Source organism: Rhinolophus ferrumequinum, chromosome 3, assembly GCF_004115265.2.
Source record: "Rhinolophus ferrumequinum isolate MPI-CBG mRhiFer1 chromosome 3, mRhiFer1_v1.p, whole genome shotgun sequence".
Lineage (NCBI taxonomy): Eukaryota > Metazoa > Chordata > Mammalia > Chiroptera > Rhinolophidae > Rhinolophus > Rhinolophus ferrumequinum.
This window is the reverse complement of record NC_046286.1, coordinates 75,653,174-75,797,352: the sequence shown is the minus strand read 5'-3', so window position 1 is coordinate 75,797,352 and position 144,179 is coordinate 75,653,174. Positions and strand designations below refer to the sequence as shown.

The following is a 144,179-nucleotide window of genomic DNA, read 5'->3' as shown; positions in this document are numbered from 1 at the left end:
TAAAGATAAGTCTATAAAACCCTTCTCTTCTGTTTCTTCTCTTTCGTTCCCTCAGGGTTGTTTTGCCTCCTCTTCCCATGATTCCATTATCTTTTGATTTCACTTACTCTCTCAAAGAGTTCACCCCGCATGACACCTTCAAATATCACCGTAACGTTTGATAGCAATTATTCTTTAGACCTAAACACACACTTGAGCATATGTCCTGTTTGATTTCTTCTCAACTCCAACTGAACATGGCTGTAATTGTACACTGATCTTGATACTCGTGAAACGTTAAATATCTCTGTTTCTGTCAGATGAATAAAATTTTGCATTCTTTCATTTCATCAACCTCAGCTCCTCCTTTTCCTCTGTTCCAGTCTGAACCCATGTCCTGTTATTTCTTCCTTTGAAGACTCTTTCTAGCTCTCACTATGGACATTCACTCATCCAGATTCTTCGTTTCAGATCTGGATTATCTTTGCACTATCTCAGCTTGACCCAATGATATAAATGCCTTTTAAAAAATCTATGTAAGCCAAAATTCTCAACAGACTGATGAAAACACTTTTAGTAAAATCATACTGATTCAAGAACCTAAAGTTTTTTTATCACCTAAAACTTCAAACCCAAACCCTAAGTTAAATTTACCCAATATTCCAATAGCATTAATTCCTAAATATCACTAAATATTTTGTTTTAATTTGATCTCTCATTGAACCCCCAAAGACACCCTCCCCCTCAACCCTTCTCTCTGTATCTTCTCTTCCTTTTTTGACCCTTTCTTTAGCGCGCGCACACACACACACACACTCACTCACTCTCACACACCTTACACTCAATCACATATACCTATGTCATGCTGTTTCCAGGCTCTGTCTTTTAGCTTAATTTCTCATATTATTAAATCAGAATAGAATTTCTACTGGTGGACCTAGGCATTGGTATTTTTTTTTTTAATTACGCCGTTATTTTCAATGTGCAGCCAAGCCTGAAAACCATGACTTTCTCTTATTCTTGTATTTTCCGGAAGATTTTGTTTCTATTTTCCCAGTGAAATTCTGTGCACATTTCAAGTCTTGAATCAAATCCATTTTTTTTCTAATTACTCCAACTCACTTCACTCTGTTTCTTATTTTGCACTTTCAATTTTTATTCAAGAATTGTTATTTATTGTTTCCAGTTTAACTTTTGCTATCTTTCATGTACCAAATGTGTTGTGAGGTCTTTGATGACAGGAAAATTGTCTGAAATATTTATTTGTACCCCGCGCATGCCCACTGTTCTTGAAAATTCTGGTCTCATATAAGTCCATCACTAGGTGAGTGGAGTCAGACTTGATCCTAATGAGTGAGTGGAATGAGAGAGTAAGAGGGGCATTAATCTGCCTGCGCATTCAGCCTCCAACTACCACAGGCCTGCAGGCCCCCCGAGGTTGACATGCTTCTCATAGTGAACTACACATTCATGATTTCTCCTGGACCATGGTCTTTTTGACTCCAAGGGAAGACAGATAAATAGGAGTGGGTTTGAGTCTCAAGACACCCCTGACAAAGGTGGATGGCTTGCCAACCTCAGTAGCTCCTGCATGTGACCCCTGCTCAGACTGCAGATAAACTTTGATCTCCCTATATTTTTTCCATTAGAACAGAACCGATTTCCTTATCCGTGTTATTATCAGTATGGAATGGGCAAGAAGCACTACTCTCTTTCATAAGCTGCTTCTGTCAGCCAGAGCAAAAATATCTTTTAATTTATGAATCTTTGGTACAAACATATGTTCTCACTAAACACTGGAATGTACTTTATTTTCAAAAGCAATAAATCACGGGCAGAGAAAAATCATCATGAACAAGTGCCACTCCATGCCATCACCCCAGTCGCCATGTCTAGGTGATCACAATTATAACTTCAAGAAATTCAAACTAATTTGACATCACTTTCTGGTTTTAATGCATATCATCTTAACTATTGTTTTTTCCATTCTGGTACTGAGAATTGGGTCTGGCACCTAGTAGGTAAAGTTTGATAAATCTTTGGAGAATGCTCAATAGATGAGATACGAAGTTCTTTTCTGTTTCGGTGACTATACTGTATCCTTCATTGCCATTTCTAGTCAAAACAGGCAACACATAAAAGAACTACTTATGGAGGAGAAGAAGAAGGAGAAAAATAATGGTTACATGGGTGAAGGAGGGAAAAGTAAATAATCAATTTTCAAAAACATCATGTAGTATATACAGAGTCCCATTTCCTGCATTACTTTGTGGTTATATTGGTAGATCATTAGAATGAAAACAAGAGTCATTCTTACCTGTACTATATTGCCAGCCATGCTGCAGAGGCAACCCCCACAATACATTTTGTTCATTTCCTGGAGCAAATTTTTCAAAATATCTGGCTGTCTGGCTCAGTAGGATTTTGTATATCCCAATCCTCTCAGGGTATACCCAAGGGTCAATAACGTACTTTCCATTCTCCATCCTGTAGTCACTGAACTGACCAGGACTCTCCTTCCACAGCGGGGGATACAGATCTGAGAGATTGGATGCTTCTGCTAAAGAAACAGAAAAGCAGCCAACTAGTATGAAGGCCAAGGCAGGAAGGAAAGCCATTATGCCAAAACTGGGGATAGAGATTGTGGCAGGGCTTTTATTGGGAAAAGGAGAAAGTCATGGGATTTATTTGCTTATTATACACCGACATAAGAACACTGTTCTGTTGCATGGAAACAATAAAGTGCGGATAAGAAATCCCTTTCAAAGAAAATAGGGTGCCTTCTTTGTTAAATAACATTATCAACAGAGTTTGCTGTTTACATGACAGTTTTTAAAAGCTATCAAGAATTTTAATATTGAGTGAGTAAATATTGAAAATACTTCTAGGAAATGGTTGTTATATTTACACTGTATTTTTATGCCTATTAAATTAAGTATAATCTTGCACGTATATCTTCACCTTATTTATCTGGAACTTTAAAGATATGGGCATTTACTTACCTTTGCAGAAAATAATTTACTTAGCAGGCCTGTGGCTGCTATCATGAAAAGCAAACCTGCTTGTAAGATTGGTCCTTGGCTAGCATCTGTGTCCTTAGCTCTCAAAATTCCAAGTCAACAATTAAATGACAAGGGTGATTCACTATTCCTAGAATTGCAATCAATGTGGTTTTCATTAAATACCTGCTTTCCTTTTAAGTCTGAAATTTTCATATGTGACCAACCCCTAGTAAACCGAGGATGCCTACCTGACCAGTCCCCAACACACAGCTTGGGCTCTGTGTTTCTAATGGCAACTTGTGCTCAAAAACATCACACACACATTGCTGTGTTCTATGTGACTTCTAATGGGAGAGAGAGAGCATATATAAACCTATATATGCATTTCTCCAGACTCTGCCTGCGTGTTTTTCCTTATAGTTCAGCTATGTATCCTTACTACATCAGTGTAAAAAATCTTAGCAATGAGCATGTCTATATACTGAGTCCTTTTAGTACTTTGAGAATGTTTGAACACAGGTTGCTGACTGAAAACCTTCAGAGACTCATTCGTTTATCTCTTACCAAAGGCTATGAAAAAAACTTAAAACATTTATTTAGTATGTTTATTGAATATGAAGACTATTAGCTCCCATAGTGAATCGTGTGTCTCTAGATTCTAGAGAAAAAGGTAAAGTCTAACAGGTCTTAATTTCAGGTATATAGTATGTTTCAAACTAATTATAAGATAAAGAAATTCCTGTTTATTACAATTTCATTATAAAATGATGGACTTCTTTAAAAGGACAGAGACTTCCAACTAGTGTTTGGGGGTAGTGTAGAGGAAATTGATATATCAACTAACATACAGAATAGTTAAATTTTGGAACTCCATCTATGTCAGAATTGAATGACTAGGTTAGGAAGGGCGTATAATACTATAGATGAAACTATTAGGTTGGTGAAAAAGTAATTGTGGTTTAAAAGGTTACAAATAATTGGAAAAACGGCAATTGCTTTTGCACCAACCTAATACTTGTCAACAGAAATTTTCCAGGAGTTCCCTAGCCTACACTGATTACAAAACAGATTACAAATGTCATCAGGGTAATTGCTTCTCATTTTAAAAAAAGCACACAAGAAAACTTTCATGTATTGCACAGAAAATATGAAGCTTGATATAATTAGGAGTTGAGAATAATGTGCAAAGATGTACTGAAAAGGATATGAATGATTCATTTAATAAAAGTTTCTGTTGCAAAGAAGTTTGAAGTGTGCCTGTGTATCTAATAGACCAAGTCAGTGTGTTGGCAAACACTCCTAGTTAATTCCCAATTTTCCTTCTCCCTGAGAATTTGAGCTAGGAAGGTGCACATCAAGAATTAAGGCTACATTTCTAGTATCCCTTGAATAAGCAGCCATGTTACTAAGTGCTGACCACTGGAACATAAATGGAAATGATGTCCACATTTCCCTTAAAGAAAAAGAGGACATGCCACTTTCTTATCCCTTCCTGTATGGCGTGGCTTGGATTGTGGATGTGAAGGCTAAAATTGCGTTTTGACATGAAAGGATAACTATCTTGGGGATGCCAGAATGCAAAGTTTGAGATTGTGTGAGTCCCAGAGAATTTGGAACCATGAGATATTGCTGAATCCCTACATCTGGATTTTACCTAGAAGAGGAACAACTTTCTATTTTATTTAAACCACTGTTATTTGGGTTTTGCTTACACGTAATGAAATGATTACCTCAGTATTAATAAGCAGTGTATCTAGAAAGCCCAATTATTAGCATTATTAGAAATATCTGTTTCAAAGCAGGTCAAGGGCATGGCTTACTCTCGGAATGGTCCAGATTAAATATCCCTCAGCAGGATTCAACTGCTTCACTCCTGTCATCATACTTGCCCGATAGTCTTCTGCACACTTATTATTCAACTTTCCAAATACATTAATATAAAAGGGAAGTTTTGGAAACTGTTGTTATGTTCTAGATCGAGAACACAAGAATTCTGGACATTAAAAAATATATATTCCATCTTTATAAAAAATTAATATATGAATATATATTATAAGACATACTTTTCAAACACCAACTGCCAACATCATACTTCATGGAGGAATCTTAAGAGTATTCCCTTTAAAGTGAGATACTTGTATAGGATAAACACAACCACTATAATTATAATATTTGACTTTTCTTTGAAGATACCAAGCAGTGACGTTAGTATAAAGAAATTACAGAGAAAAAGTTGTCAGCGAGAAAGTGATTACCTTTACCATTATTATCATTACTGTTAAACCCTGTTGTCCGCTTAACCAAGTTCAGACCACAACAGTGTGATCACCTGTTAACTTTTTAACCTTGTCCAACTCTCTTCTGTTCCAGAAAAATAACTCACTCATTGACCCTTTGAATAATCCATTTGCTCTTTTCACTCTTTCTGTTTGATATCTTTCTCTTTTTCATCTTCACTTAACCCTATTCTACTTTTCATAACAACTCAAGTTCTATTCTTCACAAACCTTCTGTATGCAGTAAATACCCTTTCAAGCCATCTCTCATGAAATAAATTTCCATAACTGTTTTCTCACCAATAAAATTATATTTCTCAGAGTCAGCAATTAAATTATTATACATATTCACACTACAATCTATTCATTTTTTTCCACTGTTTTTGAAAACATCATCATCAAAGCTATCTTTATAATTATCTGTATTAGCATGAACATCATTTCAGTAAATTTTCTATCAGTCAAAGAATTCAAAGCAGGAGCATGATTGTAATATTTTTTATTATACTTGAGGTATATTTGTCATGTGACATTATAATAGTTTCAGGTGTACAATATAATGATTCAATATTTGTGTATATTGGAAAAACACAATAAATCAGTTACTTATATATGATACATTGTCTTTATCTATTTCCCTAGCTTTAGTTTTTGATATTTACATTAAGCAGTTAAATCAAAGACACATAATAACAAAGCTGCTTTGATGAATCAGTTTTTTCTTATATATTATATTTTTGAGATAAGCAATAAATAAGAACAGGACTTTATCCAGATTCAGGAAAGACTTCTTTGTCGAATATTAATGGATAAGCAGACATTAACCAAGAAAATTAAGAGGAGAACATTATAAACAAGAATTCTGAAAACTGCAAAACTCTAGAATATTAAAGACAAAGACACTGCTGAGATTTACCACTTTTCACCATTAAAATAACTATAAGATATTTGCAAAAGAGTAGAAAGAATTTCTAGTGAGTCAGTTTGGAATCATCTACAGAAGCGTGATCTCAAAGTCAGTTTTCTTAGGACTTCAAGATTTGTAATCAAACTTCTTCTCCACCCCCCAAAAAACACCACAAAAATTTCTTGAACTCCAGTGTTTTAGGTTGGCATTCACAAATGCCATTTTCTGGGCTTTAAAACTTTTTTGAAAAGCACCTCTCTCAATCAAATGAAGCATTATGTTTCCCATAGATACTGAAAGAATTCTTTCCTTTTGGTCAGGATACTTTTCTCTATGTGGGATTTAATTTCCTTTCTGTTCACCATTTTTAAAATGTTAACCTACATTCAACACAGCACAATCCATTCTCCTCTCTGAAACTTTCCATGTCTGCATAGAGAATTTTTTTTTTAAGCTCAAGTAATTTTACTACCACTTGGGCACTTTGAATATTGATTGTTACATCGTCATTTATATTTATATACCATCTGGCTTTCACGGTATTGAAATATAAACAGTCATCATAAATTCATGTTCATATGCAACCTAAAGTATATTATAAAGTGTTGGTGTGCACAAACTATTAATAGTTCCATTGCAAACCTATTATATTTGGTGCATCTCATTACCTATTAGGCCTTCATTAGATTTAATTATGTCTAATAATTACCATTCCATATATGAAGTGTGTATTCTGCTGTTGTGTGTAGTGTTCTATAGATGTGAGTTATGTTCAGTTGGTTGATAGTGTTGATCAATGTGGGGTTGCTCGTAATTTTTATTCTAGTTGTTTTATATTATTGAGAATATGGTTTTGAAATTCCACCTAATATTGTTGAATTGTTCATCTGTCCATTTAATTCCATTACATTTTGTTTCATGTGTTTTGGTGATGTATTTATAAATATGTACATATTTATAATTTTAAATTAATTTCTATTTCTTCCTAATAAATTGACTTTTTTATAGTTTTTAGGGAAAGTCTGCTGTCTGCTGGGGTTTTAATTAGGATTGCATTTAATTCAAGGAAAATTTAAATTTTAACCCTACCAAGGTTTCACTCCAACTGATAATCATGACACATCTTTTCATTTATGTCTTCTATGATTTTTCTCAGCAATATTTATGATTGTCAGTTTTTATGGTTTGCATATATTTTGGTAAATGTCTCCCTAAAAATTTCATGTCTGGGATACTAATGTAAATAGATTTTTTTAATTAATGTAATTCTCTAATTGTTCATTGCTAGTATATAGAAACATAATTAAACATTGTGTATTGCTTGTATATCTTTTGGACTTAATATGTAATAGCTTTTTTTTAAGATTCCCTAGTATTTTTGTGCATGAAATCATGTTGTCTGAGAAGAAAGACAATTTATTTTCTATTTCCAGTCTGCACAGTTTTATTTTTCTTATTTTATTGTAATCCTATAATTTCCAATAAAATATAGAATAGCAGGGAAGAGTGGACATACTTGCTTTGATTCTGTTCTTAAGTGAAATGCAGCCTTTACCATTAAATATAATTTTACTTGTAGATTTTCACAGATGTACTTTTTCCCCTTATGAAAGTACCTTTCTATTCCTAGCCTCCTTATTTTTATCACAAATGTGTGCTGAGTTTTGTCAAGTGATACTTTTAGACCTATGGAGATGATCTTATTTTTTCTCCCAAATCCTGTTAATATAGTGAATTATATTGATTAATTTTCAAAGATTAAATTAAGCTTCTATGCTGGAATCAAGGACCCTTTTTATATATTGCTGGATTCAATTTGCTAATATTACAATCATTGTTTCAGTTCAGGAGACACAGTGGTATGCAATTTCCTGTTCTTGTTTTTAGTGATGGTAAAAGTGTAATTTAGGCCTGATAAATTACTTGAGAATTACTGTCTTTTGCTATTTTCAGAAAAAAAAGTACGTAAGATTGTTTTTCCCTTGGATGTCTGAGAGAATTCACTGATGAAAACATCTAGGCCTGGAAAGTGTTTATTGGATATAGGGAAAGATTTTTTTAAATTACCTCTTCAATTTATTTATTACATGGCTATTCAGATTTTCTATTTATTTTTGTGCCGGTTTGTGCTTTAATCTTTCAAGCAATTTATCTTTTTTTTCTGTTTTCAAAGTTGTTGGTATAAGGCTCTTCATGTTACTACTTTTTTAATATTGGTAAAATATGTAATGATAGCCCCTATCTGATTCCTGATATTGGTAACTTGTGTCCTACTTTCTTCTCCATCAATCAAACTTCATATTTATCAATTATATTGATATTTTTGAAAATTATTGGTTTTATTGTTATTCTCTGTTGTTTGTTCACTTTATACCTGGGGTGCCAAAAAAAATGTATACATATGACTTGTATTCATCTTTTGTTATCAGTATATATTGAATATTACAATTTTAATACAGTTTTTTCCTTTCTTGAAATGTGTATCATTTTTTTTGTCACCCTCTGTATTTAACTGATTTATACTCTTTAGTGCTTCCTTTTTCTTTAAAACTTACTTTTTATTTAATTTAATGTATTTTTTATAGTTTCAGAAGACATATCATCAATTTTGGATCTTTTAAAAACTTTTTTACATAAGCATATATTTCCTTCTAAGCACTGCTTTAACTGCACCCTGCAAATTTTGGTATGTCATATTTTCATTTTCATTAAATACAAAATTCTTTCTAGTTTACATTGTGTATTCTTCTTTGGATTATGAGATATTTAAAAGTGTGTTTTTAACTTTTTACATATTCAGGTATCTTTCTTTTACTGATTTACAATTGATTTCTGTAGTCCCTAAAATTGCCTACTATTGTAAGGAATATACATTGCATATTTTACATCTTTTTATATATATCAAGACTTGATTTTGGGGGGGTACACTATATGGTTTATCTTAGAGAATATTTCAATGGTGCTTGAAAGAGAAGTGTATTCTGATAAGGTTTTATGTGCTGAAAAAGGACCTCAGCAGCAACATAACCAGGGTATACTTCAACAGTAAGGGCTTCTGTTTGTCCTTTCATCCAGCTCACTAAATGTCCGAAGTGTAAAATGTAATTACTGTGATTATTTATTGAAAGACATGGAAGACAGGGCATAGGAATTCTATATTTCTCTGTTAAAATTCTGTTTTCTGTTATAGAAATACTAAGTGGAGTTCCCTTCTCCTTCCAGTCTACAAGTAGTAAGAGTTCTTCAAAGCACATGAAAACAAATTCTTAACCTTAATTAGGAATCTAAATTTCTCAAAGGAAGACTCATTGTGCCTGTCTGTCACTTGTTCAGTAAGGAGAATGTCAATTTAAAAAAAATGATGCTACTTGTAATGTTGGTGAATATCTAGAGAAGATTCAATATCTTCGCTAAAGGAAATTGAAATGAGCCACACACTATACTCCATTTACATCAAGTATAAAATGAGAACTCATTTGTAAAGCTACTTGCATAGGATCGACCCAGATCAAATAACCTAATTACTTTCACTAGCTTCCAGCTGCACATAGAGGGATATGGATTTGAAAGTTTTCAAGAGTATGCATTCAACCCTGAGAGACAAGGAAGAAGAGAAAACCTGGGAAGAAATTTTTAATCTGGGTATCACTGAATTGACAAGAAATTAATAAATTGGGAAGAAATAAAACCTAGGATTAATAAATTAATCAGTTTGCCCTTGACAAGGCAATTTTTTCTCTTTCCAATCTTCGTGCATTATTTATTTTTATTTTAATTATACAGGCTAGAACCTCCAATATAATGCTGAATGGTATGGGGAATGGGACATTCTTATTTGGTTCCTGAATTTAAATAGAATATTTCTATTATTAGTAATTATGTTTACTATAGTTCTCTGGATACTACCTTTTATCACAAAAAGGAAAATCAAGTCTATTCAGTGATTCTTAAGAATACTTATTCATTGAGTTTGAATATTATTCAATGATTTGCATCTAGCAGTAAGTTATTTTGCTCCTTTAACCTATAAATATGGTGAATTAAATTAATGTAGTTTTTAATATTAAGCAACTTTACAGATCTAAGATGAACCCAGCTTGTGACATGTGGCCCCATTTTACCATAAGAATATTTTCAAAGTGATAATTAAATTTATATACAAAGGCAATTGATAAGATTGTTTCTAATTAAAAATATATGATGATGTATTTAGGCAGGACATCAGGAAAACTAAATTCAAAACAGGAAATTTCTTTTAAAGATAAACAAACTACACTTTTTTCTATAGTATAAAATTCATGTTCGAGTACAAGCATGTGAAAATAGAAATTTCTGAAATATAAGAGTACTAGTGGAAAGACACTGCTTTTTTAGCCTGCATTGATGGGTATATTTAGACACACAAAGTAGAGATTATTTCTCTAAAGTGACAATAAAAGAGTTGCTTGTTTCACTTTCCCACAGAGTCCAGCGTGAGGCTGTGTTGGCAACGATTCATTCCATCTACTGGATGAAGGTGAATTCACATGCACACTCTTCCACACACATGCATTCATCCTATAAACCATGTCTATACTTGATGATGAAACTCTATGCATGGTCTGCCTGTTAGAGAAAAATTATTCTGATACATCTTAAAATGGTAAGGAAGACTTTATTTCAGACTGTTGAAATAGAGGTATTGCGATTGAGGAGAGAGATCAAACTTAAGTTGGAATACAGCTAAGTCAGCGAGGATTTATAGCCAAGGATCTGAGTTAGGTCAATGGATGGAAAATTACTGAGAGAAGACACCAGAGTAGGATTCTTACTAAACTGGCCTAAAAAGATTCTTGCTAAAGACAGGTCAAGAATTTAAATATCGGAGGTGGGGGTGGGGGTGGGGGGTGAAGAACTTGATCAGAGTATCAAGGGAAGAGAATCCTCTCTAAGCTGACCTAGTGGGATTCTTGCTAAAACTGAACTTAGTAATGAGAGATGCCAAAGTCCACCATCGAGGCCTAGTGGAGAAGAGGGTTCAGAGGAGCCTAACTAGAGTTTGGTCAAGGAGAGAGTTTTTGTCATGGTCCTTTCATCATGGGTCTTCACCATTGTAAAAAAACGACCTCACTCTACTGCAGAAACCTGAGTTTTCCGACTTTCAGAAGTGTACTGTCTAGTCTCTATCAAAATAATAGCAACCAGAGCACTTCTTATAGCGCTCATTGTGCCTGATGGTGCCATACGTATAATACTCACTGAGTGTTTACATACATTATCACAATGAATCTTCCCAAACTTTATAAGTAATGTATTTTATCCCCATTTTATGCGTAGGAAACTAAATTTTATAGAATTTAAGTAGCTTGGATACGGTCATGTCAGGTGAGTAAAACTGAAATTTGGAATGTCTGACCAGAAGACATATTTTCTTAGTCTTAATTGACCCAATGATTTTTCAAATTTAATTATTTTAACATAATCATGTCACACAATGTTTTCACTATGAACTAAAAATTTAACAGGTGATACAAAAAATGTGCTTATCATAGCACATTCCCATACTATAAGAAAGCCAATGTAAAAAGTCTTGTAAAGACTTTTTAAAATTAATATTAAATGCATGTGCTATAGATATTTTTTAAAAGTCAAGTCTATTTTAGGAGTATCTTTTATGAATAAATTTTAGAATCATTCAATGATGATATTAAGAATTAGTCAAAACATCAGGTCCAGGAAAGGTGAATCATCAGATGGTGAACAATAGAACATCATTCATTCATTCATTCATTTATTCCAGGTTAAGTGTTAGGTACCAGGGCGAGAATGGTGAATGTGAGAACTACGTACTGTCCTGTTGAGAGGCACATTCACATGACAATCTAATTTCCTAAAACTAATATACTGCTCTTCTCCCTCCCTCACCCACCCACTCCTAAAAAACACATACATCATTGTTAATTTTAATAAGAAACAGCAGGAGTAATTTAAGAATTAAGATTACTAAGTCTGTCTTTTAAGACAATAAGAGAAAAAAGAACATGATTAATCATAGAGCATATTACTGTTACTGAAATTTATTCTGAAGATTGCTAAATTAATGGTAAGGTTTTTCCAAAATTTAAAATGTTTTTCTAAAATATGTATAGTTTCTCTACATGGTGTAGGTGTTCAGAACAGGCCTCCTTTAAATGTGCTGCTTTAGCATATGAGTTATTTGAGCTGAAGGCAATCATGACCTTGGAGGCTCATGAGAAAGTTTACCTCTCCCTTAAAGAATTTAAATTAGGGGCCGTGCCCATAATAAGAGTTATAACTAGAAATAACTTTTTATAATCTGTCTATAGACAGGGCAAACTTCTAATTACTGAACATCTGCTATTATTGTCCTGCAGTGACCCTTTGAAGACCTTACCTGTCTTCCTTTGCTCAGAATGTCACATGTACTTTATTTTAACTTTGTGTCCTTGAACCTCTCATGTGTGTGGGGTCTCTGACTTTCTCATCTATGTAGGGTTCCCGTGCATATACATGTATTAACTTTGGTTATTTTCCCTTGTGAATCTGTCTCATGTAGATTTATTAGACCAGCCTAAGGACCTTGAGGGTAGAGAAAAGTTTCTTCCTCCCCCACAGTGGAAATAACACATCATATATTATTTTTTCCTGTGACAGAGAGTATTTTCATAGAAAGGCATTACACAGCAACTAGTGATATGGCAGTTTCATTTAGCCTTGTCCCTCTAATTAGACTGCACCCATCAAGTTTTGCCTAAAAACATACACTTGTCCAGGAGGAAATGAGCAGCAGTGTTCAGATGCTGCCACCATGTGGCCAAAGAAAACAGGCACTGGTCCCAGGTAAAACGGACCAGAAACACAGAGGCCAACTTAATTGTTGGTTTCCAGTTTCCCTCCTCCTCCACTAAAACACTTAATGATTTTTATGTGCAAAGTTATTTCCATTAATAGTTTTTCTTAACACAGTTTTCTAACCATGCTCTTTGGGAAACAAATGTAAAGAATATTAACACTATTTAGAAAGTAGGTAGTAAAATGTTTGATAATCTAACCCTGATTAATTCATTTCCTTAGTTATTTATTCATTCATTTAGACCAGTGGTCCCAATGATGATAAAAATAAAACCAACAATTTAACAATTTAGTGGTGAAATTTTTGGTTAAATTTTTTTGTATCCTTTCGGATGCATACTTAAACTTCTTTTACCAAAATGAAACTGTATTACACAGTTTTTCACCTTATTTTTGTTACATGTAATTTAATACTGTTTATTTATCCAAAGATATTTATAAATTTAGAAAAATTCACCATACTTATAGATATACTTTGTTCTTTCTAAGGTTAACATAATACTACATTGTAAGCATATATAACTGGCCTCTTAGTGTGGAATTTTTATTTTTTAAGTTTTTTTTTTTAATTAAAATACAGCGAACATACAATATTATGTTAGTTTCAGGTGTACATCATAGTTATTCAACTGGTACCCACCTATACAGTGTTAATACCATATCATTGATTTTATTCCCTGTGCTAAAGAAATGATTACCATGATAAGTCCAACAAAACTTCTGACACTATACCACACCAACACAATATTATTGATTTGGTGCCAGGGCTCTGGAGCTACTCAGCAAAAGTCTCAGAGCACACCAAGTCCAGTTGCTGCCCACATAGTGCCTGCGGCCTCCTATAGTTTTCCCAGAAAGAGTGTAATGTGGGCGAGGCTGGCTGCTCACAAGAAATTGCCTCCAGAGTTGGGGGAGGTGGGTAGGGCAGGTTCCCAGGGAGTCAGCAGCAGCAGAGCTCACCAGGCCAATCAGATTCAGATTTGGCCGTGTGGGGGGAGGGCTCAACACAGGAAAGATGGCACCTGCCTGCCAGCTGTGTGTGAGGAGGACCTCACACAGGGAAAACGGTGACTGTCCTCCAGCCCTGCCCTGAAGCCAGCCACCTCAATCTGCCCCCATGCCCCATATACCTCTGACACCTTCTGAGTCAACATCCCACTGCCTGAGCCCAGGGTGAGTGCCTGGGGGTGAGATAGTCTGTGTGTAAGCCTTTAAGAGAAATGTCATAATTTCTTGCAGCCTTCCGTCCTACCAAAATGGTCAGAATCCCTACTATTTTTCACAACCAGATGTTGTGGGGGCTCCTCTTCCCGGCACCAGTAGTCTGGGCTGGGGAGGCCAGTGTGGGATTGGGATACCTTGCTTCTCTGGAAGGAACCTCCATGGTCCATTTCACATCTCCACCCTTCCTACCAGTCTTGACATGGCTTCTTCTTTATATTCTTAGTTATAAAACTTCTGTTCAGCCAGACTTCAGATGGTTCTCCAGGTTGATTGTTGTATAATTTAGTTGTAATTTTAATGTATTCACAAAAGGAAGCAGGCATAATGTTTATCTACTCCATCATCTTGGATCTCTCCTTAAGTTTAGTGATTTTTGTTTATTACGATTTATTTTTTTCATTATTAGTCTCAAGTGTACAAAACAACATAATGATTAGACATTTACACACCTCACAAAGTTATAATCCCAACCTTATTATGCAATATTATTTTATATTAGTTCAGGTGTACAGCACAGTGGTTAGGCATTTATATAATTTATGAAGTGATCCCCCCGATAAGTCTAGTATCTATCTGACACCATACTTAGTTATTACAGCATTATTGACTATATCCCCCATTCTGTATTTTACATCCCTGTGAATATTTTGTGACCACTAATTTGTACTTTCTAATCCCTTCACCCATCTCACTTGTCCCTCCAACCCTCCACCCATCTGGCAACCATCAGTTTGTTCTCTGTATCTGTGAGTCTGTTTCTGTTTTGTTTGTTCATTTATTCTGTTCTTTAGATTCCACATATAAGTGAGATCATATGGTATTTGTCTTTCTCAGTTTGACTTATTTCATTTAGCATAATACCCTCTAGGTCCATCCATGTTGTTACAAATGGCAAGATTTCTTTTTCTTTCCTTTTTTTTTATGGCAGAGTAACACTCCATTGTATAAATGTATCATAGTTTCTTTATCCAATCATCTATTGATGGACATTTCAGTTGTTTCCATATCTTGGTTACTGTGAAGTAACCAAGTAACCAAGTGACCAGTAAACATAGGGGTGCATATGTTTTTTCAAATTAGTGTTTTGGATTTCTTTGGATAAACACCTAGGAGTGAAATTGCTGGATCACAAGGTCATTCTATGTTTAATTTTTGAGAAAACTCCATACTGTTTTCCATAATGGCTGCACCAATTTGCCATCCCACCAACAGTGTACAAGGGTTCCTTTTCTCCACATCCTCTATAATACTTGCTGTTTGTTGGTTTATTGATGATAGCCATTCCAACAGGAGTGAGGTTGTATCTCATTGTTTACTTGCATTTTTATTTGTGTTTCTCTGATAATTAATGATGTTGAACATCTTTTCATATGTCTATTGGCCATCTATATGTCTTCTTTGGAGAAATGTCTCTTTAGGTTCTCTGTCCATTTTGATTGGATTATTTGTGTTTTTGATGCTGCGTTGCATGAATGTTTTATAAAGTTGGATATTAACCACTTATCAGATGTATCTTTGGCAAACATCTTCTCCCATTCAATGGGATGTCTTTTTATTTTGTTGATGGTTTTCTTTGCTGTGAAAAAAGATTTTAGTTTCATGTAGTCCCACTTGTTTATTTTTTCTTTTGTTTCCCTTGCCCAAGGAGATATATCAGTAAAAAATATTGCTAAGGGTGATGTCTGAGAGTTTACTTCCTATATTTTCTTCTAGGAGTTTAATGGTTTGGGGTCTTGCATTTAAGTCTTTAATTGAGTTTATTCTTGCATATGGTGTAAGAAGGTGGTCCAGTTGCATTTTTTTTTGGCATGTATCTGTACAGTTTTCCCAGCACCATCTATTGAACAGATTGTCTTTAGCCCAATGTAAATTCTTGCTTTTTTTGTCATAGATTAAATGACCATATAGGCATGGATTTATTTCTAGGCTTTCTATTCTGTTCCATTGATCTACATGTCTGTTTTTATGCCAATACCATGCTGTTTTGATTATTATAGTATTGTAGTATAATTTGATATCAGGTAGTATAATAAGTCAACTTATTCATATTCATATTTTCACTTTGGAACCACTATTCTTAATCCAGTGTTCATTAAATTAACCTGGATAACAATTTTAAATGAGCTACTATCATTAATGTCTGTTAAGAGCTGAGTTTTAATGTATTATTTCCATCTGTCTTTATTACTTCAGGGAAAATTCACTTACGTTTTCACACATGAGAATTGAAAATGATAGATTTAATTTTTAAAAGAACAATTAACCACTTCAAACTGGTTGGCTGAGCTGATTTGCTTACCTAATTCCCACTGACATTCTGAAGAATATATATAAATATATATATATTTATATATATATGACATTAAGAGAAATCAGAAGAGTGACTGGGTGACTTCTGGAAGACACGATACTGGTAAATTAAACTTAGTAAATGTCAAGCCACCCAGCAGTTCACTAGCTCACCCGAGAAGTCAATGGACAGTTTTCAGAAAGATCTGACAACAATCAAGCTCCAAAGGGCAGAGAATGTATACAAGTCTAGCCTGAAGCAGGATTGATGATGAGTGAGCAAGGGAAAAGGGAGTTCTCAACCTACCCTACACACATCTTATGGATGTGCATGGAAACTGGTTCACAGGCTGGTATTCCTATCTTGCACTTGGAGCAGATGGAATGCCAGTAAGTGAACCAACAGCAAACATTGTACTTGATTGAAAAACAAAGCAAAATCAAACCTACCTGTTTACGTTAAAATCATGAAGAATGTGACATAAATGAGATGAGGCTGTACTATTGCCTACTGTTGTTCAGCACTGTTTTGAGTTTTAATCAAAAAAGAAATTGTAGGTGTTCAGAACAAGAGTGGCCCCAAGATGTGCCACTGTGGTATGCGGATTCTTTTGAGTTAAAAGCAATCAAGACCTTGTGGGCTCATCAGAGATTTCTGCCCCTCTATTAACTACCTAAATAAATCTAAATTGGAATCTTTCCCAGAATGAGTTATTACCAAAAATAATTTTTTATGACCTAAGTATATGATAGGTCAAACATCTAATTACTGAATGTATGCCCTTATTCTTCTTGTACTTTGAATTACCCTCCTCCCTTTGAAATCCAAGACCTTATCCCATTCCTTAGCTCAGATGTCAAATATACCCCATTTTACCTTTTTGTCTCTGAAACTTTCATGTATGTGGGGTCTCTGACTCTCTTATGTATGTGGAGTTTTTTTGTGTAAAAAACTAACACTGATTTTCTTCTGTTAATCTGTCTTATGTCCTTCGAATTATATTCAAACATCCAAAAGAACCAGAAGGGGGAAATTTTTCTCTCCTTCACAAAATGAAGGAAGGCAAGAAGGAAGGAAGGAAGGCAAGAAGGAATGAAGTGGAATGAAGTGGGGGAGGGAGGGAAGAGAGAGAGAGAGAGGGAGAGAGAGAGAGAGAGAGAGAGAGAGAGAGAGGGGGGAAGAAAGAAAGGAAGAAGGGAAGGAGGAAGGAGAATGAAAATTAATAGGGTACACATGTGGAAAAAGAAGAGTCAAGTTTATTATTATTTACAGGCAATAAAATCATTTACCTAGAAAATCTAAGATAATAAAATAAAGAACTGTCAATGTAGATGAGAGAGTTTAGAAAGGCACTGTATTCCTGGAGTAAAAATAGAAAATTCAGTGATACACACACACACACACACACACACACGGAGGGTGCCAAAAATCATATACACATTTTAAAAAAGGAAAAAAAACACAGCATTAAGTATAATACTCAATATATACCAATAACAAAAGATGAGTACAAGTCATGTTTGACTTCTACAAGTGGTGCTCAAAGTGGTTACCATCAGGATCCAGACACTTCTGACTATGGTGAACTACTGCTTGAGCATAGATAGCATCTCTTAAAATGTGTATACTTTTTTTGGCACCCCTCATATATATATACACATACACATAATTTTATGCAAGAAATTTATTTAAACAACAAGATGGTTGACTTGAAGGGAAAACTATCTAGGATTCATTTCTTTTACAGTAATTTATCTCTACTTTAAAACAGATCACCCTACATGTGACAGCTACGTACAAAAAAAATAATTATAAAATTGTCCTTGGTTTTACAATGATAAATGAAAAAACATTAAAATTTCCAATCAAACAAGGTATGCAAGGATTTTTATGTTGTTCTTTTTTATACTAGTATTAAGTAGTGAGAGCAAAATAACTTATAGGACTACAAAGATAAGAGCTGAAAAAGCATGCCCTAATGGAGAAAAGGGGGTATTTTCACAGAACCAGTATTATCCCCTGTCTCATCTCCGTTTGAAGTTGATCAAAACATACCACTGACTATTTAGTTTTAAAAAATGCAAATACTTGTGCACATGCATCAGTTACTAAATGTACAATAATGGAATAGGGAAGGGGAAAATAAAATAGAGAAAACTATACTGTAGTAGTCAGGATTTGGTGGGACCAAATTGCGGTATCCTAATTGAAAATATCTTCCTTGTTGGGAGGAGCAGAGTCGGGTACTAGGTTCCCTTTTTAGTAGACACCTCCTGCCTGTGGCTGGAACACATCACTTGTATCTTCATCCTCCATTTCCAACTGTGCAGGTGTGCTTGTTTCATTGACTGGCTTCCCACCAAATCAGAATCTGATTTACCTCATTGACAAATCCTGTCATTCACAACAGGCTTTCATTAATTTACTAAGTGGTGTGTGCCTCCTTATCTTAAACTGCACCACAGAACCATCCTGCCATGCCACCTTCAAATTAATATCATCATTGTTCTTAGTCTTGACTCTTTCATTGGGCTTTTTGTTGGTCGTGGCGAGTGCCAGAGTCATCTCAGCTGCCCTTCACAAGAGAGGTACCAGGTACACACCAAAAGAGCACACAAGCAGTGCCAGGAGCACATTGCTTTCCTACATTTGAGAAAAATAAAAGAAATAAAGGTAAAACTAAATAAATAAAATTGGTGATGGCTAAATAGCAAACAGATAAATGGAACAGAAAAAGACCATCGACAAAACAAAGAGGCAACAAACCAACTGAATGGGCAAAGATATTTGCAAACAGTGCCTCCGATAAGGGGCTAAAATCTAAAATACATAAGGAACTCATACAACTCAACAACAAAAAGACAAACAATCCAATTAAAAATTGGGCAGAAGACCTAAATAGACATTTGTCCAAAGAGGACATACAGATGGCTAATAGACATACAAAAAATGTTCCACATCACTAATCATCAGAGAAATGCAAATAATAACCACAACGAGACATCACCTCACGCTGGTTAGAATGACTGTCATCAACAAGACAAATAATAACAAGTGTTGGAGAGGCTGTGGAGAAAAAGGAACCCTCATACACTGTTGGTGGGAATGCAGACTGGTGCAGCTGCTATGGAAGGCAGTGTGGAGGTTCCTCAGAAAATTAAGAATAGAATTACCATATGACCCAGCAATCCCTCTCCTGGGTATTTACCAAAAAAATCTGAAAACATTTATCCATAAAGATATATGTGCTCTGATGTTCATTGCAGCTTTATTTATGGTGGCCAAGAGAAACAACCAAAGTGTCCTTCGATAGATGATTGGATAAAGAAGATGTGGTATATATGCACAATGGAATACTATTCTGCCATAAGAAAAGATGAAATAGTACCATTTAGGACAACGTGGATGGATCTTGAGATAATTATGCTAAGCGAAATATGGCAGGCAGAAAAAATCGAGAATATATGATTTCATGTTTATGTGGTAAATAAAACCGAAAACAGGAAAAGAACAAGACAAACAAATGAAGAAACAAAAACTCATAGACACACACAATAGTTTGGTGAATACCAAAGAGTAAGGGAGGAGGGTAAAGAGGGTAAAAAATAGAAGAAGGTAATGGGGGTCAAATATATGGTGATGGAAGAATTGACTCTGGGTGGTGAACATGCAATGTCATAAGTAGATGATGTATTACAGAATTGTAAACTGGGAATCCATGTAATTTTACTAACCACTGTTACCCCAATAAATTCTAATTTAAAAAAATAATAATAACATTTTGAAATAAAAAAAGAAAAAGAAGACAAGGCATTGGCCCAAATATTTGAAACAATTTGGTATAAGATAAAAGGAATTTCAAGCTAGTTTTATTTTTTGAATAATATATTGGTCTAAGTGACTAAAAATCAAGGTAGGCCACTACCTCAGAGAAACAAATTCTACATCATAGAAAAAAATCTAAAGAGTTAATGCAAATGTGTAATTATTGAAATACTGGAATAAAATATTAGTGAAGAATCCCAGGTTGAGAGAAACCTATCAGATTTTGTAACCAAAGGCAGAACCCAACAACAAACTTATAAAGAAAATAATTTTTATTAAAAAACTGCTAAACATGAAAGTGAAATTAGAAAAAATGAGACACAGAAATACACTGAAATCCAGAATTAATTGGATATTTTTAATATTGAGGCCCTTTCCATTCCAAGTGAATGAAGACTTTGTCTGGTTTTCTGCCAGTGACTGAGCAATAGAGAAGTTTTAGGAAGTCCCACTGTAGGTCTTCAGATACCTGTGTCTTAGCTTTGAAACAAATATGGTCCTGCTGTAATCTGCCCCAAATCTCTTGGTCCAGGGACAATGCAAAGCAGCTTAGGAGAATATATGATTTAGACAAACAATGATTCTGATGTGTCAGAAAGTCACAGAGAATCCAGTATGTCAGCTGTCAGAAAAAACCAGAGCATAAAGTTATTACTAGGAACTTGTGTTGTTCAGAAATTTCCAGAAGTATGTTGTTGTTCATTTATCTCTTGAAAATTAATATATGTTTCTCAGAGTTCTGGCTTTGTGAAGATCAGAACATCCAAGAGCTGGTATAGAAAACTGGTGAAAGTTAGTAGTGGTCTCTCATGTCAAAGAATTAAGGCTGAAGAAAACCTGTTAGAAATAGTTACCCAATTTTCTTTTTCATGAAATGCATCAGAAGAGCACAAGAGGAGATGGATGGTGCATGATTGGTACATTGTTGTACAGATGTATGCATATAACCCAGTACCACGCACTAACTGTGGAAGAGAAAGATGACGAAGTCCTATATTGAACAAGATGAACAATTGACATCACACGCACTGAGTCCAAAAAAATGTAAAACGATCCTTTAATTCAGATTTGAATCATATCTTCCAACCTATGTGCATTTCACAAGTGGTGGAAAATCAGAAGTAGTTTTTTCTGCCATATACAAATCATTTAAGGGCCTGAGGTTTTTCGTCTAGGGTCTAAGAACTACACAATATGGTCACTACCTTTGTCAGCAAGAAATAAGAAAATATCCTCTCTCGACCCACTGTCTCTTCTGTCCTTTGCTCTCAATTCCATATGTCCTTTGATTTCTCTGCTACCTCCCAGGTTCATGTCTCCTCTCCTCAGCATGCTCTGGTTGCATTTCACCTATTTCCAAGGACCTGGAATTATGGGTGGAGCAGTGGGGAGTATGTGGGGACCAAGAAAAGCCTCTATCTTGCGTGTCTCCTTGGAGTTATTATGCTAAATTTGTCTCTGCCTCTCCCTTTGCTTTACATTGCATTTGCAAAAGCTGACTTTGTATCCAAGATTTGCCTTATACTTGGTCCCAGAAAGAAGGGTGGATATGGGAAGCATGGTCACCAGTGGTTGCAGAAGCCTCAATCTCAGGCTCAGAGAATGAAAATCACAATTTAGTACAAAGGCTGGTCTCCCCATTGTGCACTCCCCGGGTGAGGAAAATCTTCCACATCTTGGTAAATGGCACACTTGGAAAGTAATACAGGTGCCTCATATTGTGGAAGAGGGGAGAAGAGTAGTGGGGTGTAATAAAAATTTGTGGGTCTGCAGGAAGCATGGGCAGATGTGTGCAAAAAAAAAAAAATAGTTGCAAGTTCACCTGGAGATTTTGGACCTGTGGGTTTCTGTCAGGAACTGAGGACTGAGGAAAATGTGGAGATGTATGTAAAGAACATAGCAATTTAGAGTTGATTTTCATGTAAGGCCCATGGGAGGAAAGGGAGGGTTTCATCAGCACTAGGGCCCCCATGAGAAGGCACCCATTTGGAGAGTCCACTCACTTGGGATGGTCCTACACGAAGGGAATAAAAAGATGACATGGAACCCGAGACTTGATTCACAAAATCAATTAAAGCATACCTTCCTAAAAACCCCATCTCTCCTGCTGGGGAAAGAGACCTAATCGTCTTGTTTCATCTGATTTCCATCATAAACTAACTCAGCAAAGGCTGGGGTCCTGTCAGCAATGGGCCCACTCAACCTCTTCTTTCGGACAGAGTCATGAAGGCAGTTGTGCTTTTAAATCTTCAGCTCAGGTGAGAGGCAGAGCCAGGAAAGGACAATTCTACTTCACTAGAGAGAGCTTGGAGGAGGGCCGCTGACAGTGTGGTGAAGATGAGCAGATACTCCCTTACTCTTAAAAACTCCTACTCTTGTCACATCTGAGCTGACTTGTCTGTCTTTCAGTGTCACTGATTAATTTGCTGAAAAACTGTTCCTAGTCACTGCCAAGAGAAGGCTAAGTAATATCTAACCATGAAGGATAGGTGAATAATAGCATTCATTCCCTTTGATTGTGCAAGGCTTAAAACATGCTCATAACATGAGCAGGAATCCTGTATCCTGCTTGGATACAGAAAGTTTTCTAGCACACTTTCCCCAATCCAGAGAATATGACTCATTGTCACACTTTCGGGCTGCAGGATCACAAGTCTGAGTGTGTATATGAATTGATCTCCAGTGAATCCCAAGAAATTTCTGTGTCATCTCCAAATTTCTCTGCAAGAAAGGAATGATGCAAACAGGAGATATTACAGGAGCTTCTGCTTTCTATCCCTCGTGAAACATTTTTTAAATTGTGGTAAACATAATACATTTTAAAATAACTACTAGGGAGCAAGATGGTTTCAATAAATATTTCAGATATACTTAGTAAAATATATTACCCAATTTACAGACATTTACACCAGTATATATGACTACATGTATACATTTTATATTTTAAATCTTGCTTCCACACAGATTTACATTCAAAACATATCTAATTTATAACCTTGCCACTCAGTCCATTGCATTCATCAGCCCTTAGTTGACCAATGCTACTAAAAAAACCTATTCCCATGCTGGCAGTTAATACAAGAATTGAAAATTAATTAACAAGCTAGAATAGCCACTCTTTTTTTCTTTTTTGAACCTGGGGGAAGAATAGAATAATATTTCCACATATCACAAAATCTTCTTACCTCAAGGGAAGAGAACATGTTCAAGTTATCTATTTTCTCATGATTTTTTTCCTTGTGGATCAGATCAAGATTTAAATGACCTCATCAAATAACTGGAGAGTTATAAATATTAGTCTTATTCCAGTCTGATCTAGTATAATATGGTGAATTCTCTAAAGATATGTAAAAACTCTTGTTACACATCTAGTACTGCAGGGACAAATTTATCGGTCACATACACCATAGAATACCATTTCTGCAATAGAAAGGTAAATTTATACTTAAATTCATCAAGTGATGTTGAACTAAATATAATCTTTAAAATATTCAAAGTCAAATGGTCAATTTTTTTGTATGAAGGTATCCCTTACATGAAAATTGTGCTGTACTACTTGAAATGACAAATGCTAGAATCACACTGTTGAAAATCACATCTTTACAGAAGGGAATAAACAGCACGGCTGCATTGTATCCAAATGGTTGGTGGGACCAGAGTGGACATGCGCATTCAGAACCAGGCTGACCGGTCCTGTGCCCTGGGGCTCCCTCTCTCCTGGCCCAGCAGCAAACTTCAGAGCAGCTGCAGTGCCAGCCTCTGGGGTAAGCGAGCACATACATACATCCTCAGGAAAGGCCCCTAGCGCTTACCTACAGTTTATTCCCTTTGTAGTAGCAACTATTTGTTTCTCAGACAGATGACCGTCTTTCTTACCAGACTGTCTGTCACCAACGTTGAAATATGGCTCATTTCATACTGCATTTGATGCCAAATGGCGATTTATTGCAAAAGAATTCATCCCAAATGTTTTAAATTTCAAAATAATTGTCATCATTAGCACTACAGGGCTGTTTTCTTGAATGTCAATTGGGATGATTATTTAAATGTGTGCTGTGCAATACTGGGCCCATAAAATATGTAAATTTATTTTAAATATATTTCAAATTTATGATACCTATTTAAAGATTACATTGAGCAACATAAAACTTCCTCAAATTATTCAGTGATATATAAATAATGATGAAATTCTCTAGACCACCACTAGATGGCTATAAAACCTATTAAATATAGCGTATCCCTCTTTTTTTTTTTGCTGCTCTGTTCAGGATCTTTCCAGACAGCTTTTTCATGATACAAGTACAATTATAACTAATATTTATGTAATGACTTCTATAGACGATGATCAAATTGTATCGTACTAGATGAGTGACTTTGGGCAAGTCAGTTATCCTCCCCGTGCCTCAGTTTCCTCAACAATGATATGATCAAAAGACTTTTTGGTCCTCATGCAGGACCCCATACCATGGCCTCTTGGCCTTGCTGAACACACCCAGGTTGAACCTACGACCTAAAAAGAATGACTCAGAATCCTTACCTGAGTTTTGTCTAAATTAGAATTAGGAAAGGCCAGCCAGTGCCTCCCTGGTAGTGGGAGCAGCAAGACGTAGGATGCATGTCCTGGGTAAGTAGAACAGAAAGCTGGCTTTGAGTAGAAAAAATGCAGCTGAAAGGCAGAGGAGCACAGATAAGGCCGAGATGGAGTCCTGGCAGTGTTCATAGGCCCCATCCAGCTATTCCTGGAGCCTGGGACAGCCCTGCCCTCCCAGAGGTGGATTAGTCACACTTCTTTAATCACATTTGACAACAAGGCAGCCCTCCAATAAATACCTGATTTTGCCTCAGCCAGTTTGATTTGGGTTACCATCACTTTAACCAAAGGGATTGTCACTAATCCAGGTGGTCACTCACCCCACCCATTCAGAAGTGTAGCTGAGCAGTTTAAGTCCTTACCTCATAATCTGTTCAAGTCTAACTCCCATTGTATTTCAAAATACCAAAAAAGAAAAAATGCAAAAAGAACAAAAGGCAAAGATAAGGAGAATAAATTCAGATTTGTCACCCATGAGGCCTAAGATGTATTGTGCGGGGATACACCTCCCCAGAAATGCCAAGCACGTTGCAGATGGATATTACTTCTTAGAGCATCACTTCAGGCCCCCAAGTCTGGATGGCTCAGCCCTCCCACACGTCTGCTACTGGGGATTTCAATACTTCTGGAGGGTAGGTGAGTGGTATGGTATGACTTTATTCCATTAACTTACAGAGGTCTTGATTCCTCCTTTGTAAACTAATGGGATAAATATATATTTCTCAGTTACCGTCTCGGAAGTTCAAGATGATAAATTCAAGATACTTAGGGTTCTAGTGTAACACCTCAAAGCAATAAACCAATTTTTCTCTCTCCCTGTCCCTCTCCCTCTCCCTCTTCCTGTCCCTCTTCACTTTTCTCTCTCTTGCTCTCTCTCTGTCTCAGTGTAAAAATGTAGCATCTTGACATCCATTTCTAATACGTTATCTATGAAGGCCGAGTCCTAAAATGGGGCCACTACTAAAGGGGTAGGGCCACAGAGAAACTGGGAACTTATCTACTCCTTTCATGACTATTTTAGACTGAACAGGAACATGCCCTAAATTAACTTGGAGCAGTGCAGAATCACTCCTCTGCTGATTACTATTCAGGTCAAATTACAGTTGTCGAGTATATGGAGGAGCAATATAAAACACAAGAAGTAAAACATGGTTTGGAAAACACCATCTTTTTATAACTGTAAAAATTTTGTTTTCATTCATCCTTCTCCACATCATTGCAAAAATGATACATATATACAATGGAATATTACTTGGCCATAAAAGAGAATGAAATCTTACCATTTGTGACAACACGCATGGACCAACAGAATATTATGCTAAGTGAAATACGTCCAGTAGAGCAAAACAAATATCATATGATTTTTACCTATTTGTAACCTAAAGAAAAAAATAAACGAACAAACAAAACAGAAACAGACTCATAGATACAGATAATAAATTGATAATTGCCAGATGGGAGAGGTCTATGCGAAAAATGTGACAGGATTAAAAAAAAAAAAAAACAACTATCAGTAAACCATAGCCCTTCCCCCATCTCTTCCAAAAGAGCTTAACTTCTCACCATTTCCCTTTTTAGGAGTGGCCTGACAATGTCCAGTTCTCTAAGATCACAATATTAGGAGTGTCTAAGAAATACCACTTCCCTCCACCCACTACATTTAATTCAACCAATTCACTTTTTGTTCCATTTGAATTCATTACTTCTTTTCCTTACCATTACTATTTTCTTAAACCAGATTCCAATGACCTCAGGTTGGATTATAGCGGTTCTTTCCTTCCTCTCTTTGTCTTCCTCGTATTTATCCTCTTTCTGACTTCAGGTAACCTCTATTGCCTTCCTTCAAGTATCCATAGTGTACCTCTATTGCTTTTCAACTCAAAGCAAAACTCTGTTTTGGCATTTGAAACCTCCAGGAATTCTTTCTGATTTATTCTTGTATTTATTTATTTTTATTTATTCATTCATTTATTAAAATAAATAAAAACGTTTTTGAGAACTTTCTAAGGTCCTCTGTTCTGGATACTAGGAAGAGAGTAATGAAAAAGTAAAACAAATCTTTACTGTCTTGGAGCACCTATTCTAGAGTGGGTAGGCAGACAGGAAACAAATCCACTGACACAGTATATGTTAGATGGAGCTAAGTGCTATGAAGAAAAACGTAAATAACAAAAGGGAGAATAGAGATTGCTGACTGAACACAAATCTGTATAGAGTCAGAATATTAGGATAGTCAGAGAAGGTGACATTTGAAAAAAGACCAGAGGAGGTTATGGAGATGAGACAAATGACTATTTTGGGGAAGAGCCTTATTAAAATAAGGGGGAAATTCTTCAAAATCATGATTCATGAATGTGCCTGTAGTGTTTAAGAAACAGTAAGGAGGCCAGTGTGAAATGGGAAAGTGGGAGGAGAGCAAGGCAGAGAGAGTGAGGGACCAAATTATGTAGGGTTTTGTGTCACATAGATGCCTTGGGTTTTACTCTGGCAGTGGTGCCAAAACATTTTAAGGCTGAGTAGAAGAGCAACATATGTTCTGATTTATAACTGAAAAGATCAATCAGGTCACCATGTGGATATTACTTACATAAGAAAGAGAACAAGGGTAGAAGCTGGGAGAACTTTCATGTAATTAATTATTTTGCTTTGGTCTGCAGTTGGCAGCAGCAAGAGTGGTAAAATGTGAGTCTATTGGGAATTTATTTTGTATTTTGGGCTGGCAAGATTGCCTGATTGGTTGAGGTGGTGTATAAGAAGGAAAAGATGGTTCAAGGATTTTGAATTAAATAAATGGAAAAAAATGGAGTTTCTATTAACTGATATAGGAAAACTGCTGAAGATACCTAACTACGCCATAATAGAAAGATGCTATGTCTTTCAGTTTGGCCTCCTTTCTTGCCTTCTTCCATATCTTTCATTTCCTTTGCTTAGATTCATCTCCCAACCACACCACTCTCATTCAATTGAGAGAATATATGAAGCACTGCATTAGACACTGGGAAGGATATAAAAATACGTAAGTTGTGACCCCACACATTCCTAACAATCTCTATGAATATAAGTAGGATTTTATAGATGCAAAGCCTAACAGCTATAAATATAATGATTGAAAAATACACCTGCATACTAATTAAAAATTTTGTGCAAAACAGCATAAAGTCAAAAGGTAAAACATAGTATGAAGAAAATATTTATGAATAGAATACAGAAATAATTATTATCCAGAGTAAAAAAAAAAAACACCTCCTGAAATCAATAAGGATAATTGAACTCAACAAGAAAATAAGTAAAAGAGATGAAGAGGCAATTCAAATACAAATGATATATAAAAAGATGCTCGGTATTACTAATAATTATGGAAATGTATATTCCATAAAATTATAGTTTTTATGTAATATACTTACAATTAAAAATATATCTAGTTTTGACAAAAAGAAAAAACAAGTCTCTCACACTGTTAATAGGAAAATGCATTAATAATGACATTTTAGAGAGTAAAAGGGCAAATCTTTAAAAAGTTTAAAGGAAAATACATTTTAATCAGTAATTCACTTCTGAATATCTATTCCACAGAACACAGGTGCAGAAGGCAACATGTGCAAAGTGAATTTTATACATTATTATTTGTAATAAGGGTTAGAAACAATATAAATGTCAAAATATGCTGGAATATCCATAGTATGGTGTACTAAATAGCAATTGGAGAATAAGGTAAATTCTTATGACTTATAGGGAAACATATCCAACTCATATTATTAAGTTAAAATAAAGCATTTTGCAGGACTAGACACATAGTATGATCGCAATTTACTTTTTTTAATTCATGTAAATGTAATACAAATAATAAGAAAGACCAGAAAGTATATACACTAAATTGTCAGCAATGGTCATCTTTGTGTTGGAAAACGCAACAGGGAGAGATCTGAAGGTGAATCTTCACTTTTTAGTCTATACATTCCTATATTTTAAAAATGTTTTACAATAATATACTTAGGCATCACTTCTATAAATAAATAAATAATTCCTATTCTGCAAGGTTCCTTTTCAGCTGACTATATGATATTTTTGCTTCTCCACAGAATGCCCAGTCTTATTGGTTTCTATTTCTCTAAGATTTTCCACTACGCAAAGAACTTCAACCCTTTCCTCAGATTGTAGAAACTGCATTTTTTCAACATTTCTGCATTACATTGCATTGTTTCTCATAGTGACCAATTTGTAATCCTACCAACCATATATAAAACTTTCTGTTGCTCCATATCTATTTCAATAGTTAATTTTATCAGACTTTTTAACGTTTTAAAAATAAGGTGGGTGTGATATAATAGTCCAAGTGTGTTTATTTAGATTTCCTTTTTACACAATGAGGTAGAATATATTTTCTATATTTATGGGCCATTTATGTTTGCTCTTCTATGATTACTTATTTGTGTCTTTTGACCATTTTTTTTCTATTAAGCTGTCAGTGTTTTTCTTATTGATCTGTAGGAACACTTTGAAATATTCTGTATATTAATCTTTTGTTGTTATACATTTAAAACTATTCCTCCAAATTTGTGACTTGTCTTTTCATTTTTTTTCACATTATCTTTTGATGAACAGAAATACTTATGTTTAATAAAGTCTAATGTACTTATCTTTCCATTTGTGTTATATATTTTTGAATCTTATTTTTTCAAATCCTTCCTTATCCCAGACCAAAAAAAAAAAAAAAAAAACCCACAAAAAAGTCACTTGATCTTTCTTTTTAAAGTGTTAAGATTTTCGCCTTTCACATTTTAGTTATAAACTTGTTGTCCAGTGGTTTTTATTTGAGCCTATATAGTGATCTAATTTCTCTTGTTTCCATAGACTTAGCCATTTGTCTTATTGAATAATCCATTATTTTGCTGGTGATTTTTAAAATTTTTTATTGGAGAATATTGGGGAACAGTGTGTTTTTCCAGGGTCAAGTCGTTGTTTTTCAATCTACTTGTAGGGGGCGCAGCTCAGCTCCAAGTCAAGTCATTGTCTTCAATCTAGTTGTGGAGGGCACAGCTCACTGGCCCATGTGGGAATCGAACCGGTGACCTTGGTGTTATGAGTACCGCGCTCCAACTACTGAGCTAACCAGCCTCCCCCACCACTGGTGATTTTAATACCACCTCTGTTACTTACCTCGTCTGTTTCTTTAGTTTCTGTAGTACTGAGCCAATAGCATATTATGTATTAAAGTTTAAATATTAGTATCTCATAGGGCCTATTAACTCAATTTGTGTCATGGTGATTCTTGGCCCTGGCAATTAACCTATCCTATAAAGCTAGGAATCAAATTGCCAAAGTTCAAAAAATAAACATATGGAGTTTTTTTTTTGGTATTCTTTGTACTATTAATTAACAATTGCCTATTAATCAATTAGGAAAAAATTGACATGTTTCGTATACTGAGGCCCCCCACTGACATTTATTAACATCATTCTGTTAATTGACATAGGTCAATTTAATTTTTCTGAATATGGATTTGTCATTTTCTTTAAAAATATATTACACATTTCTTATTAGAGTGATAGACATATTACATATTTTATAGTTATAAATAATAATGAATATCTCTTTAAATAATATTTTCTGTTTGTTACTGGTATGATGACATGCATTATAAGTTTATCCTTTTATTAAACAGCAGTAGTTCCTAATTCTAGTGTCAATAATGCATCTGAATTTAGGATTCTTTTTGGTCGATAATATATCAATAATCATATCATCTAAAGTAATAACCACTTTTGCTTCTATTGCAATCCTTTAACTTATTTTTTCTTTTATTGTTTCACTGTAGAACATCCAGTACAATATTGAATAAAAGTAGTGATAGTAGTCTTCCATTTTTTTATTCTAATTTTAAATGGAATGTTTTTAATGAATCATCATTAAGTATGATGTTTTGCTATGAATTATTTTTGATGATATACCATAGCAAGATAAGACGGTTCTCATTTATTCCTAGTTCAGTAATATACTATTATCACTATTTCTATTCAATGTTGTACAAGAGGTCTTAGCCAGAACCATAAGACAAGAAAAATAAATTTAAGGCAAAAAAGGTTGTAAAGGAGGAAATTAATATTTTCATAAGATATAATTATCTACTTAAAAATTATTCAGCAGAAAAATATTGGAAATGATAGAAGAATACAGCAAAGTATGTACATGTAAGATCATTATACAGAAGTCCATTGTCATTCTTTATGCTAACAATAAACAATTAGAACATGCCTAAAAAGATGACAATAGCAAATACTTTAACAATAGCAAATACTTATGAATAAATCTAACAAACAATGTACAAGCTCTGGGAAAAGAAAAAAATGAGATTTAGAAAGACAATCTAATTAAATAAAAAATTACACAATGTTAATATAGAGGTAAAATTAATATCACAAAAATATTCAATTGATTAATATTCAATTCCAATAAATATACCCACAGAGAAAATTCATTACTAGTATTAGAGAAAGAAATCAAAATGTATGCTTTTTCTGAAAGTAGAAATTTTAAGATTACCATCATATGTTAAAGATTAGTTTATGAGGAATATAGCAATTTTAAAGTCTTTAAATTAATGATAATATTGTTGCTTACTGTGTTGATATCTAACATTTGACTCTTTCAGAATTGCTTTCCAACAAATAGGCTGGAGCAATTAATGGAGAGTCCCAGTAGAACAGATGCGGGGAAGAGAGTGAGAATACCTTGAGTTGACTATGTCACCCAATAGAAAATCATGGTATTCAAGGTAGTATGCTCTACACAAATCTTTTTTTCTGTGTTTCAATGACCACTCTGTATCTTCTCCTATTTAATACTATTGCCAATAGTGTCTTCCTTTTTTACAAAGTGTGGAGATAGATCTTCTCTGTTAGCTAACCCCAGGTTATTGAAATATCCATTGTTATTTCTTCTACATCTGGTCTGATTATCTTAATTTGATAATAAGTGCTTGCGTGAACACTTATATACAATAAGTACCATTGAGTAAAATAAAGTCAAAGTAATCTAAAATCCTGTCAGATAAAAGAGTACTCTGATCTTTCCATAGCTTATTATAATACCCAAAACATTAGTGACTAGACGTTGAATTAAAACCTCACTGATATTTAAGAACAAGAAAAAGAAGATATTAGAATAAAAAATGTAGGTGGCATTTTGCCTATTTTTTTCTATAACCAGATCAATTGAATATAAAATATAACCTTTGCAGTTTACTTAACAAATATTCAGTATAATAATATAAAACTACCAGATTTATTTACAGTTAGTATAATCTTTGCTTGATTATGTTTATGCAGAGGACGCTTAGAAATGAAAACTTGTACTAAAATTTCTTAGTGACATCTAGTGTAACTTAAAATGCCATCCTTGTTGGTGTGGCACAACGAGAATTAACCTACTCTGCTCATATTATAACAGCTTAATTATTTATAAAGGAGGATTTGGATCAGATGAGATAAAAGATTATTAAAGCACTGGTATAAAAATTTGATGCTGCTGAATTATGACACTAGTGATGTTAAGGGAAATTTAATGGTTATCTTAAATGTGTACAATATTTACCTAATAACTACCAGACTTGTAAAAAAAAAATTCTCCACTGAGATTAAGGTAAGATTGAAAATGGGGCTGCATTGAAAAACAGCAGTATTGTGCTTATGAGTGGCTAGACATTGGCTTGAATTACTAAAGATGAATATTCATGAGTATTTACTGAAGTAATGCAACAGAAGTTTACCTGTGCAATATCCAATTGCAAACTTACACAACAGCAAAAACATGAATAACTTAAGCATCCATAGTAGAGTAATAATTTCTGTCATTCACAAATCTGCCTTAATTCAATATATGAACTAAATCATTAGTTTTGCTCATTGTGTTGTTATAACATGTGCACATTTACTTTGGGAGATTGTAGAATAGACTTTATTGAGATGCCTGAAATTAGGCTAAACCAATTGTATAATAGGGCTTGGGCAGCCTGCTTAGAGATAAAAAAAAATGAATCATGCTGTTTCCAACCCAAGGAGTATATGGTTTATAGATTATTATCTAAAATGTAATCCAGAGAACAAATGTGCCTTGTGACTGCATGTCAGTAAAGGTCAAGACACTGGCACATATCCAAGCTAGATTACTTTCCAAAAACAGAGGACGAATCTGAAAACATCAGCTTTTCTCTGTCATAAAAGTCTACCAATCAATTCAGCCCCTGTACTCACCAGTTTCTGTGTGCCTAACTCCCTGATGGAGATAATGAGGGAAGCAGGAGCGTTATTTGAAGATATTTACCATAAGAGTGGACAATTATAAAATAATCAAAGACTAATGTCACACTAACTAACAGTGTGACATTATTTATAAGTTCTATAGAAATTCGGGAATGGTAGAATTTGGTGCAAACTAACATAATAATCTCCCTAAAATATGAATGACAATACTAGCTAACATTTATTGACAGCTTACAATGCCAGGCACATAGCAATGCTCACTTATCATGTGTTATGATAGTGCATGCCTCATGCACTGTGATACGAATGACCTTCACCATTTTATAATAATAACCACGTATAGTACGTACTATTAAATATTCAACAATATGTGTTAAATGTATAGATAAATGAATAAATAAGTGGGAAAAAAATGCGGCTTAAGAAGTTTAAATAACTTCATATGGCTGAAAGATTTGAAACTTAAGCAGAGCCGTAGAATATGGGTAGATTTGGGACAGGAAAGAAGGGAGGACATGCCAAATATAAAAAGTGGCAAGAGAAAGAACTATACATGCAGAATGAGCTCCATGTGCTTGTGGGAAAAAGAGACAATAAGTCTAAGTAGGAAGGGAGTATGTGTGGAGAAGTATTAGGGAGTACATTTGGTATAGAATGGGGACAATGAAGTTTTTTGAAGTCTAGGAAAAAGAGTTTGAAAATAATGCAGTGACTGTAAGCGGAATGACATAAGGACATTTTTAATAAAGGTGTAAACTGGAAGTATTGGGTAATGTGGATTTGGCAGAAAGAATTTATCTAAGATAGAAAGAAGTTACAATAGTCTAAACAGAATTATGAGGGTTTGGATTTTGGTAGTTGATTGCACGAGAGATCAAAAAGAAAAGTCTAGGAACTATTTTGGAAAAAATAGCTATAGATGGTAACAGATTAAGGAATGAAGAATCCAGTGTTTAGTGGGAACATATATCAAATGATAATACTACTAAAAGAAAAATAGACATGGGATATATTGTTTATCTTCATTAAAATAAAAATAGAATTGAAATTGAAATCAGTTTGAGGAGAGAGAAAAATTACCTATGGAGTTTGAGGTGATAGTGTTATCTCCAAATTTACGTAGCCTATGAATAAATGAAAAGATCAGACTAGTATAAAGACAAAAATCCGGCTTGGAGATACAGATTTTTAAGTCATGGCATGAAAAAGAGGCACAATCTATGAAAAGCAGATTTAATGGGAGAGGACCCAAGTTCAGGTTCTGATTGTGATATGGAACTTGAATAAGTTGCTTAACAGCTCTGAAACAGAGTTACTCCATGTTTGAAGTGGAGAAGAAATATCTACTTCACAGTATTTTGAGCATACAAAGTGGAAGGGTCTTGCAAAGTGTAAACTATATAGATACAAATACAGTTATATGGTTAGTCATGATAATGAAAGGGTAGATATTTTAAGCTATGTTTTTCTTAAAGGCTTTATGTTTGAGACTTTAGCCTTCTTCTCTTGATTGAAGAGCCACATCTTACTGTGTTACAGAGTGGATGATTCATTATTACATACACAAAGAGGTCTGTTGGCCTGTCTACTTCTAAAATACAGTAAAAATAATTCCTTTCTAAATTCTGACAAATCACTGAATAATCATCTTTGAGGTTGCTTAATTGGAGATATATAATTTTATGTGTTTTTTTAATTAAAGTTTGTTGGGGTGACAATGGTTAGTCAAGTTACATAGGTTTCAAGTGTACAATTCTATAACATTTCATCTAAATATCACATTATGTGTTAACCACCCATAGACACAGACAGTAGTTTAGTGGTTATCAGAGGGTAAGAAGGGAGTGGGTGGTAGATGAGGGTAAATGGATCAAATATATGGTGATGGAAGGAGATAGATAATTTTAACTAGCAAATAAAGGAATAAATAAGATACATTTCCAGTTCCAAAGTTCTCCTTGTGGCATATTTACTTGAGTTAAAAAGAATCTTAAATATCACTTATACTAATTTTTTTTTTAGTTTTCAACCTTGAAATTGCAAAATACTAAACTATAAATTAACACTAAGCACATTAACTGCATAGTAATCAATTCTTGATTTTATGAGTTTTAAAGTTACTAATTGCATTGAAATAAATAATACTACCTTAGTAAAAATAAATGAAACATAGATGCCTGAACAGTGTGCAAGTTCTTACAGGGGCAAGACCAGGTGTGTTTTTTGTTCTTAGGCTATGTTTATAATATTTTATTTTTGAAAATTAATCTGAAAAAAACGTTTTTATCCAGTTTATTCATTTTGGTTGAATGACACCTGTGGATCTTCGTATTTCTTAAGGAAATCCAAATTCAGATTTGGGTGCATAATGACAAATTGTCTAACAATTTGTAAATAAATTGTGATTATATTTTACTTTCCTTTTCTTCCCTTTATTTTTCCTATGCTGGCCAAAGTCTGAGCTATTAATTATAGATCTCACAGATACCACAATTTCCAAAAAGTATCTAAAAGTATCACAGATACTTTCCAAAAGTATCAAAAGGATTATATGGACATTATTTTAATTCTCACCAATAGGTTTGAACCTCCCAGGACAGGGACTATTTCTTAATTTAACTTTGCCTAACCAGCACCTTGGACAGTGCCAAGCATCAACTGGGTGGGAATTTACCTATTTTGAAACAGTTGAGTATATGGATGATTTTTGTCGTGATACCATAGTGGTCTTATATCTCGCTGGAGATACTATTCACCAGGGCTTGGATATCTTTTTAAATTTTTCTGTAACAATATTGCTTGTACCCAAGCTACTTCTACATTGTTTTAATTTCATTTTTAATGCAAGGTTTTACACTTGGAAAATAAAATCTTACACTACAATTCATGTTAGCATAAACAACTATTATTTCAAAATATTGACCTCCTTTTTACACACAAAACCACAATATTAACATAAGAGGCATTTAATTTAAAAAATACCCCTTCTAAAACGATGTTTCGTTTTATTCTCATCTTCCAGTTCACTAAGGAATTCTTACAGGTGAGAGGAAGACCTTCATGCTTGTCCTTCTCCCCGCCCCCCAAAAAAATTAAATTGGGAGGTAGAAGAGAATTTTCCAGTCGGACATTAAAAAATATTATTACGGTGGAACAGTATGGAATAGTGTACATCTTAAAGGCATATGGTATTCTGAATTCCCCTTCTCTCCAATTCCCCTTAAGCTCAGACCGTATAAATACACTCTAGATGACTCATATTACCCACATGCACTGCTATAAAGATTATGGATCCTAGCAATTGTTCCTCCTATTCACAGTGGAAACTAGAACTTAATAGAGAAGAAAATGTACCGAAGGCAAACTCGTCTGTAAATGATCTCTGTAAACCAATATTTATTCGGTTGGCACTAAATTAGTCGAGGCATCACAAGAACCCTTTGTCTGGGACTACGAGTCTGGCAACCATTATCTGCTCATGGAAACGACGTCTGATGACTCCACCCGGACTGGGGGTGGGGACGGTGCACCGCGTGGAGAGCTCGACTGAGAATTAAAGTGAGTGAACAAAGAGAACTCCCGCAGCCGCCTGCCAGCGCCTTGCAGCTGCAACTGGAGACGTCAGTCAGTCCCGGAAGGCTGTTCGCATTCGTCTCCCTGAGAAAAGAGCTCAAGTAAATAATTGATGGAGATTGATCGAGCCCAGGACAAAGCTTTTCAAAAAACCAGTGCATCCGATTTCGAGTGGTTTTGGAATCTTCTGCCAAGTACAGAATATGGGAGTGCAGCAAGGACTTTGAACGTGGCTACCAGTCTTCCATCTCGGGCGTGGCTTTGGCCTTTTTGTCTTCTTGCCACCCCCACCCCCACCCGTGTCTCCGCCTTATTCGCTTTCTTCTTGAAAGTAGCCTCTCTTTGGTTAGTTCTACTCTGTCCTCCCTTGCAATCCCGCCCCCTCCCCTGCCCAGTCCAGTGAGGTCAGCTCATGAATATCATGCACTTCCTGGGGAGCGTCTGGCACGGCGTGGTACCTCCGGTGTTCGCCTGCTCCGAGCCGCAGCTCCAGCTGAGCCGCGGACCGCCGCTCTGGGGCCTCTGCGTCTGCACGTGAACGCCTTTGTTTGGAGAAATCCAGGGGTTGTGGAACTTGGGTGAGGGAGCCCAAAGTCTTGCTCAGCCCGAAGATCGCATATTCTACTAATGAAGTTAAACTTTCCTCGTCTCTGAAAGACACAATAAACCCTGAGGTCCCGGGAAGATCGGAAGCAAAGCGCTGCTGATTTGCATCAACTTGGAAACATCGCCTCTGCTGAGAAGTGAGAGCAGCTCTGGATTTCTAGAGGGATGGGGATGAGAGATGGAGTGGATCAATTGGCAGATTAAATTTGAGATTAAAAGTCTTTGTTTGGGCCGTTCTGGGGTTGCTTAGCTGACGATTTCCACGAGGGAAGCCTTGAAGAGACACAGCACCGTGTCCCTGGGAGAAATACGTGACAGCGACCAGGTACCTTTGATTGTGGAAGCCGAGTTTGGGGAACCTGAGCTTTCTCCTAGGTTAGAAGTGTCTAGGGGCTGAGTTAAAATGTTCTCTGGTGGCTCTCAGCTCCGCAGTGGTTCTACCTATTTCAAAACTAAAATAATGTTGCATGGGCAATAGAACTTGTTTGGGTGGTCCACGCGGATGAAGTAGGCCACACATTCTAGGAATATGTGGCTCAGGAAAAACACCTAGAGAATAAGTTGATGGACAACTCCTCCCTTCCCACCCCCCAAAGTCTTCTTCGTTCACTATTATTTTCCAAAATGAGTTGGAAGGAGATCCCAGGAAGAGATAGGGAGGTGGAGAAGGAGCTGTCCAGTAATATTTCTTTATAAAATGAGGAATTACTGCATGTTGACTAAGTTATATTTAAAATAGACAATAACAGGAATAATGCTAGTAAGGTAACTGGCAAGTATCTCCTTTCCTAATAGGAGGGATTTTTTTTTTCCCCTAGAGCAGAACTTTCTGTCTAGTCATGCCCTTCTCAGTGCTGTAGAGAGATATTATAGTTCTAAGGAAAAGGCACCTAATTGACTAGCTGACTAGCTAGCTGATCACTAGGGAGAAAAACCCAGAAGACAATGGCTTGCTATTTTCCATATTTTAAATGCCGGTGATGGATTTATCTTTGAAAAAAGTACACAATAGAAGTTGCTCTTTCACCATGAGTGAGGATGCACCAGCCTTCTGGGTGCAAAGTCAGGATGCACTAGCCTTCTTGGGTGCAGGTTCATTCTGTCTCAGAATTTGGCATTATAGAAAGGACTGGGTACTTTAAAAATACAACTTCGCCTATGATATACCATCTAAAAATATGCTTAACAATAAAAATATTTTCTATCTAGCAATTACACTTAAAACTAAAATGATTCACAAGAACTATGAAATTTGGATAAGTATAGAAAAAGTCATCACCTGTAATTTTAAAAATTGTGCAGAACTCCCAAAAAACTTTTTTGAAAGTATTTTAAAAATTATTTCCCATAGCTAAAAAAAATCCCTTTAGACTTACTAATGACTTAACTATAGATGATTCTTAATGCCATTATTTTTGTGAAATCGAAGGTGATTTAAAGTCATTCATTATTTATGTTTTCTCTTAGAGTCTAAAGGAAATTGGATGCATTTATCTAACCAAGAACAACATTAACGGTTAGAGCTGTTTGAGAAAAGTGCATTGTATCCATAGCAATTTTTCTTCAGGAACCTCCGTCGTAACCCTTTTTCTGTAATTGACATTTGGGAATATTAAGTAAATAAAACTTTCTCTACTAAACTAGGCTTTAAAATGCAGATTTGAGGTGAGGAAAACCAAAGTTGAAAAGTCAAGGTATTGACAACTCTAGCATGTGGACATCTTTTTCTCTGAAGCGTCTTCTTGACCTTATCCTCTTTTTTTTTTTTAATCCCCTTTCCCATCAACTCTTTTCTGACTCCATGTCTTACTCTTGCCAAAACCTGTTACCTTGGGAATGTTAGGCTCACCTGCTTCCATTATCCTCAGATCTTACTGAGGTGAAGTGAGATGGAAATAGCGCCTCCCTGGGCAAAAAGAGAATTGACATTTCTGCATCATACTCTTTAAAGTCAAAGCTTCCATTAATCTCCTTCCAAATGTCATCATTTTCTAGGGCTTTCCTTGCACAGGAAAATCACCACTTGCTCTGTAACAATCCAGACATGCTGTATGCTTTCCTTTTGTTTCTGTCCCAGATTAGAAAGGAAATTTGGTGGCGGCGAGGAAAAATGATGGACCATTCTAAATCGCATCCGGTACATTCTTCCTAGACAGCCATGAGTCAGCTACCGACGGGGGGCGCTGCCCCTGCTACCGCCGCAGCTTCTGCCGCCGCTGCTGCCACAGAGGCTCGCCTGCACCCGGAGGGCAGCAGCAGAAAGCAGGCGCGTGCTCAATCACCCGCTAGACTGAGGGACAATTCGGTCCGACAGACAACCGCGGCTACCCGATCCCCGGTGGGGGCAGGCACTAAACTCAGTTCTTTGCGGCAGCAGCAATTGCAGCAGCAGCAGCAGCAGCAGCAGCAGGGCAGCAAGACCGGGGGCCGCGCGGCGCCTCCTGCCAGCGCCAGAGGAAGCAGAGGCGGGGCGGAGAAGGCGGTGCCCCTGCCTCCCAAAGGGGCCGTGCCGGGAACTGTCCAGCCATCGGCTGGTGCTGAAGCAGCCCCCGCGGTGACCCTGGCCCCGGTGGGCGGCAGGAGGCCTGGCCCGCCGGAGGAGCCGTCCCAGGAGCTAGAGGCCGTGTCTTCTAAACTGGGGGAACCCCCTCCGCTCGGGGAAGGAGGAGGAGGGGGTGGGGAAGGAGGAGGAGCCGGCGGCGGCTCCGGGGAAAGGGAGGGGGGTGCTCCGCAGCCACCGCCGCCGCCCAAGGGCTGGCGAGGGAAAGGCGTGCGCTCACAGCACAGGGGCGGCAGCGGTGGGGAGGGGGCCTCCACTTCGCCATCCGCCTCTTCTGCGGGCAAAACCCCAGGCCCTGGCAGCAGAAACTCCGGAAGCGGCGCTGTGGGGGGCGGCAGCGGTGGCGGAGGGAGCTACTGGAAAGAAGGATGTCTGCAGTCTGAGCTCATTCAATTCCACCTCAAGAAGGAGCGGGCGGCAGCGGCAGCAGCCGCGGCTCAGATGCACACTAAGAACGGCAGCGGCTGCAGCAGCCGCAACTCCCCGGTTTCTGGCGCCTCTGCCATTTTCGAGCCTCTGGTAGTCCCTTCCGCCTCCCCAATGGCGGCGGCGGCGGAGGGCCCCCAGCAGAGTGCAGAGGGCAGTGCGAGCAGTGGGGGCATGCAGGCTGTGGCGCCCCCTTCGTCGCAGCCGCACCCGCAGCAGCTCCAGGAGCAGGAAGAAATGCAGGAGGAGATGGAGAAGCTTCGAGAAGAAAACGAGACTCTAAAAGTAAGGAGGGTAGGGGGGAGACGTGGGTTGGGGGGGCGGGCGGCAGGGAAGTGTAGGCCTCGGAGGATTAGGGCGTGTCCCGACGGGAGGCAGAGGCTGATAACCTGCTAGGGAGCCTTGAAGAGGGAGGGGAACAGGAAATGAGAGGAGGGGGTTCCTAGGCCTTTTCCGGATTTAAAACAACCTGAGATTAGTAACATTAGGTTTTAACGTAAATCCAAATCTGGGCCTCCTTCGTTTTGCTAATTATCATGGTTTATCCCACATTTTCACGGAGAGAGTAAGATTAGGAGAACGGGAGAAGACCGAAAGAGGGCCCGTTTTTTCTAGTTTCTCCGTGGCACTCCTGTCTCCTGGAGAGAGGGGCAATGAAGATGTGAATTTGGAGTTAAGATGGGGTGTGCATGGTGTATGTCAGCGGGGTCGGGGGGCGAGGCTAACTTTGACCCGCGGCCTGTCACCTCCTCAGAACGAGATCGATGAGCTGAGGACGGAGATGGACGAGATGAGGGACACTTTCTTCGAGGAGGATGCCTGTCAACTGCAGGAAATGCGCCACGAGTTGGAGAGAGCCAACAAAAACTGTCGGATCCTGCAGTACCGCCTCCGCAAAGCCGAGCGCAAAAGGCTCCGCTACGCGCAGACGGGGGAAATCGACGGGGAGCTGTTGCGCAGCTTGGAGCAGGACCTCAAGGTCTGTGGCGAGGGAGCTCGGGGCGCGCGGCATGGCGGCGGGTGGGGACTCTGGACAAGGGCTCTTCGTGCTGAAAGGAAAAGAGCTTTAGAGGCACAGATTTTCGCAACTCTGACTCCACAATATCAGTCCCGGAAGGAGACGGGGAAGAACAGACAGGTGGATCTGAAGAGCCTAGTGTGTGGAAGGCCTTGAGGAAGCTTGCGAGCTCTGTGGACTCGCTGGGAACTAAAGGCCTTTCTTCCAGAGGTGGTGGGAGGAGGGCGCCTCTTTTCCTGGCAGCAAACAAGGGTGTGGCAGAGCGCAGGCTCTGGCCTTGATCTGGCCCCCAGAATCTACCTTCCCAATAAAGGCCAGGTGGAATCCTGCACTCCAGAGCAGTGCGATGAGGACTCCTCCAGAGTAATTGAAGCCCTGTATAGGAAGGGACAGCACTGGAAAGGTACGAGCTGAGATTCCTCTCTGCCAGGCGCCCCCCCACCCTCCACCCCATCTTTCAGGACTCCTTCCGTTCTGTACTTACCACTTCCATAACTCCCCAAAAGGAAAACTGTGCCACTTGAGACCTCCTTTGGAAGTAAAGGGAGAGTGAAGTAAATGAAATAAATACTTTACATTCTTTTTAAACGTGAACTTGTTTCTTCAGAATCTCCGCCAGTGGAAAAATCTGAACTTTGAAAATGCGTTTTTTAGACACCTGTGGTCTGTTCTGTTCAGTCTGGCTGTAAACAGATTCGTTGACAGTGTAAACCAGATGTGATCTTTATGGCCTTGGACAACCAAACAAATGTAATTTTATTTGTATTGACTTCAAGACATAAAAATCAAGTGTAATTATACTATGTTTGTCTTAAAGAAAGCTATAAAAACCATTTTATGAAAGTTGTTGCATTATCTCTTTTTTCTTTTTGTAACCTTTGTTGAGTATTCACTATGCACCAGGCACTGTGGCAAGGATTGTTTCATATATTATTATCTCACTTAGTTCTCAAGAAGAAAAAATAAGGTAGGGATTATTAATACCGTGTTTCCCGGAAAATAAGACCTACTCCAAAAATAAGCCCCAGATAAGATCTCATCCAGATAGACACATTTAGTATGTTACGAATATGTTCCAGAAGATGACATGATTGTAGTTGCATAAATGTAGATTGTTGTACATGAAAAAATAAGACATCCCCTGAAAATAAGCCGTAATGGAGCAAAAATTAATATAAGACCCGGTCTTATTTTCAGGGAAACACAGTAGTATCATTTAACAGATGCCTAAGCTGAACCTTTTACAGAGGTTAAGTGCTTAGCCTCTCCAGCCCTGGAACTTGGCTAGAGAGGTAGCCAGGCTGGCTCCCCACCCAATCTATAAACACAGCCTATGTCCTGAGCCACTACACTAGACAGCTCCTCTTTTCTTCCAAACCCTGAAATTTCCAAGATAATCTCAAAACAGGAGGCAAAAATGCACAGTTACTTTTTAAAGAACAATCTTAAGGGCTAAAATGGTTCCTAAAACTAAGCACCTGAAAGTACAGAATCGAAATTCATTCTCCACACCCCACTTGTGGAAACTTTGTTTTCATGTCTTTAAAATGATGACAATAGAAGTGTCTACCTCACAGGTTTGTTGCAGAATTAGAGATTAGAGGAGATATGTGAAATTCACTACATGTGATAAAACGCAATTGAACGTTTATTACCACGGTGTAGTATAGAGGTTAAGGGAACGGAGTCGAGAGCCAGACTAGCCACTTGTTAGCTGTGTGACATTGAGCTTATTACTTCATATCTTTGAGATTTAGTTTCCACATCTATAAAATAGGAATGAAAATTATACCTATCTCATGAGGTTATTGTAAGGGTTAAATAGTTTATATATTGAATGGCTTATATATAAAGCATCTAGAATGATGCCTGCATATGGAAAACATATGAGTATTGGCTCTTAATACATTTAATATGAATATAACTTTACCCCATTTATTTTGTTGTCTTTAATTATATTTTGTTACAACACTTTAATTTAGGTTGCAAAGGATGTATCTGTGAGACTTCACCATGAATTAGAAAATGTGGAAGAAAAGCGAACAACAACAGAAGATGAAAATGAAAAATTGAGGCAACAGCTTATAGAAGTTGAGATTGCAAAGCAAGCTTTACAGAATGAACTGGAAAAAATGAAAGAGGTTAGTATTCAGTTATCTCATGATGTGCTATATATTTTTAGCTCTTTAGAAAAGAATCCTGAGGACTAAGGTGACTATTCAAATAATTCCATTTGTTATGATTATAAGACAGTTTGTTGTTCTTAATATAGTAACACATACATGAGTTCATACTAATGAACAAGTAGCAAAGAAAAAATTTTGACCTCAGTCCTTTTTCTAACTTGACATATATGAGCTGTGACTGTTGTTTCATCCTGTGTCATCTAAACATACGTTAGTGAAATAAATTACGTAGCTGTACCAAGCACAAAGGGCCTTGTGTTAGCAGAGGGATGGAGCTAGTTCTGTGAAATTACTACTGAGTTCACCGAACCGCAGACTTTTAGGATGAAAAAGGCCATAAAGGCCATTCAATTGAATCAAATCGAATCTAATCATTGCTTGAATCCTCCTTATAACAAAACCTCCAAATGCTTAGAACATCACCAGTGACTAACCTTCAAAAGATCTGCAGTAGTAGCCAATTCTATCACAGTATAACTCCATTTAAAGGTTTTCTTTGTTTTGAGTTGAAATCTATTTAATTGCAACTTAAACCAATTCATCTTAGTTCTACCCTTCAGGGTAGAAGAGTAAGAGTTCTGTTCCACATCAGCTATTTCAAGATTCTGCCATGTTTCCTCTGAATCACCTCAGAGAACAAAATAAATATCGAAGAAAATAATTGGAAGAGAAAAGAAACAAAAGTCTATCAAAAAATAATTAGCTTTGTGATAAGTAACAACATGAATTAAAATATTCTTTGAAAACTGCCTGAGTATACAGTGCAACTTGTAAAAACTATTATTGAGAATTACCAAATACACACGTGGTCCTTTGAACATTTTCTTCTGCTTCAATATGCAGAATTTAAATGAAACTCTTAATCTTTCCATGGACTAACTGAGATATCACAGTTTTCCATTGCTATGCTTATTTCAGAATGGTAGAAAATATATGTACCGTGTATCAGTGAAAATATCAATAGTCTGATTAAGAATATGTATCAGGAATTTGTAGAAAACTGTTTCAGTGAGGTAAATTATTTTGTAGTCTTAGTTTCTATTTATACTATCCTGACTTTATACATTTTTTTTTAACATAGCATTTTAATGATATTTAATTATTGGCTAATGCCTAAGGGTGTGCTACATAGAAAATCATGGAGACTGGGAGCCATGTGACTGTCTTCATAGGTAACTAACTTGGTGACTTAAAAGGCCTCTAACTTCTCCTTGCCCCAGTTTATTCAGTTTTAAAATGTTGTTTTTGATGATTCTTAACATCTGTGGCTATCATTACTTTTGTCATGAACTCCAAGACATTACAATTAAAGAGCAGCATAGGTTTATTTTCTAAAGTCAAGAGATTAAATATGAAATTAATACAGATATGTTTCTTCAATGGTAATATACTGTTGAAGTGTGTAAAAAATTGAAAATTTGACTTCCAGGAAAGAAATAAAGGGGGTACCTGTATTAGATTGTTAGGGCTGCCATAACAGTACCACAAGCTGGGTGGCTTAAACAATAGACATCTATTTTCTCACAGTTCTGGAGGTGAGAAGTCCCAAATCAAGGTGATGGCAGGGTTGACTCTTTCTGAGGACTGTGAGGGAGGATCAGCCCTAAGCCTGTCCTTTTGGCATGTTGATGGCTGTCCTCATGTTCACATGGCATTCTCCCTGTTGCTCTCTGTGTCCAAATTTCCCCTTCTTACAACAACACTAGCTGTATTAGATTAGGGTCCACCCTAATGACCTAGCTGTAGCTTGATTGCCTCTGTAAAGACCCTATCTCCAAATAAGGTCATCATCTGAGGTACTTGGGATTAAGACTTCAAAGTATGAATTGGGGGGTGGGGCCACAATTCAACCTAGAACAGTAGTCATTAAATACCTTTTGATGGGCAAGCAAAGAGAAAGTTTGTTTTTTGCTCCCATTTGGCTCATCCCATGTTCACATCTCATTTACCTTCTCCCATATTCTTTGTTTATTCAATTAAAAACATTCAAGTCAAAACAAACTTCATTTGATGCTCAAGGATAAAAGTGAAATTCCTTGTGATTTGGTGTCATGTGCAAGTTTGTCAAGTGGGTATCTGGAAAGTTGGGCTTAAGAATGGCATAAGAGCTTTCTGATTTTCATCCTGTGTCCAGGAAAGGAGAAAATGTCTGTAGAATACCTGTCCATTAGACAGATGGGCCTGCTCCCATCTTGAAATAAAATCTGGCTACCGGGAAGCAGGGCTGGAATCTAGGAATATCCTCAGGAGAATCATTGTAAAGATGCATTTCCTTGATTCTGTTTCTCACACTCCTCCCTATAACTATTTCCGCCTTCAGGGCTCTAACTCCGTGTTGAGAAAACACTCTTAACAGCACCAAGCAGTGTAGGTACATATATATGTTCATGTCAAAGAGGCAATTCACATTCTCCTTGGAGTTACAAAATCCAAATTCCAATCCCTGATTAGAAACTACAATAGTAAAAGTGTAAGAAATTTAGAAGCAGGTATGCAGCACACCAGCTTTTAATGTAACCTTTTATTAAAAAGGGGCTCTGAAATAGCATTTATAGTTTAAGAAGATGGGGGTAGAGGAATTGAAATAGAGAAGAAGAGCAAGAGAGTGGAAAATAAAGATCTGAGGAATTCTAAATGTCATAAAGGGGAAATGAAAAATATTCTGGTAGGAAGTTCCATAATAATTCATTTGAGGTTGACCTTTATAGTGTTCAGAGAAGTGTCAGAAATAGAAAAAATAGTTTAAAAATATGTTTAGAAATCAGCAATGTATCACTTAAATAAGATTTTTGTAGTAGTGATTTTGTTACCCACCAAGAAGGTAAATATTAAAACTGAGCTGCAATAGTAACTGGCTTACTTGCAGGGTAGGAGCTGTGCGTTTGAAGACTGACTTGTCCCTTTATGATTGCAACAGCTTCAGGTAACCATCTGCTTCCTTGGTTATAAAATGAAAGCATATTCAAGTCCTTGGTGACTGTTAACCACATGACTGTTAATCCCTTTGTGGAATTCTACTAGTGGCAAAAATAGAACCAGGCCATTATGAAGAGAAGATACTAGTTATGGAGTGAAATCAAAAACCATGTTGAATAGAATATACTGGAGAGAAGCAATCCTCCAACTCCCTGAGTTTGCTTTCTCATATGGAGACATAGATGTACAGCTCTACTGGGACCAATAGGCCATCTGTTGGAGTTTGGCAACCCTTTACTAAAGGTTTACCTGGCTTCAAAGGTGTTGACCAATCGCTCTTAGGGCTGGTGGCCGCACAAAACCCTGTGGACCTGCTCACATCCATCTGCTTATCTTGTCCGCCTCAGAGTATGGAGTAGGCATCTGGGGGTGAGAAGAGTTGAGTAGAGACAGGATGGAGGTAATTAGTTGAGTCTACAGCACTTCATTGCTTATTTTGAAACAGCTGATATTCTGCCAACAGCGAACAAGAGGGACCTCTTAGGATGCTGTATTAGAATCTTAATGGCATTCTCATCCTGATTAGAAAACATTGATTGCTACTAGCAGCATGCTCTCTTGCAATAGAAAAAGGCCTTTACCTTCATGTAACCTGGGAAAAATGATGGTCTATCTTTCAGCATCACAGAGAGATAGAGGTTTCTGTGAAAGCTATTTCATGGAAATTATGACTAGCTCTTTGAATGCGAGGACAAGTTAATGTACAGATAGCATAAAGTGAGGGTCTGGAGAAAGCCCTCTACAGTACATTGTCTGTGAGAGGTGAGTCTCTCCATTTAATTGAAGGCCGCTGCCCTTCGTGAAGTCCTGCTGCTGTAGGAAGAATCCTCTCATATCACCTTTAAAGTCTGGTACTTGGAGAAGCATTGATAATAGACATTTGAGCAGATAAATAACCAACAGAGGATGTTTGAAAGTGGAAAGAGAAAAAAGTAACTAAGTGATGATGATAACTGTTTATTAGATCTTTTTTTATTTCAGAATCTGTTGTCTCATCTCACCCTCACACAAGAGTCTTAAAAGAAAATGATTCTCTTAACTTTTCCTGGTCTTTGCTCTAGAGGGCTCTTAACCGGCCTACTACAAGAGCACAGGGGATTTTTGTTTTCTTTGTATTTGGTTAATATATCCTATCTATTACGATGAACTTTCATTCTAGAACAAAAAAATAATTAGTTCTATAAATTTCAACAGTAGTGTCACTGGGGATTTTTTTTGTTTTGGTCTCTACTGTAGAGAGTATGTCTGTGTATTCAGACTCTCTTTACAGACAGAACACATTAATAAACAAATGCTTGTCCTGCATAATTATAATTACCTATTTATTTTTTATATAAAATAAAAAACTGATTGTGACTATGCTTGGTTTTGATAGGACATACTTATTGAAAGTGCAAAAAGTAAATGCTGAGTGATAAATTAGCAAAGAATCAGCCTAAGAGACAGTTGTAATGGGGAATTTCTTTGGCATTTTGAATATTTCCTTCTGGTTCTAGTAGTTTCTTAATAATTTGGGAAAAAATGTAACAGTAGTCATTGATATTTTAAAATGAAATGATCATAAATATTTTGAAATGCATCAAACACTATTACTCTAGTCATATCTTCTCGGAGAAAAGTTTCTTGAATTAAAAACAAGGAAGAGTGTGCCAGGTAAGCATAGGAAGGCTTGTCTTTCAGGAGGTCACCGTGTATTTTTAAAGATACATTTATTTAGGAGTTGTAAACTTTTTTGGATGTTGTTTCATGGGATTACATATGCAGTTGCATGTACTGTGAAGTGATTCCCAAGACTCAGTCTTGGGTAAGAGGCTTGTTTTCTTTTACTGAGATGCCAAGCCTCCAGCAAAGCAAAGTAGTGCACAGATCAGAAGATCCTTGTTGGTGGATTATTTTCTGAAATATATTGAACTTTTATTATACATTTCAAATTTCTGATTTTTTACATAAAAATACAAGTCAGCATAACTCACGCTACATAGTTGATTAGATCCCAGTTCCTTTCTTTTGAACTTTATATTCAGTAAGGCACTATAAAAATGTAAGTTTCACCTGGTTAAGCATGTCCTATTGGGTTGCAGTTCCCAGTTGAAATAGCCATTGATTTTGATGTGTGCAACATCCTGAGCTTCATAGAAATTGTTCAACCAACATATGTTGAAATGTTTGTTGCATTTGCTGATAAACTATATCCATGGGAGTTAAATCTCCAACTGTGAACTCTCCCAGTTTAACAGAGGTTCAGGGGCTCTAGGCTGAACATAGTGATTCACCCTTGTGACATGAGCAGCTTCCCTATGTTTAAATATATATGCTACCTACAGAGTTATTGGAGAGTCGTTTACTTCTCTATCCGACTTACCATAAAAATGGATTTGAAATGGTTTGCAATAAATCATAAACATTGAAAGGAGGGTTTAAAAATTTAGTCAAGTAAGAATTCTGGGAAGATGAAGGCAAACTTAATCCAAGTGATGTACATTATTATGAATTGCTCCGAGTTTAGTAGTAATCAAGGCAGGGAGAGAAATATTGAAAGAAATTCTTTCCTGGCCGTGCCAGATACTGAGGCAACTCTTGAGCTTCATATGAGGCCTCCAGTGGAATCATGAAGAAAACCACTTATAGCACAGCAGAATGTTGACAGTTATAAACAAACTTTATTTACATGGCAACCAGTGGATGGATGAGCCTTCTAAACTATTGTCAGTTCTCATCTACACAATCAATCAATTAGGAATTAAAATTTTGCAGAAAATTAAATGAAGGCATTTTGTCAGTAGCTGTGAATTTGTGGTTTTTTAGAAGAAAAAAATATATATATATACATACATATATATACATATATATATATGTGTGTGTGTGTGTGTGTGTGTATGTATGTATATATATCATGGAGTCTGAAACTGGCTTTGAGGCCTCAGTTCTCATTCCTGTGACCTTGAGCAAGTAACTTGAAATTTATAGGTCTCAGTTTCTTTATTCATAAATGTGGAAGTCATACTAAATGCTCTCAAAGGTCCCTATAAAAATGTCATCTTTTATTTGGTCAGTTATACATCTCTGTTCACCCCAAAAGTTTTATTCACAGTCAGGTAGGTTATTCCATTTCATTATAATTATTTTATTACTGTAAATATCTTTTTCACTTATTGAAAGGTCATTTATTACCTGTTGTGGTATGGCCATATAGATACCACAGAGGATACAAAGATATAGATATCAGTGCTGAATTAAACAGTTTGCACTCACTGAAGGCACTGCTGAGGGGTTTTGAACGACAGAGACTAAGACCTGCAGTGCTCTCTGGTGTTGCTACTGCTCAGCATTCAGGGCCTGGTTTAGTGAAGAAATCAGAACTGAAGACATAGTGTGCTGGGCTGAGGACAAGTGGAGCTTTTGGAACGTGAGACACACTTTGGATGTAGCCTTAGGAGACTACAATGACCAAAGAATTCATCATCTTTTCGATAACAAAAAAACCAGAATGTTGAATAATGGTACCTATACATTCTAATTTGTGCAGAAAGTCTCTGAGGTGGGTTCTTGAACCATACAGTTCTCGGGGGTGAAATCTACCCGTGGATGGCTGCCAGGCTCTCACCGTAGGGGGTGTGGCACATGAGTTAATGAGTGCTGCTTATCAGTTAAACACCCAAACATTTATATTTCATTATTATTGAAATTTAATTTATTTTCAACCCCATAGGACTTCTCTGGTGTTTTTTGACATTTGAAGTCTTTACATTTCCAAGAGCATAAAAAGAATCTCTTAGGGGTTACTTGGCCTTTGTGTGTGTGACAGACAAAAACCTCATGGAGAACCACTTCCATTGAACAACCTAGGTCCTTCCTTCCTTAAGGGACTCTGAGGTTGGAACTGTGACCTGACTCGTCCCCATGATGCCTTTGGGCTTTTGGGGCAATAATTCACAACAATATTCTCTACTACTCCCCTCTCTCCTGGCCACTCTTGGCTGCCTGAAGAGGACCTTGCCGCTAGCAGTGGCAGAAAATAGTTTATGTTCTCTGTCTCAGTCTTTTCCTTGAGGCTAAAAACCAAAAACTTTGGTCTGACTTTAATTTAACAAACTTTTAAAGCAAACATTTATTGAGCATACATATAGTGTACATGAGGGGATACCCCCATGAGAGTAATTCCTGACCTCAAATTAGTTACTTTTTTATAGAAATGACAACCTTGTACAAGTTGTATTTTGACAATTACACATATCATCACTATACTGAATACTTTGATATACATTATCTGAGGACAGGAAGCTCTATGCGACAGGGCTGATACTTGTTTTGAATACTGTGGCACAATCAACATCCGGTTCATTGCCTGGCATGTAGTCAATTAGACCATATTCTTCCCTAATATTGTAACGTCATTTCATATTTAATTTGCATAAATCTTTTTCCTGCACTAGACCATAAACTCCCTGACAGCAAGCACTGAGTGTCTTCATCATCGTGTCCGTAACAACCAGAAATTGTTGACCCAGAGTTGATAAACACTAAATAATTTTGAAAAAGAGAATGAATGGAAATTAGCAGAGGTGTTTCAGGCCCTCTTCTGCAGAGAGAACAAGTAGCGTGACTCAGAACCAGGGCTCTTTGCACAGTGCTTATTAGTGCCGTACAAAAAATCAACAGGAAGCAGATGAGTAACTGCAGCCTCGCTCGCTTCCAGAATTAGGTCTCCTGAGACTTTGCTACCTCCCAGAAACTTCCTGTCCTCTACCTTGCTTCTCTCAAACCCCACCTATTCCCCAGAAGCAACAAGTCTTCCCTGAAACAAGGTCTTGTGGGCTGTTTGGGAAGGGGAATGAGGACCGGAATTCAGGAACATGGGGACAACTCTGACGCCCAGGACACCAGCTCTGCAGTTTAACTTCTGTGTGCTTTGCTGAGAAATGCGAAATGCAGGTTAAGAGAATGAGAGAAAACTGCAGATCCTGTCACACCCAAAGACTATTCTATTAAATTTGCTTTAAATCTTCAACGTTGGGGACGGTCAGTTCAGCAGTTAATTTGGCTGCAAAGATACGGAAAATTACCCTATGGCTGCAGTTACTGGATAACCACCAGTGTGGAGTGCTAATTATGAGCCAGTCACTGTGCCAGATACTTTATGTATAATTATGTTGTTAATAGTTTCATTTTAGAGATGGACACTGGAGGCTCAGAAAGATTTAATATCACGAGTAAGCAGGCCGGGTCCAAACCATCTTTCTGCCTCCAGGCCCATGGTCTCCCCTGGCCAGGGCTGCACAGCCTCACTATAGTGGGGGCTCATGCTGCCCCGTCCATGCCACTTCCATCTTCTTCCTGACCCACATGACCTGCCCTCTTTAGGGACCTCAAAATTCAGAGAATCTCCACGTTCTGCACCTCTAGCACACATGTAGGAGCAAGCTGTGAGAGAAGATTGCTGAGGTGCCTATGGGAAAAAACTATTTTATCTCATAGAACGGGAATCTTTGGAGGAAAAATACCTAGAAACACAGGGCTAGAAAAATATTTTCAGGTCTGCTGATCCTGTTCCCTCTTCTTACAGACTTAATACCTGCATTACTTCAAATAGGTCACTTAATAGCTGACTCTCAATTTAGGCACCTTTTAAAGGAAAATAAATATTTTCCTTATCCAGTCTATTCATAAAGCTAATGTGAAATAATATGTGTAATAATAAAATAATAAAAGCACTTTATAACCTGCAAGGTACAATGTAGATATCAAATGTTTATTGTTGTGATTACCACATAGTTCTAGATTAACAGATTAAGGCTTCACTCCTAGAAAGATTTTTTAAATTGATGAGATTCAAATTTTCAATCTATCTAGGACTCCAAGTCTTTTATACAAGGCTTTGAAACACTTCTTTTTCCCATGAGTGTCCACTACTCTCTGAATGGCCCCTCTACAACTCACTTCACTATAAAGCCATTCCAACTTCTTCCACCTGTCCTGTTCCCTCTTCTGAGAGATGTCCTTAGTTCTTACTGCTTTGTCATCGTCTACAAGCTCACATTTACATATGTTTTGGGGGATGTGCAGACAACTTGTCTGCACTCTGTGCCCCTGCATTCATCAACAGGACTGATGATGCCAATTTGTCTGATCAAATGCCTCTCTCCTACATTTGCTGCTCTATAAATATTCTTCTTAAACATTTTAGCAGAAAGAGGAGGGCTGTTGTATTCAAGCACAAGACACTTTAGATTGTTTTATAGCTTTTATTGACTTCACATCTAAATTCTATGCTCTCTGAATTTAAGAACCATATTTCTATTTAATTCACACACAGAGGCTGTTATACATACAAAAACTATCAATAAATTCTTGGGCAAGAGAAGAGTTGTTTCAAAAAATGTGATTACTGTCAGAGGAGCTCATCTTTAGCTCCTTAAATTAGAGTTTATTTGGTTCCTTTGTTTTCTAATACTTGTGTTATGTTTGAGTAAATGTAACGTGATTTCACTGTATATTGGGAAGTATTTTCCAAATTGAAAATTCAGTTGTATCTTGATTTTAGACTTGATTGCATTTTAATGGCAATACAATCACTTATTTGATATCTCTGTTCAAATTCCGTTTTTACTTTTCCGAGTCAGTTAAACTTTATGCAGATAGTAAATGACATTTGAAGATGACATTTAAAGATGTCATTTAGTTTCTGTCCTGATATTTTCCATTTTATACTTATATTTTCACTTAATGGAGCCATTTATATTCAGCGTGATTCAACTTAGAAGCACTTAAAATTAAAAATTCAAACTATTCTATATTCATCTGCTGGCTAGCTCAGTTATTTCCAGTTTTTCTAGACAATTAATTATAGTGGCATGTGGTTAATAAAATGTACTACATTATTTTTTTTCCTTAAAAAAGTGTTTTATTTTACCATCACGTTGGCCAAGAACCTTGAATAACAGTAGAAATAATTAGACAGCACAATTGATTATTGTAGTCAAGTGCACAGTGAGCTGCTAACATGTTGGTATGTGGTTGTATCCAGTCCCTCTTTGCACATGTTAGAAGAGATTTTCATAGAACTTTGTCAATGGTAGCCATCTGTCTGTATTTAGGAAGGTCTGTCACATATAGAAAGGATTGTCTTTCAAGGGTAATATGCAGCTATTGAATTCATTTATTTAGAGGTATGGCTGCATTTAAATTAGAATAATTATGTTCTGCATTGATTTGGAAGGTAGTTACCCTATTTTTAATTCTGCTCATGTTAACCTAAGGTTTTTATTTTGTAATCTATGTACAATTGTCCATTTTCCCAATTACCAAAATCAAGAATTAAACAAAGAACTAAGAATTCTTTCAGTTAGTACAATCTCTTGGATAACTGTCTGGTCTTTGTTAATTTAATATGAGATTATAGAATAAGATTGTTAGTATTCAAGTATTCATTGTTATAATGTATAGTTTCAATTTGAAGAATATATGTTGCCTCATAAGTAATTATGTAGTCCTGTAAACAATTCTATGTATTCAAACAATTTTAATACTATTGTCAATGATTTTAAACCACAACTTCTATATTTTTGAGACCTCAATTTTAAATAATCTTTAATTAATTAGATAATGTTCTTGACTTTTTTCCCAGGGAAAGTTTGTGTATATTTTTTGAGCCTTTGTACTTTTGAAACTAACATTTGATTGACCTCACACAGGAGTGGCAGAATGAAGTTACTGAGTCAAAATTTTTTCTTCTCACTTTATATATTTTGTTCCATTAGCTTCTGGCATTCATTTTGCAGAGAAGTGTGAGATCAGTCAGACTTTGATTCCTTTGTAGGTCAAATTTTTTTCTATATATATATATATATATATATATATATGGTCTGACAATTAAGTTTGCGAACTTGTTGCAACAATGTTGCTAACCTTTTGTGATATCAGAGGGATTATTCATTATGAATTTGTACCAACTGGACAAACGGTTAACCACATTTACTGTTTGGAAGTGCTGAAAAGTCTGTGTGAAAAAGTTAGACGACCTGAACTTTTCACCAATAGTTCATGGCTCTGGAATCACGACAATGCACCAGCTCACATGGCACTGTCTGTAAGGGAGTTTTTAGCCAGTAAACAAATAACTGAATTGGAACACCCTCCCTACTCACCTGATCTGGTCCCCAATGACTTCTTTCTTTACCCGAAATAAAGGAAATATTGAAAGGAAGACATTTTGATGACATTCAGGACATCAAGGGTAATAGGACGACAGCTCTGATGGCCATTCCAGAGAAAAAGTTCCAAAATTGCTTTGAAGGGTGGACTAGGCGCTGTTGTTGGTATATAGCTTCCCGAGGGGAGTACTTTGAAGGTGACTGTAGTGATTTTCAGCAGTGAGGTATTAGCACTTTTTCTAGGATTAGTTCATGAATTTAATTGTCAGATATCATATATCTTTATGGATATTTTTCTTTATGTTTTGTATCAATCAGGTTCCTCAAGTAGGAAATAAAATTCACCCTAGATGGATGAAATGAATAGGATTACTCACAGTAATGTGGGCAGGATTAAGGAAACATTACTCTTAATTTGAGCCAGTGAGGCATTCAGAGGAGATCAGCTACACTTGGAAACCATCACTATCTCTAGAGATAAAGTATTTCAGGAGCTGGTGAAAGCTGGAACTCTAGAGGAGGGTCCACCCAGTGGGAGCTGTCACCTGGAGGTGTTAGCTACTGCTAACATCTTAGCTACTGCTCAGGTGTTGAAAAAGTGAGGAAGCAAAGACAAATACCTTGAACCAGCTTTCTTCCTACCATCCATCCCTCAGTATTGCTGCCAGTGTCTTCTACTGGCCAAACCCCACTAGAAGGCAGCTGGTCAGGGTGGGGGCAGTGGGGCATTTTGGGTTAAACAGTACACAGAGGTCAGTCTCTTGAAGCATAGAGCAGGGCAGAGAAGGGACAAAAACGTATTTGGAAAGCAAAGGAGAATAACTCGTTCACATATATTGCCTGGATGTGTCTAGGTGATGGTCTTTGCTTGTAATATGTCTAGACTCTAGCCCCTTTTCTCTGAAAATTAACATTCATTTATTAATTATTTCCGAGGAGCTTTCTTGTAGTATAGGCTTGATGATCACATGTACTCTATTTTTCCTTCTTAGGATTTTGTTCACTTTGTACTCTTTACTACTATCTTTTCATCTTTTCCCCTTCCTTTAATCCTTTCCACATGTGTCCTTGGACAATTTCTCAAGTTTGTTCTCAATGTCATTGAATTAATTTTCTGCCATGTCAGTCATGCTTTTTCAAGACCCCAGTGCAAAATTTAATTCTTGTGTTGAATTTTAGTGTCCTTTGTGAGTTTCTTATTCCCAACAGCTACTTATTCTTCAGAGCTTATAGTCTCCTTTATTAGCTTCTATTTTTAGTTCCTAGTGGCCATATTCATTATCTTATTAAGAATATAATAGTTTTGAAACCTGCCTTCTGTTTTTCAAAGTGGCAAGCACATAATTTTCAGATATATATTTTTGATTTTTTCCTTTCACTTTAGCTGAATGCTTTTTATTGACCCAAAATATTTTGACAGTTTTATTGCGGTATAATTTACATACCATAAATTTACTTGTTTTACGTGTACAACTTAATGGTTTTTAGTAAATATATTGTTGTGCAACCATCTCCATAATACAATTTTAGAACATTTCTATCACCTCAAAAAGATCCCTAACACCCATTTTCAGTCTCTTCTGTTCTCACCCCAACTCCAATCAAGTAATAATGTGTTTTTCTTTGAATCTATAGCTTTGTATTTTTTGAATGTTTCACACAATTGTAATCATACAATATGTTGAATTTTACATCTGGCGTCTTTCATTTTGCCATGTTTTGAGGTTCATCCCTATTGTATCAGTATCAGTACTTTATTCCTTTTTATTTTCAAATAATATTTGATTTTATGTATATACTACATTTTGTTTTTCCATTTATCAGTGCACTTTTATCTCCTTCTGTACTTTTTCTTTGTTTTTACAAAAATCATCATTGAACGTCAAACTTACCTTTGAAATTCAATGTTGGCTAAAGACATTCATTGTGTAACTGTTTTTGTAGTCCCTCTCACTGCCCACTCTCAGGTCCACAGCTGTAGCACAACTTGACGTGCGCAACCCAATTTCTGGTAGACAGTCATCTAATACTGGCCCATTCATCTAGTCTGCTACTGCAGCACGCAGGCACACTGCCTATGAGGAAAATTTGAATCTTAGAAAAATTTGAAGCAGCATGTAGTTGTTCTTTGCCTACGTTTGGCCTATGAAAAACAATGAACCAACCCCAACAGGGGTACTCCCAAGGCTTTTGTGCTTGTACGTCTACCCAGGAAGCCCTAGATAAATAAATAATCTATCTTGTGATTCATTGCACAATTAATCATCTAGCTCCGTGGAACTCTTGCTTGCTTCCTACTTGTATTGGAGCTTTAATAACCAGAGAGCTGCAATTGAAAATAGGCTAGGCCTCCTCTCCAGATACACAACAAAAGAGTGTTTGTGTAATATTTATACACGTATTGGGGAAAGTAGGGTTGGGATACAGAAGTGTTGGCTGCCTAGATGTTTTTTTTTTAAATAACTTTACTGAGACCTGTTATCATACAATTAACCCATTCCAACTGTGCAATTCCATGATTTTTTTCAGTAAATTTTCCAAGTTGTGCAATTATGATAAATCAGTTTTAGAATATTTTCATCACCTAAATATGATCCCTTATGCCCATTTACTGTTAATCCCCATTCCTTCCCTCTTTCTTGCTTCTCCAGGCAACCACTAATTTACTTCCAGTATCTGTTGGTTTGACTTCAGTAGGCATTTCATATAAATGGAATCATACAATATGTGGTCTCATGCCTGGCCTTTTTCACTTCACATAATGATTTTGAGGCTCGACCAGGTCATATCACATGTCAGTAGTTTATTTCTCTTTATTCCTAAGTAATTTTCCATTGAATGGATACTGTATTTTATCTACCCATTTACCAGATGGATGGGTTGTTTGTAGTTTGGGGCTATTATGAATAATGTTACTAAGAATGTTGTGCAAGTCCTTGTGTGCATATACGAATATGTTTCATTTCATTTGGGTACATATCTACAAGTGGAATTGCTGGATCATAAGGGAAATTTATGTTTAACCTTTTAAGAAACAGGGATGTCTAGTTTTGATTGGTCTGCATCTCCAGTTACTCTGTTTCAGACAGTAAAGACTATATAGAAGATCGATTACATTTCTTGGTTGAATTCCACTGATGTTATTGTGAAAGGAAATTTTTTTCAGATTCTGGCAAATACTTGTCTGTTGACTTTAGTTTCTGGTGTTACTGCACCTACATTTTTTATCTTTGCCATTAAATATATTTTAATAACAAAAAAGTTATAGCTTCATGCCATATTAACCCCAAATTCTTTCAATTTGATTAAAAGTGTGAACAGGGTAAAATTTTTTGTAAAAAACAGTATTACTTTAAGAAATGAATCTAGTTCATCTTTGATTACTTTCCATAACTTCCTTAATATGTGGAATATTTTATTCCTATTCTTGTCCCAGTGGCGTCTCGTGTTCTTATGTTCATGCCTGTATCCCTCAGATACTTATTTATTATTTATGAAGGCACTACTATATGTGTAGCTGTTAAGTTGCTCATATGACTGACTAAAGAAGATGTGTGCGCACATGTTTGTAAGTTCTTAGTATTATATAAAGGGACTAAATAAATTTACTTAGTCTTGAATATGGTACTTGTTTTTGTTCAAATTAAAGTTTTAGAAATTTAGTGATTGTCCATCTATTCCAAAATAATTTTGAAATCTGACTGATTTGATCAAATAGCCTTATATAAAAGCAAGTACCTGGAAAAGAACAGGCAGGGTCTAGGTAGTACAGAAAGGATTCCTGTAAGACACTAACTGGAAGATTGAGTTTCTTGAGCTCCTTCTGTTTCCAAAGAATATCAAGATACCCCTTAATATAAAGTAAAATCAGATTATGACTTATTTCTGTGGGCATGTGTTCTGATATCTGTAATAGATTTCAAATTATCTTTTTGGTGTATGGATAGAGATTACAGAGATTCTGGTTGTCCTTGTGTTTTAGAATTTACTGAGCAATTTTTAAGATAGGCTGAAATTCCTTCCAGGGTTTAAAACACATACACATATAAACATGTGCATATGCATTCTTGCTCCAATACATACACTCACATATTCACATGTGCATATAGACATGCACACACACTCATGCTCATTTTCTCTATAAATGTGCCCATACACATGCAAACAAAACACACTTCATGGATATGTTTGATTTTAAAAGGTTGGGTTCCGTTCTTTGCCTTTTCAAATAGATTCTGTGAATTTTTTATGAAGCCAATTATTTTTGCCTCTACTTTCACCGTCTTTTAAAATGAGAAGGGGCCAATTTCCCAAGAATAATTGATTATTACTGAATAAAACTGTGGAAACAAGAGTTTTTTCCCCAATGCATTTGAAACTTACAGAGAAAACACTCTATAAACATACTTAATTCATGATTTTTACTTACTTGATACATGGATAGAGGTTACAGAGATTGTGATTGTCATGCTTATTAATTTTTTTATGTTTTCATAAATTTGCAGTAAGAAGTTAATTCAGTCTTATGCCATTTGTTTTCAAGTTATTTCAACTATGTGTCTAGTAAATATCTATCATATTTCAATAAAAGTATATCTAGGCAGAATTCTCCGTAGTAGCAATCAAGAAAGATACAGGCAAGGACAGAACAAAAAATCAGAATGATGTCAACATACTAGAGTGATAAAACCAAATTAACCTGATAAAATTTGATATGAACAAATGTGATGCCTGAAATTTTGATTTTTAAAATTTATATAATTACAAAAGGTCAGAAATATATCGATAGCTATTTACATACACAAAAAAGGCTTAAGGATTTTAGTTGACCATAAGCTAGATAGGAAACCATGTCATATGATGAATGCTTGAAAGAACTGGGGAGTTATATGTAGCCCGGAGAAGAAGATATTTGAGATGTGATCACTCTCTTCCATCGTTTGGAGGGATTTAATATAGACGATAAAGTAGATTTATTCTTTGAATCACCTTTTCAGTGATTTTTAACTTTAAGTAGATTTGAAACAAAAATGAAGACATTTTATCTGTTAAAGTCATGTGGAAAGGGGATGTTGTTGCCTGCATCATACAGAAGCAAGTACTTGGAGAAGAACAGGCAGGGTCTAGGTCAGGGGTGTCCAAACTGCGGCCCGTGGGCCAACTGAAGCCCGCAACCCATTTTTAATTGGCCCGCAGCAAATTCCAAAAATATATTTAGTTTACTTAAATAAACCAGGTGAGGCAATACGTCCTTCACCTCGAGTGAGTGGCCCGGCTGCTTGTGTATTTTACCGCATATGGCCCTTGGTAAAAAACGTTGAAAAAAGTTTGGACACCCCTGGTCTAGGTAGTACAGAGAGGATTCCTGTAAGATAGTAACTGGAAGATTGGGTTTCTTGAGCTCCGTCTGCATACATAACCTTAGCAGTCCAAGGCAGAGTTGGACCACTCCACTGTTACTAGGGGCCAAGCAGGTTAGATGAGTGAGTGAAGCTGTCTGCAGTAAGAATGACGGGGCAAACTAGGTACTGTACTCTCAATGTTCAGTTCCAACCAAGGTTTCCAAGCCATAATCAGGACCCAAGTTTACCAGATTTTCCAGTCTTTCAAGGAAACTGAAAATCTTGATTTTTGAAATGTAAATTGTCTACATTTTAAAACTTGGTAACTAATTACAAATTTTTTAAAGCACAGTTGTGGGCTATCACTTTTTAACCTAGTCTAGGAATTACCCCCAGAAACTTGCTCCTACTCTCTTTCAGTGCATTTTGGGAATTATTGAATACTCTGATCTTTAAAATTTCATCACAAAGTATCTTCAGTGTGTAATTGTATACAGGATAATTTTAAAGCACCTTTGTAATACCCACCCCTTAGCATCCTGCCATTTTGTAATTGCACTTTTAGCATATTTCTTACAAGATTCTGAACTTGATATAGCAGTGATGTTAATGTCACCACATTAATGAGGTAGAAGCTATTTCAGATGCAATATAGAAAACACTGGACGAATTCCCATTCAACTTATAAATGCTGGCTGCAGTTTTTTTCTTTTTTTTTCCTTTTGCCTCATTATAGAGAAAGGCTATGAGGAACTGCTATCACTGCTGTGCCATAATTTTCTAAATGAATTTTATTAATAACTGCTAAATGTAATGGTGCTTTGAACCCAATTCATTAACTAGAGCAAATTAGAAGGGAATATAAGTCTCTGCATTTGCTGATGACATTTATAGCTTGGTAAGCATACATTTACTGTGGGTCAAGTAGCTAAGGCATAAAAATTTTAACAATTATTATTTCAAAAGTTATTAACCTGGTTCTCAGATTAAAAAAAAAAAAATAGCTGAGAAAGCTTCTAGTCCTAAATCTCTTTGCTTGTGTGGAGCTTTCTGAGGTCTTTTTACCTGTTCAAGTATAATATATGATACGAATATTAGAGAATCACATAATATCATGTTACCCTTGCTTTTTTAAAGAAAGGTGGCCTTGCTTAGTTCATTATTGATGATGTGGGTGATATACCCTGATCCAAAAGAGGGTTTCTACAATGATGTAAGAGTTTCTTGTATCAGAAGCTCTCTAACCAGTAGCCTTGAGCACCTTGAAGGTTCCAGAGTAGCTTAAAGAAAGAGTAATTCTCCCTAAGGATCTAGAGATCTTTTTTGATATATGGTATGAATCACACATGGAAGGCTGGCAATTATTCAGTACGAACCTGACTTTTAAAAGGAATATTTTTCCTTTTAGAAAAATGAAGAGTTTTAGAAGCCCCCACGCATATCCAGTTTCCTCCCAATTCTACTTCCTGTGGTTCTATAGCAACCACATCCCATTAAAGAGAGAAGCCTCCATTTCTTTTCTTCTCTCTGATAATCCATGGTCCTTGGGATCATGGAAGATAGATTTTTCTGGACTTAATTTAAATATTTTGCTCTTCAAGTTTCTGGCTTACCTAAATTTCACTGTACTAGTCATGGAAAGTAAGTTCCAATTTAAAAACACTTAAGCACTATTAGCAAGGACTATGCTAGGGAAAGAGCAAAAGTGTTCCAAAATAATTATTGGCATCAAAAAATGACTTTTAAAGAGGAAAGACACTATGCAACTCTAAAGGCTCTCAAAGCCATTTGGCCCTGAGGAGACAGGTCTTGGACTGCTAAGGTCTCTCGAGGGTAGACTCAGAACTAACATTTCATCTCTCTTACCACATTTTACTGCCACCACATTCTGTTGGTTGAAGGAAGTTACAGTGACAGCCCAGCTGAAGACTCTTTGTCTCAATGGGGCACATTACAAAGGACTGCCCACTGGGAGGGGATAAATGCAGCCAGTTTTGTAAACCATTTTACAATGGAAAGCCTTAATCACTAATAAAAGTCTTAAGTTTAAAGTATATGTGCCCAAAGGATAGATAGGTGCCTTTAAGCTCATAATTTCCAGACTGTGTTTTGTAAAAAGCTTTAGTGAATTATATTATATGGAAAGTAATTTAGTTGAATTATCAGAATGATCACATTGCTATTTCCCCAAGGCTGGGGAAAGTGAAAGTTGGGAGAGCCATTGACTTGGTTTCTCCCATGACGGAGGGCAAAGAAGAGGGCACTTTAGAAAGCAACTTGAAAAAGTGTGGCCTGGGCTTGAAGGCAGGAAGATAGAAGAAGCAGCAGCTCTCCATACTTGGAGGGTCAGGGACAGAAGAGAAACTGGGGGGAAGGAGCTGATGAAGAGAAGCAGATAGACCATTGAAGAAGGTTGGTACCACCTATCTTTTACAAAAGGATTGTGAGACCCAAAATCTTAATTTATGATGCTGGGGAAAATGGATTGCTAAAAATCAAGAAAAGTAGTAAAACAGAATGAAGGAATATTATATCTCTCATTTTAAATATATTTCAGCACATACATGTTTTTTGTTTGCTTTTTTCTTGCTTTTTAGTCATTTTGTTTAAAACGTTGAGACATTTTTATTTTTCCAAGCTTTAAATGGAGTTCTGAAAATGGGCTTTTATTTGTTTGTTTTAACCTTCTACCAACTTCTTGGGTTAGAATGCTTCAAAAACAAATCTATGCAAGAAATAAGGTTAAAGTAGCTATTTTCTCTTTCAGCTGCTATTGTCGGAGCAACTACTTTGTGTATTTGTAAGAGCAGGAGCTTCAGCAGAGAACAAAAAATGTCTGTGCAGGTGGAGCTCACATTCCAGAATGAGGAGACAGACATGAAACAAATACACAACTTAGATGGGGCAAGGAGCTATGGAGAAAAATACAGCAGGGCTAGGAAGACAAGGAGAGTGCAGAGCAAGAGCGAAGAGGAAGTATTTGTTATTTTGTATGAAGTGGTCTGGGACATCTCTCTTATTAGGAACTCTGAAGGAGCTATGGAAGTAGGCAGAAGAAAGGCCCCAAATCTGGAGCACGCTTGGCATAGTTGAAGAACAACAAGGATGTTTGTGACACTAGAGCGAGGAAAGCAGGGGTGCAGTGCGGTGGCAGATGAGGTCTGAGAGTTTGTTTGGGGTGGGGGCAAGGCTGACCACATAGAACAGGGCAGTGGTTCTTAGAGCCAACTGCACATTGAACTCACCCTGGAAGCTTTGGGGAAAATGCCTGGGCCCAACCCCAGCATCTGTTTTAATTGGTCTGGGTTGAAGCCTGGTCAAGTCTTTTTACAAATATCAGAATAGATCCAGTGTGTGGTTGAGGTCTCCTAGGCCTTAGAAAAGCATGCCTCCGACTCTGAACAAGATGGAAAATGGCTGGGAGATTTGCACAGAAGAAGGATACCACCTGATCACCCTGGCATGCCTCCTTCACCCACATTTCCCTCGGCTCCCAAGATCATCCCAGAACAGAGCTTGGATCTTGCCCCGCCCTTTTAGGGGAGAGAGTGGAGAATGTGGTCATGAGCAAGATCTCTGGGTGCCTTCACCTGCCCTCCTGTGCCAGGCTCTCTAGTAGGTGTCAGAGATGTAATAGAAGGGAAAGAGGAGGTCTTCTAGGGACAAGAGCCCCTCTTGTGCCCTTCCAAAATGGGGTGGAGCCTCTCTCTGTCCATTCGGCCTGCTATGATAAAACACCACAGACTGGGTGGACTATAAACAACAGAAATGTATTTCTCACAGTTCTGGAGGCTGGAAGTCCAAGGTCAGGGTGCCAGCATGGCCAGGTGCGGGCCCTCTTGTAGGTGGCAGACTTGTTACATCCTCATGTGGTGGAAGAGGCTAGGGAGCTCTGTGGGGCCTCTCTATAAGGGCTCTAATCCCATTCGTGTGTTCTACCCGTGAGGGCTCCACCCTGGTGACCTAAGCATCTCCCGAAGGCCCCACCTCCTAATACCATCATTTTTGGCATTAGAATTTCAACATATGAATTTGGGGGAGACACAAACTTTTGAACCATAGCAAAGCTAGTGTTCCTGCCTGTTTCCTTTTACCTCCAGCCTTCAGTCAGAAGTCTCCATGCCTCCCTCCTGGTGTCGCCCTGAAATCACAAGTATTCACAGGATGACTGTGAGAGCCAATAAATATGTATGTCACTTCTGCTGACCCCTATGTTGAAAATACACAAACACATCCCTCAGGTGTAACATATGTAAATCAGTGCCCCCAAATCCCCGCAGCCACAGTGTGATAACATAAAGAAGGATACGCTTGGAAATAATACAACCTGTACTTTTCTTCCTTTAGAGTAACAGTGTACTGTAGTTGTTCAGAGCAAGAGGTCTGAAGCTGGATAACTTACATTCTGTTTCTAACACTTCTAGCTGAGTGATTTATCCTTTGTATGCTTCAGATATAGTGGTATCTAACTCATAAGATTTGTAAGGTTAAATGAGTTGGATACATATTAGGTGCTTAGAAAAGTACATGGCACACATTTAGTGCTCAATAAATCCTACAGCTATAGTTTCCTTCTTGATTTAATGACCCCACAAATGGATCTATCTTTAATTTTTATCTAAAACATAGTAGACTTTTATACACATCATATATCTTTCAGTGGCATTTTTGACAGGTTCTTCTCTGTTGTTTAACTTGAAAACAAAGATGCAGCATATTAAGAAGTGGACCAAATTTCAATTGAGGAAGAAAAGCAGTCTCAAAACATTTTTAGAACACAAACAATCCATTTTATGATTGCTGTGCAAACATAATTTTTGGCAGAACTCTTTAATTCCTGGCTTTCACGTGCATAACAAGAACAGCGGCCTCTTTTGGACAAGTTGAGGCTGGGAATGCAAAGAATTAAGATGTGAACAAGGCGTGTTTTCAGCATATTTCCCTAGAGAACCATCTGAAGTGCCTACTTTGCGAACAAAGATGAAAACCTGAGATTTAGTTCTAGCTTCCCAAACTGCTCCCCTTATAGAGGTTCCTGGATTTAGGGGATGAAGGTGGGGCAGGATGCTGGAGGGAGGGAGCTTAGGAAATTTAATCCTCACAGAAAAGAGACTTGCCTTATTTCTCCAGCTTTCTCTGACGCAAATGAATCTCTCATTTTTGTTTCATCAGAGTCAGAAATTTAATAAGAACTTACTGGAATGTAAAAAGATGATTAAATATTTATTGAAAATGTGAATGTGATGCTTAAAATTACTTATAGTCCTACAGGCACCTTAAAGGCAATATACCTTTAGTTAAGGGAAAATCTTATTTCAGAGCTTTGTCTGAATTTGACACCCCACCTGAGTGATATTTAAATAAAAGTAAAATAGAAAATGCCTCTTAGGAAAGAATGGCCTAGTTTCTGCATTTCTCCTATATTAATTCAGGGAGTTCATTTTAACGTCGCCCACAGGATAAAGTGTAAATTTCTCAGCTCCACAAGCAGATCTCAATCCTTTCAGCGTCTTCTTTTACCTCGTCTCTATAGTGTCTCTACTTCCCATTACGTACTTCTTTTCAGAAGTCAGTGAAGCTATAAGGCACATTCATTCTCCAAGTTTTCGTTCCTGCTGTTTACTTGTTTTTATTTTTGTTGAAATTTTGCACATTCTTCAAAAATAAGCTCTCTCGGATGATTTTCTGTGATTTCCCCGGATCGGGAATCATAGCTGCTTCTTTACTCTCTTAGTCTTTTGTTTGTTCTTCAGTGTATGCCCTGAGTTAATTGTCTTATGATTTAGCTAATTATGTGCATCCTTTTTTATCATCAGAAACAGTTAGCTCTTTGGGGGAAAAGCAAAATATTTCTCAGTCATATTTGTAGGCCATACAGTACCACATATATACCAGAACTCAACAAATACCTACAATTCTGAAACACGAAGACCAGAAAAAGAAAAGTTCTCAGGACTAGAATATAGTTTTCCTCATTTCCTTTGTAGCCATCCCTTTACCTCATGGCCATTTGGATTCCCACCTTTGTGTCTTTGTATTTCTTCTAGGATGATCTGGTATGGACACTCCTTGCTTAAAACCCTAATTGACCTCAGCATGATAATTTGACCTTAGTGACATAAAATCCAAATTTTAGTCAATGTCTCTTAAGATCTGACTTATGGCACCAGCAAATCCCACGTCACTCCTCCCCTCACACTTTGTTACAGATATACCGAATTTCTTTGTGTCCCAGAAATGGTCTTTCTGCATGGAATGCATCTTTGTTCCATTCCTACCCTCTCCATCGTCCACTGGCTGACCTCTCATCTACCAGATTAAAAATAAGATGTTACTTTTTCAGGAAATTGTTCCTCATTCCCCACACCATCTCCAGCCTCAAATGGGATTGAGCCATTCTCCTGTGTGATCTAATACATAAGAAAATTTAGGGAAACTTGGGTCAAGACATGATTCTGCTGCTTACCCAGCAGTGGCTTTAGAGCAGTGCTTCTCAAACTTTGTCATGCATCAGCACCACCCAGAGGGCTTGTTAAATCATAGCTTGCTGCGCCCCATCTCCAGAGTTTCTGATTCAGTAGTTCTGGGATTGATCCTGAAAATTTGCATTTATAACAAGTTACCAAGTGACACTGATGATTTCTGGGGACCACACTTTGAGAAGCCCTGCTTTAGACAATTTATTTAACCTCTCTAAGCATTAATTTACCATCTGCAAAGTGAGGCTAAAAATTACGTCTCAAGAACTAGCTGAGATAATGTCTGTAGAGACTTTGACATGAATTAGTACTCCATCAATAGCAGTCAATGTTGGTTTTACATTATCATTGTTTTCCTCATACTATTCGACTGCAGACTGAACAGACCATTTGCCAAGTAAACTAGGAACCCCACAGAGAGCAGACTACATTGCTTTTCTTTTGTTGTATCACAGGTGCCTCATGATGTGCATTAGTAAGCACTAAATAAAAACATAATAGAATAAATTCAAATTAAAAGTATTCAATAAATAATAAAATGAATTTAGGTGCTTCTTTGTAGGTAGGATTCCCTAGTTCAACTTGCTATATTCTTGGTTTTCCTGGGACTGTTTTTGCTCATTGGTTCCTAAATTACTTTTGATTATGATGAATCAGTCCCCACAACTTTTGTTTCTAAGATTACACAAGCAACATAGAAAATGTTTTTCTGTGAGAACTAGAAATAACCACATGGACTATTCATTTGGCTCTGCAGTTTCATTTTCATACTGAATGAAAGCAGTTGCAGCAATGTTTTCCCCTGCTTTCTGTGTCTGAACATATGCCTGCATTTAACACTGGATATGGGTTAAAAATTAATGTGAAGAATTTAATTTGCAGTTATTTGCACATTTATGACACTTCCTCTTTTGAGAAGTGTTTCCTGCTTTTACTGTCAGTCCCTACCCCCATTCTCTTCTTTGCCTTCAGAACCTCATATTTATTTTGTTTCCTCATTAGTACAGCAATTTTTTTCACCATCTGCCATGTGGCAAGTATTATTCTCATGGTGGTGATACCACAGTAAGACAAAGTCCTAGCTTCACAGAACCTAAAGCATGGCATTTACCAGCTTGTACGGTAATTGTTTGTTCCCTGTCTCCCATGCTAAACTGTGGGCTTCTAAATGGCAGGTGCGTTATCTGATTGATCTTTAGGTCTCCAGCTCAATGTCTGGTATCTGGTAGATATTCATACACGTGGATTACTATTTATACAGAGTTCCTTCTTCTTATTTGGTGCTTAGAAATGGAGCTGAGCATCAGAGATCATATACTGCTTCACTAAATGATTTGGCACTGATATGTGTTGTTTGACCTACAAAGTGTTGGCTTGTTGGAATTTCAATTAGGGCCACCCAGTAAAATGTGGGAGATTTTTATTTAACGAGTGAAGTTTCCAGCTTCTCTTGAAAAAGCCAACACTTCTGTTACTGTACCAATCTGCTGAATGACGCTAATTCCCACTCAGCCTGCTCCTTTATATGGAGTATGCCCTCTTTATTTCATTACAACCCCTACTAATGTCCATTGTATTATACAGGTATGTGTGTATACGTGTGTGGTGCGTATTTCCAGGGATGTGTGGTGAGGAAAGAAATTCTTCAAACTCTACATAAATTCACTTCAAGTTTGTCTTTATATCTTATAACATCCTAACCTCAACTGGAAATAATACTTCATTTCTTTTATTGTTCTTTGCTGATGTAGAATGCTAACAAGGATTTGCTTTCATTTGAAATACATAGCATACGGAGTCGTCAATCTAAATTTTGTCTAAGTTGTTTCTCTGCATTTTCACAGTAGGTTTCCTGTGTTTCTCAATTAATTAGATAATTGCCAGCTTCTCTTCCACTGCAATGTGTATCCCAGTCCAAAGTAAAAATCTATCTAAATCTATCTGGTTTGGGTTATTTTCTTCCTTTATAATTATTGAACTAACACTTTCATTTGGCTTGGTTTTGTCATGAGATTAGGACACTTAAAAACATAAAATTGAATTACAGTTATAGTTTACCAAATTAAATATATTCATGATTTGTTTCAGCTATCGTTAAAAAGAAGAGGAAGCAAAGATTTGCCAAAATCTGAAAAAAAGACTCAACAGACTCCCACAGAGGTATGTAAAAATTTAACTTCAAATAATATATCTCTAACTGTATATAATGAGCTACTTTTATAAGTGACATAATGGCCAGATATGCTCCTGTAAAACAGAATTAAATTATGCGTATTGGTTATACAGCTTAGATATGGGCAGTGTAAAGCATTCAGTATCTTTGCTTCCAAAGCGAGCACTAACATACCTATTATTACTGCATTTACATTGTAATCACACAGCAAAATATCATGAGTACTTTATGTGTTTCTGTATTGGAGAACTGTACCCATGATGCTAATATTGTTCCCTCATAGTTAATAAGGTCAATAGGATGGCTGTTCCTATAGTATTAGGAGAGAGTAAAGAAAGGAATGTGGTGAGAAGGGATGGCGGAAGGGAGAGATGGCGGAAGGGAGTCCTAGACCGAAGGAATTCTCTATACCTGTGACGGGAAGCAAAAGAAAGGCAACAGAAGAATAAAAATAAAAGTTGTCCTTAAGGCGGGCTTGTTAAGAACCTTAGAAACACAGCCACAGGAACGACTAGTTCTGCTATCAGAGTGAGCAAAGGTGCTGATGGACATAAGGAAGGAAATTGCAAAACGGAGGAGGAAATATTTGGGCACGAAGTGACATTATGACTCCAAAGACACTGGACTAGATACTGACTTTCAATGTACATGTTGGAATCTATAGTACTATAGCATGCTTTTAAAAAATTTATATAAGGGGTTTTCTCATTAGATAGTAACTAACTAAAGCAATATTTAACTATTCAAAATTTGAAAACGTTGATCTCAGTCATTTATTTAAAGCATAATTATTAAATGTTTATTTCCTTTTGCCTCTCTCTCCCTGTTCTGCTCTTGGTTAATTTCCCTCCTGGTACTTGCATGTATAGGCCGGAGACCTACCAAGATCATTATTCCATTTTTGTACCGTTCTCTCCATTTCCCAAATAAGTTGAACTTTGCTCTGTTCCTACAGCTTTCCCACCCTGGCTTTGCCATAACTTTAGCTACCTCACTCTGAATGTTTTGCTGTAAATCATTTCACATGTTGCCGTGAATCTTCTTCCCCATCTTCTTTAACATCTCCTTCCCCAACAAGGAGCTACATGCTCCTTGTTCTAAAATCTTAAGTCAGCTTTAGTCAGTTTATTTTTTTAAAATTCTCATTTATCTTAGTATACTTCCCATGTTAACCTTTATTTATTCTTTTCAACATTTCTAACCCAAGAATTCTTACCTGTTTGCTCCTGGCTGTATGGACCCCCACTCCATGTACGTGTGGGCCCCTTATCTATTATCATTATAATCTCAAGATCCATCCATGTTGTCACAAATGTTCCTATATCATCTTTTCTTACCGCCGAATAGTATTCCATTGTGTATATATACCACAACTTTTTTATCCATTCATCTATCAAAGGACGTTTTGGTTGTTTCCATGTCTTGGCCACCGTAAATAAAGCTGCAATGAACATTGGAGCACATGTGTCTTTATGGATAAATGTTTTCAGATTTTTTGAATAGACACCCAGGAGAGGGATTGCTGGGTAATTCTATTCTTAATTTTTTGAGGAACCTCCACACTGCCTTCCATGGTGGTTGCACCAGTCTGCATTCCCACCGACAGTGCATGAGAGTTCCTGTTTTTCCACAGCCTCTCCAACACTCGTTACTATTTGTCTTGTTGATGATAGCCATTCTAACTGGGATGAGGTGATATCTCATTGTGGTTTTTATTTCCATTTCTCTGATGATTAGTGATGTTGAGCATTTTTTCATATGTCTATTTGCCATTTGTATGTCCTCTTTGGAGAAATGTCTCTTCAGGTCCTCTACCCATTTTTCAATTGGGTTGTTTGTTTTTTTGTTGTTGGGTTGTATGAATTCCTTGTATATTTTGTGTATTAGCCCCTTATTGGAGGCACTGTTTGCAAAATCTTCTCCCATTCAATTGGTTGCCTCTTTATTTTGTTGATGGTTTCTTTTGCTGTGTAGATGCTTTTAAGTTTGATATCATCCCATTCATTTATTTTAGCTTTTACTTGCCTGGCCTTTGGAGTCAAATTCATAAAATGCTCTTTGAACCCAAGGTCCATAAGTTTAGTACCCTATGTTTTCTTCTATGCACTTTATTGTTTCAGGTCTTATGTTTAGGTCTTTGATCCATTTTGAACTAATTTTGGTGCATGGTGACAGCAGTCCAGTTTCATTCTTTTGCACCTGGCTTTCCAGTTCTCCCAGCACCGTTTATTGAAAAGGCTGTCTTTTCTCTATTGTATGTTTTTGGCTTCTTTGTTGAAAACTATCTGTCCATATTTATGTGGGCTTATTTCTGGGTTCCCAATTCTATTCCATTGGTCTGTGTGTTTGTTTTTCTGCCAATTCCGTTTTGATTATTGTTGCCCTGTAGTACAACTTGAAGTCAGGAAGGGTGATACCTCCAGCATTATTCTTTTTTCTTAGGATTGCTTTGGCTATTCGGGGTCTTTTGTGGTTCCATACAAATCTGATGATTTTTTTGTTCTATTTCTTTAAATAATGATATTGGGATTTTGATAGGGATTGCATTAAATCTTATATTGCTTTGGGAAATATGGCCATTTTAACTATGTTGATTCTTCCAATCCATGAACATGTTTGTACTTTTCAGTTTAGTTAATGATTAGGGTTTAAAGGTTCTCCTAAGAATGTGTGAGAACTTCTATAGGATCTACTCCAACATTCTTTTACCAGGCAGAACCAACTCTATCCATTTCAGACTAATGGGGGTACATCCTATTCTAAGGGTGATCTAGATGGAAGAGCTGACAGTTTCTCCTTAGGTGGGCCATTCCAGTTAAAACTTCCCCTACTTAAAAGGCCTTTAAAAACAATTCTCCCTTGAATAAAGATGGAGAGCAATTTCTGTATGGCAGAGTGATCACGAGCCTGAGCCTTAGTGTCAGACGAAACTGAATTTAATTTCACCTTTGTCGTTTGCTACCTAGCAGCTGTGTAACCTTTCACAAGTTACTGAACATTTTTAAAGCACACATTTTAATAACTACTCATAAGTTTACTCTGAACACTAAATGAGGTCCTGTGTGTAAAGAACTTTATAGAATCTGGCTGAGAGTCAGTGTTCAATAAATGGCAGTGAGTGCATATTAACCACATGTTCCTTCCAGGGAATAGGTTTCATATTTATTACAGCCAGGGGGAATTCCAACCACATAAAAAAAGAAAACAAACAAAATGAACGTTGTTGAAATGATAACCAAAGAGTTATGTATGTGCCTTTACAACATATAATAATCTCTGAATAGCAATGACCACCATTTTTCTCTTTTTATATTCTTTTCTCATGTATTTCCAGCATGTAATATTATCCTAATCTTTTATTTGCCAAAGAATTTAAATGACTTAGAGAAAATACAAAGCATCTACTTCTTTCTCTTTCTCCCTATCTCTCATTAAATCTTAATTACAAAATAATAATAATAATAATTTGCACAGGTGTCCATTTTTGGTTGTTTTCTTGATTGACATAAAAATGATCTCCGGTCCTCTGCCCCTCTTTTCCCAAATGAGGAGGACAACGAAGATCTGAAATGCCAGCTGCAGTTCGTGAAAGAAGAAGCTGCTTTGATGAGAAAGAAAATGGCCAAGATTGATAAAGAAAAGGACAGATTCGAACACGAACTCCAGAAGTACAGATCCTTTTACGGGGATCTGGACAGTCCTTTGCCCAAAGGAGAAGCCGGGGGCCCTCCCAGCACCAGGGAAGCTGAACTCAAGCTACGGCTGAGGCTGGTGGAGGAAGAAGCCAACATCCTGGGCAGGAAAATCGTCGAACTAGAGGTGGAAAACAGAGGCCTGAAGGCGGAACTGGAGGACCTGAGGGGTGATGACTTCAACGGCTCGGCCAACCCCCTCATGCGGGAGCAGAGCGAGTCCCTGTCGGAGCTGCGGCAGCACCTGCAGCTGGTGGAGGATGAGACGGAGCTGCTGCGCAGGAACGTGGCCGACCTGGAGGAGCAGAACAAGCGCATCACGGCGGAGCTCAACAAGTACAAGTACAAGTCGGGCGGCCACGACAGCACGCGGCACCACGACAGCGCCAAAACCGAGGCCCTGCAGGAGGAGCTGAAGGCAGCGCGCCTGCAGATCAACGAACTGAGCGGCAAGGTCATGCAGCTGCAGTACGAGAACCGCGTGCTCATGTCCAACATGCAGCGCTACGACCTGGCCTCGCACCTGGGCATCCGCGGCAGCCCCCGCGACAGCGACGCAGAGAGCGACGCAGGCAAGAAGGAGAGCGATGACGACTCGCGGCCGCCGCACCGCAAGCGCGAAGGGCCCATCGGAGGTGAGAGCGACTCGGAGGAGGTGCGCAACATCCGCTGCCTCACGCCCACCCGCTCCTTCTACCCCGCACCCGGGCCCTGGCCCAAGAGCTTCTCCGACCGCCAGCAGATGAAGGACATCCGCTCCGAGGCCGAGCGCCTGGGCAAGACCATCGACCGGCTCATCGCCGACACGAGCACCATCATCACCGAGGCGCGCATCTACGTGGCCAACGGGGACCTGTTCGGACTGATGGACGAGGAGGACGACGGCAGCCGCATCCGCGAGCACGAGCTGCTCTACCGAATCAACGCGCAGATGAAGGCCTTCCGCAAGGAGCTTCAGACCTTCATCGACCGCCTCGAGGTGCCCAAGTCTGCGGACGACCGCGGCGCCGAGGAGCCCATATCCGTGAGTCAGGTACAGTTCTGCTTATTGCGAGCCACGGTGAGGGCGAGGCTGGACGGCAGAGCGGAGGTCCCTGGTGGGGCGTCTCCGCGCGCCGGCCTCCATGCCCCGCTTTAGGGGGGTCCCAGCTCGGAGCCTAGCTGGGCTTGGGACCCCACAGCGCACCTGTTCTTCCACACTGCCCTCCTTCAGGCCTGAGGGTTTTTGTCAACCAGTCACTTAGTAACTATTTCTGTTTGTTTTTTTTTTTTAAGAGAAATGTAACGCCCCCTCCCCCCACCAGTTTTTGTGTGAAGATTGAATGATTACTAAGATGATGATGATGAGTATCAAAGGTCGACATTTTCAATTTTGCTCTACTGATTCTAGTAGTTTGAGCTGCAAGAACATCCTGAGTAGGAATCTTCAATTGTTGATTTGCTGTTTTTGAAACAAGATTCAAATTGAGTTTAAAATAATTGTTAAATGTAGAACCAGCAATAGAGAGAGATGTATTGTGTCTAGGGCCCTAGCAAAAAGAATAAAGGGATGTCACTCCTTAACCACAAATTGAAGTAACATGATCACTATTTCTAGAAAATATCACTGTCAGCTCTGTAGAGGAGAATCTCAGGACTGCAGAAGTAGTGTTATACTTTAGTTTTAGGAAAACACTAATTCAGAGAAATAGTAATCACTATTCCCGAACAGGGAAAACCAGCATTTTTCCTTCATCCTAAATTGTAGACGCACACCTGATGAACTGGACTGAGCTGCTCTAGCCAGGTATGGTGGCCAAAGACCAGTGTATTTTGTTAGAGATAATTTATAAAATAAAACAGGCAATGCTATCCCCTCTAGCCAGCCTGGTGTCCTGTATCTATTGGAAAACCTGCAGAAGTACAACAGCATGCAAGAGGTTTAAATTTAAATATCAGTTTTTACACAGAAGCACTACTGACATTAGATTAACTGCCTGTTAGTCACAACTAGGAAAATTGCAACCCTGTCGCTTATTGAGCTTGCATGTTGCTCTGCTTTGCTATGAAAAAAACAAAAACAGTACGATAAAACTTGTTGGATTTTTAAATGTTGAAGCTTAGTTTCTTCTACTTATTATGGCAAATAACTGGTTTTTAGTTTTTTTATTGCAGCGTTTTTGGATACTTTGAGCATGTGGTTTTTCAGTTATACCTTTGGGGAGAATCAGAGTGAGTGAAAGCACAGTGTATAATAATAAGCTTTCAGATTTGGTAAATAGAGGATTAAGGGAGGGTTCTGCTTTATCTGAAGTTGAATAAATGCTTAGATTAGTTAATATAATTTCTAAAATTATTATTAATTAACTTTTCTCTTTGTCTTTGCATTTACTTTCCCAGATGTTCCAGCCTATCATTTTACTTATTCTCATTCTTGTATTATTTTCATCACTTTCTTACACAACAATATTTAAACTTGTCTTCCTTTTTACACTGTTTTTTGTACTGTAAATCTTTCATCATTTACCATTCATTGTAGTATTTTCAGTTTGTTTATTTTGTTCACCCTTCAAGACAAGAAGTAAAAGAAGTATAATTTCTGTAGTAACCAATGCTATGAAAACACTGAAGACTGCTTATTTCTTTAAAAAGACCCATCTTACCACTACCAAATTCAGTAAGAAGCCCAAGCACTACACTATTTCAGGTAAGGAAGTAATTGTGAGTTTTTTATATAAAAATCATTTTAATTTTTACTTCTGTCTTTTACATCTTTGTTTTCTTCTTGATAAATAATTGGCAGAATGACTGTAAAAATTGGCTAAATCTCAATTATTTCTCAGTAGTTGAATATTATGATAATTCAAAAGCTTGGGCACATTTTCAAAAAATATATAGGTTTGTAAACTAGCTTTGCTACATCAGAATCACAAGATAATTTTGATATTCAATAAATGTCTATGAAAATTTTGGTGAATGAATGAAATGTGACCCTAATGGAAACTAAGTAATTGGTTGCGATACTGTTGGTGTTCTGTCTAAAGAGATGTGTTTGGAAGCGTAAGTGTGGATTTGGCCTTAGTTCATTGAGAAAATAATTATCCCCATCCTACTGCATTTGACCAGCTTTCAACCAAACCAGCATTTCTAATCAAATTTGTTACCTGGAGCCCACTCTTCTATAATATATTGTCACACAGAACTGCCTCCAGAGCAGGAAGGATGCTAGAAATAGAGTACGTGAAGTGTTTCAGAATATTCATTCTCTCGAATGCACCGGTGCCACCCAAGATTCAGAAATCCTTGCACTCAAAGTCACATACTTGGAAATACTCTCAGATTGGTTGGTGGATATGAAAATCTGTTGAAAAGTGAAGTATCTTGCATCTCAGCATGAAGAATAATATGTGGAAAATCTTTGTTCTACTATAAAAGTACTGGTGACAGAATTTTGTGACCTCATGCCCCAAAACCTCGATTTCCCTTTGAGTATTAATTTTAAAAAAAGAAAAAAAAAAGGAAACAATAGTTGAAAATTCAGTTTAAAATAACTGTTCTTAATCTCATTTTTTTCTCTCTCTTTGCTTTTGTTTCATTTTGTTTTGGAAAGATGTGAGGAGTGGTTAACCAACAGTTGGAATCTGTCACTATATACCCAAGACGTTCTAGAACTTCATGACAAAAAGGAATGGAAGAGCATAAGTGCTCTATTTAATCAATTATTCAAGCATTTACTTACTTAAAAATTTTATCTCAGGGAAAGGAATCACTTTAAAAAACCTAAATCTATCTGTTAGATCTTTGATAAGTCTCCAGGCCAACATCTCAGAGGAATCATTTAGGCAAAAGAACTGAAAGTAAATGTTTGAGGGCCAAAATTTATCTGAAATGTTTATTTCCTTGGGAGCCAGATATACCCAGCTAAGCAGTGAGTCTCAGCTACCTTTGGAGCATTTGGAAGTATGTGGAGGTGGTGTGGGTTGTCACATGGCTAAGAAGCTCTATTGGCATTTAGAGGAAAGAAGTTAGAATTTCAAAGAATTGTCCTGCCCAAATTGCTAATATTGTCTCTGTGAGAAAATGTGAGATACAGTGCACTTGTTTACTTCAGAAGTATCATGGATATTCACTACCCTGTGTGGCTTTAAGAAACTCACTTCAGAATTTTACCTTCCTGTATCATGAGAGGAATCAACAGCTAAATATCCAGAATGGTGGTTCTCAACCCTAGCTGCACATCCGAATTCCTGGGATGTTTTCCAGATTGAGGCCCTGTCTAACACTAAACTCAGTGTATGGACGCAGACGTTTATATTTTTTAAAACTCCTCAGAACCACTGCTTTAGATGTTTGGATTATCTGAAATATGTATATGCAGCCTATACCAAGTTTACAGTAAACTGTGTGATACTAGCTTTATAGAATCATCAGTTGTCTTGGTTTGAATAGACCATAAAGTTCCAGCCATTCAGTGAATGTGCAAATCCTCTCTAGAGCATTTCCACCTTTGTCATACAGCCTTAGCCATGACAAAACAGTTCTATTTTCACACTGTGATAACGTTAGAAAACTGTCCTTTCATTAATATAGGTTCTCAAAATCAACAACGTCAGAGAAGACAAGTAGGAATAACACATGACAGAAAGGAGAACCAAGATGAATAATGTATATACAGGGTCACACACACACACACACACACACACACACACACACACACGGAGATCCAGGCACATGTGCACCCTGAATTAAAGTCTCCAGATGATCCCACACACACACGTTGACAGTCCACTGCTTTGTCATTATGTAGTTATCTCTGTCACAGAGCTTCCCCATGTTTATCAAAAGAGAGCATATGGTATCCAGAAGTCCACCAAGAATGATGAATGCCAACTGACTCTACCTTCCAAACCAAGGTGGGAAACAGCATACACGAGAGATGTGAGAATGGAGTAAAAGGATAGAGCAGGGATCCTTGGTCTGTGTAGCAAACATTCTGAAGTAGCTACTATGTTCAGTATAGAGGAAAGGGGGGTACAGTTTCTACTCTTTTCAAGCCCTTGACTGGTTGATTGAACAGGACAGGAATGTAAACACCTAACTAACACGTACTCTTACTGAATTGCAAAAATAAAAAAAGCCTTGTGATTTTAACTTACTATTTATTGGACTCCTGATGACATGTTAGATTTTCCTAAGAAAACCCAATAAAATTCGTAGGCATTCTGGGACGAAATGATACCATAAATATATGCAGAGGTGGTGCACATACCCAACAGTATCTTGTGACCTGAATTGGAAACGCTAAAATTGGCTGAACAAGGGAGGTCTGGGCTAATTGAAATACCAGCCTCATCTTCAGATCTCTTATTAGTTATTAAGGTCATTCTGGCAACAAGGATATTAACCTTACCTATGAACTCCTAAGGCATTGATTTTCTAGAAGAATTTCATGAGCATCTTGGACTCCATTCAGGCTCTCCATACGTGAAACTCCCATAAGATAGTGGGGAGGGGAAACAGGACTGACGTGGCTGCTGCTCAAAGATTCTGGGGGGTTCGGGGTCACTGACAGCTTCTCTGAAGTTAGTGAGGCAACTTTCCTGTATAGTGGAAGTCCAGGGAAGCTCTGCTCTACCCACTGCGTAGCAGGCTTCCCAGTTTGTACCCACGTGTGTGTACACACCTCTGCCACACTATGGGGTACCAGGAGAGCTACCTCCAGTGTTGAGGAATTCAGACCCGCCTCTGTCTCAGGACTGCTGGGGACCAGTAGTTGGGAGGGGGTCTCAGCAGACTGCCAGCAGGCACGCAGTGTCCTTGTCAGTTGGCTGTTCCCAGGGAGCTTCAGGCTGTTTTGCATTCAGGATCTAGGATACATCTCTTCCTTACACCACAGGACATAGACTTGAGAAAAGAAGTTAACAAAGATGGTGCCCACCACCTCAGAAAGGTTCTAGTATCTTCTTCCCTTTCTCCTTTGAGCCTAGTACTGGCGTTATCTCTGTTGTAGAAAGCTAGTTCTAAAAGAGGAACACCCAGGCTTTGTTCATCAAGAAAGCAAAATTCTCCAATTATTGATACAAAGAATCCTATTTGCTCATTTGAAGCTGTGCTATTTAAACATCGTGCTGAAAATAAATCCAAACAAACTAACCTTGTAGAAAATTCCCTCACATGCACATTCTTGGGCATAGGAAGGAGTGTCTTTGGTAATTTGGCCTAATTTAAGAAAAAAGGAATTCAGTTGGCTATTTTTAAGCATAACTGACTCAAACTCATAAAACAAAGGAAAATTCAGTGCTGAGCCTGGAATGTGTATTGGCCTGCATTCCCCAACCTTCATTTCAATTTGTGTGGTAGAGTGGGATACAGTTGTTTAATCAGCTGCCAGTGAAGTTTGGAATGTCAGTTTGGTAGCTCTGCCTTAACTTCAACTATTCATGGAGTGTTTGTAGCTATATTCTTAGAGAACTACAGCCACTTTCAGCTGGTAGAGTCGTGCTTTGGGACAGATGCCATAATTGAACATAAGGATTAAAGAGAAAGTGGAGGATAATATCAGAAAGTGAAAAAATTGACTGTTATTAAACTACTGGGATTTGGTACAGTTCAGAAAGAGTATTTGTGAAGACTCTACTGCTTAAACCCTAGTTATAAACCAGTTAGGTCTAATGAAAGATAGTTTTGATTCTACGTTTGCAATTTTGATTTAGCTTTTTGGAGGTGAAGTGATTGCGTACGCATTTTGACAAAACTAACATTTCCTGAGTAGGTCCTGGTATTCTCAATAGCCGACTCACAGAATTTCAGAGGGAAACTCACCCAGAGTAAGCTTTATGGCCTGTACATGGTAGGAAACCCTTCGTAGTGACTAATGAATGTGGTAACATACCAAGTACTTCTAAACAGTGCTTTTGTGTTGATCACTTGGGAGAGGGGGGCATAGTGGTAGCTGTTTTCAATGTTGGCCATTCTAGAAGTGCATGCAAAATCGTAGAATCTCTAAAGGTCCTTTCCATTTAACTTAGTAAATACATTTTAGTCCACACCTTTTCTGCTTAGAGACTCACTCTAAAGTACTTAGTCGCAGTTTTAAAGTAATTCCGTGGCTGTCCTGGTAAAGTTGTGGACAATTTTTTAAACACTTCCAAGAACAACTTTCAAGTAGAGTACTGTTATAACCTCACGTGAACAGAGACGAGGAGCAGCAAGTATGACCCTCATCTCTTAAAAATACGGAGAAATTTGAGGAATCTCCCATCTCTCACTGCCCACGGTGAAGGCAGGCTGTATTGCCCTAAGGAGCCTCATTTTATATCTCACATGTTTATGCTAATAAACTCAAAGGAATTGACATTTCTGGATTATTTACATTTGTTACATTTCCTTATAACAATTTCATTGTTATAATTATAAAAGGTTTTTTAGTTCATAGATGTATGACTTTTCCTATAACCATTTTTCAAAATAGGGTACCATCAAAGCCTAACACCTCAAAATAAAACTGCACAATTTTATAAATTCCTACAATGTACTATGATATAAGAATATATAATCAGTGGTTTCTAGCAATTATTCAGTCTTTTGAAAAATATTCATGTAACTTTATTGACTTGTTTATTAGAATGTTTCTTTGAATGTTTTCTAAACCAAAATTCCTGCTTAGGGTATTTCAAGCCCAGTTCATATTATTTTACTTTTTTTTTTGGTGATTTTTCTTTTAGATTTTCAGTACATTTTTAGAAAAATAATTAAATGTTTTTGTCTTGTACCAAAATAAAAATTAAATAAACAGCAAATTGGAGGACTGCACAGCTGAAAAACTAGAATCTTTCAGAAAAGTTTAGAACACTGACTCATTTCACAAAATGGCAAAACGTCCCTAAAGTATTCAGGAATGGTGCAACTCTTTCGGGAACTTTATATATACTACACACTCCAGAGATGGAGCTCAGGAAGTTATCAATTCTGAATACATGAGGTTTACATGTTTATTTTCTGTAGTCTCTTCTGACTGTTTTGAATTGAACTGCTTATTCATTTGTGTTAACAAATAAAATGCAGAAGTGATTCTTGAAGGCTGGCAAGCAATATTTGTACCTTTCGGAGGCTGTCCTTCACAATGTACCTTTAAGTCAGCAAGTCAGCTCTTTACATTCATGTTGAAAGTGCCTGCATTAACATAGGCCTTTGAAAATTTTGAGAATGTGAGAGCAGAGAGAAGCTCACCAGTTTGCCCACTTGCTTCAAATGATTTAGTAAGGGAAGAGAATTTAAGAGCTTTTAAAAAAAACAAAAACCTTATAGAGTCTTTTCTTAGTTGGAAAATTTGGTTTAGTGTCTAGTTTATAATTCCCTTTCTTCTTTTTCATGATTTTCATGGTTATGTGCAATTTTTGCACAATCCATGTCATTCCCTCTGTGTCGTTCACTCCTGGACAGATAAAACAGTGTTAGATTTTTTAAATAGAACATCCTGTGTCAGCCTAGATCGCTCACTTAGAACTTCGGAAGGAGAGTTGAACATGACAAGTCAGCCAAATTAATTTCCTCTGGATTTTAGGTGACTTCCAAATGTGTATCTGCGAGTTAGTATCTGCAAGGTACCAGCATCTTAGCGTTACTCTGCTTAGATTCCATATATGGAAAAAGCCACAGTGAAGCAGCCAAAGGAGATAATTGAAAAAAAGCGAGGATCCCCAGCCCTGGACCTCGCAAATCTTGAGGTGAGAAAGCCAGTGGGAGGACAAACTCATGTCTCTGGCCATACTCATTTTAGAGGGAATGTAATTGATTCATAAGTAGCTATTTGAAGCACTGATATTTGCAGAAAACAGATGGATTCAAAATAGCAGGGTGGGTTCAACGTAGATAAAGAATGAAGTTATAGGAATCTTACTGTTCAAAATATTTCGGTAGCAACAACAACAAAAGAATAGCATGTGGGCCAAGCACAGATAGCATCCAGGTATTGTGTTTTGAGAGCCTGTGGTGTGGAGAACGGGTCTGGCTGGCTCTGAAGAAGTCCTCAGTTCAGAGTGGCCTGTCTACACTGAAGTGCGACTTTGAGCCTTCCTTCTGTACCCTCATCTCCAGACCTTTCACTTGAGCCTTCTCACATCACGATGCCACCTTTCTTTTAACCCCTCAAAGTCTAGCACACACTCCTACGTTTCGTCATTCTGATCTCCCCTACCTCTCCCCACTCTATGCTCTATAAATAAAACAAATTCTTTTCCTGAGCTCCAATCAAAGCTTACCTGTATTGACTTATTCCTTCCAGTCTTTTCTATGTGCTAACTGTTGTTCTTTTCTGTGCCAAGGTGTGACTAGCCAGTAATTGCTTCTTCTGTCAATTGCATTTGATTAGACAATTACTGAAAATATAATGCTGTCGCCTAATGGTGAGAACAGTATTAACATTTCTGGTAGAAGATATAGGTGGGCTAGCAACTCTCTAAGGGCACGAGGTGGGGGAGAGCAGGGATTAATTCCTGTGTCCTTTGATTTATACTAAGTGGCCTCTCCTAGCCCTGCTTTTCTGCTTGAACTTCCTAACAGAGAAGTGACTCAGGGTGGCCCCCTTGTGGTCGGCAGGCATTCCCAGGGCCCCTTTCTGGAAGAAGAGGCAGCCTTAGAACAGTCCCTTTATTTACATTTCGTTGTCGTCATTATCAACATCTCCCAAGTCAAGAATCTGGAAATAACATAATGACATGTTAAAAACAAATTTGAAAACCGTAAGGAAGATCTGTTTCTAATTTTAAATAGCCCACATTTCTAAAGTGTTTTGTTTCTTCAGAATACAGACCAGTTCTTAAAAATAACAGACAGTTTTGAAATGGTTTCTTTTGAATGTTTCTGTCATCTGGAAATGCCTGTACATAAGCCCCATGACAGATCTGCTTGGCTAAAAAAAATCTGTTGACATGTCACCAGCCCTCAGAATAGAAGAGAGAGCCAACATCCCATGATTCTAGGGGGGAAACATCCAGCATTGGGAAAATAGCATGTTAGCTGAAAAACAACATTCTAAATCTGTAACTTCTATGGATAATAAACACTCTGTGTGTGACTCTCATAATTTCATAACCCAAACCAGATTCTTATAAGTATCAGAATCATAGTACTTCTACTAACACAGAGTCCAACCTCTGTCATTCCAGAACTCAACAAACACAGGACCAAATTTGCAGCACCAGCTGTGGAACTTTATAAAAACTAAGAAACCCAGGCCTTACCACTGTATAGTCTCATTCAGAAAGTCTAGGGGAAAGTTCCAGCTTCTGTAATTTTTTAAACAATTCTCTGCGTGAGTGCAGTGTGCAGCCGAGGATGAGAGTACCACTATACTGTGGCCCCCTTGGTGGAATGCTGTGGGAACTACCAGGAGAGCCTCTCCACGTTTGTTTATAAATTCATTTCTAGGTAGTGGACTGCTCAGGATGTGTAGGTCATGCTGCAGGTCACATTTCAGGGATCCTCAGAGTTGACCAAGCTGGTTGAGGACAAGGATTTGTCTTCCTTCCTTTCAATGCGCAGGATCTAACAATACACCTGGCCAGAGTATGTGCCTAAGATGTTTTTTAAATGGAATGTTAATCAGAGTGTCCAAGACCTCTACCGAGGAATGGAAGAGAATTTAAAACTCAAGAGAGATCTACTAAACAACTGAAATCATGTATTGTAAAGTACTTTGAAAATTGCAAAAGGCCAACATTACTCTAGAAAGAGGATTGTTTTAAATATAGGTCACCTATAATAGCTTCTAGATTTTAATATGCATAAAAATGAGTCCAGTTTTTCAGTCATCACTTTTCCAATTTTTACCATTTCCTTCCCAGTGAGACTAAGAATATGATACCCCCTTTACTGCTAAATAAGTTTAAAGAGTAAAAGAAGAAGGGACTGAAAAATTATACAAGAAAGAAGTCAGAAGCCTCCCAGTCTCATACATACCCAGGGTTGTCATACCATAGATTAAATAAATAACTGCTTTGTGATGCTTCAAAATCATCCTTCAGACAAAAACCTATAAAGTGTGTACTGGCATGCTATAAGCAAAGTTGGTGTGTTCATTCCCAGATTTTTTCCAACCACTAAGTTAAAATCCTTTTGTCTTTGTATTTTGACTCAGAATTTATATTGTCTACGGACACAAGTCTCTTTAGATAAACAGCCATCAAGATAAATACTCTGCTATCTGACTCCTGTGTTATACTTGGAAGAGGGAGTATCATCTTCCTCATTTGTACTTAGAAGAAAGCTGAATTCTTCTCATGCCCAGAACTCTTATCCCTGGATTCTATTCCCTTGAATGCCTAGGAATTTTAAACTCCACCAGGAATGAGAAGACCTGGATTCTATTCCTGGCATTGTTAGTAAATGGCTCTGTGAACTTGAGCAAGTGACTTAACATCACGGTCTCTTTCCTCAGCTGTAAAATGAGAAGATTGGCTAGATGATTCCTGAGGTTCTTTCTGGCTCTAAAATTCTGTAAGTCTGGAAACACCTGCTAGTGACATTGATGTATTCAGTATTCCTCTTTCACCCTTTTCAAAATGTTTTAGTTTGTCACTTAATATCATTATTCATACAGATCTTTTCAGATCTTTTCCAAGATTTTTGTTTTGTTTCTTGACAGCAGCTGGTGTTTCAACGTTTACTTTACATTAAGTATTATATACACTTCTTCACATATTTGTGGTATATCGAAGTATGTATGTCATCAGATATAAATGATTTTTTCCAAATTCTCTGCAATACATAGAGCAATAATTTGGGTCAATTTCAAATCCAAAGGTTTAAATATTTAAATGGTTTATAAGTAACCTGGATTATTTAACAAATTGCATTCTCCCCCCAAAGTTTTTCAGCCATTCTGACACCTGCTTGAAAATGTCAGGCAATTCAAGATGTCTTAATATCACCGTAGGGCTAATTACACCAGCATCAGTCTTTTAAATCCATTCATTTTATGTATATAACAGTGGGAACTTTTCTTAAAACAAAGTTTTTAGTGGAAAGTTTCAGAACACCTGTGCTGAATATTTATCACCTTTCTATGCTGTCATCTAATTGTGTTACTTTGTTTCTTTTGGGTATGAAATATAGCATGGAAATTTTAGCTAGTATATATAAAATGTCACAACACAAAATGTTGGTAAATACTATACGAAGTGGTAGACTTGGTGTGAAGTTCTTGTCAAAGTCTTTCCCTAGTTGTTGATTCTATATGTAACTCAAGTTCAGCTTTACCATGACAAGAAGCAGATGAAGCACCCACAATAAATAATTATGGGGGCATCCACGAAAAGGTGCGTTGAAATAGGTGCTATTGAGTGACAATATAGAGTATAGCCCAACATAATTTCTCCTATAACTTAGCACATATTATCTCAGGTTCTGATAGGATTTAGAAAACAGTCTTAATTTGATTTACTAAGGACACGTGGAAATTAAGAGGTCTGGAGTGGAAGAATGAGTAAGGGGAAAAATTACTAGATAATTCTGTATAGATGCTTTGGGCAACCCCTCCCCATGCCTCACCCCCACACACCCCAGGATCTTTCTCCTGTCCTCATAAGGATGAAGACAGAAATGAGCTAACATTTGTTGTGTGTCTGGCACTAACTATCCCCTCATTCTCTTACAATAACCTCATGAAGTAAATATAATTGTCCCTTTAAGGTAGAAGCAGAAAAAGTTCATACAGATAAGTGGTGGCGATAGAATTGAAACCAAGGTCTCTGTGACAAAATTCCAGGATCTCCATTTAGAGAAACTGGTTCGAAGTCCCGCTCCTTTGCTTGAGCTTATTTCTGTGAACTTTGGCAAGATAGCTTACCTCTCTGAACCACGGTTTTATCAGTAAGATTGGGTAAATATCTACAGACACAATTGCTGTGGGGGTGAACTAAGAGAAAGATACATTCAAAGTACTTAGCACGGAGCCTTGCAGAGCCATCTCTCCATGGATAATCACAATTATTACAATAACTATTATTATTGATATTGTTTTAGAGATTATGATACCAGGCTTTCAAAAGTCAGAATGTGATTTCATTCAATTGCCCTACATATACTAAAGTCCTACTATGAGCAGGTTAGTATTAAACTTTTTAGCTCCCTATGAAATATTTATCTGAAAGCAGGTAAAAATAATGTGAAAGTAAACACGTTAACACTTTAAGAGCCACACAGAGGAAGTTCTTCAGATTTGAGGATAAGACCTTATTTAAACCTTTATCTATCTTGTTTCTGAATTAAACACAAAATTGCTCTAGACATATTTTTCAATCAGTTAAACCAAACTTGGGCAGATGGATGCATGTACACGTTCTCACACAACCTGGAAACGTGGCTGGGGAGGCAAGGTCTCCTAGCATTTGCAGGATAGATCCATCTGGCCAAGGTTCAGGGAGCCTGTCTTGTATATACTTGGGCTGCAGTACACCTCAACACAACACCTATTAGGTAACACCTAATAGGTAACACCTCAAGCACACAGGTATCTCATTGGCTGTTTGCCTCCCATAATAAGTATCATTCTTTCCCGTGGACTCTGATTTCCTCTAGCAGACATCACTGTTACCTTAGATACAGGCAGCAAGCTGTCATAGAATCATAAAGAGCTATGAGGTTGGTCTTTATGTATGCCCCATTTCTACTTTATTTAAAGACAGACGTCCGATACCGTTTCACAGATCTTTGGAGATCGCATATGTGTAATTGCCATACATGTTGTTCTGCCACATCCAAACACTAACCTCTAAAGGCACTGAAAAGTGCATTCCGATGTTGGCCAAAAAGGGGAAGGAGAGAGGTATGCAAGGAGATAATTCCTGCCTATAAAAAAAGGAGTTGGATTTTCTAAATAAAAGGAATCTAAAATTGGCCATTGTCATTGTGTGATATTACCACCAGCACTTTTGGCAAGTTTGAAAAGACTGAGCTCCATTATAAAAGCTAAAAATGTCCTGGACCTGGAGTTGTTTACCCAGAGAAGGAGCTGCTCTAAAGTTACAAAGCTCTGGTTGGAAGAGGTGGCTTGAAGGCCGCCTCCGAGTAACTGACGTCACAGTCGTCTCAGTTGCTGCTGTGACAGTGAGCTGAGCAGCTTTTTGATTTGTGAAAGTGGTGAGGTTTTCAAAGGGACTTGTCAGTACCGCTCTGTTGAATGGTTGGACTTATTTTGCATTTCTGTTTTTTGCAAAGAAGCAAGATTCACCAAGCTGAGACTTTTTCTCTTTAAAACAACTAGCTATCCTTCCATTGCTAGACTGACCAGTGGTCGAACATCCATAGGATTTCTCCCCAGAGCAAAAAGGTATGTTTCTTTCTGGCAGTTTGAAGGCAAGTGACTAATTCTGGCAAAATGTAGAGGGGTTGCTGCTGACATGTTTTAAACTACGGATATTGTTTAAGTGGAGGGTGATTTCAACATCTGTCTGTTTCAGTGTCTGTGTCTGGGCTTAAAAACAGTGGGGCGGGGTTTGTAACGGATTTTACTGACTCTCAGGGAAAAGAGGGTTCAGCTGCTGTGTGTGGATTTCCCAACTCTGGACTGACAGTGCCATCCGTTCTCTGAGACTGTTTTTCAAACACTGCCTCTCAGTACTTGGAACAGCACTTTGCCTACCATGGAATTTCACTACATTTATTTAGTAGAATGTTGTGTTCATTAAGATGAAGACTTTAATATTTGTAAACTGAAGCTCGCAAGCCTTGAGATGATTGGTATTTGAAAATTGCAATGAAAAATAAGTAAATGTAGTTTCATCCAAAAGGATGGTGTGCTCACTGCATGCTCAGTCAGTGTTTCTATAATTTGAGTTGTACCACATGCCATTCATAATGGGTTAATCTGCAGTTAAAAGGGAACCTTCCTGCTACATCTTCTGTGTAAGCTGGTTTATTTCAGGTATTTGTTTACTCAAGACAAAAGTTTCTTTCAGCGCTTTATTTTATAAGTTAAGAGATGTAAAATCAGTTCACCTGTATCTTGGATGTCTTCTAGTTTAAGTAGATAATTAGAGAGAAAACAAGGAAGGATAAGGTAATAAAATGAGAAGGCAAAATTGATTTCTTTGGAATTGCATGTGGTAGTGTCTCTTTGACCCTATTGGAACATAAGGAACATGCTGAAACAGCAAGAAATGGTAATAAAAATTATCCCCCTTTGCCCTGCAACATAATCAAATCATGGCTGTCTTTGGAAAGATGCATTTGCTAGTGAATAACAGGAGAGGAATGAGGTCTGTTAATTAGTTGAAGTGATGTATAATAGCCTGGAGAAAGCGCTAGAGAATCTTAGAGACAAATGGTGCGTTGCTCTTAGGAGTTTTGGCATGAGAATTCCTAGTCCCTCTAAGTTAAGGGGAAGCAAAGCATCTCCAGGGCTAATGGTTCTTATAGGAATTGTAAGATTGACCGTACCTACTGTGTGTAGCATTCCTGTTGGAATATGTAGCCTCCTACAAATGAAAAATCTTCAATTATATGAAAAGTAATTTGTTTAGAAAGAGGAAATAGGAGAGCAAGAAACAAATATTCTGAACAAAAAAAATCTCAAAAGAGAGAGAAGTATCAATGAAGTCAACTCCCTAACATTGTTTCGTTTGTTTGACTAAAGTCCAGTTTTCACTGGGGGACATGGAGGTTGAAATGGTAATGACCAAGGAGTAGTAAAAATGCAGCACCCCTCAGACAAGGAAGTGTTACCCTGACCAATTTGGGAAATGAAAATGATTTATTGTATACCCCTATGTTACTCTAAAATGTTGCTTAGTCTAGTAGGGCTGGAATGTTAGCAGAACTATTTTCCTCCCATCACCATACTTATGCAACCCACTCACAACTCCACAGTTCTGACTTTTTGCCTTGGGGATGGGGGAGTAAGTAGCTTAAATGGATTATGTAATGCTAGCTTAGAGTTGTTGGGCAAAGAACGTGTGCATGACTAAGTAATCAGCTCACTCTATCCTTTCATACTTGCTCTAATAAATTTTTATTCTGAATGAAATTCTGAAAGGAATGAAGTGAGGTGGAGAGTCAAAGAGACACGGGGAGGGGTGCAGATACCAGAAACCCTTTCTTGTCTCCCACATACATGCCAGTATCTGTGGGCAAAAAAGAATGATAACTAGGAACAAAGAGAACTTTTATATTTGCATCAGTAGAGAGCACTGAAATCGAGTTTTTGAATCTACTGAACCACTTTACCCCATAACTTCTTATTACAGAACATTATGTCTCTACAGAGTTGCCCCATTACTTGGATTTACATATATATACATGTATATTTAAGGAGAATTATAATAAAAGGAGTTTTATGTAAGATTTGTGTATTCAAAATTTTACTAACAAAAAAATTTTCCAAAATACTTAACTTGCCACGTTTCCTTAAAGTTCTTGAAAAACACTGAGTGCAAAGGAAAATCATTGAAAATATGAGAGTTCACACATTAGACTTGTTCTATCAAATTTCTAATTAAATATCGAAATCATCTGTTTTATTTTAGAAAAAAAACAGAGAGGCATAGATGAAGGAAAGAGGGAGGGAAGGAAGACAAGAAAAAACAAACCAAAGAAGAAAGGGACAAAAAGGAAGAAACCAAGAAACAGGCATTTATTGAACACCTGCTATGATCCAAACTGTGTTAGCCATTTTATTAAGCCTTCTCTTGCTCACTTAATCTTCACAGCAATTCTACGCCCCCCACTTTATTTTTAGAGGAGAAAGCAATATATTCAGCTGTATTACATTTGACATTTATGACAAGACAGAGATGTTAAGAGGGTGAAATAAATCCTCCCATAAAAATTGGCACAGATATTTCCCTATAGGAATTTTCTTTCAAAGGCTTGTTTTTGATCCATAACCATTACAATTCCTGGCACTCAAAATTGCTCTGGCTCTGGAAAGGGGAAGTTCTATACATTGGTCCATCTCCATTTTAAGGGATGAGTTTGGACCTTTGCAATGAAGTGCAGGATTCTGTCTGCTTTGGGAACATTACCTGGATTCATGTGTTGTCCTGTTACCAGGAGCAAGCCTGAGTTAGAGTTTTCCTTCTTCAGGTAGGTGAGAAAAAGAAGGGTCTGGCAACTTTAATCCTGGTCTGGAAGTACTTCAAGAAGTTAAGAATAGAAAGAAAAATTGGAGCCATTTGCTGTGTGTGTAATTGTAGGAGAAACTTGATGATGATTTCTGAATATTTCCAGTGTTTATAGACTGTTGGGATGAAATATAGACTGTTATAGTACCTCTTTTCCAGGTAGCTTGAAATCAGCCTGTTCCCTTTATATAACTTTGTTGGTTAAATCTGCAGCTATCTGTTGATACCTTAAACCATTACACTCTTCCTAAGAAGTTTCGGTGTTAAATGCTTGCTGGTAAGCAAGATAGTTTCAGCTCACAGTTAATTACATGTAGTTTTAAAGCAGTCTGCCAGTCTCTGAAAATAATCATTGTCTGCGTATCCTGTGAATAGTTATTAAATGAACCTAGAAGATTACTAGATAATCAGTGGCATGCATCAAAACAAACAAAATTCTGTATATTCTTTACTGTTTACATTTTGTCAAGTCTCCATTGATATATTTATTTTGTGGCAACTTGTGTTTGCTATAGCAGGTACTTGTGGTCACTGGTTCCTAGGTGTGGAGGATAGAAAAAAGGAAGGATGATAGGACGGAAAATGAGATTAGAAAGAGAGCATGGCTAAGTGGATAAAATTAGACATGATAGCATTTTTAATGCTTAAATCTGAAATTACCTCCTTTTCTTGACTGAATTAGTCATATTTTTGTGAGTGCCAAAGAAATAAGTAAAAATGATCAAAGTGTCTGTAGCAAATTGTTTGAAAGAAAAGTAATATAGTTCCCAGTACTGGTAAGGTGTTTTTGAAAGTGGAGCCCTGCATACAGCACTAACATTTTTATCCTTATTAGTCTATTATAATTCATTGATAGATCACAGCTCAAAAATCTATGTTTGGAATAGTTTACCACTCGGACATGCATGTTCAACACAGTCTGACAGATTAAAATTAAATTAGTCTTCAATGTTTATTTTATATTTGGGGAATGAAATATGCAGCAGTCTTCTGTGAATACAAAATGGGGCATGCTGCCTGGTTCTGTTGGCTTCATTCCACAATTCCAGCACCCCCGGCAGCTATTGACTCTTAGGAATTTTGCTCATAATTAGCATAAGCTGCCACCTGCTAAGTTAAGGCATTTTTGGTCATGGCCTAGAAAACTGAAGAGTTAGACTTCTTATAGGCGTGATCTTCTTAGACAGAGATTCAGATATTTTAAACATGCTTTTCTACCCATTGAAAGCTAGTATAGGACTTTATTAATAAGTATTGTTTCCAGTGGAACTCAGCACAAGATTTTTTAAAGCAAAAAATAGGGAAATTTTTCAAATTTCTCAAACTACTTCGCATTCCATGTCATTTAATGGTTTGAACAGCTCTGTGATTAGCCCCATTTTAATGTAAACAAACTAAATCTCAGAAAGTTTAGATGATTTATAACAGAGTTCTAATCTGGTATTTTCAATGGCATCTTTGAACCCTAATTACAGATACACTAAATGCTAGAAATCTAAATATTTCACTGCTTAATGTGATCAAGGATTTCCCTGCGAACTGAGCAAAATATTTTCTTCAATTCTTTGTGTTCAGTATGTTAAATGTTCCCGGTATATAATCTACTAGAAGGTAAAAGAGAGCATGGGTAAATTTTAACATTTGGCTCCCAGGATAGTTCTGCTGCTTTTACATTTTACCCTGATGAAGCCAAATAATGATATATTTTTTAATGATTTATTTTGGCTTCTTGCTAATACTTCAGTCTCAGATTGACTACCAAATTCGGGGTCTTGCTAATACAGTAATCACATTTGGCACGGCCTTGAACTCTGAATATAAAATGGAGACTCTAATCCAGCCCTGTTTCAGGACTTTAAGTCACAGAAGTATATATATAATGTGACTGCATCAGAACAGGAGTAATTCTGTTGCAGCAGAATCTACCATGGTTGTGGAGCTGTGACCATACAATTGAATTTCAGACTTCTACTCTTAGATATTCATGAAAAATTTTATGTTTAGATCAAGTGGTTAAAGGAATAATTATATCTCTCATTTACATTTCACCATCTTATCCACTATAATTTTGCTGTCTGATCTCAGAAGGGTGAAAAAACAAAACAAAAAAACTTTGGACAATATTTATTATTTGACTGTGTTAGTTTCTTCTTAAGTAGATTGTTGTCATTTCTTCTTTTAAGCCCAGCTTTTCTGTAGTTTATTTATGTCAATGGTTCTTCACAAAATGATAAAATGATCCCCAGAAAGCACATGGATTTGGAACTCTCTCTTGTTATGTTTATATTAGGCTTTATTTTAAAGGCAAGTGAGACTGCTTCAAATAAAACAACTCCAAGCTTCCAAGAAACAGTTAAGAGAAGGCAGAGACGAGCAGGAACACTCCTTCACCAACACTCACACAGTTGCCATGGACCTGCATAAGCAGTGGGAGAACACAGAAACTAACTGGCACAAGGAAAAGATGGAATTACTGGACCAGTTTGACAATGAAAGGAAGGAATGGGAAAGCCAATGGAAGATCATGCAGAAGAAGATAGAGGAGGTACAAGCTGATTTGTTTTGCATACATTGGAAAATGTAAAGCTCAGAATGAAAATTCTGTTGAAGTTTGTTTTGTATTGTAAACTATTTTTTATTTTCTTTATTCCGCTTAAGAGATGCATGTCTCAGTGACATTTACTAGACCAAAAATAGCATAACCTTACTAGTGGTATCATACGGGCTAGGCTTATTTTATAACCTTGCATGAAAATTAAGAACTTGAAATGTCACTCTAAAGTGTATCAATTTATTATTTTCTGAATGGAGTGCTTTGGTATCAAAAGTGAGGTATGCATTTTGCATGAGTGTTCAAATACTGGCTCCAGGAGGAAAACTTCAGGAAGACATACTTGGTGAAACACATATTAGCAAAATTAAAATTGTACAGTAAAATGTAGATGATTCCTGAGATGATTTATGAATGACATCCACTAAAGGAAATTACATACTCGATAACTCAGTATAATCAAAAGGAGTGTCATATCTCAAACAGAAAATGGCAATGGACATAATATTTATTCTGGTAGGGTATGCCACATTTATTGGCACATTTATTAGGAAAAGTGCAATGAAAAATGACATGCCATGACTGACACAAATAGTCATTTTATTCCCATTAACTATCCCTCAGCCTGTTGGGCCTGGAATATTTTCCATAAGTATTTACATTGATGTATAGTCAAGCTTATTCCAACTGAAAAGTATTTTATACTTATCTTACTTTCTTCTAGTAACATCTATGGAATTGACTTACATGGTTTTGTACACATTGCCAAAGCAATTATTTTCACAGCCCTTTATTCAGAGGCCATCAGAGCTGGTGTTTTATGTGTTTGTACTGCAAATATTTTTTTTCTTATTAACAGCCTTCTATTTCATTGTGAATAAAATACTAATTGGCATGCACAAGGAAAAAAAATAGTAGCTATTAAACTATTCCTCTAAAATAGAGCTGAGAAGGCAGGCATTCATGTATGATTAAAAATTGAAAGGATAATCCATTGCTTGTCCTTCTGTAGTTTGAAAAATGTGGGTTGCTCACGCTCTTAATTCCTCCACCCAGAGGACTCAGATTGGAGCAATAAGGAGGTGCCTAGATCAAATCAGAATCCACAACTTCAGTCAGAAACCTGAAGTCATGGGTCATGGGCGCTCACAGGTTTGCAAGGTCCAGTTAGTAGGCTCAGATAATTCTAGCATCCAAGCAAAGTAATTACGGGAGTCAGGATTAGTCTAGCCAATTGTTTAAGCCATGTAGCGAAAACAATCTGCCTGGTTACATGTTATTGTAAAATAATTCTTCTGACAGCTCTGTAGATTCCCCCATGGTAAATATTAGCCGTATCAATTTACAGGCATTAAACATAGTTTAAACTTAAGTTGGTTATAGAAATACTGTCCCTTCCCTATATCAAGAGACAGAAGGGCTGTAATTCTTCTCCTCGGACAGTAGCAGTGGTGCCATTTAGGTCTTGCTGCTTGAAGTACACAGCTCCATAACCAGGGAATATGTTTAGATAGTGTGCTGACCGAGAAGAACCAAAGATGATGCTGTTCGATACCTGAATAACTAGCATGTACTCCCCTTACCATACTAATACATATTTATTTTCTACTCTCAGCTTTGTAGGATATGAGAACATGCCTTTTACACATCCTTCTTACAGGCTACAAAGCTGGGAGTAGAAGAGATTGAGGAAAAGAAAAGGAAAGTATCCTCACATGTCACAGAGAAACAAGACGATTTGTTTTAAATGTAAATTAAAAGCAAACCATGGGGGAAAATTATACCACAAGCACAAGAGACATTTGTTTAAAATTTATGACTGGGTTCTGTATATTCAATCAGATGCAACTGATTCAGCACATGTATCAGAGAATTGTAGATTTCCAAGAGAAATCACTCATGGAACTTGAGTGATTCCAAGGGATAGCGTCATCTAGAGAGAGGATGCAGCGTGAGGCCTGAAGATGTTAATGATTCTCTGTTCAGCCACTGTCCACAGTCACTGCATTTGCTAAGCCGACACGTACATACTTGGATCACTTGAAACCTGGAATAATCCAGACAGAAACCCTGGAGAGAGTTCATAGATGCCTGGGAATTTTTTATTTATTTATTTTTTTTTAATAATTGCAATCTTTCCTGCTTATCTTCTTTGCTCGAACGATCAGATAACCATTGACAAGGATTGGGTCTGATAATACAGAGTCTCTTACACCGAATAAATTGTTTTCCATCAATAACATTATGTTATTTGCTTATTTGTATCTCACTTAAGTTCCCAAGAGAATTTACAATGGCCTGTAAATTTCTGCATAATGCACAGTCTGCCAAAGCAAAAAGAGAAAGATGAAATAAAGAGAAGAGGAAGGATCATATGTAAAATGTATGCAGCAACTCTATCTTTCTTGTAGCTAACATAAAAATTATCAGATGTATACTTCTCAATGTTCAGAAACACAAAAAGCAAACTTATTTCCCAGAAATAGCACTTCCGACCCTGATTTTGAAGCTAAAGCAATTTTGTTTTCACCCATGACTCCTCAAAAAAAAGGACCCTTCCAACAATATTCTTAGCTGTAACATGGTACTTTGGAGGGTTGCTTCTTATAATATCCTCAAGGTCAGCCCAAATCATAATGCCCACAGCAGTTCAGTATAAATAATTTTACAGGGGCCAAAGGAATTGATTCATGGCTGCAATTTGATGCTATCCTGACTTCACCCAGTGATAGATTTACAAGTATCTAGGGAAATAAATGCACTGTATATCCTTTGGACATCAGCTATGTATAGTGTGTCTGTCATCTGAGATTTAGGTAAATATTGAGCAGCAATAAATCTGTTATTCCTTAAATAATAGATGTAATACAGATATAGGTTGTGGCTATAAAATGGAGAGTTGTTTGCCTTAATGGTTATTTAATAGTCTTCTTTGAAATTTGACAAGCATTCCCAGAACTCAGCCTGAAGAGAAAGCCACTTACTCAGGGATGAGCTGAGTGAGTGTCTGCAGGTTAAACTAAGTTCTCAGTAAGAAAGAATTTGGGGTTCACTTTAACATAGACTAATAGATGATCAAAGTCTTAGAGTTCTTTTATATCACATAGCACAGGGTCACATTTGTTTGAATCAGGACAAGAAACTTTTTTTGAATGTGTATAGCTTTGGCATTAAAAAAAAAAAAATCTGTGTATTACCTAGCCCTCACCAACATAACTTTCAAAGGAAACATCCTTTGATTGCAAAATGTCTACTTAGAGGACAGAATGAACTGACTATATCTGATTGTCAACTATTTAGATAGTTAAATGTGGCATACAAGTGAGGTCATATATTTAAAAACATGACTTTAATGTTTAAACTCTTCATTTTCTCTGAAAGCAATTAGAGAACATTGTCAGTAATTGATTCAGGTCGTTCCAATTTTGTGATAGTGCTTCTGTATCATAGTCATACCTATATCTAGATGCAGGTTTACTTTCCTTTTGAATGAGTTGCTTTCTACTCAGAAAGACAGAAATTGCCGTTCATACTTTCACCTACTAAAAGTAGTCTTTATGGTTAATCAAAGTTGTTCTGACTAATCCATATTTTAGAAGCATTCAGAACCATAAGCATTAATGTGCCACAGTAGTATATAGTCATAGGGCAAAGAGAACTCAAAACAGTGTGCGTAGTATCAAAAATATTGACAACTTTGTTAATATTGGGGGGGGGGAAATTTTACCTTTGTTTTCCTTACAGCTTTGTCGTGAAGTAAAGCTTCGGAGGAAAATCAACATGAATGAACGTACTAAGGTCATTGATCTTGATCGTGAGAAGGCCATTCAGGATAAAATGGTGGACTCTCCTCCAGATTACCCCGATTCAGGACAATGTGACTTTACAAGAATGGATTATAGGGATGGTCTGGAGAAAGAAAGTAAAACAGAGCAGAGCTTACTCAGTGAAAGAAATCAAATGTGTAAGGAACAAAAAGCAACAAAAAAATCGAAAGTAGAATTTATGGATCCTTTGGCCACAGACAACCAGAAGGAAGGTGAGGCCTGGCCTGACCTGAGGACTTCTGGGGAAGAGAGCAAGGGCTGTTCTGGTGCCCTCAACACAGTAAGTAAGATGTGACCTGCCCAGAACTGTTTCTAAAGAAATATGTACATTTCCAACCTTTCAACATGCTAACACACTGTTATTGCTTATATGTATAAAGGCTCTTGAAGAACTTGCCAAAGTTAGTGAAGAATTATGCAGCTTTCAAGAGGAAATTCGAAAACGGTCTAACCACAGAAGGTAGGCTGGTACATCTATGATTATTTTATGTTGGAAAACCAAGAAAAATACTTTTCAGTTAACGAATTCAAGGCCTGTCCTCCTTACATTTTGTTAGAATTAGCAATGAGTTTTTAAAATCTATTGTCTTTGATAGGAGATAAAATCTTTGTCTATTTCTCTGTTTGCTAAATCTTAAAGCAAATCTTTTAATTCACTTTGTAATTTGACTATTAGGAATGCTTTCCTTTTTCTGGTGTTTAGTGAAGGTATTCCCACCATAATAAATTAACAAATATCTTCTAATACAGTTCTTTTTTATTTTGAGTATTTGGCCAGTGGAAGAATTTGCAACTGGGCTAATCCAGTTAAATACATCTTTAAACTACGTCAGATTTAAAAATGTGGTGTTTTAATTACATAATGATGTTCTACTGAAATATTTTATACTTAAGGGTCACTTATTTCTATACATTTATTATGTATATAATGGAAGCATACATAATTTTGAGAACAACATATATACACAATGCTATAAAAATAATGTTTCAGTTTACAAATAACCTATATAATTGTATAAGTAAGTTTTAGCCAAATTAAAAAATAATTGAAATTTTCTACAAGTTAAGTAAAGATGGATTATTCTAGGATTAACATTTATCTCCTAATACGGCAGTATTCTTCTCTTAGAAAGCTACAGTAATGTGTACCCTTATTTTTCTTCAGCTCTTAGCAAGCTCAGAGAGAATATTTCTACTGACTTAAATAGTTTTCTTATCCAACCATATTTTATAAATAATTTTGCCCTGTACTTGCTCATTTAGCTTTTACCTACTATTCTGTTGATGAGTATACTCGTATATCTGCACTTTGTTATAAGCTAGCTCATAATATTTTATACGTTGAAGAGATTATAAATATAATTGATATTTATCAATATGATTAACTTTAATTTGTGAATCCCTATTGTTACTATATTTAGGTTTTTACTTTGATTGAACTCAGAAAAGACTTACTTGCCAATTTTGTTTTACAAATCACATCTGATATAAAGTTCTCCTTGTTACTTTCGTAGCCTTTAGGGAAAAGTTCAAGATCCTTAATATGTAATTCAGACATTACACTTTAACCTAATGTTTCTCACTTAGTTCCCATCCTCCTCCTCCACACCAAAGCACTCACTGTTCCTTAATAGCCACACTGTTTTTATTGCAACTCTTTTAGCCTATCTGCCCTTTACTCATCCAAAAAAAATTTTTCCTTTTCTTTCAAGCCCAAACGACACCTTCCACTTACTATTAGTCCTATATCATTGCACTTTTATTCATATTTCTGTCATATTACTTAAAATGTTATTTCAAATTCAAGAGGAGGAGCTTGAGCTCACATGGCATAATGAATAGGGATTCAGTAGGCAGAGCAGAGGTAAGGAAATGGCTAGAAAAAACCTACAGAGATGGGAATGCCAGTAGCAAACGCCCAAGAGACTACATGATCTAGTCTGACTGTAGGTGAAGTTTCAGGTAATGGAAAAAATGAAGGACAAAGTTAGAAAGATAGTTTGGATCAGAGTATGTAGATCTTTGAATGTAACACTGAGAGGTGGGCTTTACCCTATGGTAAAAAAAGATTTGGAGGTTTTGACCAGGGGATTTATATAAAAATGACAAGTTAGGAAGTTTCGACTCCTTTTCCTATAGCAAAAATCCATTGCTTAAGCCATGGTTTCTTTTAAGAGCTTATCCGAAATAAAGTTGTCACTAATATACCACATTTTATAATTGTTCAGGATGAAGTCAGATTCTTTTCTCCAGGAAATGCCAAATGTAATTAATAAGCCTCATGGAGACCCGGTGATCAACAATGGCCAGTGCATTCTTCCAATCTGTTTAGAAAAAGAAAAGCAGAAAAATAAAAAGAATCTGAGCTGTACCGATATGCTCCAAAGCAGTATTACAAAAAAATGTGGAATTGATACAATTGATCTGCAAAGAAATGAAACTCCACCAGTTCCTCCTCCAAGAAGCACATCTCGAAATTTCCCCAGCTCATTTTCTGAACAAGCCTATGAAAGTCTGAAGGAAAGATTAGATCACAATAGTCAGGTGGCCCATGAGGGTCAAGATGAAAGGAACTACAGTCCTCATTTCCTTATGAGGCATGATGAGATGCCTACATTGTGTCTAAATGAAGGGAAGACTTTGAAAGATGGTGTTATGTTTTCTTCTTTGGCACCAGAAGCCAAAATAGGTAACAAACCTCCATGTAATGAAAATGTTGGACTTGGCATATGGTCATGTGACACTGTGATAGGTGGGAAAAATAGCCCCTCTACCTTGTGGTTTCAGAAAACCTGCTCTACCCTCAATAAGTCAAAACATGAAACAACAATCCTAGATCACCCTGCTAAGTCTCATCCTGACCTTCACATAAGTAATGATTGCAGTTCCTCAGTGACACAGAGCAGTAGCCCACCTAGAAGTTTCAGTTGTGGCTTTGAATGTACTACTAGGAATGAAAAGCTGGCAGCTAAGACTGATGAATTTAATAGAACTGTATTTAGAACAGATAGAAATTGTCCTGCAATACAGCAAAATCAAAGCAACTCAGAATCATCTCAAGATCTTAAGCCCTGTAATACCTTAGTTATAGGTAACATACCGGAAAATGACAGTGTGTCTGATATTCTGAAAACCAGTGCCCAAATGCCTGTGCCTAGGGAAAATGTACCTGCTGATTCCACCAAAAAATCCACACTGGGCCTAGTCAGACAAATGCAGGAACACATAAGTCCTAGCAGTTACAGGAATATGCTCCATGAGCATGACTGGAGACCAAGTAATTTGTCTGGCCGACCAAGATCAGCTGATCCTAGATCAAATTATGGTGTTGTGGAAAAGCTCCTGAAAACCTATGAGACATCAACAGAGTCTGCATTGCAAAATTCTAAATGCTTCCAGGAAAACTGGACCAAATGTAATTCAGATGTCAGTGGTGGGACCACATTAAGTCAACATTTAGAAATGCTCCAAATAGAACAAGAACTTCAGCAAAAGACAGCTACGTGTGGGGCACAGCAAGTGAAGCAAGGAGTTGATTGGAGAAAGATGACAGAGGTGAGAAAGTAATTAACATTTTTTGGTAGAACTGCATTCATATTTAGCCATGGGTCAAAGTTCAGTCAATTGCCCATTCATATAAATAGAATGTAGGCACATGTTTTAGCATCTTCTTAACTTCTTGACCCTTCATTTGTGAATAAAAATAAATCTGAATGTAGTAACTCAAGATAAACTTTTTAAAGGATAATTTTTAAGACTGAGGATAACACATTATAACTTTTCTAAAATTCTGAAGCAGGATAATATAAATAGAATAAATGGGATTAAGAACCTCACGATGTCAAATGTTTGTTGTAAGTTTCTTTCTTGAAAAAGTATTCTGAAGATGCATTTGTTGGTTTATAGAATTTTATCCTTCTAAAGTGTTTATGTTTTTCAAAGTATATGACAATTATTTTAAAAATAACTTGCACTTTTTCAGTTACTAGCTATGATTGGTTCAGTCATTCCCAGCATTTGATTCATGTTTTTTTTTCTCATGTAATTAGTCAAATGAATGAGAATATGGGTAAAACATATCATTTAAAATAGTGCCTTAATAAAGTTCCCTTATTTGTGGAGATAACAGGCAGTACATGGAAATAAAACATCACAGTTTTAAAAATTTTAAGGTCTTCCTTATTTGTATAAATTCTTAGCATACAAATTGCCAAAAAAAAGATACTTGAATAAATGGTTATCTTTTTTGTTGTTGTTGTTCCAGGCGGCTCGCAGATGTATAATCTTTGTTAGTTATAGGAGAAAAAGAGGTAGAAGAGATTGGTATTTACATGGAGGAGCTATCCAACAGTCCCCTTTTATGTATAATTTACAAAAACTTGCAAGGTGAAATATTGTTATATTTCAAAGCTCATGCTTTGAAAATCCGAATTTTACATAATACAGTATGTATACAGCATAGTTTTAAGCTATGCCGGTTGCTTCCTTCTGGTGTAAGAAATTACTTTTATGTGGCTTTTAAACCCTACAAAAATACAGTTTTCATCCATTTTATCAGGACACCTTGAGCAAGTTTGCACAAGATACAAATAATTATCCTGCTTTTGTATTTCTTCATTTGTACTTAAGCCCATAAATACCCGTGAGATTCTGTAGCTGCAGGTGGGAAATGGAAACATGTATACAGTAACCAGCCTAATTCTCATGAGCTAACAAGAAATAGTACCACTTTCTCTAGTTTTGCATTGATTAAGGGCTTGGGAGGGGTCCTCTACTATGAATCCTTAGTAATTCTTCATCCCCCTTTGCTCTAGAAAAATAAGATTCCAAGAAAGAAAACTAAGGGCAGGTTACTGTCATAGAACTCAAGACCATCTTCACTGCCTATCTCAGATGAAAGAGCAAAGGTTTTGTTAAGAAGGTTAAAAAGAACCAAAGGTATAAAATATGTCATGGAAGCGTTTTCATTTCTTTTTAATTGCAAGGGTCTCGGATTGTTTTTCTCATCAAAATAAAAAGGAAAGAAAGAAGAAATGAATGAAAGGGAAGGGAAAAGAAAAGATTATCAATCATCACATGATGCCCAATATCTCTCTACTAGCAATTTTGAAATTTTTGAGAGCTAGTAACAGTGGTCTTCGTGGGAGGGGGCGAGATAGCATCAGATAAATCATTGGGCACTTATGTGCCTTTTGCTTATGACCTCTAATGTGTCAGTAACTTGACAAAAGTGAACACAGTTCCTTCTATAAATTATCCTTTTGTTTTTAAATGACACTAAAATATAAAATCCCAATAAGAAACATCTGCAATTCCATCAAGTAAAAGTTATCTAACATGAACTTCTGAATACTGAACTTATAATTAGTTCTAAGAGATCAGTTGTATTAAAATTGGTCAGCATGAAGAGATCTTCAAGATTATTAAATGCCATATTCCATATTGAAAGTGAATCGCCTGATTAAAACAGTCAAGACCACAAATATTAAACAAATCTCTTCTTTTGTTTTTGATGCTTTTTCTTGCTTTTAAGTATGGATGCTAATATATTAATCCCATCATTGGTATCCACAAAAGGTTCAGCCCATTGTTGGTACCGGTAGAGTGAGATGAATGTCTTCTGTGTCTTAGGACTCCATGGCAGTTAAATCCTCACATGGAAAAGGATTTTCCCGACCTGCTAGACCAGCAAACCGCCGTCTCCCATCCAGATGGGCGTCGAGATCTCCTTCGGCACCCCCCCGCCTTGCGGACAACTGCCCACAGCTATGCTTTTTCTCTGAGATCCGAAGCATCAATGGTCTGAGTCTCTAGCCTGGATTGCTAGTTTACAGAAGTCCCAATTGCCAAAAAGAGTATTCTGAGTGTTTACAGCCAATCCTGTCTCTTCTATATATTTCAAGATCCCTGGAACAAACAATTTAAATCTTAACTTCCCATCAGTCTTCAGTGTTTTTAATCTCTGGAATAATTATCTTCCTATATGTTGATTTCTTAGATCAGAAGTTTTTAATGTCATCCTCATTAATTTGCCAATATGATTTAAGTAGAAACAATGTACTATATTGTATATTCTAATCTTTCTTGCAAGTGCAGAAAGCCAGGTTATGTGCATGGCATGTGTTTGTATGTGCATGTGTTGAAATAGAAGTACCCTGTATGTATTTAGGTAAGAAAACTTATGTGCTAGTGTTGACTTTGAAATTATAACATGTATACCTATATATTCTTCGTGTTTATTTAAAAATTTTGAAAATATACAGTACTATTTATATTTTGTATACCTTTTCATAGGTATCCACTTAAGACATTTGAGGTACGTATATTAATTCACCACTTCCTTGGCCCCGATTCTTGAAAAATAAGAATTACACATATATCTAACAGTGGAAGATTTCTATATATAACACATAAGTAGTTCTTAATCCATATAAGGATAATACCATTGATTTCCTGTTTTACTCTTTTAAATTAAAAAAAAGAGTCACAGTTTTGAACAGAATCAGCCTTCTAAAGCAAACAAAATGTTCACAAAACGCTTTTCTATCTCACTTGGTAGTCTGCTATGGCTTTAACTGTACAACTTGATCCTCAGAGCCAGGATCATGAGACTGCCTTATAAACACATACTAAACTTAAAAAAATAAATTTATTTTGTCAATTTCAGTAACAAACATTCTTTCAAATGGGATATAAAAAATAAATTACGTTAAATTCTACTTTTTTGTTAAAATTGTAGCAAGCTTTAGTTCAGCTACTTTATTTGGACTCATATATATTTAGAGGTAAGTTGTTTACTTTTTCCTTTTTCTAACCTTTTTCCTAAAATTAGCAGATAAAGGACTAATTTACTTTTTTATGAACAAGGAAGATCAGGAATGATATTTCATTAGAGTTGAATTATAATATATTTCTTATAATGTGCTACATAAAAAAGCCTTAAACTAAACTTTGGTACCCATGAGTAGCATAAGGGACAGAAACATGTATTTTGGCCACAATTTGCATACAGTGAACCCATAAAATTTGTATTGAGAACTGACAGAAATATGAATGTTGAGGTACTTGGAATTCTACATGGAAGATCTTAGAAGTAACTTTGTTCTCCATTGTCTCTCTATAAAACCAACTATGTTATTAGATATTAAGTCTATTTAAGCTTTTATTACCAAAAAGGTTAAGAATTTCTTATCACAAAAGTATTCAAAGAGCTTTGTCCTTATGATATATTCTAACAATTTAGAGAAATTATCATCATAATACACCATGAGTTGAGGTAAAGTAAATCATTTCCAAATCCCAGACTGCCTTACAAGGCTCAAGACTGTTGCATGATGATAGACCGATTATACTTTCTGCTAAGGAGAGTTTCCAGGAGTTGAGCTGAATTAAACTTTTTAAAATGTGAGGTTGGAGCAGATGGTAAGTAGGAGTTATATATAGGTCCACTCTTTTAATACTTGTTTCTTTTAGAAATATCCTTTTCCATAGGAAGTCTGATCAGAGAAAAGTAACCGAGATACCAACCAAGTGATGTCACTCATATAACATGCATTTCACCTAGAAGGGAGAAAACACCAGGGAGATGGTAGCCTGTGGCATAAAATGATGTATTTGTAAGGAAGATGCTGCTGTGGAACATTAGAGAACCTGCCCAAGAACTATGCGACATACCTGTTCCTATCTGTCACTGTATCTCAGGAAGTCTGATGTAGATCTGCGGTTCTGACCTTTCACTACAGGTCAGAATATTGAGGACCCTTTCACAAAATTAGATTACTGATCTCCTCCCACAATTACTAAAGCTGAATTTCCAGGGTGGAGAGTGGGAATCTGTAGTCTTTAATAAAAGAAAACAGAAGCAAAATATTTGATGATTAGGGAGATGAGGAAACAGTGACATTGACACCCAAATGGATGGGTACTGTTGGGTAGTCATGTTACTTCCCTAGGACTTGCCTTTATCTGTAAAAAAGGTTATATATCAGGCACCACAATTTAAGCCATGCTTTCTATTACCAATTGATTTAAACAGTGTGACACATTTTCACATATTCTTAAAATCAGAATATTAGAACTGAGAAAACTTAGCATCTAGTCCAACTCCTTGATTGTAAAGATGAAGAATCTAAAAGACTATTTGAATGTTCTGTTTTCTCTTTTAGAGTATTTTATAAATTTTTATGGAGAAACCTATCAGGTAAATGGAAATTACCCTTGAAAATATTTTTTGATGTTGTGATTTTTAATCAGTAGTTTTCTACTTTGGATGGGCGTGTTCTTCCCAACACGATACCCTTCATTATTTCCTCATTGCTAGATCTAAAGGATTTGTAACCATTTCAGAAATATTTGATTAGAAACGCTTATGAAGTTTTCCCTAGCAGACTTTTGGGGTAAAGTATATTATTTCAATTGAGGATTACTGATATTATGGGCTATCTCAGAAAGGAATCAAAATGAGGCAGAGAAGAATGCTTGAGTTGCTGTGCGTGTGCGTGCGTGCCTGCGTACACACAACCTTTGCCTGATTTCTCTATATTGCCTTATGTCACAGCCAAACATAAAAATATAAATGATGTTTGCAAAATTCAGTTTATCAAAAATTATCTATAACTTTAATTTGTTTTTATATAGACAATGAAGATGACCAGATAATATCATGCACAAAATATGAATTACTTCTACTTAGAGGATTTAGCTAGACTCCATGTTATTCTGAGAAAACTTCTGGACCTAAAAAAGAGAATCTGCTTCCCTACAAAGATTTTTAAAAATTATTTTAGGCACATGCTGACAAACCACTACTTGATACTGAAATCTCCTTCAGTCATTGGAAGTTATCAAATAAAATAGGTGTGGAAATACCTGCTGTGGCATCTGTATACATTGAGAACATTTTTATATTTCTTTTTCTCTACAGTTGATCTCCAGTAAAGCTGAGAGTTTGCGAAGTCTAAACCCAAATATGTATACAGTTCAACCTAGCTTCTCCTAAAATACATTTTTTTTTCATTTCAATCTTTGCAAGAAATTTTGCGTTGCAATTAATTCAGTAAAGGATTCTCTGAGTTAATAATATCTGGAGTGAATTAGTTAATTTTTAATGAAAGCCAAAGGACCATTTTCAATATTTTAAAAAGGAAGTTACATGTAGGAGTAAAAGGGGGCAATAGTTAATATTCAGAAGGCAAATCACTGGGAATAAAGATTCTTCCTAGGAAATCCCAGGCAAGGAGAGAGGAGCTGAGACCAGGCATGTCATCTCGTTAAAAAGGAAGCTGGTGGTGGAGTAGCCCAGGAAGCCAAAGCTAAATGAATTCATGACATATCAACTCACTAAAAGCAAACACTAGACCTTCCCAGGCAACTTCAGGGCCTTGGCAAAGCACATCAATGACTCCAGGGTGGACCATGCCCAGGGGTCAGGCAGGTGGTCATCCTCAAGGAGATTTTTTTCATTAGGCAGCTGAGACCAGACACTGGGTCCAGGACCAGAGTAGGAATGAAGTATCCAGGGAAGAAAACCGGCAAAAGCAAGATGTTAGGTCCAGAAGCCCCTTCCTGGGATCCAACACCTAGGAAAGGTAAGAGATAACAGCTAAAGATAGGGAGGGAAATTTCCATTGGAAATAGGAATGGAGGGGTCGTCACCAGCAAGCACGTCATATCTTTATTGAAGCTGGGATCCAAGAAGACTTGTATAGGAAGTGAAGGACCCATTTGTAGGCAACTAGGAGTGTAATCACCAGAAAACTGAAATAAATGGAGGATCAGTGCAACTTGAGCTGTCATCTGGGATATTTTTAGGAACTAGAATTGATAGGAGACCATCAGAGGACCTAACTTTGAGGGATTTAAAAGAACAATGATGAGGTATGGTCTCTTGATTTCAATTTCCACTTACTGTCATTTTCTTGTGACTCTATTACCAGAATCTAAAATTTTATCTAGATAATGGGATAAATAAAATAAGCCATCTATACCTTCATATACCATAAGAGCTTTCATAAGAGCGAAATTAGATACCCCAGAAATATAAAGTGACATTTTCTACAATAAAAGTAAAAAATAGACACAAACAGTAAGACCATTTTTACAAGAACATAGAAAAATCACACAAAATTGTGTATATGAAGTGGGAGAGCATAAGGAAAACCCAAATTGCGTCTGAGAACAATATAGAGTCAAGAAAAATGCAATGTACTTATAACTGAAAAAGGTTAAAATCAACTGCTCTGAGCTCTGTCTGAATGAAAAGGAAATGGGCAGCATGGAGCTGAGGAAATGTACCCCAAGAGCAAGAATATCCAGTGTTGATCCACTGCTGTCCAGTGGAAAAGACAAGGGTCTGAGAATATGAAATTTCTGGCCACAGGACAATTCCATGTCACCAAGCAGGAGGTTCCCCAAGCCTGTCCTGTATCACATAGATATTCCTCAAGGTTACCCAATTTCATCTGCTCACTTTTCCCACACTCAAGCAGACTTCTGAGTCTAACTACCTAGATATTTGGAGAAGTAAGCATCTAGACCAGTGTTTCTTGAATGTTTCCAGAAAGTTTTCTAATAGCAAAGAAAAGAAATAACTATCCAGAGGTCTCTGATGGTGTCTAAAATTCTTCGAATCTGGAGGGTTTTAACTTGAAAAATTTTATAGTACTTAATCAGAGATTTTTGTCTTCTTTGTTCACTGATTATGCCAACCACTTAGAAAAGTGCTGTCAGATAGTAGGCACAGTAAATATTTGTTGATGAGTTAACAGAATTTTAAAATGTTTTAATCGTGCTATCAGGAAAAACAAAGGACATTTTCCTCTTCTTTAATTACAGCTGGACTGAATTTACTTATCTCGTAAAATTGAGCCAACCTGAATTTACATTGTATAGGAATTTCTCTTCTTGTCATAGAGTCACTATATTTTGAGAATGTTAATCTACTTAAATATGTGCATGCAAACTGAAATCGTTTTTTTGTTTGTTTGTTTTTTTACTGTTTTTGCAAATTTTATAAGCATAATCCGTAAGGCAAGATGACCAGAACACTACCAAAGAGATAACTGGAATTTTTGAGACAACTACTGGAAGAAATTCTGTTAAGCATCTTTTAGTTGAAAAATCATGTAAGTCGTGTCATATTGTAAGGCTGCCTCTTTTATTATCTTAAGGGGTAAATAGTTGATGGGCCTTTCTGAAGGCATTAAAACATTACGTGGGCTGAGTTTTATTGCATGTAATTAGTTTCCAAAATTTCATTGTCAAGGAAGTCCACCTCTTCACAATTCTCACACTTTAATTCTGCTGTAGTCTTATACTTAGTGAAAACTTGCACAATGTCACTTTCATAAAGAATTCACTTTTAAAATATTTTTGCTGAATAAGCCAATTTTGAGCACTACTTTTTATCATTACACAAAGCAATGATTTATCATTTTAACCCATGTTTTAGCCATTGTTATGTATTTAATTCTCTATTTGAAAAAGAGTAATTCCATTAAGTTGAAAATCTGTTCTTCATTTTTCTTTGCCAAAGCTAGCACATACATATGTCAAAGAGCAAGTTTTCAAACTCATTGTGGTTTTGATTTTCATTTCCTTGATGATTAGTGATGTTGAGTATCTTTACATGTACCTGTTGGCCATCTTATGGCCTGTATGTCTTATTTGGAAAAATGTCCATTTAGATCCTCTGCCCATTTTTTAATTGGATTGTTTGCGTTCTTGCTATTGAGTTATACAAATTATTTATATATTTTGTATATTAACACGTAATCAGATACATGATTTGTAAATATATTCTCCCATTCAATTGCCTTTTCTTCCTTCCTTCCTCTCTCTCTCTCTCTCACTCACTCTCTCCCCTCCCCAGAATGTTTCCTAGACAGTGCAGAAGCTTTTTAGTTTGATGTAGTCCCATTTCTTTGTGTTTTGTTGTCTTTTCTTTTGGTATCAAATCCAAAAAATCATCGCCAAGGCCAATGTCAAGAAAACAGTTCATTTTTAATGTTACCCAAAAGAACAATAATGGTTTATGCAATTATTCCTAGGATTTTATCCACTGAAATATATTAAGGATTAGACCATTGGCAATTCTACAAAATTACAGCTCACATATTAAATATGCCTCTAAGCACATCCTACTGTTTTTAGGTGGAAGCTACCTAGTACAAGTTGAGTAGTAAAGAGAATGGTCTATAATCTTTTTCACCATCAGTCTCACTGGTAAAGCCTCATCTCTTAGACTGCTGATTTCTGGATGCACTAAAAATTTTAAATCATCTTTCTATTTTTCCCAAAATTTAGCTGGGGATCCCAACTTCCTATATTAAATCACATAATGTGTTTCCTGTTGGAAATACAAATCTTAAATTACTACATTTTAAATGTATAAATTTAAAAAATTATAACACTCACACTCACAGTACAGATTTTTTGATACTTATTTGCTATTGGCAGGAAATAGAACTAAAAGGAATCAAGCACTTGTAAACAAAATATATAATGAGAGTAATTACAAATTCTTAAACTCCAGTTTAGAACAAATGACTTTTGGTAGAGTTTAATCTAAATCTTAAAAACACTGATTTCTGCAGCAACAAAATAATTTCTCAAAAGACTGGCTATGTGGGTTTCTGAAGACACATGAAGAAATCACACTTTTCAACTTTTCCTTTCTAGCAACCTGTTCCTTGAGCAATCCTAGGACACCGTGTATTTTTTTTCCTTAGTAGTATGTCCAAATCAATTTTTTGGAACTGCAGTATTAACACTACTTTATTCCTCAAGCAAAGAAGTACCAAATTTTTCAAACAGCAATTGAGTATAAAATGTTACGCTTTCTGGGCTTATATAAAAGCAACAAAATAGTCACCAACAAAGAAAATTAGATTTTTCTTATCTCGATTGAATTGGCATATACCAAACACATTTTTCACACTTTTTATTTTGAAATAATAATAAAGAGTCATGTGAAGCTGGAAAATAGAAGAAAGAGTCCCATACATCTTTTACCCAGCCTCTCCTGATGATGACATCTTATACAGTTGCAGTGCCAAATCAAAACTAAGAAATTGACATTGGTACATTAGTGTTTTCAAACCTGTATTCATTTGTGTGTGTGTGTGTGTGTGTGTGTGTGTAGTTTTGTGCACTTTTTCCCATGTATAAATTTTTATAACCACCACCACAATCAAAATACAGACTTGTTCTTCCAGGATATGGTCTATATTGGTTCAAGTTCCCTAGGCAATTGAAAAAAATCTATATTCTGCTTTTGTTGTATGGAGTGTTCTTTAAATTTCTCTTAGATCTTCTTAATTGATTGTGTGGTTCAGTTCTTCAGTATTCTTGCAGATTTTCTGTCCAGTAGTTCTTTCTGTCCAGTGTTTGGTAGAATTTACTAGTAAAATCATCTGCCCCAAAACTTAAGAGTGAGAAAATATTGTCTTTTTAAATACAATCTTCAAGTGAAATTTATATTAGAAAGCTATGTGGAGGTTATAAAATGGCACAGCACTGCGTTTCTATTTTAGAAGCATGAATGTGCTTCATCATTCTTTTGTGAAACCATATACCTTCCAAAAAGAGCATATTTTTTGAGGTACCTCTTCATTCTGGGGTCAAAGACAGAAATTCTGTGTGTAATGGAGCATGTCTAGTAACCTCTTATCAGTACTTTATCAGTCAGGGTCCAGTTAGGAGAACAGAAACAATGGTAGGAATTTAAATGCAAAACAGGAAATTGATGACAAAGGTACTGGAATATCTAGAAGAACAAAATGGTGACGGAGGCTAGAGGAGCAAGAAGAAGAGGTATTATATAGGGATTAGAAATTGCTAACATTCCTAGCTGGGGAGCACACACTTGGTACTACACCACTGTTGGAAGTTCTCCCTGGGCTCATTCTGGAGTGCTAAGTAAGGACAGTTCCATATAGAAAAATGCTGCTTCCATTTGTACTATAGAGTCTGAAATCACGTCACCTCACTACCATTGCAACAACTACCAGCAGTTGTCACTGGGTAGGAGTTAGATGCCAGAAGCTTCATTCTTCCTTTATAGATAATTCTGATCTCCTGCGATTTTTCAAAGGATCCTAGAAAATATTAGGTTGGTGCAAAAGTAATTGCAGTTTTTGCAATTATTTTTAACCTTTTAAATCACTTTTGTGCCAATCTAATACAACGTGTAATCTCCCAGCTCTGACCACACACAGCAGAGGATAAAAAGGCAACTGGGAAAAAAGTTCTACAGTGTTTCTGTAGAACTTATTCTAAATTCAAACATTGGATTTAAAATGCCTTAAATAACAGGAAAAAATAATGAAAGATAGTTCTGATAGGCAACTTTCTGATTATTGCAATATTTTAGAGCAAAATAATATTCCAATATGTAGTAAAAACATTCATTTCATAGCTCATTAAAATTAACAAAAAGGACTTAAAAGCTTAACTTGGCAGAATTTTCATACAGCTAGAGAAGAGAATAAAGAGGCTTGGTTAGTTTTTTTCCCAAAAAATTACATGTAGGATATTAAGTTATCCATGTGACAGAGAGAAGCAAAGAATAAGTCTTTCACCACATTTGTACTCAATCTATTTCCCCATTACCTCAGAAAAGAATGTAGAAGTTTGATAAACCATTGCAGACTATTCTTTAAACTACATTTTACGTCTGTGCCCTAAGCAAGCACCTCTAACCCAGGCCACCGTAAATTAATTTATGAAGCCAGAAAATATATTCATTTACTTAATATTTCTTTTCTAATTCTGTAATTAACACTCAAAAATGTTCATGGCTTATTAAACAAAGCTTCTATATTTAAATCTCAAACCCATTTCAAGAGAGAAGCAAATATATTAGAGGCAAAATCTAATTGAAATCTTAACTTTTTAAAATATGTCTTTTTCTTTAACAGTTCCGCTTTCTGAAATTTTATAAAAAGCAAAGGGAAATTTCCAGAATGGAAAGAAGGATGACTCTCAGGAGATTGTAATGAAGTGACTGGGTTTTCTGGCTCAATCTGAGACGCGTCAGAGTCCTTTCGGTCTCATCAAGTACAATGAAAAGGCAGATCTGCTTATAAATCACACCACTGATACCATCCTCAATGCGAGCAGACCCACACAACATCAGTAATGAGAGACATAAAGTAAAGTGGGTATCCTGAGGAAGCCTATAGGCAGGGGAAGCAGCACACACACACCATCCGACTGGCCTGCCTGTCTCATAGTGGCATGCGGAGGTGGCAGTAGCAGGACCTGTCACAGAGTGGGCCATAGGAGAAAGACCTCACTGTATAATACTATTTCACACATTGATAGAGAAGGGGGTAGAAAATGGCTACTTGCTTTTGACAGTGTGACAATTTTAAGTGGCGTGAGACGATAAAAAAATAGACTCATTGAAAAGGGGGAGTCCTAGCGCTCAGACACTGCCATCAGCTTGTTCTTTTATCAAGGTGACTCAAGACCAGTGTCTAGCTGGCTCCCAAAAGGAGGAGTAAATGAGCTACCAACACCAGTCATCTCAAGTTGTTTCTCATTATTATATTTGTAAACTACAGCAGCCAGGGGAAGAAGAAGAATTTAGAGGAGTTTAGAGGACTTGGGAGAAAATAGGCACTCACTCTTTTGACTGTAGGGAAAAAAATGTGGCCATATTTTATAATGGAAAATAATATCACTTATGTACAGTACTATAGACACTGGTATGAGGAAAACGAAAAGTTTTAAAAGATATAAACAAAATGTGACTTATTTTGTTTAGTCTCCCAGATAATGTTTATCTCTTAGTATCTTAATAGAAAAATTAACTTAATTTTCCCTAAAGAATAAGAAAATATATTTTATCTTATAAGTATCTTTCTATTCATTTAAATTATGTAAGCATTCTTAGTTCCATGGTGTTTATTAACTTATTTTAAGTAATGCACTATAAAACACAGAGTCCCTTACCCTGACCCTGATTAAGAAATTATCATCCTTGAGGAAAATGGTTTCAATAAGCATATTTATCACGGCCATTCATGTGGGCTCGCTAGTCTTAAGAACTATAAATACAGAATGCCCAGTTAAATTTGAATGTCAGATAAAAAACAGTTCATAAACACTTATTGGTTTATTCTACTCTGAACCAAATGTTAACACAAAGATAAATAATAGATGATAGATAGATAGATAGATATAGAGAGATACAATATTTGTGGTATAATTATACTAAAACATTTTTTGTTGTTTGATACTCTTCAAAGGAGCATCAGAGGATAGAGGAAATAAAGAAAAAAGGAATATTCTGACACCAGAAAGCAGAGACCAGAGGAAGGGCTAACCAGTGCAAATGATAACTTGTTGCTTTGACAAGCAGAGGTTTTAGGTTGATCACCATGGGATACTGGAGGAGCTCCTAGTTTTAGCAAGATGGTGGGACGTGCATTTCCCAGGCTTAAAATACTAGGACATGCAGCTCAGAAGAAAATGGAACAGTCAAAAGAATTCTTGTGACTTTTCCAAGTCAAAAGAATTTGGAGCAGAGAGTTTATAGCTTAGAGTAGGATAAACTAATAATGTAGTTATAAACTACTTTAACGAAAAGATTGCTAACAAAAAGATAAAGAAACCATCAATTAGGAAAATAGAAGCTAATTATAAAATGTTTTCCTTCGTAATCATAATAAAGGTCATTGTATAACATTTGAAATTGTAGAAATGTAATAATATTTTTCCAATGCAAAAGGCAATACAGAAAACACTTTTATTACTGAATAAGCATTAAATCAAAATGTAATGCACATCACAGATAATCTGCTAAGACTGGAAAGACAGGAGCCTCATCCTCTTATATTGCCAAATTGATACGACCCATTACAAATATGTATTCAAGATAATAATAACTAGTCTTCATGTAGGAGGACTGGACAGCACCATTTGTCACATATGAGGTCTGACAATTAAGTTTGCGAACTTGTTGCAACGATGTTGCTAACCTTTTTTGATACCAGAGGGATTATTCATTATGTATTTGTACCAACTGGACAAACAGTTAACCAAGTTTACTATTTGGAAGTGCTGAAAAGGCTGCCTGAAGAAGTTGACGACCTGAACTTTATGCCAACAGTTCATGGCTCTTTTGTCACGACAATGCACCAGCTCACACAGCACTGTCTGTGAGGGAGTTTTTAGCCAGTAGACAAATAACTGTGTTGGAACACCCTCTCTACTCACCTGATCTGGCCCCCAATGACTTCTTTCTTTACCCGAAGATTAAGGAAATATTGAAAGGAAGACATTTTGATGACATTCAGGACATCAAGGGTAACACGACAACAGGTCTGATGGCCATTCCAGAAAAAGAGTTCCAAGATTGCTTTGAAGGGTGGACTAGGCGCTGGTGTCGGTGCATAGCTTCCCAAGGGGAGTACTTCAAAGGTGGCTGTAGTGATATTCAGCAATGAGGTACGTAGCACTTTGTTTAGGATGAGTTCGTGAACTTAATTGTCAGACCTTGTAGAGTCCATCCTAAATTCAGCTGGTAATTGGGGTGCATCTGTGTTAGCTAATTGATCTTATCCAGAGGAAAAACAAACTTCTCATACTTTTATGACAGAAGATAGTTTTGCAACTCAGAGCAATGTGCCCACTAAAGTGAGGCTGTTGGCCTCCAACAGAAACTGCAAGATTGAGGTGCTATCTCCTTTGATGTTTACATTTACTCTGGGGGGTGTGATGTGGTGGCTTAAACGACACACATTTATTTCTCACAGTTCTGGGGGCTGGGAAATCCAAGATCACAGCATCCTGCAGACACAGTGTCTGAGGAGGACCATTCTTGGTTCATGGACTTCCAGGGTCATTCTTCTTGCTATGATCTTATCTGGCAAAAAGGTTTGATGTTTACATTTCAAAGATATGCTTCCCAGATCTTTGAGCAAGACATTATTGGATCATAGAGCTGACAAAGTCGTATCTAGTCTTCAAAAGCACTTACGGATATATTTCAAAAGGAGAAAGTACTTTCATACTTAACAGTTACAAGTTTTTTAAAGTAAACGCTCTGAGAAAAAGGAAGGGAGGGAAATCTCTTCCTTTATTGTCAACAGGGAAAGAAATAAGCCTTTTGTTTTTAAATTGTGTTTGTCCTTACATAATATACAGCAAAGTTAAGGAGATAACTTGATACTACCTATACTTAGATATAATCACATTGTGGTATATTTCCTAATATTTTATATATCATTTTGTTTGTTTTACAGTTTTAATCACAAAATATAAACAATTTTATGTCTGACTTTTTTCTCTGAACATCATCCCATGTTTTAAATATCACTTATAATAGTAGTGTTTGAATGGTTGCTTTATGGTTCATTTTATACAATAGGTAATGTGTTGGTGAATAAAGCTTTTATTTCTTCATATTTGCTATTATTTCCTTTTGAACGATTATTAGGAATAGGATTTCTGAGTAAATAAACATTTTAAAGCTTTTAATACATGTTGCTGAATTGCTAAAAGTTATTTTCTAAATAACGCAATATGTTTTATGGAAGAATTTTTCTCGCCTTGTTCTTCAAACAACTATACAGTTTCTATGATTTTTAAAGTGAATTTAACAATTTCTTATTTTTATTCCAATGAAATACTCTAACGCATTCAAAACCACTGGGAGTCATGATAAAAAAAAAAAAAAATCCCTGTTTCTTCTTTCTCTTTCTTTAGGGACAGCCCAGCCCTCTTTGTCCTCATTGGAAGCACAATAAACCATCACTAACAACCCAATTTCAGCTATCAAAGATGAGCGGAGAAGGAATACTTGGTGAATCTCACATTGCTTTCAATTATGCTTTGAAACCTTAATGAACACTTGTGATAATTTTATACTCCTGTGGAGAAATGGATTGCTCAACCTCATGTTAGTAACCAAAAGCTGCTTTTTAAATAATCTGTTTGGCTGTATTACACATTTTTCTTGCTCTGTTGCAAACTGTAATGTTTACCCTCGAGACCTACTGTAATATACCCTGGAGACTCCACTGACCTGAGTCCCTGAAGCAGCCACTGATGTCTTGTGATCAATGGATAAAAAAATAGGTCCTTAAAACAAAGCATCTGTTCTCTTTCCCCACACCACCCCCAGCTTTGCCACTTTTGTCAGCTGTTTGAAAGCTCTAATTAAAGCTACTGTGTTTTGATACACAGCCAGCCCTCAATAGGTTGAATTACAAGTTATCCTGCAGTCAGAGACTCAAGGCTGGGTCCTAACTTTTAAAGCTAAAATAGTGAATAACTAGTGACATTTTATCAAGTTTAGCATTGGCTTTCTGGCAGAGAGATAAAAAATAGGGGTAGATGCTTTTTTAATTAATATTCAGAACATACGCATCTTTGTCACAATGATTCTGTTTTAAATAACCCCAAATCCCTTGTAATTAACAACAAAATTAATTAAGTGCTATCTTCAAACATTACTAAACAATGAATAACATACCAAATATGAGATACTCTGGAAGCATTTTATCACTGTATGAAAGGCAGCCCATCAATTGACAGATGTTTCTGTTCATATAGAATAGAAAGGATACTTGACCAGGCATAATGAAGAGACAAAGTATAAGAACTACACGGCACTCTCAAGGATTTCAGGATGTCGATGAAGAAAGGACGTTTACACATAAAATGGTAACTAATATAAACATTACCTGCAAATGAATATAAATTATAATGCTATACCTAATATTTCTATAACTCTGTAGAACTTACAAAGTTTAAACTTCACAACAACTTTGTGAATTTGGTATTGTTACCACCATTCAAAGGGAAAAGAAATTGGTATTTAGGGAGACGGGCACTTGGCCAAGATTTCACATCTAGTAAAAAATATGGCCTGACATCAAATTCATGATTTTAGCTATTCTAGGCAATTAAATGTCTAGAAAATCAGAATTGGAACATGGCCTGATCAGGGAAGCATTCATGACAGATGTTGGATTTGACTGTCCTAAGCATATAGGTCATATTAAGTGCAAGACAAGTTCATTGGCAAAGGCATGGTAATGGGACTTCTTGAAGCCTCCATTGGATTTGGAGGACAGTCAGTGGACAGTTTGTCTTAAGTGGGGGCTTCACGTGAGGCGGGAATGGTAAGGCTTAGTGTTTATACCTTACTCGGTAAACCAATGAGTAATTAACAAAAATTTTGGAACAGGGGGTGACTTATGTCTTTGAAAAAAATGGCAGTAGCCTTCAATAAGGTACATGAATCTGAAGTATTTTTCATTTTTTTTAGTAAGTTACTTATAGGAACTCAAGACTGCCATACTATGACAGAATAAATGTTCAGATCACTAATCTTGGCCAAAATGTTATAGTTACCATTGAATTGCCCAAATCCCTTCACAGATGCTCTAATTCTGTTTGATAGTAGCTGAAGGATATCCACTTATGTCAACTGCTGCTTTGTAGCAATGCCGATAAATTCTAGGAATCATTTTTTTGGATGAGAAATTTGGGTCACTGTCACCTCTAACAAACAGTTTTTGTTTTTAAGGACTTTGAACATTTTCTGAGGCACAATGTTGTTTCTCAAAAGCCTTGAGATTCCCAGGAAACGGGGAAGAGGCATGGCAGAGAGGACGTGAAGAGCATAACAGTGACAACTGGTTTGGCGTCTATGGGGTGAGGCTTTGAGACATAATAATAGCCTCAGATGTAGGGTTAGGGAACACTGCTTTTTTTGTCTTTCTTTTCCAGGTCAGAACTAAAATAGTTAGCTTCCAACTTCCTGAGGCAACAGAATAAAGGTCTGTACCATTGATACTTTCTCCAACAGAACTTTGCTCCTCTTCGAAAATTCTCTGTCAGTGAAGCATTGGGAGAATCTTGGGGTTTGAAAGTCTCATTAAAATTGTTCTTTGAATACTACACCAAATACTTTTATAACAATATATGGAAGAAAAACACACCAGGATGAATAAGATTAATTAGTATTCTGAAAATGTTCTCAACACTTAAATAATTGGAGATAAATATTAAGGCCATATAATAGAAAGTTATCTTTTCAGTTATTCCTTTCCTTCCATTCTCTGATTCCAAATTTCTTGCTATTTTAAGAGCATGAAAGGTTTATTTATTCTTACATGGATCTTGAATAGTTTGTTTAGTCGATACCCATGGATAAGATTATAATTTCTATGAAATTATTTGACTCTCATAATTAAAAAACTATCATCACTGCACCAGGTCGACCTTATTTATTGAGCTTCTGTGCACCACCAATTTAGACATCATAGAAACCTGGTACTTTGCCCTCAAGTATTGAAATTTGATTATAGAGAAAAATACTCATACCTTTAGAAGCATTTCCGAAGTTAGTAGTCAACTGTATTGCAATAGCACAAATTAAATACACACATATAAAATAAAATTAGAGTGGAAATGGCAGACTGGCCAGGTTAAATAATAACTTTCTGACTATAGATGGTGCCCACATCCCAGCCAGCAGATGGAGACTTTTTCAAAGTCCCAGGCTTTGCCAAGCCCCATTCTACCTAGAAGAAATAGGTCATCCTTTTTCAGTCTGACAAAAACCATGGTCAGAGTGCCAGTCTGGAAGAAAAAAAAAAAAAAAGGGAAGTCTCTAACACAGTAACTCAAAATTTTCAGAGGAATGAAGAAATTTCTCTAGATTCATAAAAATCCATTAGAAGATTAAGTTTCTTTAACAAACCAAAAGATTTAAAAAAAATGCTCTTTAGCAAATCAAAAGATAAAAAAAAAATGCTAAGTATAATCATCAGAGAATAAAAGACCTCATTTATGTCATTCAACAAATATTTATCGAGTATCTGGCCAGGGACTGTTGTAGGTCTTGACAAGTATAGCTATGAGCAAAACTGATCAAATCCCTTCCCTCAATGCTTAGAGACTACTGGAAGAAGAGAAAACAAACAAATATATAAACAATAGATATAAGATGCCACATGATGATATATTGGGAAATGAAATAGAAAGAGGATAGGGTGCAGTGGAGTGGGATTCCATTGAAATAGCATGACGAGGCAGTCCTCATTGAGAAGATGTTATTTGAGCAAAGATCATAAGAATGTGAGGGGATGAACTCTATAGATATCTGGGGGAAAGAGTATTCTAAGTAGAGGGAATAAGTGCAAACGTCCTGAGACAGCAGTATATCCTATGTGTTGGAGGCACAGCAAAGAAGCCAATGTGACTAGAGAGGAATGAGCAAGGGAAAAAGAAATAGAAAAGAAACTAGAAGGGTAATGAGGAGCGGGTTGCGTAAGGCCCTCTAGGGTGTTAAAGACTTAGGCTTCCACTCCAAGTAAATAGAAAACCACTTCAGGGCTTTAAACCATGGAGTGATATGATCTTACACATGTTATACTCTGCTTGCCATATTGAAAATTTTGGTTAAAAATCTAAACATGTAATTCTTCACCTTGAAAACAAGGAGTTTGTAAAAATATTATTTATCAGCCAAAAATAGAAATGCCTTGTCCTTTGTACAAAAAGGGCTAATTCATCCTCATTTGAGCATTTGGCTGAAAAATGGTGCCGGGGCTGGAACAGATCCATCCACCCTCTCTCTCTTGGCCATCCTTATGACTATTTGTACATACTGAAGTGCCAGCTGGTCAGGATTAATTACTCGTTCCCACACTGGAAAGTGAAAGGAAGATGTAGGCCTCAGGAACTTAGCAAGTACAAGTTGCACTACTTGTCTCTCCTCCTGCACCCATTAATCAACTTACTCTCAGCAAATAAGCAGTATTTTTATTAATCAAAATAAGATTTCTTTACTTCAATTACTTTCTCTAAAAAATATAGCACACAATCATCAGAGTAAAAGGCAAGTCCCAACCTGACATCCAAGGCTTCATCAACACAACCATGTTCTTTCTCATACTCTCTATTTTTTCTGAACATACACAGTGAGCTGTTAGCCAAACCAAACGGCTATTTTGTTTCTTTGTTCAGGCTATTTGCTCCACTTAAAATGCTTTCCTAACTCCCATTTCTCCTGATCCAAATCATACCCGAAATGAAGCAACAAAATGAAGTTGGAAGAGCAAGAACCTAAAACTCAGAAGCCCTCGGTGACTATTAAACTTTGGTTTGATTTCGTCACTTAAACTTTCTCAGCATGTTTTCTTACCTGCTATTACTTATCACAGAGTGTGCTATACACAAACTAGATGACTTATGTGGAAGTCCCTATAGACTGCAAAAATAAAAACACCACATTTATTTAGTCAATAAATATTATTTCATGGAAAGAGAAAGGAGAATAGAGGGAATGTGGGAAAATATTTAGGAATAAGAGAGTTCAGTGGTAAGTACTATCACAGAGGGTGTCTATGGCTGCCTATGGATTCTCCCCTCTATTGTACCTGGTCATATGGTGGAGAGAAATTAAGCAGTTCCACACCTAACATCTGTGGGGCTTAGGGCAAAAGTTCAAGTGGAGGCCCAGATTCTACATGTCATATACCTTCGTAACAACAAAATTGCAAAATACATGTAAAACGGGTTTTTGTATGATTTGGAAGTCTGAAAAATACTGAAGTTCTCTGAATTCAATCACTGTTACATGTCTGGTATTCTGCTTATAGACTGGTGATATGATGAGTAATAAAGATAAACAATTAATAAATAATCATACATTCCATTAAATTTATTTTTCTTGTCCTCATTTTAACAAAATCATTAATGATGTGCTATAAGTATAAAATACAGAATTTAAAGACTTGTTACCAAAAAAATAATATTTTTTATTGATTACATATCGATATAATATTTTATATACATAGAATTAAATAAAACATTGAAATTTTAAAAAACATGTATCACACACATTTACTTTCACCTGTTTTAGATAAGACTAGGCTCTGAGAAATCTAAAAGTAATTTAGGGTAACTCCCTGCTTCATTTTATTTGTGAAGCAGGGAAATGATAGAACATTTTTAGTCATTGTTTCTTCAATTCATTCCTTGAACAGACATAAGAATACATCAGGAGCAAAGGTGAGAGGTCAAGAACCTGGCTCAAGATAGGGAAGCCTAGGTTCGTTGAAGTCTTTTATCTATGCTGCGCCCTGATTTCTCTCCACCTATACAGTTACTGTGGGCCTGATTATTAGAATGTATGGATGGGAGAGAGCGAGGACTCTGAATCAGTATTGGCTCTGTGAGCAGGACGAACTTGCATCACCTGAACTTGGCATGATTTCAGAAGTCTCAGAAAAACCATACCCAGAAAAACCTTTGATAAAAGTGAACTGGCACTTTAAGGAAATTGACCAGGGAGTTGGGAGGTCTATGGCTGGAGCTGGGCTTCCTGTTACACTTTATGGTTCTAACTTCTTGCAGGGGGGTGGGAGGGAGGGAGTCAAACGAGGGTGTTGGAGCAGAATATATATGGGAGAGCGTTCTCCTGCATGTGGGTGGCCGGCCTGAAGGTGCGGGTTCCCACATTGTGGTGGTAGTTTTTTCTTTTTTCGAATAAACCCTCTTTTTGGTGGACTATCTAGAAGGTTTTTGTCCAATTAGCCCCTTCTTCCTCACAGAAACTTGAAATATTGGAAAGAATTTCCTTCTAAATTAAAGTCGTAGGCGGAAAGAGACAGCATCCAAACTACTCCCCGTAAAACTATATTTCATCTTTAATATAAGTTAATGAGTAGCTTGTGAAATCCAGGACTCCAGAGTTCCCAGAAATAACCCTGAAATTGAAAAGTAATTATAAGTGACTTATAGTCTCTCAGATTTATTTATTTTTTTAAGCTTAGCACTGGAAAGGATTATTATCTGGCTGATTCAAGTAACGGTAGCAGATTCAAAAGTCTAGCTTAAAAAATTTAAATCTCTCTTTTTAATCTGAATTACTTAGAGTATGGAAGTTACTCAGGGATTTAGAAATTCAGGGTGTGTGGGCATAGGATAAGGCCTAGGGTTTGATCACAACAGGGCAGGAAAGGGAATTTCCTTCCTTCCAGAAGTGGAGAGTTTGGGCGAAAGAGGCGGTATCTGTGTGGGGTCTGCGCTCCCCATGGAGCAGCCTGGGAAGCAGGGCGAGGAAGGTCGGGGTCAGCACCCTTCTGAGCGTGGCCTTGGAGCAGAGGAGGATCAGCACTGAGTGGTCAGAAGGTAAAGTAACAGGAGAAAAGAAAGCAGGAAATCCAACTTTCTGTCTCCTCCTCCCTCTTTCACCCCGTGAACACACACACATATGCCTCGTGGGAGAGGTATTTCCTGAGCATGAAAATACCAGGATTGTATCCAGGATACAATTTTGTTTTCATTTGATGGCATACAAGTGAGAGGACACCTCTCCCCTTCCCCTTGTCCTTCCCAAAGTGGTAGTGAGGTACTTCACGGAAAAGCTCACGGTAGTGGCCACAAACACACCCTCAGAGAGGTGAGTAAGGACACTCAGAGCAGCGGCATCAGGTCCAAGGCCCAGCGGTGACAGTCAGGAACTCTTAGTAGGCCAAGTTAGAGGCCAGGCAGCCCAGCAGCCAAAGATGCAGCAGATAGAGAGAACAAAGCTGTTGACATTGAGTGGCCGATCAACTGTTATAAGAGAAGGTTGTTTGTCCAAATGGGAGACAAAAGAATAATACAATTGGTCTTTTAACAGAAAAGAGAAAGGATTCCTCTTCCTAAGCTGTTAAATTTGATGTGTAGCTCTAGGCAGGTAGAGAGATGCTTGAAAGGAAAAGGATCAGATCAGGAAGGGCTTAAGAACCTCATGCAAATGGGGTTAAATGTCACAAAAACAATACTGGTATCAGGGTTCAAATGGATGTTAACTTAGAAAAAGGCAGGGCAAACCTCCTTCCTGAACTTTTTCATATCTTTAAATTTGTGGTACAGTGTCTGTAACAATCAAAGTTAGCTTGTTCATTACTTTCATTCTGGAGGACAGGTGTACACATATATGTTGGTATTTGCCTTTTTTAATTATTTATTCAACAAATGTTCATTGGCCTTTTTCTTCTACTTAAATCACAATGAAAAACAAGAATCTTTCTAATCTTTTGATTCATTTCTTTTTACCATATAATGATAAAAATAATTCTTCTAATTAAACATTTCTGAAAGAAGTGATATTTGAATGAGCATTTAGTAGTCTTTAAATATTAAGAATATTTATTTTGTTTTTTTAATTCCAGTCCAGACAGAGCAATTTGGAAAACTGTGCTAAAAGCATCTGCAAATCATATTTGTATGAAAGATACTTGATAATTATCAAACTGGCTACAATAGAAGTATGAGATTGAGAAGATAAGTCATTCTGCACATTGTCAAAAAGAAGTCAGTGTTCAGGGCATCTGCCAATCATTTTCAGGAAAGTATTTTGAATCTGAATTTTCCACATGCCTGAGAAATAATTTTATCATTGTAAAAGATTATTTTAAATTTGAAAAAAATAGACATCCCTGATTCATTGATTTTCATTGTATAAACATGACTCGTTGGTTTTCATTATGTAAACAGTAAAAACATATATTTAAAAGGCATAAATAATTATACCGAAGTGCTACTAATGTGTTTATGTGGTGAGGTGTGTTCTTTCCCCCTTTCTGTTTTCTAAATTTTAGAATTTATTCTATGATTTAAATACTAAATATTAGGAGGAAAGGGAAACACTTGCACCTAGCCACGTCATCCACCTGGAAAAATCTCAGATTTATACCAATCCAATAGTTTCTTTTCTCTTGTCTACTGGACTACTGAACAAGCTAGAGGAAATCCTACACATCTGAAACTTAGTGTATGGTCACAAAGGGCGACCATCAAGTTTACCTAGGCCTCAGTGCTTGGCACTTTTTTCTTTTTCCCAAGTCATCTCTCTTCCACTGCCCTATGGGCATTTCAGTCCTCCACTTTTCCCAAACCCTCTACTTTACACCCCCTCCTTGTTTTTAACAGGGTACCTCACCTCATTTTTAACTGAAAGAAAAAAAAAAAAGAAGTTGTTCTGCAAGAGTAGGATCACCTTTCTCCCCACACTCACGATAAACCACCCAGCCTTGTCTGTCTCCTCCCACAGGCTGCTGACTCTTTCTCCTATGCCCTGGGTGCTATCTCTTACTATTTCCAGAAGGACTTTCCCTCTGTTCAAAGTCCCCTCTCTTGCTTCTGTACCCTCAATTTTTCCTTTTCTACAATCTCTTTCCTATGAGCCTTTAAACAGACTCCCTATAAAACATGTTCCCAACTCAACATGGCTCATGGCCCCGAGCCATCTCCCTTTTCTCTTTCCACAGTAATGATCTCTGTAGAGTTGTTTGCCTCACAGCTGCTCCTTGATTTGCAGCATCTTGGCATTCACCCACATTAACCCTATAAAATTATCCTTCCTCAGGGCTACCAGTAATTTCCTTGTTGGAAATAATTTGGAAAGTTATCAAATTACACTCAACCTCTTTGCAACATTCAAAACACTGACTTTGCCCTTCATCTTGAAAGATTCTCTTTCGTTGGCCTCCATGATTTGCAGCTTCCCTGTTTTCTTTCCACACCTCTGGCTTCTCCCACTTAGCATGCATTTTCTCTTCCTCTGCTCTTCCCTTAAATATAGATGACCCACAGTTTTCAGTTCTCTTCTTTTTATACATTTTCCATTTTTCCCAGGAAATCTCACTCACCACTGTGAATTTGATTAATAATATCTTTATTCAGATTTTTTTTTGATTGTTCCCTATATATCCACTATTCCACCTTATCCTAAAAATATTTCTGTACACACCAGAGCCACAGGATAGAATAGCAGATCCTGCATCTCAGCAAGCATCCAGCTTGGTGGGTGAATACACTTGGGTGGGTGCAGGACATGCTAACCTTTCCATGAAAAGGGACTAAGGAATGGAGAATTTTCACTGGTATCGTAAGAAAGCAATCTCTCTTCTTGTCTGTGACCTATTCTAGACAAGGGAGACTGAAGAGGTTATCCTCTCTGGAAAGCCCCTTATTGGCAAATACCAGCATGAAGATATTTAGTGTCTTTTATTCCCAGATATGAGCAGACCCTGCAATAAACACACACTGGAGCAAGAAAGGGTCTCAATAGGTACAATCCCTTTGTGTTATTCATTAATTTATTTAACAAATATTGAATATCCTCAAAGATGTTTACAAGCATAATGGAAGGACACACAGTAAACCAATAATTACACAGAGCATTATTTAATTATAGTCTATTAAATGTTCTGAAGGAAAACTACAGTACGTTGAGAGTACATAATCAAAGGACTTTGCCTAATCTAGGGAATCAGGAAAGACTTCCCTGAGAAAATGTCAGTTAATTGAGAAGTGGAGGAGAGTAGGAGTTAGTTAAGCAAACTGATGGGGAAAGGGCCTTCTAAGCAAAGTGACCATAAAGCTTGTCATGAAGCTTGATAAGCAATAAGAACTGAAAGTAGGTCAGTGTGGCTAGAGTTTATTGACCAAGGAGAAGACAGACTAAAGAAAGAGCTTTATAGGTATACTGGGACCAGATCTTGGAGGAGCCTGCTAAAGATGCTGGATCTTATCCTCTGAGCAATGGAAAGCCGCTCAAAGATTTAAATCAAGATTGGCCTTATTTGCATTTTTTCAAATGCAGACTTCAGATTTTTTTTGTTACCAACTAAAACACTTATATTTTAACTCATAAAAATGCATACCAAATTCCAGCAATACATTTACTATCGTGTTGTTTCTTCTTTCCGCCTAACTAGATCCTACTCAGTTGAATGCATAGATCACCATTACTTCTTCCAGGAAGCCTTCTTTGAGCATTTCAGAGCTTAGTGATCAACAACTTTGTGAATTCTTAGAGTCACTGCAGCATGCAGTCTCCTGCCAAAACAGGAGGCAGGGATTCCTGTCTGCTGTGTTCAGTGATATATCCCAATCACAAAAAACAGGGCTTGGCTATAGCTCAGTAAATACTTGTTGAATGAAAGAATATACTGCCCTAAGTGAGGTTTTAGGATTCAGGACCTGTAATATCTCTTTTTGAAATAAATCATATTACTGTTAAGCATACTTTTGCTGAAAAAAAAAATTCCACAAAATTCTGGCATACTTAAATAAATATATATATACATTTGTTTAAGATATATCTGTTTATATCTTCATAAACGTACTGCTTCCATATAATTTATGTATAACAGTAAAGTATACATATGGGGTCTGACAATTAAGTTCGCAAACTTGCCACCGTGTGCTTACATTGGCAGCACTGTACAAACAGCTCGGTAAGGTTTCATAACCTTGGTATATCAGTGTCTCACTGCTGTGTTCGTGTGGACGTGTGGCGGTGTGTTGCTGAGTGGCGTTCATTATTGTGTGCTTTTGTGTGTCGTCACAAGCATGTCTGAGCTTGAATTAGAACAACGAACATTCAACTGTTATCTATATTTAGGTAAACGAATAAGTATTTATAATGACTAATTTATTTATAATGTTATAGTATTCGTATTAAAATGTAGAGCAATGTGATGGATTCTAAAAAATGGCCACAAATTCTTTGTGAACTCTTGTCATTGCAACTTTACAGATCCTCCCATCAAAAGATTTTTCCACCTTTGATTTGGGCATAGATAGCAAAGGAGACAAGCAACAGAAACTTAGCAAGCACTTGTATGTTGAAGCTTGCCCATGAGAACAAGCACATCTGGCTAGTTAGGTCAAGGATAACAGGTCACATAGGGAAGAGACCAGCCATACACACTGTGGCTTTCCAGACCAACCCCCAGCCAACCTGGACTGACTGCAGACACTTGAGTAAGACCTGCAGACCAGTGAAGCCCAGACAAAATATCACGAGCCCAAGCAAATGTTTGCTGCTTTATGGCACTAAGTTGTGGTGTGGTTTGCCATGGAGAAAAACCAACTGAAATAATCAATAAATTAAAAATTTTAAGCATAAGAAATAAAATGAACAAAAGCAAGTAGAGCAAATCAAACCATAACCATGTGTGTTGTCTCTCTTCCTTGTTTGATCTGGATAAGTGTGCTTTAACTCAACATGGTATGTGATAGTAAGCAAATTCTAAACTAACCTATGAATCTTCTGTTATTCACTCTCTTAACAAAAACCATACATCTTAGATTTCAGATCATTGGACTTTTTTGTCTTCAGAGTAAGTTGTACTTGTTTCGGTCTAGGTTTTGTTGTTCGTTGTTGTGTTTGTTTTGTTTTAATTTACAAAATTTAAGAAAAAGAGGAGCTGCTTTTTCTCACTGATCTTTTAAAAACAACCCTTTATGGAGCTTTCTCCCACAATTCTTTTGCAGGTGCCATCCACCATATGAAAAAAAACAGAAAGCAAATTTTCTCTTTCAGGCTCTCCTTTGCCTTCAAGCTTTCATAGTGATTGTCTCAGATGATATTTTCAGTTGTTCACAATGAAGCTCACCGATGAGCACTCCCAGTCCCACTCTCACTTATTATAGCCCATGGAAAATTCTTTCCTCTTCTAAAGTCTCAGCTTTCCACTGGTTGGGAATGAAAGCTAGCAAGGCACTTAACAAAGTTAACATTGAAGACAGAAATTGATGAAGACAGAAATCCACCAGACCTAAGTTCAGATACCAGCTTTATCACTTTAAAACCTTGGACACATTATTTATCATTTCCATTCCTTTTCTCATTTGCAAAATGGGAATAAATTATAACTTATATGATTTTAAAACAATGAGTAAATACTTTTAAAGGTATTTTGATAGTGCTTGATATAATAAAATTCTTAGTGGCAGTGTTTTATTATGGTTTTCACTTGTTTAGTATTTAAGTGTATTGATTCCAAAGTTATTAATTGACTGACTATCCAGATAAAACAAAGACAAACCTATAATGTTAACATTAATAATAATAGTAATAAGCATAAGTTACACTTGAAAATATTTAAATCACTTTTATTAGTTTATTTCAGTTAAACTTCAAAATAATCCTATGAAGTGGTTATTATCATCTCTCATTTAATACCTTAGGAGAGTGAAATTTGTGAGTTTTGTCTTGTGTAAGTTTTGGATTGGTCAAAACTCAAATACAGGCCCATTTGGCTCCCAATCCTATATTCTCTGACTGTAGCATGCTGGGACAGTCTTCTATCCAGAACAAGAGTCTCGCATGTTGGAGCAATCTGGAAGGCAACCTTGAAAACCACCGCATATATAATCTGTCAATCCTCATACACTTATCACTCAACTGGTGAGGCAGAGGCCCTGGGACTACTAAACTACCCCCACTTCCGCCCCCAACAGTTGTTGATGCCATATCAAAATCTTAGAAAAAGCTTTCAAAAGTTGTACAATATTTCTCATACCACACCACACCATACCACATGACACTACACTACACAATACCATACCACACCACACTGTATTTGTTTCTTTAGAAATATTGGCAAAATACTATAAAGGAAAACGAAGACAAACCTATAATGTTTTATTATTATAATAAACATAATTATTTGTCTTTGTTTTCTCTCAAATAAGTCCAGAAATACAAAAAAGGCTTCTAGAAAGAAAACAGTACAGAAAAACCCAACAATACACATTTCAAAATTGCTCTATTGCCTGTCATAAGGTTTGATTGAGATATGCATGTCAGACTATATAATTTGTATTACTTGAAGTACTACAGTATTACCTCTATAACCTGCACAATACACTAAAGGAATAAAATTGATCAGACTGCAATTTCATTTCATTGTGTAATAGCTTGTCTTAGAATTAGGGCCTATTAATCTATTCCCAAACATACCTCATCTTTGTATTCTAATGTAACTTCACCAAGATATTTTTTATAAATGAGTATACGGTATTTAATTTTGAAAAGCAGAAAGTCATTATTGACTCGTGATAAAAGATCTTATTAAGAAAAATAACATATGCTGTTTCAAATTGCTTAAAAATCAGTTACAAAAGCAAACTTTTATTGCTGACAGTTGTGGCAGAATCCAAAGTGCTGTATCACCAGAATTGATGGGTTTACTGAGCTAATGAGCAGCAGATGGCAGGCAGACAAATATAGATTTTACAGTTGCTGCCATCATTTCAGCAATACTTAACTGTGTTATTAACACCTCAGTCCTTTTTAACATGCCTTAGAGGCCAAGGAAAATATTCTGATCCAGCATAGTATTTTCTGATTTACAAGTTCTATTAGAGATCCCTTAGTGTTGATTTGTTTTTAATCCACAGAAGTCTGATTAGTTTTTTTAATGTGCTGCACATTTGTTAAAAAGTGCACATTTGTTAAAAACACTTTAATACTTTTTCCTCATTAGCAAAGCAAGCAATAACAAGGAATATATCCAGAAAATCAGAGTAAGTCTTTGGGTTATGTTTTAAATGTTAAAAAGTTAAATCTTTTAAATGGCTCCATAAAGCTTATCAAATGAGATGACTGATTCCAGGGTTGGGACAAGGAAGGTACAAGATGAGCCTGGAACCCACTGTTATACCAGAAATTAAGAAAGTGCACACACACACACACACACACACACAATGGAGGAATAAACACAGAATCCAGCTTGAAGTGTCTCCACCTTAGCAATCTGAGACATTTTAATTATCCAAGTAAATAAGAACAGCAATGTCATCAAAGAAAATAGGGATCCATGGGACCACAATGGAGACTGATAAATAGAGGAGAGGATAGGGCTCTTCCTTAGAGTAGAATGACAACTGATAAATATGGAGGGTATGCTGTAGTTGTAAAATTATCATTTTGCCTTCATTATAGTAAATATTGGTTGGGGAAGAATAATCAATGGATGGATATGCAGGCAGAGAGTAGGAGAAGAGTTTGATGAAGAGCAGAATGTTTGCATGGTCTCAAAGTGTCTCCCAAAGATTGTTTAATCATTTCAAGGGGGGAAATTAATACATATATAGTGAAGAAACAAGACAACATATTGACCAGTGATCAAAATTAACATCACCAAAGGACGGATCAGTGGATATCATGTGCCTCCAGATATGACACCTTAAAAAAAATACATCATTTTTGTAGTATTCCTGCCAGGAAGGCATTCCCTGACTCTAACTATGAGGAAACATCAGACAAAAATTCAGAAATGTTCTATGAAATAACTTGCCTATATTCTTCAAACTATCAAGGTCATAGGCTGGCAAACTATTACGGATGATAAAATACAGAGACAAAGCAACCTCCTGTAATGTATAATCCTAGATTGGTCTTATACTGAAGGGAAAAATACCATATGAGCATTATGAAAAAATTGTCAAAATTGTAATAAAGATTGTAGATTTTATAAGACCATTGTATCAATGCTAAATTTACTGACTTTGATAACTATACTGTGGTAATGTAAGTTACTCAAAAATTTTCTTACAAATTATCTATATATTCCAAATCATTGTAAAATAAAATAAGTTTTAGAAAAGGAAAAGAACATACAAGAAATATGTTATTCTAATCCAATGGATCATATGACTTTATAACACAATACATAGATATATCCATAGAACAATAGACATTTGTACCAATTAGCAGAAAGCCAAATTACTTACTGATGTAAATCAGTTAACTTTTTTCTTTTATACAATGGCTTTATTTCCCACTATCATGGTCTCATTTATTTTTAATATATGCGTTCTAACTTTCTTCAGGGTTTGCATCTGTTCTTCTTTGAATTATTTTAACAATTAGTATTACAAGTTATGTGTGTAACTGTTTTAATTAATTAAAAACATGAATAATACTAGAATGTTGGACCACACATTTAATTAAATCTCCTCAGTTAACAAAGTGTAAAATTTAGCTAAGCTTTTCAGTATTATCATCAATAGCAGGAAATAAAGTCTTTTTTTTTTAAGTTAGTATCTGCCACTGTATTTATCTATTATTTTTTTATCTCCTGATTATTGAGAACAAAGCAAGACTATTTATAGTGGTGAAAACTGTTTTTATAACTACTGAAAATGTAAAACAATAATTGTTCTACAAATGACCTCAGAGTTTTATATCTTCTCAAGTGTCCCAAACTGAAACTCTATGCTGTATTCTTGGACTTGCTTAACGATGTGTATACCATATACACTCTTTATCCTATTTCCTAAGTTAGAAAGCTTGGAGCTTCTTTTTTCCAATATCCATCCAAACAATTCTGGTGATATTACATCAAATATATCTCTTTATTCTGCCCACATGAAACAGCTCAACATTTCCCAAACATCACCAGTCCTTTTCATAACTTTGTGCTTTTGTACATGCAAAGAGAATCTTTCTTCTTTCTGTCTGACCAGCTTCTCTCACTCTTCAAGTTCTATCTCAGATGACCCCAAGCCTAGTAGGCAACAGCAATTCTATCATTTTTGATGTATTCTGGTATTGTAATTTATCTGTTTACATGCCTGTCTGACAGAGGAGACTGTGAAATCCTTCAGAATGAGGAGCCTATTTTACACATCTCTATATCTCATGTAGGATGTGGAATGTGTATCACATAAGGCAACTATTCGATAAATGTGGAATGAATGAATGTAAGAATGAAGAAAAAGCAAACCAGTGGATGAATAACAATAGAATGAGATTAAAGAGCTAAAGAGAAGGAAGAAGGTAAAACTTTTAAGGAAATAAGAGCTAGGAAATTTTACCCAATTAAAATGTATAAAATATCAATATAATATGTGTACTGTCATTTTTTTTTTTTAAATGGAAGTTCTCTGGGGTCGAGAAGAAAAGTTCTTAGATGAAATTTAGGAACAACTCAAATCAGTGGCAGAAAGAAGGCTTGAGAGTCTTGGTTTACTGGCTGAAACCAGCCACCAGGTCTTTCAGGAAAGGCCTTCCTCTCCAAGATGACACCATTCTAGCACAGCAAGTCACTGCGAGCTGCCTTTTGCCCTGTGACAATTCTCAGTATTTATTCACTTTTATGGGGCGGACCATCTCTCTGTATTTTATCAAGCTTTGCCTATTCCTCTGAGTCACGTGCCTAAGAATTACATGGCCTTGTTCTGTAGAAAACCCTTCAATCTATTATGGGATAGCATTGTACCTGACCCAACACCTGGTCTGGCTTCTGATTCCTCCCATCTAATACAGAGGAGAGGAACTCTGATGATCCAGAAGCTTCCCTCTAGCTCTAAAATTTTGTGATTCTAATGTTAATCATGTTAATATCAGGTTATACTGACAACACACGTTATCTGGTGGGTTGCCAGCTAAAAATCACTAGTCTGGACCATGGATAAAGCTTTCTGAGGTTGGTAGTGATAAGACTCAAGGTGATTTTTGCAGTTGTTGAGCGGAGAGAAGCCACACGAGTCGTGAGCTCCTGGCCTAAATGGGCAGGCGTATCAGGAACAGTGTGCCCGGCTCTGCTGCAGAAAACGGCCTCTCAGTGTGGCCCAGCGGAGCAAAAATATCCTAAATAAGTCCTGTGCCATCGAGGCTCAGTTTTTACAGATGTAAAAATAGAAGAATATTGTGGATTAGGGATTTTATCAACTATAAACTGGAAATACCAAAACATAAGCTTCTACTGGAAAGAAGAGGTAGGAGTCTGTCATCTGCTTTGTGTGAGGGAGGCAGCATGATAATTGATATGCCTGTTATTTATATCCAGGTGGTGATATCATGTTGGAAACTTGAACTATATAAGAAAGGAGTGTTTTTAATTTTTGAATGAGTCTTGGATTATATTTAAATGATACCAAGCATCGAAATGAGAAAAGTTTTTGTGACCAATGAATGGGAAAATGCATGAATGCCTAATAGCTTGATGTTGTACAGGCAAAATAGCAGATTTAATGGAATGTTACATATCCACACAGATCATTCTTGACACTGCATAGATGTGGCCTCAGGCTTTGTCAGCGGTGAACCACTCAAAGGGAATTATGAGCTTTAGGAGACAGGGTGGCAAATGGTTTGTCTGTGAGCTGCGTTGCATTGTCCATTCCCTATCACTGTGAAGTTTCCACCTAGCTTGCTATCACACAGTCACTGCAATGCAGTACACACTTGTCCTGCCAATTAGTCTGTACGTGAGGGTGATGACTCTGAGACATCACATTCTTAGTCGTGGAAATAGCTACAGCATTGCAAAAATGATTGGTGCTCTCTACCCCTCTCTATAGTTAGTGCCTTCTGTTCCTTATTCAGTCACATTAAAGTGTCCAGAGAGTTCTTGGCCCCATAAAGTGTGTGTTCTCATTCAAAGACAATTTCTGGCTTGTCTCTGGCCTCTTTTCACAAAAGGTATTCTGAGTTCATTTATTGTATTAGTTCTAGTTTAGAAAAGAATATCAAAATCTGTCTGATACATTGAATTAAATCCTAAGGGTAGTATTGTGAGTATATTTTTATATAATGGAAATATTAAATAAGTTGGCAATGTGTTCTGCCATATCTCTTTGTTCAACACCTTAAAAAAATGATACGTTCAAATTTTCTTCTCCATTTTTAATAATTTATGCCACTGATGACATCAGAATGTCATTAGAAACCCAACTCTTATACATATTATTATATTAATTTTTACTTGCCTCATAAATGAATTACTAGTTCTTTGACAATTTATGAATCCTAGGGATCCATTTCAAGTGAGTTTTTAGTTTTTGAAAAAACTAAAACCAAGACTAAGACAAATCTTGTAAGAAAGGCACATAGTAGAAAGCATGATTTTTAAAATCAGACATCTCTAGCTTTGAGACCTAAGTTTGCTCCTTACCACCTCTGTACAATGGGAAAAATGACTTCACTTTATGAACCTCTGTTTCATCCTCTTATAAACATCCTCTTATAAACAATATTCTGTATGGAATTTATCTTTCTGGAGATTTAATGTGATAACCTGTCAAGCTCCTAGCACAGTCAGCCACAGACTAGGCATCAGTAAATTTTAGTTTCCCATCTATTCCTCCTTCCTTCTTCTTACTAGTAGCCTTAGATTTTGTTAAAAAAAAATATCTCTATCCCTTTTAATTTCTACTCCCAGTAGAATAATCACTGTTTCTAGGTTTTACCTCTTATTTTGTTTGGTTCCTACGTGCTTCCCAAAAAAAACTGGTTTGGAGCAGGTGCCAAGCAGCTGAACCTCGAGAATACTGGGTCATGTCTTGCTGAGAACCTGCTCTGCACTAGTTCACCAATGGAGCTGAAGCCAGGAGTTCTCCTCCTTGCACCATCCTGATGTATAGCTGGACAATAAGAAGACTGGAAGTGAATGAGAGTCTCTCTGCTGGGAATATTCTCAGAGGCTTTCCCAGCAAAACTGTTAACTATTCTTGTTTCTGGCCAAGAACTCAGCAAAGCCAGTTTCTTATTACTTAACTACTTTATTAAGTGAGAATCTCTTTCAAAACTTATTCATTCAGCCTTCCATACAATGTGTCCTTTCTACAAATTTGCCCTCAATCCTGTTTTGACCTGGGAAGATAGACTATGAAGGGTATGTTGTTTGTCCAAACAGATATGCTTTGCTCCACAGGGAAAAATTAGTAGTGACCATTTAGACAGCATATGGAGGTAGCAGTAGGAAGAAAGACGATTACTGCTGTTACCATTATTCTTGATGCAAGTCAGAGATCAAGACCAGCCCAGCTGGTGTGGTAATAATCAAGTCAACCCGAATTTTCTAATCACCTCATGAACAATAGTGGGAGCACTAACTCAACTCAACTAAATTCTCCTTAAAAGAAATTTATATTCATTGAATGAGCATAGAAAATAAAATTTCATAAATCCAAAAATATTGTATGTGGTATAAAAACATATTTAGAAACATAGTCATTTCACGGTTTTCTGTCAAATCATAGCTAACTTGTACCCAAGGGATAGGACATGCTGACAAATCAAATATTTATATTTAATAAGGGTAAAAAGGTTGAAAAGGTTGAGTGCCTTCAAGTGATGTACCTTGAGATGTATATAAGGTGAACATCATATGCAAGATAGTAGGTCCTTGCTGTTAGGTAAAGGGACTGATGTGACCCAGTTTTATAGATGAGTAAGGATCGATTATAAAGGACCATGTTTGTGATACTGTACATGATTTTGAGAGAAATAGAGAGACTGGAAACTCAGTTAAATGTCACAATGTAGATCTGACACTATATAGTCAGATCTGACATCTGACTATTTCAATAAGGAATAATCAGTGCTATAGAAGTTCATAAAGTTTCAGTTATTATTATATATGAAATGTATAAAATCTGATTGATCAAATCTAGTTCTTATGCCTATACTGTAGAACCAAAGGAGTTTCCTGGCTTCTACTTTAGGAGGGCAGGACTTACAGTTGAAAATTTACAAAAATAAAGGGAGGTATTCAAAGGAGTTGGCCAAACACAGGTGACAAATGGCCGCTTAATAGCAAAAATAGAAGTTGATTTTTAAGGCAAGATGAATTTCATCTGGAAATACTGGATTTAAATTTTAGGGAGAATAGACAGTAAGACATATTTAATAGGATTTTTGGAGCTAAAGTGAGATGTCCGAACTACAGGTAAAGAAGTGAGAATATCTATATATAATTTTTAAAATGTTGAAGCCAAGGTAATAGATAAAACTGCCTAAGAAAGTGATGGTGTTTAAAAAGAAAAAAGGCTGATAACAGTGCCCTGGGGAAGAGTTGTACTCAAAGGAGATTTAGCGATTAGCAAGGACAGTTTCAGTGGAGAAAATAAAACCCAACTTCCATTGGAAGAATATAGGTAATAGTAGTAGGAGGTAAGGACTTCTGAAAGGAAGAAGAGATCAAGTTGGACACTACCCTTGATTGTCTGGAGAATTTTTCTGGCCCTTAGCACCAGGCAGAGGAAAGGAGCCGAGTGTTAACTGAGTAGTCGTTAGTTGGCCCACCACACTATGTAGAGTGACAGCACAGGCAAAGATCCTTACAGCAGATTCAAACTATTCAAACCCCAGGATCCCTGGTTCACAGGTATGAGTCCTATGTTTAAAACAAGGTTGTTGTCTTTACTATTTTCTTCTCTTCAAGTATTCTTCTTTTGGTGTGAATTACACTGGTATGTAAAAAAAGAATTGACTGAATGAATTGAGTTGGTCTGAAGACTACAACTGCTGTTGAGGACAGGACACAGTGAACTCTACCAGCTGGTGCTGCTTCCTGCTTCAGAGAAAATGGCTTCAGAAACTCCGGGCTGCGTAACAGTGTCCTTAAATACGGCTAATTAATATATCCTCTGGGTGGATCGGGAATGACAATACTAATCTCGAAGCCTTCTTTTACTCTGGCTGTTTCAACCCCTATTAGCTTAGCTTATCTGCTTATCTGCCTCTTTGCTGCATGTATTTTTAGTAACTTGGATACTTTGGGCACCTTCTGAGGTGATTACCAGACGCACAAGTCACCTTTCCCTGGAAGGCACCCTCAAAGCTAGGAAGTCAAGAATTCTACGGCCACATCTGTAGAAAATGTCATGGTTAACATAGCCATAGTTGTTTGATCCAAGAGCGGATTTCAGAGCCAAACTGATCAATTGGAAGATAGGGAGCCTGGGCATTAGGTGAGCTCAGTTCTTTAAACAGCAGGGAGATTCTCGACAAAAACATACGGTCTTGGGTCCATGGATCTGCCTTCTTCCTTCCCTTCTTACACCCTGATTTTCATTTTGATTTTCTAAGATAGGTCCAGAGCCTTCCAACACATTCCCTGGTTTGGCTCATGACAGAATTGATTCTTACTGCTCCTAGCCAAGAGAATTAAATGAATACTACTACAATTGAAATAACTTGAAGTTAAAGAAAGACACGTTCCTTCAAAAGTGCATGGTAGAAGCAGCCTTCTCTGTTATACGGTGGGAGCTGGGACCGTATTGTGTACCGTATTGTGTACTGCTTCATCGGAGCACCTAACCACACCTATATTTTAATTCTGTTTCATTGTCAGGTCCCCCACTAGACTTCACAGAGGAAGGGAACATTACCGACTGCACACCACTGAATCCCATGCACATAGCACACGGCCTGGCACCTAGTAGTTGTGCCAATATTGTTTATTGAGTGAAAGAGTTAATGAGCTAGACACCTTATCATCTGTACCATGGTACATTTGGCAAAATTGGCTACATCCACTTTGTATTTCCACAATATAAATACTAGTGCTATTTTCTTTTTATTTATTTTAGGGCTTACATTTATATCACCTTACAATTCTCTGCTTCTACTAAATCTTAAACCTACGTCAGTTCCTTTGTTTTGTAAAGCTACATTCATTTGAATCCATATTATGGGCATAAGATCATGACTTTACTCAGAAACTGAGTTTCAAACATGAAAAACAAAGAAAAGGAATTGTAGACTGACAATAAATAAACATAATGTAACTTTCAACAAACTACAAAGAGCTGGACCCACAAATGATTCTTTCTGGTCCTTTCCTCCATGTGAGAAAGAGAGGAACTGAAACTCGCAGCCAGTGGAAAATTAGTCATCTGTTGGTAGGCATCTAGCGTAGCTAATGCAGTTTGCAAAGCTTTACAATCAGTCATCTCACATCCTGAAAGGAGTGAGAGAGATGATTATCTGTTGAATGATCTGGGTCCATGTTAAAACAGCTGTGGAGCAACTGGATCCTGCCTTGCCTATTCACAAATCCTTCCTTCCAAGATATAATGTGTAAATATCTGACCTAAGGATAAGCGTTCTGAATGTTCATAACTGGCTTCCTGGCAAAAACAAAAACAAAAAACACCCTTGTAGCATTTGCTGATTTCCGTGGTGTACATTGTTTCTATCATAACCAATTTCCAGATACCGATGTGATACCAACTAGCTCATTAAAATTCTTGAATATGTATCAATTGATTCTCATGAACTGGTATAAGTAAACTCCGTGTAGCATTGATTCCCCTCCGTAGAGAGTGTTCATCACATAACTCAGCCCGATATGGAGTTTTGTTTCATTTACTAATGCATGCACACTTATATTTGTTTACCAAACGAGCATTTATGAAGCATCTTGTGATAGAAATCAGAGGTAAATAGGGTTAGTAGACTAACAGAGACAAGTATTTTAACAAGTACATGTAATAGCAGATATGTATAGGCTACATGGGACCACAAACAAGAAGGTACTCAAATCTGTCTAAGGAGGCCAAGGAACACAATGCTAATTATTTAGTCTAATGAGCATGCTTTTAGCAATAACTATGTACCAGAAACTGCTAAGTATTTGATAACACGAAGTCAAATTAGACACTTCTGTAGAGGGCTTCACACTATAATGGGAAACCTAAATAAGTAAAAGATCATAATCTAGTACAAATGCAATTATAAAACGAGGTATTAGAAACAGTGATGGCATATGAAAAGCATAAAATCCACACTGCTTAGCGTAGCTCACAAGACCCTCCCCAGTCATAAAGCCCCTTCGTGTTTCTCTAACCCATTTCTGTCACACCCTGTAACCCATGCCCATATGACTGAGTATTTTGAAGCTCCTCTAAAATGCCTGCCACTCCCTGCCATTTCCTGCCACTGAATCGTGGGCTTTCCTCTTCTGGAACCAAGCGGTACTGAATGTTTCCATATAACTTTTTTGAAGGGAAGCATACTAGAGCAGTGTTTGTCTATCTTTCTGTCGGACTTTCTTCTTTGTTTTTTGAAAAAAATGTCATCTTAGTTTATATAATTCTCATGTTAGTAGCATAATACAACTTACCGTTTTATTTGTTCAGCGATTATTTTGCATCTAAGACCACTGAAGATGATTTTTCTTCTTCTGAAGTATGTCTTTAAGTGCTGTTTTATGCTGGTTTGTTGGTAGGTAGCAAATTCATTTTTTATCTGTAAATATATTTATTTTTTTCCTCATTCTTAAAAGGTTTTGCTAAACATGCAATTCTAAATTCAGAGTTACTTTTTTCTCAATAATAATAATCTCTTCTAGATTTCATCATTGCTATTGAAAATTCTGCTGTAATCCTCTTGTTGCTATCCCTCTGTAGTTTGGCATGGAAAGAGTAATAATGGGTCTATAACCCATGCCTCTATCCACACAGACACCAGAGGCAAGCCTGATCCTGAGCAGAACTCCTTGCAAATGTTGACCAGTGGAATTTACTAAGAAATATGTGACGGTCATGCAGGGATTTCAATGTACATCTGATTATAGCCAGGGATGCTTTTAGCATGGTGTATCTGTTCCATCCAGACTGGTCACTAAATAGCTTGCAGTTTATATACTGCAGTTGCACTGAAGAATGGAAGGTATTTACAGCGACTTTCCTGTGCTAACTTGACCCATACTCAGCTCTCAATACTCTAAAACCAAGTACATACTGGTGAGGTAAAGGGATTCTGGAAATGGGGTCTGATGTTTGGGGCTTCCTGAATGCTGATGTTGAGTATACCTCAATATTTTGGGTGAGCCTGTTTGACAATGAGTTTTTGGGATCATGCCCAGGTGTCTGTTCTTCCTCTTTGGCTAATTATAAATAGGCTTTTGTCTTTGGTGTTATGTAGTTTCATGTATTTGTCTATGTATGGATTTATTTTTATAAGTTGCAACACATCTTTAATATATTTTGCTTCCAGGATCTGTGGATTCATGTTTCTTCAACAGTTCTGGAATAATTTTGGTCATTATCTTTTTGAACATTGTTATTCCTCTAGCTTCTCAATTTTCTCTTTTCTAGGTCTTCAAATAGATTTCAGTTAGACATTTTCATTGCATCTGGCATATCTTTAAACTACTCTTTAATATATTTCTTTTCCCTTTATCCTATAATCTGTAATTTTTTCAGATATATGTTCTATTTAATTAATTATTTTCTAATTTACTGTTTAACTGTCCATTTTGGTTTTAGTTCAACAATATATTTATTTCTGGAAGATTCCCTTGTCTCTGTTTTCTAAATATTATTTACTCTTGATAGATTCTTCTCGCTTGCTTCTTTTGTGGAAGAATAAGCTATGATCTCAAAGTTTTATAACAGGGTATTAACATGATTTTTCATGGTCAGCTGTATTTATGATCAGAAATGTGGAATACCAACACAAAGCTTATCATAAAAATCATGCCAAGTTCACTGTGATTTGATACCTATCACAAGATTATTTGGGATATCAGATATTGCAGAGTAATTGTAGTACACATGCTCATTTTCCAAATCCTCTAATTTCTCTAGTCTGCATCTGTCATAAATTAGCCTTTAATGAAACAACAGTATCATATTTCTGTAATTTATTGAATACTTTCTACATCCCATATATTGATTCAAAGCCATTTTACAAGATAGGCACTAGTAGTATTCTCATCTTACACATGAGAAAACTCAGATTAAAGAATGTGTGCAACAGTTATACAACTAGCAGGACCTAGGATTCAAATTCAAGATTGTTTAACTTCAAATTCCCAAACTACTTGAAAAATGCATGCAATTATTTATGAGAAGAGTATCTAATTTCCCTTATATAAGGACTGAGGTGAAAAACTCCTCTTTAAATGTAGTCGAAGAATACAATTGTCACAATAATCCAAGTTACATGCTTTCTGCTATAAAACACTGAGAAGTATAATACCTCATATGATTCTCTCGGTGTCTAATCTGTCATAAGACTCTAAGTAAAACATATCCAACTGCAATGATTTGCTAAGGTCAGATGCCTGGTAATAAATATCAATTTGCTCTTGTCAATGTTTTTGCTCTGCTTTCATTTTTTTACTTTTATATTATATTTTCTCTAATATTTAGTTTCAAATATTTTTACAAAGTAGCCAAAGTATGTCTTAAAAACTCAAAGTAATCTGCTGGATACGAGAAACACTTGTTGACTCAACACTAAGGAAGTGTGATTTAGTTCAATAAAAATTAATTATTTTATTGTTTCAGAAATCATCTTCAGCCCTAGGATACAAAGTTGACTGTGACAGGGGCTCTGTCTCTGAAGAGTTTGCAGATACCTATATGGTCAATTTGCTTCCCAATGAAGGTGTAGTCTGTTGTGTTTTTCTTAGGCACATACATAAACACCACAGGTAGCAAAGAAGTTTCCTTTCACTGACCACCATCACCAATTGTATTTCCATACTTATTAACCCTCAGGAAAATTAGACCCAAAGAGTGTGCATTATCGTATTTATTTAGGTTTTGTTGAAAAAATATTCTAAAAGGTTGCCAACAGCCAAGAGAGAAAATTATGTTTTTTTGTCGTAGTCATTATTTTTCCATTTGTAACATTTTAGCTTGATAACATTTCATCTACTTCATCATTGCAAAATGTACATATTTTAGAATGAACTGAAATTATTTATTTCTGGATAATAAGGGCCTATTATATCCAGATTTGTATTAGATATTATGAAATTTAATAAAGCTATAAATTCACAACAGTAAAGATTTTACTGTTTTATCTTGAATAAACAACCTGAATATAATTCTAAACGTGAAGTTACATGATATATTGCAAGACAGAGAGGTACATTACTGTATCCATATTAAGTAAAATGTTGGTGTTTAATTTGGCATTAATCAGACAGGAAGCATTTCAACTGATAGTGAAAAGATGAGAGACCTCTGGGTAGGAGAACAGGATGAGCAGCGTGTGCAGGGAAGAGTGAAAAAAGGAGAGTAGTCTCCCTGAGAAGTATATCAAGGAACAAGGAATCGTGAGCGATGATAAATCAGGCATGGGGGAGGAAGAGTGGACAATAGAATAGCACAGTGATTAAGAACCCTAGTTCTGCAGCCTGGTAACACGAGTTAAAGTCTTAGAGGTTGACCCACAGAGGATCTTAAACTTCAGGTTGACACTTCTGAGAGATCATAAAGGATAATATTTCACTTAATTAATTTTCAAAGTAGGTGGTGGTTACATTTTCTGTTTGTGTCTTGCTGTCTTTTAAAATATGAGTTGCTACATTCACCTAGACAAAAACAGTTCGTGACTAATTTAAAGACAGATGGCAAAGATATATTTTTCCCTACAAATATAGTTTTTTTCCAGTTCTGATATTTTCTTTCCTGAAATTCAATTATTAAAGATCTCAAAGGAAGCATTTCTAAAATATAAATAATGACTGCAGGAGAGAAAAAAAAAGCACCATGTATTCCATCATATTGATTACTGAGCTCAACTGTAAAAGCAAATGAGTTCCAGGGGCATATAGCTTCTGTGTCCAAATTTCATGTAGCAATAAGGTGAAGAGGCATTGAGGTCAAAGTCAGCCTGACTTGTCTGAGGAGTCAGTGTCTGCCTTCAGGGATAACAGAAATGTTGTCTGTCATTAAAAACAACTCCCCTATTTATAGACTGACTCCTGATGCCTTTACAGAGGAAGAAGCCTTTCATTATCTCTAAAAAGGACCGTTTAAATGAAGATATTCTGTGCAACATAAGGAGTTGGTTTAAAATTTACTTCAAGGTATAAATGAATGAGGTTGATTCATGCCAGTAGAATACTCACTTTTGATCTAATGAAATAATTTGATCATATATCACAGCTCTGCCCAGCAGAAGTTTGCACAGTGTTTCTCAGTGTGGAATAGCAACAAATATTCTAGATCACTGATTTACTTATTGAAATACATTAGCAAATGCAGTTTCAGTTTTTTCCACCAGCCGTAACAATATAATTTTTCTACTAAAATTTAAATTGCAACACTAAAACCTTCAAATTTTTAAAAGTAAAAAAAAAAATGTCCATTCTAAAGAATATAGTAGTCTCTGACTTTTAATAAGCACCATTCCTTAGATATCAAGGACTTCATGTATTGTAGGAAGATAGAATGTCATATGAGAAGAAATCTAAAATGGACTTACTTTTAGATTCTATGTCTATTGTTGCAAAAGGAAGTAGCAGTTGGCATCTAGAACCACACAACTTTCAAGCAGATCCCATATGGAACAGACAATGAACAGTCTTGTCTAAGGAAAAGAAAGAAAAGGAAGCAATCAATTTGGCAACACTCTAAGTATCTACGTTAAATACAAATCTAGTGTATATTTTATGAGCAACACCTATAGTTTAAGTATTAAGGATTGCAAACATGAATTCCTGTTTCAAAAATTTTAGTAAATATATCTAGAAAAGAAAATAGAGAAATGAGACAAACATGATTATGTATTACTGGTGAAAGTGTACATGGGTCTAACGTTTCCTGAAAACAAGTTGGAAACAAATATCAAATGCCTTTAAAACTTATTCATGACCTTTTGGCACTTCTCGCAATTATCAAAGGATTTTACCAGAGATCTCTTTAAAAAGATCATATGGATGTCTTTCACAGTCTTTCTTAAGAGCAAAACCTAACCCTGCAATAAGGGAATGGTTAAATAAACCATGATACTTCCATATAATGAAATATTTTGGAGCCAATAATCATGTTTTAAAAACTTTTAATGTTAAAGGTTTATAATTTAACATTGAATTTTTGAAACATGGGTAAAATTTTACATATGTGATCATCAAAGTTTGTAAAAAGAAATAAATCAATCCAAGTAGCCTTCAGAGTATGTATTTGCTGATCTGGGTTATCTAGAGGTTTATGTTTTAAGGACAGGACAGAAAAGAGAAAGAAGGCCTTGGAACCATTCCAGGTGGAGAATTAAAACTAACTCCTGCCCTCCCACTCCTGCATAAAACAGTGATCTTTGAAGGGCTAAGCCTCTGTAAAATAATAAATGAGACAAAAATCTATACAACCAGAAAAATATGTCCGTCTTAACTTAAGTTATAAGTGAGGAAAACGTCTTCCTTGAGAATTTGTAAACACAGGCATAATCCGGGTAGGTTTAGGCATTTAATTTAAACCACCTGGGTGGCGTGAGAAGTGCCAAGCTGAGAAATCTACATGCAATGGCCCTCATTGGCACAGCCCCGGTGTCTGGCAGGTCCTTCGATCTAATGGGCACAAATTTAATCCAAGCTCTCAGAAGTCCAAAAGTCAAGCAGATAAAGTCAGGCCAAACATGACCTCACACCTCACAAATTACAAAACTCACAAAGTTAAAAGTTTAAATGCTTAAAGAAGTAAAAAGAAATAAAAACTAAGCAATTAACCAGATATTATACTTTCGAATATAGGCAGATTTGAAAAGTAAACAAATAGGCGTTGTAGGAAAAAAATGTCAACATTGAATTTAAACATTCAATATGGTTTAAATAGCAGATTACACATAGTTTATGAGAAAAATCAGGGAACTGGAAGACAGATCTGACTTAAATTTCTAAAAAATAGCATAGAGAAATAAAGAATAAATATGAGAGGAGAGAGAGATTAAGACAAATGAGGAATAGAAAGAAAAATATATGTGGGTATGTACATATGTATGCATATGAGCATGTGTGTATATATATTCATTTATATATACATTATATATGTATATGTGTGTATACATACATTTATATATACACTATGTGTGTGTGTGTGGTGTGTGTGTGTGTGTGTGTGTGTGTGTGTGTGTAGTGTGTATTTAGATGTTCTTCCAGTAGTAAAAAGCAAATAGACAAAGGCAATATTTGAAGAGATTATAGTTGATACATTTTTATAATTGATGAAAGACAAATCCTCATAATGAGAATACAGAAAAATTCTTCCATATCGTAGTAAAAATAAAGAAAAGCAAAGAAAAAGAGATGATCTTAAAAGTAGTCAGAGGAAAAAGTTTACCTACAAAGAAATAAAAATTAGACTCAATGCAGACTTCTCAATCTCAACAGTGTAAACCAGAAACTTTTCAAAGTAGTGATATAGAATAATTTCATCCTGTAATTACATACACAGTAAGCTGTTATTCAAAAATGTAAATAACATAAAAACATTTCAGAACAATGACTAAAAATAGGTTCGTTCTCCTCCAATAAACCCTCAACCAAGGAAATTACAAACTATATTTCATAAAAAAGAAAATGGTCCCAGAAAAATAGTTCCAGATAGAAGAAGGAATAATGATCAAAAACTTGATAAAAATAAAAAGGTAGGTAAGTTTTTCTTAAAAGACTATATAAAACAATAATATCAGTGTCTAACTCAGGGATCAAGAAAAGATAATAAAAGTAGTGGACAATTACATAGTAAGAGTTAATCAGAGCTATATATAACATTTTTTATAATTTTCAAAGAAAAAACTAAGAAAAATAGAATTTATAATTTCCAAGTCAGTGGAGAAAGACAAAAAAACAAAAAACTACAATAATCAAAAAGAAATTCAGAAAAGAGAAAAGAAAGGAACATAAAAATCAGGATATACAGAAAGAAGAAAATAAGAAAAATTTAATATGAACACCAGTGAAGGACAGAGCAAGAAAGGAAATCTGGCCTTTCATGAGTTGTAGATGCAAAAACTGTAGAAGTATCAGGAAACT

At 36.6% G+C, this 144,179-nt stretch overlaps 3 protein-coding genes and 1 pseudogene across 6 annotated transcripts in view; 2 read left to right on the top strand and 2 right to left on the bottom strand.

Moving 5' to 3' along the window:
- C3H6orf58 (chromosome 3 C6orf58 homolog) overlaps window positions 1–2,633 on the bottom strand; it is a 16,015-nt gene extending 13,382 nt beyond the window's left edge. The window contains exon 1 of the mRNA XM_033103040.1: window positions 2,297–2,633. Within this exon, the coding sequence (XP_032958931.1) occupies window positions 2,297–2,597 (301 nt within the window). The 5' untranslated portion in view covers window positions 2,598–2,633. The remainder of the gene's footprint in view (window positions 1–2,296) is intronic.
- A 16,156-nt stretch (window positions 2,634–18,789) lies between these two features.
- Window positions 18,790–19,095, bottom strand: LOC117020690 (small ubiquitin-related modifier 2-like; annotated as a pseudogene).
- A 17,576-nt stretch (window positions 19,096–36,671) lies between these two features.
- On the top strand, window positions 36,672–74,908 carry SOGA3 (SOGA family member 3). Of its 4 annotated transcripts, none has more exons than XM_033095521.1 (7): window positions 36,672–37,708; window positions 39,461–40,654; window positions 41,124–41,348; window positions 43,370–43,528; window positions 68,609–68,680; window positions 72,246–73,418; window positions 74,765–74,908. In XM_033095521.1, exons 2-7 carry the CDS (start codon window positions 39,542–39,544, stop codon window positions 74,873–74,875), a joined length of 2,853 nt encoding a protein of 950 aa, XP_032951412.1. In that variant the 5' UTR covers window positions 36,672–37,708; window positions 39,461–39,541; the 3' UTR covers window positions 74,876–74,908. The 4 variants fall into 4 exon arrangements, with proteins under 4 accessions (XP_032951412.1, XP_032951422.1, XP_032951402.1 ...); XM_033095531.1 differs by having other exon boundaries at window positions 36,673–37,708; window positions 72,243–73,409; XM_033095511.1 differs by having other exon boundaries at window positions 36,674–37,520; window positions 72,243–73,418.
- Window positions 74,901–118,700, top strand: KIAA0408 (KIAA0408 ortholog). The gene is given in 10 exon segments (XM_033095544.1): window positions 74,901–75,071; window positions 91,775–92,029; window positions 95,780–96,142; window positions 96,243–96,322; window positions 98,091–99,417; window positions 101,494–101,598; window positions 101,600–106,985; window positions 114,577–114,769; window positions 115,426–115,536; window positions 116,405–118,700. Coding segments are annotated over 6 exon segments (2,079 nt in total). The 5' UTR covers window positions 74,901–75,071; window positions 91,775–91,894; the 3' UTR covers window positions 101,669–106,985; window positions 114,577–114,769; window positions 115,426–115,536; window positions 116,405–118,700.
- The last annotated feature ends 25,479 nt before the right edge of the window (window positions 118,701–144,179 follow it).

Coding starts and splice junctions, on each gene's coding strand:
- SOGA3 (XM_033095511.1), top strand. CDS start 39,542: ATGAGTCAGCTACCGACGGGGGGCGCTGCCCCTGCTACCGCCGCAGCT. Junction 40,655..41,123: donor AAGAAAACGAGACTCTAAAA/GTAAGGAGGGTA, acceptor TCACCTCCTCAG/AACGAGATCGATGAGCTGAG. Junction 73,419..74,764: donor AGCCCATATCCGTGAGTCAG/GTACAGTTCTGC, acceptor TTACTTTCCCAG/ATGTTCCAGCCTATCATTTT.